Genomic DNA, 121,896 nt, shown 5'->3' with positions numbered 1-121,896 from the left:
AATGTTAATTTTGCATGCTTAAGTTCTGATTAGTAGGTGATTCTGGAACGGGTCACTACAAGTTGTCCTGAATCAACACGCTTGCAGCGAAACTGGATCGGCAATTTTCTGTAAAATGCCTCTCGTAGTCTCTGGACTATGATTTTGTGATCACATAGTGTTGTGAACACTAATCTTCTAGTCTCATTTTCTTGTGTATAGGACTTGAACATTTGTAGGAAATTATTTCCTAACAATATGTCAGCTCCTGTAACAAATAGCAATATCGATAGGTGAATCTATCCCTTCTTTGAAAGTAGCTTTTATCATAATTTGGATTGCTCCGATATGAATCCAGGACATAGTCCTTGCTACTTCTATCTTGAGTTTTTGTAATTCCTCCTTGATTTCTTCGAAAGGAATTTACTGCATCTCCATTCTATTTCCTGTAAGTTCCATCGGGATTGCCATTTCCCTTCTAGAAACTTTATAGATTAGATGATGCTTTCTGTTTCTCAGGCCAAAACTTCCTAAGAACTTTTCTACCTGTCCTGCAGAGAAACCTTGATATCTCTGTAGACTCGGATTTTCTCTCATGATTCTTTGAACCATGTTATGAGATATTGTAGTCTGACTGAAAAATCCAGATAGATCTTCGTGTGTTTCGTGTCGAAACACCTCGTCTTCAGTCAGATTCCGATTCTGTTCCATCAGATTCTTCCTGACTTAAAACTTCTTCTTCTTCATATATACTTTCATCTGAGGCGATATCCTCAAATCGGTATACTTGAATAAGATCTTGGTAATAAACTGCTTCTTCAATATCCGGGGTAGGATCAAAGCGTTTAATACCTCTTTTTTCATTTTCTGGACAGTTGGTCGAGATATGTCCTCTTGCTCCACATGTCCAGCAATTACAATCCTTGAAACTTTCATTGGCTCTAGTATGAGCTCTTCTGAAAGTTTTCTTCGTAGGTGTTCTTCCTGTGCTTCGAGATGTACTCGATGCTTGGGATGATATCCTACTTCTTGATGGTCCGCTTCTTTGTCCAGATTTATAAGATCTGGCTTTCTGTCTAGACCAAACAGTTCTTGGTTTCCAAGAACTTCTTCCACTTCGGGCATAAGGATGAGTCCTAAAACTTTTCCTCTTATGCTTTTGTGGTTTACTTCCAATAATTGTTGGAAGATCATTTTCTTTACAACACAAAGGAGTTCTTTTGTTGATACCCCTTAATCGTTTGTAATTCTTTTGTAATGCTGCCAGGTGACACCATTCTGCCAATTTTCCTTTAAGGAAAGAGGCTCTTCTTGCTAACGTATCTGGATTACCATGTACGTATTCCCTTATGAGCATTTCTCTCCAAGGGCTTGGCATTTTCGCGAAGAAAAGCTGCATAGCTATATCTTCTTCGACTCCTGAATTCCATCTATATTTGGTGAATAACATAATGTATTCATCTACCAAACATATATCATGTAATTCAAGACTATACAGAGCTTGAGTATATTTCTTCTTCTTCTCTGTATCTTGACTGTTGAAATAGTCTACCCCTATAAAATGTGCTTTAAATAGGGTAGCCATTTTTCCAGCGATCTCACTAAGAGATTCACCAGCTAGGACTGACTCCTTCATGTCTAATGAAGTCATGTCCCAAGCAATTTTCACTGATCCCATAAGACTCATTTCCAAAAGTTTAATGAATCCTTCTTTGTTGAGATCGAGTGTTCTTGCTGCAATTCTCATAGCAGATGTCCAATCATCTATGAGATCTTCCCTGTTTTTGAAGTCTAATACATCAAGGTTAAGCATAACCCCGTAAGGATGTATAGGATCCAAAACAGTTTTCCCATAGGGTGTTTGGTGCAAAGGAATTTGAGTTCTCCTTGCCCTTGTCCCTGCTGGATGTGATCCTCCACCAGTATGGAAATCAGATTGAGCTTCTTTCATGTTTACATTCTGAGATCCCACACTTTCCCTGGGTGGTTCCTGAGAAGATGACCAGGTTATAGCATGTGGTGTTTCACCTACAGCTGTGTTCATCTTTAGATCTACTACTTTGAGATTTGCGAAAGATTCCGCAAGCTCATGTAGATCCTCTAAACAAATCTTTCTAAAGTTGTCATCAGATAAATTTCTTTTCTGAGACAGACTTGATTAGATTGATCATTTTTTCTTCTTCAGTCAAAGGTTTTGACACCAGTCTGGCCTTCCCTTGTTGATATAACAAAGGTTCAGTACCAAAAGATGGTGGTAACCAACCTCCTGAAGTTCTTCTACTGGAACTTGGTTGTTGTTCCAGTTTCTGAATCTTGTTTGAATATCCTTTAAGGTTACAAGAATTTCTTCTTGTTTTTCTAGGATTTTCTCAACTCGTTGAGGTACATAATATAGCAAAGTGCCATAGCTTTGTACCGTTTTTTGGATTTCTCTAAGATCTGACGAAAGCTTAGAGGAATCGGGTGTTATCTCCAGAAATTTATTGTTCTGTATCATAACTTTACCTGAGATTTTACCTAAGGGTGCTGAAGCTTCCCTTTCTGGTTCTGATATCTAACAATAGTTAGATGTACTTGTTTATATTCCAAAATATTGGAATATTCCTTGTAAATTATTTTCCTTGAACTGAAGTTCAGATCCATAATTTTTTCGATATTCTCCTTCTCATACAATTAGTTACTAGTAATAATAAAATTTGTGTTTGAAATAAATCAACTTTAGCTCTGATACCATTTGTCGGAGCGCGAGGATCAATTAAAATTAAATAAAATACAAGGGCAATTTTGGCATTTTTAAACTTATTTTCTCTCACCAGGTATCAAATCATAAGTTCTTTTATATTGGGTACTGATACCCAATTAACCCAAGAAACATCAAGACTTCAATTCCTCGAAACCGCTGAATTTAGTACGGAGAACCACGTAGAAAGATAAAATATACAACCATTTCCCTTGTTTATGTACAAAGAAGAAGCTCAATGTCCAAAAGAATAAAAATAGTGTGGTTCACCTTTAACCAACCTGGTAATGTATTTCTTACAAGCTTAAATAGTAAGAAACTTCGCAAAAATAATTCTGACATCCGTATCTTTCAGGCACTCCACCAGAATTTGAGTTGAGCAATGCTCTTGAGATTTTAGCTCCCTGGTGTTAGCTTTCTCTCCAAATTGCAAGAGAAAAAGTAACAGTGGTTTCTTGTATGTTCACGGCATTTTTACAAGTCATTGTAGATGTATCCTATTTTGGTTTACTCAGTAAGAAAACTCGTTGCCTCTCAGAGATATGTACTTCTTGACCCATATAGCAATGTCCTCAGAGCAGGCCTGTGATTGGGGGGTTTTGAGGAGTAACTTCAAGGGTTGCAAATTCATGAATGACATCTTTGTAATCAAGAACAGGGGCATCCACGTTCACCTTTCGCAGTGCCTCTGAGTATGCAATGGCTCGATCACGCATCAAATCGTGTTCAGCAACTACTGTGAGCGTTGGGGGCATGTTCTTCAGAGGCACCCCTCCTGCAGCCACAAGAGGGTTGGCAGCCGGGTGGTCCAAATTAAATTCTTCCTCTGGCAGGAAGAGTTTCCATGCAAGAAGTGACATGGATTTGTCGTACAGATAGGAATTACTTAGTTTGATCTCGGAACGAGTCGGACTGCTTCCAATGAAGAAAGGATACATGAGGACTTGAGCTACCACTCTTACAGGATCTAAAAGCTTGCCCGCCTCGACTGAATATTGTGCAACATAATTAGCAATGTTGGCACCACAGCTGACTCCAAGAAGAACACATCTGTTTCAAGTTCACAGAAAATTACTTCACGACACCAATACTCATAACAAAAGACGAGGGTCTGAATAATAGCTAAGGATACAGTTGATAATTTAGCAATAATAAAGAACCGGTACTGCTACAGGAAACAGGTGGTGAAAAACACATACAGTGGACCTACAGAATCGAATCATATAGGTTTCAATGCAACATTTCTACAAAGGAATCAGTCAGTTTTCACTATTGCTCATCATCAGGCCGTTTCTCATGCAAATACATTTCTTTCAGAAAAGATTGGTCAGATATCAAGCAGCGGGAAAAAAGCAAGAAACACGTTAAAAAAAAAAAAAAATAACATTAAATGGTAGACAAACATGAATATCCTTGATATGAAGCCAACCCGATGAACACAAAAGGAGTGGAGAAATAAATACATGATGCTTTAGTAGTGTACTTCAACTGCTTCAATTGTTAAAAAGCTAAACTAGAATAAGCATTCAAATCAAACAACATGAACAGAAGATCACAGTTCTAACTTGTAAATAAACTTGTCAAGATCTACAACTCCATCTCCATAAAAAACAAAACAAAACAAAAAAAAACAACTTTTTACAGATTCAGCAGGCACGAATTAACTTAGTTGCTTGGTTCATAAAGACAGCTCGATTACGATAATCAAAGAACATACCTAGACAGATCACCATGAGCAGCCAGCCAGGGCTCAACCATGGATGTCCCGAAGCCGTCAACAATCTGCCTCCTTTCACCTGTGGCCCCGTAACTTAAGCCACCTCTTCCACCCCTTCCACCCACAATGGTACGATTATACTCTTCCAAATTCGCCTGCTTCCCCAACCAATTCAAGACCTTCACCCCATCCTCAAATGCAGCAGGGAACCTACTCTCTGGCGCCAACCTATAACCGACAGCCACCACCACCGCGTCACACAATTTCGCAAGTCTCCTACAAAAGACATCGTTCGCTAGAGTATCATTCCCCCCACTCACCCATCCCCCTCCATGAAACTGCAGTATAATAGGAAGTTTTCGACAGTTCTTCCCATTTTTCTCCGGAAAATACCCCCCATAAACCCCATCAACTGAAACTTTCTTTGAACCCCTGCCGGAAAAGACCTTAACTCTAATATCTGGAATTGATTTAGGTGAAACAATAGCTGAATCAGGGAGGAAAATTCTAATCGAAACGGACGTCAAGGGATCAATATGGAGATCTTTAGTGGCCACCCCTTCGGAAAAGCTGGGATTTGCGGAGGACAACTGTTTCATCTGGTCTTGAAACAACCCCATATGGTTTTGAGCTCGGAGATTCGATCAGGGTCAGTAATTTACGTTTGAGGAAGAATTTGAACACCACACTATACAATTTCACAGTTACGCTCGGCATTTTCAACCTACCCAGGCAGGAATACGCATAAGCTGTGTGAATATATGCGTAAATGCGTGGTGGACAAAGCAGATAAAGTTGAAATTCAGGGCATTGAAAAGGAGACTGGTCCCTTTCGAATGCATGAACTTCTGGAAGAGAAGAAATTTCCAGGGTTTGAAATACTTATTTTCGAATAAACGACGTCGTTACAGCGAGGCGCCAACCTGGACTTTTGGTTCCCTTCCAATCTATTCCATTCTTGTCAGGCGACGTCGGCCAATTACAAATCATCACCGTGCCTAAGGTGTGTTTGGAATGCAGCTAAAAACGAGACTGGAGAAGAGATTTAAAAACACTATAAATTTTATTTTTAGTGTTTTGACTTATGGTATTTTAAAACGAGATTGATATTAAATAAAATTTTATAGTTAATTTTTTTATATGTTATTAAAAACCTTATTTTTAAATTAAAAGTCTAATTTTCTGAATTTAGTCAAATTTTTTAAAAATTATTTAGTGATAAGATGGTTTTTCTTGTTAATTTTTGTTTTCAAAAAATTAATTTTTTGTATTAAATAATTGATCAAATCCAAATTTTAAATAATATTTTAACTTTATTGTCAAACATCGAAATGAAATCGAAGTCAAATTTCAATCTCAAAACCCTATTTTATTCAACCAAAAATAGTGTAAGTAATTAGATAAAAAAGTCTATGGATACATAATGTTGTATAGTGATTGTATATTGCATAAACATGTGTATTATATATATATATAATTTATTAAATTTTGATTTAGTTACGATATTTATAAAATTAAATATGACACAAAATTAGTAATATAATTTTTTAATAATGATGAAATATAATACTCAATCACACTTTATTGTACTAGATAAAATATAAATAAATAATAATTTAATAAATAACAAAATAACCTTATTTTAAAGAGTATAGGACCTAACATTTGTCGCTTTACCAAAAGTTATAGCAGGTGGTAATGGTGCAGCTCAAATATTTTAAACCGTACAGCAGCTCAAGCATCACGGTTCAATCCTTATATCAAACAAGGACAATCATTGCACCCAACAATCTCCCTCCCAATAATTGCACTCCTTACACTCAATGGGAATCGAACCCGTGACCTTGGCTCTGATATCAATCGTAGGATCGAGCATTTGCCGCTTTACCAAAAATTATAGTTGATGATAACGGTGCAACTCAAATCTTTTAAACCGTACGCAACTCAAGTACCACGGTTCGATCGATCTATCAAACTGAGACAATTGTTACATCCAACGAAAAGTTAAATTCAGGAGCCAAATTAGAGATATTTAAGTCAGATGTGAGTGAGGTAATTAAAAAATATATAAATAATAAAAAAATTAATTAGGTATGGGGGTCTCGATTAATAATTAATAGGGGGAGTTGGGGTTCAGTACCTATTTGACCAAAAACTTTCATTCAACTCCCTCCTATCTATTAATTACCTAAATTACCCCTCAATCCTTATATTTAAATAATTTGATTTTCTCTTTTAAATAATGGTCCATCATGCTTCCGTAAAATAAAATTAAATATTTTACCTCTTTGACCGAAGTACCACCGGGTTATATCCACCGTATTTTACAGACTGCTCTCACAGCCCAACCACGCGATCGCAACCGATGGTTACCGACGCAGATTCCTTCAGCAATACTCGGCACAACTCTAATTCGTTTCCTACCTTAGAGTGTATAATAAAATATAAAATTTTGAAAATAATACATGACAGGGGCTGAGAGCAAAGATCTCTTTTATTCAAACACAAACATTTATTTATTACATAGTAACCTCCTGTAGAGGAGGAGAAACTTGTTTAGCTACTCACAGTAGCTGAACTCCCTACACACTAATAAGAAAAATATTACAACCTTGTATGAAAGAAATGAGGAAAATGTTCGATGATCTTCACTTCCTTCTTCCGGCTTTATTTATAGGAGGCTCTTTCGGATTTGAAACTCGGATTTCAAATCTTCATTAGCCTTTACAGCTTGCTTGGGGACCATGTAGTGGTTGAAGGGTCCCTGTCTAGATTATTAATCTGGACATCAACTTCTCATCCTCCTTTATCTCTCTTAGATACCATTGACGATGAGTTTCCAGGATATCGGCAGTAATTTCATCTTTTTTATACTCTTTGAAATGATTTACTAACCATTTAAGAGCTTCTGCCTCTTTCCTCTTGTATGTTAACCTTCTTTTCAAAACTTTCAAATATACTCGATACATTTTTAAGTTTTGATTCTGGTGTGTTAACTGGTTTCCTTTCTGTCCTTATTTATAGATGACTTTTCGGGACTAGTTAATTTACTTTTATTCATTGGATTCCTTTTAGATTGGTATCCAATGCTTGCTGAGTCATCCACCATTTGTTATTGGTGGTCCATTTGTCCTTTACCACTAATTAGTGGTTGTCTTGTTTCTACCACTCACATGGTAGTGGTCCTGCTTTTTGTAATGGAGGGTCACATGTCCCTTTTAATTTTGTCGAGGAATCTTTGGTTTTTTGTATCCTCGAGGAAAATGTGTATGTGGTCCTTCCCTACTTGTGCTTGTGTCGGTAAAGTTTTTCCGATCTGATCTCGGTTTGAAACCTTTACCAAACTCCGGTTTCTTCTGGTCTTGGCATTCAAGGCAGATGTTTTCTGACCATCTTCCTATATGTGCCATGTTACAGAATTTCCGGCGAGTCTCTTTGCTTGCCGGCAGCTTGCTGTTCCACAAAAGATTTCTTTTCTTTTCAAATAGATCTTCTGCAAAACTTGTTGTTTTTCCTGTCATGGTATTTAACAGGAATGATCCGTTCACTGAATGATTGTAGAATTTGAACGGAAACTTGACTTTATCCATCTCAGTGAGACAGACCCAAATACCTCAAGCTCTTCTGGTAGAAATATCATCTTCAGTTATTGAAGACACCAGGGGAGTTTCTTCTGTCGGAGGGTCCTTGATAAATTTCTGGACATTTGAATCTGGCCTCCTTAGCTTGATGAAATGAAAGGCTTCATGTGTGCCTTTCCATGCTGGTTCTGGTGCTGCACTGAAAAAATACAATTCCAGAATATCTCCTCTGGACAAATAATCATTATTTGCCCAAGTTTCATGAACAGCTTCCTGGATCCATTTTGGTAGACATGAAATTTCCGGAAAGCTGGGTGATGTAGTATAGACTGAGGCGAGAGCCCCAAATTCATACCAAGCTTTAACCTCCTTGGGATATGAATTAGGTTTCATCCATACCCTTGGATATTTTCCTGAAACATCAACCCTGTTTGTAGCTGGGTTAATGCCTATTCTTGATTTCAACTTCTCCCAATTCTGCTGATAAACCTGAAATGGAGAGATTGTTGTTTCGTTAGTACCAACCTTAGATTTGCCTTTATCAATTCGAGGCCTAAGGTTGATCTCTCCCTCTTCAATCCCCGAGGTGAAGGGTTGACTTGAGGACTCAAGATAAGGATCAGGAGTCTCAACTTTTGTTTCAGTCGACTCATCTGGTGATGATCCCGACTTAACACTTGTGCAAGGGGTATTTGAATCCCCCGCTACAGGTATAGAGTCCTGTACTCGAAAACTCTCCATTTGAGAAACCAGTGGTCTCTCAATGCCCTGGAGGATAGGCCTTTGCGTTACAGACCATAACTGAGTATATGCCTGTAAACATCCTGTAATTCGATCAGAGACAATTCTCTTATCAGCTTGTTGTAGCCTTCCCGCAACTTCTGCGTTAACAGCTAACTTGTTGAACTCGGTTTGAAGCATTTCAAGGTGTTCCCTCAAATGCCTCTGCATCTTGATAATAGCATCAATGTCAATGCTGTCCATCTCTTGTTAAAAAATCTGCAAGAATATTTTCATGAGATTTTATTATCATAATATCAAAAATATAATTTTGACATAAAGCTTGCCATCGTAATAATCTAGCCTTCTCCGGTTTAGACTCAATTCTATTCCTCAAAAAGGCTTTAACTTGAGTGTTATCAACTTTCAAAGTGAATTTCTTTGCAAGTAAAAATAACGACCATTTTTCAAAAACCCTCTTTACTGCATAAAATTCTTTTTCATTGATGTGCCATCTTATGGCTTCTGCATCTGAGAATAACCCACTACAATATCTGCATGGTTGTTCTCCCTCTGGTGTGAGCTTTGTTAATACTGCAGCCCACCAATGATCACTGGCATCGGTATATAATACCAGATCATCCTCGTCTTGAGGAATAGCCATCTTTGGAAGATTTTTGCAAACCTTCTTTAAATGGATAAGTCCTTTTGTGTGTTCGTCTGTCCATATAAATCTAGCATCTTTTTTCAATAATGGACTGAACACCTTCCTGTGTTTTGCTAGGTTTTTAATAAACATCCCAGCAAAATTAACAACCCCTAAAAAACTTTGAAGTTGCTTTTTGTCTTTGAGATTCTCTGGAAAATTCTGCACCTTTTCTACTATAGTGTTCTTGCAGAATTATTCCTGACTCATCGATTTCAATTCCGAGGAATTCAATCTTTCTTGTAGCAATGACTGCTTTCTTTTCAGATAAAACCAGTCCTTCTTTCTTGCAAACATTAGAGAAAATTTCCAAATGTTTAACATGTTCATTCATATCTTTGGATGCTATTAAAACATCGTCGATGTAAACAAACATAAACTTGAAATAATCTTTGAAAAGATTATCCATCTTTCTTTGAAATATCTGGGGTGAGTTAGCCAATCCCATTGGTAATAATTCCCAAATATAATGTCCTTGAGGTGTGGAGAAAGCTGTGAATTTCTTGCTTTCTTCCTGCATCCGAATCTGATAGAATCCCGACTTGCAATCAAATTTAGAGAATATCTTGGCATTGCGAATGCAACTAATCAAGTGTTCTCTACTAGGTATAAAATACCCATCAAACTCCAGAATCTTATTAATTTCTTGATAATTAATAACCAATCTGGGTTTTCCTCGTTTAATCTCACCATGATTTCTTACCAGAAAACCTGGACTGCTATATGGTGACATACCTGCTTTGATTAATCCAAGGTCCAAATGTTCCTTGATTATAATCTGCATATCCCTCTGATCAATGATGTTCATTGGGATGGGTTTACAACGGACAAATTCATACTCTTTGCCTTCCTTGATCTTAAGGCAGGCCCTGAGTTGATTTCTGTCCCACCATGCCAAAGGATCTTCGTTATAATTTTCTTTGATCCTTTTCTTGACATCTTCCAGTGATACCTTAGATTCAAACTCTACTTCATTTGTATGTAGAGTTATCTTAAGGCATTCTATATCTTCTGGTTGGAGTTCCTTATCTGCTCTTAACTGGAGCATTGTTTCTCCAAACCGTCTTGAATCCTTCATTTTCGGGTTCAGAAGTTTTCCTGAATCACCACGCTTGCTGCGAAACTGGATTGGCAATTTTCTGTAAAATGCCTCCCTAAGTCTCTGGACTATGATTTTGTGAGCACATGGTGTTGTGAACACTAATCTTCTAGTCTCATTTTCTTGTGTATAGGACTTGAACATTTGTAGGAAATTATTTCCTAACAATATGTCAGCTCCTGTGTCATGAAAATAAATTGGTGGTGTCTTTACCTTGTACCAAGGTGTTTGTCCAGCACCGCCAATCATGATTTCAGTCATCTTAATCCCTTTACATAAGATTAAGATTCTTCTGGAAAAATCTCTTCCAGCAATCTTGGGTAACTCTTCTTCCAAATTATTTGGAAAAACTCCTCGTTTTGCTGTACATATTCCAGCACCTGAATCAATATATGCAGCAAAGTATTCTGCCTTATATTGTTCATACAACATTCCTACTTGAATGTATATGGAGAATGGACTTGTGGTCATTGTATTTTCCACATTTTATCTTCTGCCATAAACTCCATTCCATATTCTAGACGTTTCCAAGGTTTATGTTCCTCGAGAAACTCTAGTCCAAGAATCAGTCGATCTGATTCTTTTCCTGGAATTCCTTGAATATGAACCTCCAATTCTCCGATATTAATCAGTCCTTGGTAAGTTCCTATTATCGGTTGTTCCAAATAGTATATTGAATTACAAGGAAATTGATTCCTTTGTTTTGTAATGTCAAATATTATTTCTAACTCCTTCCACCCTTCTGGGCATCTAAGTTTTCCTATTGTAGAAAAACTTTTCAGCTCCTGTTGGGTTTCTATGACAGGCCTTTTATCCCATCTGTAACTTGTAATTCTGTCTCCTTGAAAAGATAGTCTTCTTGATTCCAATCTAAGACTTTGATTCCTCTGTAGAATCGGTTTGTCTTGGATCTGGATATCTGTTTCCTGTATTAAAGGAAACTCAACTCTTTCTGGATAAATTGCCTGAGCAACTTTTCCGAATATTTCAGGGATTTCAATAAACTCGTTTCTAATAAACAATTCAGAATGATGTGTATTAGATAGAGCATATGAAATTTGGTAGGTAATAGAATATGGCCTATTACCTTCTTTCATCAGCCTTTTTTCCTTGAAGTTCTGATGTAATGTCAAGGCTCGGCTGAAATCTCGATCTGCCAGGTTGTAGGCTATCCTTGGATAGATTACCCCTACAATTTTTCCTGCACAGAGGTTTCCTGAGATTGTTCCCAGTACTGAATCTTGTAGATTCCCCATTCTTTTATCGCAAATAGCAATATCGATAGGTGAATCTATCCCTTCTTTGAAAGTAGCCTTTATCATAATTTGGATTGCTCCGATATGAATCCAGGACATAGTCCTTGCTACTTCTATCTTGAGTTTTTGTAATTCCTCCTTAATTTCTTCGGAAGGAATTAACTGCATCTTCATTCTATTTCCTGTAAGTTCCATTGGGATTGCCATTTCCCTTCTAGAAACTTTATAGATTAGATGATGCTTTCTGTTTCTTAGGCCAAGACTTCCTAAGAACTTTTCTACCTGTCCTGCAGAGAAACCTTGGTATCTCTGTAGACTCGGATTTTCTCTCATGATTCTTTGAACCATGTTATGAGATATTGTTGTCTGGCTAAAAAACCCAGACAAATCTTCATGTGTTTCGTGTCGAAACACCTCGTCTTCAGTCAGATTTCGATTCTGTTCCATCAGATTCTTCCTGACTTAAGACTTCTTCTTCTTCATATATACTCTCATATGAGGCAATGTCCTCAAATCGGTATACTTGAATGAGATCTTGGTAATAAACTGCATCTTCTATATCCGGAGTAGAATCGAAGCGTTTAATACCTCTTTTCTCATTTTCTGGACAGTTGGTCGAGATATGATCTCTAGCTCCACATGTCCAGCAATTGCAATCTTTGAAACTTTCATTGGCTCGCGTATGAGCTCTTCTGAAAGTTTTCTTTGTAGGTGTTCTTCCTGTGCTTCGAGATGAACTCGATGCCTGGGATGATATCCTACTTCTCGATGGTCCGCTTCTTTGTCCAGATTTATAAGATCTGGCTTTCTGTTTGGACCATACGGATCTTGATTTCCAAGAACTTCTTCCACTTCGTGCATAAGGATGAGTCCTAAAACTTTTCCTTTTATGCTTCTGTGGTTTACTTCCAATAATAGTTGGAAGATCATTTTCCTTACAACACAAAGGAGTTCTTTTGTTGATACCCCTTAGGCGTTTGTAATTCTTTTGTAACGCTGCCATATGACACCATTCTGCCAATTTTCCTTTAAGGAAAGAGGCTCTTCTTGCCAATGTATCTGGATTACCAGGTACGTATTCCCTTATGAGCATTTCTCTCCAAGGACTTGGCATTTTTGCGAAGAAAAGCTGCATAGCTATATCTTCTTCGACTCCTGAATTCCATCTATATTTGGTGAATAACATAATGTATTCATCTACCAAACATATATCATGTAATTCAAGACTATACAGAGCCTGAGTATATTTTTTCTTTTTCTCTGTATCTTGACTATCGAAATAGTCTACCCCTATAAAGTGTGCTTTGAATAGGGTAGCCATCTTTCCGGCGATCTCACTAAGAGATTCCCCAACTAGGACTGACTCTTTCATTTCTGATGAAGTCATGTCCCAAGCAATTTTTACTGATCCCATAAGACTCATTTCCAAAAGTTTAATGAATCCTTCTTTGTTGAGATCAAGTGTTCCTGCTGCAATCCTCATAGCAGATGTCCAATCGTCTATGAGATCCTCTCTGTTTTTGAAGTCCAAAACATCAAGGTTAAGCATAACCCCGTAAGGATGTATAGGATCTAAAACAGTTTTCCCATAGGGTGTTTGGTGCAAAGGAATTTGAGTTCTCCTTGCCCTTGTCCCCGCTGGGTGTAATTCTCCACCAGTATGGAAATCAGTCTGGGATTCTCTCATATTTACATTATGAGATCCCCTACTTTCCCTTGGTGGTTCCTGAGAAGATGACCAGGTTATTGCAGGTGGTGTTTCACCTACTGCTGTATTCATCTTTAGATCTACTACTTTGAGATTTGCGAAAGATTCCGCAAGCTCTTGTAGATCCTCCAAACCAATCCTTTCTAAAGTTGTCATCAGATCAATTTCTTTTCTGAGACAGACTTGATTAGATTGATCATCTTTTCTTCTTCAGTTAAAGGTTTTGACACCACTCTGGCCTTCCCTTGTTGATGTAACAAAGGTTCGGTACCAAAGGATGGTGGTAACCAGCCTCCTGAAGTTCTTCTACTAGAACTTGGTTGTTGTTCTAGTTTTTGTATTGTTTGAATATCCTTTAAAATCTCAAGAATTTCTTCTTGTTTCTCTAGGACCTTTTCAATCCTTTGAGGTACATAATATAGCATATTGCCATAATTTTGTACCGTTTTCTGTATTTCTCTAAGATCCAGAGAGAGCTTAGAGGAGTCTGGTACTATCTCCAGAAATTTATTATTCTGAATCATAAATTTTTACCTGAGGGTGCTGTTGCTTCCCTTCGTAGATCTTCTGTCTATACAGATTCATTGTTCTCTGAAGAATTTCTTCTGAGTAGATTTTGAAGTATGTTTTTACGGTTCTTTAAACCTTGTAAACGCATACCTTTCGTTCTGAGTTCAGTAAAGCATGTACTTCGCTGTAATTCTTGTTTTAATTGAATTATTTCCAGGGAAATAAGTTCAATTTCGAGCTGGATGGTAGTCCCTGGCATATTTAACAGATCAGTGAAGATCTGGTTTTTTCGGCCTGTAAGAGTCTACCTTTTGTGTATGCAAGGTTTTGCAAACACTGCTGTCTTTTATCAGGAGATAAATTTCCTTTGTTCTCCTGTTTCTGATATCTAACAATAGTTAGATAAACTTGTGTATATTCCAAAATATTGGAATAGTTCTTGTAAGTTATTCTTCTCGAACTAAAGTTCGGATTCATAATTTTTTCGAAATTCTCCTTCTCATACATTTAGTTACCAGTAATAAAAATTTTCGTGTTTGAAATAAATTAACCTTGCTCTGATACCATTTTCGAAGCGCGAGGATCATTTTAAATAAAATAGGGAATAAGGGTAATATGGGTATTAGGATAAGCATTTTCTCTCTCCAGGGAGTTGAGAGTAAAATGGGTTTGATTGGGGACTGTCCTCCAATTCTCCCTAATTAATAACATGTATGTATAAATAAAATAAAATATAACAAAAGAAGTGAAAAGACATATAATAAGCCACGTGTACTGCAGAGTATCCTTGGGCCTTGGGCCAACACAACACCTATGTAATAAATATATGGCAAAAATTTGTGTGAGACATCTCACGAGTCGTATTTTTGAGACGGATCTCTTATTTGGGTCACCCATGAAAAAGTATTACTTTTTATGCTAAAATTATTACTTTTTATTGTGAATATGGGATAGGGTTGACCCGTCTCACAGATTATGATCTGTGAGACGGTCTCACATGAGACTCACTCTAAATATAAATATATATTTTATTTTAAATATGAATTTAATATATCTTATAAATATATATATTCGCGACACTGTCGATATTTACTCAGTATACTTAAGAAAAACAAACTTTGAGTTTTGACTAGCTGTCACGGGTGGTTAGATGTTGAATTCAGCTTAACCTCACACACAAGAAATTATGTGTAAGAAAGATGATTTTTTTTTTTACTTTAAAAAATTAATTAGTATATAACAGTAAGATAATTGAACTAGAGAACCCCTAGTTCAACGTCAATAATCTTACTTCCTATACAAACAAAGTATCAACACATTTAAGTTGGATACTCGAGCTCGAATTCGAAATCATTGTTTCTATAAAATCCCACACACGACGTCTCGCGATCTTAGATTTAATTGCAATATTTCGATCAAGTGTATGTTAATTTTAAATTTCATGCTTTCATATTAAAGAAGGATTTATTTATTTATTTTTCCTATATATGTATATATAAATAAATTTACCAAATAAAACTGGATTTTGACTTGGAATATATAGATGAACATTAATGGGATAATACCTATTTTCGTCCTTCTCGTTAACCGCTTTTCCCATTTCAGTCCCTTGTGATTTTTGACTGCTTAATTAATCCTTCATGTTTTCAAAATATTCCCGAATTGATCTCTACCGTTAGTCTGACGTTAGGGGTAACGTTGACTTGACATTAGCGACGGTTTTTATTAAACCGTCGCTAATTAGCGACGGATTTTCAAAATATTAGCGACGGTTTAATATTTTCATTAAAAAAAATAATTTTAATAATTTTAAAAAAAAACTTAGAATCGGACTATGCTAACAATATTAATAATCTTAACACACACTTAAAAATTTACAAAAATTTAAAGCGAAAAAGTTAACTTAAGTCGAAACTAAAATCGTGTGAGAGAAAAAAAATTTAAGTGTTGTAAAGTGGTGTGTATGAAAATGGAAAGAGAGTATATTTATAGACAGTTTGCGACGGGTTTTGGTAACACCGTCGCTAATAGTGACGGTAATATTATTAACCTTGAAGTATAGACGGTTTTGCAATCACCGTCGCTATTTTACCAAAAGCATAAAGCAAACTGTCTATAAATATACTCTCTTTCCATTTTCATACACACCACTTTACAACACTTAAAATTTTTTTCTCTCTTTCCATTAGTTTCGACTTAAGATAAACTTTTTCGCTTTAATTTTTTGTAAATTTTTAAGTGTTAGTTAAGATTATTAATATTGTTATCATAGTCCGATTCTAATTTTTTTTAAAAAAATAAAAAATAAAAAAATTAATTTTTTTATTTTATGGAAATAGTAAACCGTCGCTAATGAGTGACGAGTTAAAACATTGTCGCTAATTAGCGACGGTTGTTTGAATGCTGTCGCCAAATAGCGACGGTTTAAAAACTCTGTCGCTAATTAGCGACGGTTTCTCCAAACGCCGTCGCTAATTAGCGACGGTTTAATATTTCCATAAAATAAAAATTACTTGTAATAATTTTTTTTTAAAAAAACTTAAAATTTATTTTATGGAAATAGCAGCGACGCTAATTATCGACTGCTTTTGAAAAACCGTCGTTAATTTCTACCATTTTTCATAAGTCAACGTTAAGCTTAACGTCAGGATAACGGTATGGATCAATTCGGGAATATTTTGAAAACATAAAGGATTAATTAAGCAGTCAAAAATCATGAGGGACAGAAATGGGAAAAGCGGTTAACGAAAAGGACGAAAATGGGCATTATCCCAACATTAATCCATTCCGTAGCGAGATAGAAACAATTTCCCCTAAAGTGAAGGAATTCCTCTCCTTTTACATTTTCCTCCCCGCCACCATTTCCACCCGCAAACGCCGGGAATACATCTTCCCTCCACACACGTGTCCATTTCCTCCGCCTTCCCAAATCCCTAATCCTCTCGCTCTCTCAATTTCCTCTCCAATTTCTCTCTACTCTCCCCCTTTCCAAGTAAATTTCTTTTGTTTTTCTTCCATCCTCGTTTTTCCTTTTGCCCAAGTCGTTGTTTTTTTATTGGAGAATTTTGATTGAAGCTGGCAATTGCGAACGTAGATCAGGCGCAATCGGTGTCTCTTTCGGTCGCGTGGTAAAACAAATAAAAACAGATTAGGGTTTGGGTTTTTCCTTGAGAGATCAGGTTTCTGTTTCCCCTTTAGAAATTTTGTTTGGTTCTTTTCATTACGTTTGGGTGGGTCTGATATATTTCTGAGCCCTTTTGTTTCAGCTGTTTAGGAATTTAAGATTGTCTTTAATCCGTTGGCTGAAAAGTTTCTGTTTTATTTTTTTTCCTTATCGATTTCTTTGGGATTCGTTTATTCTTTTATTGTACATAATAGGAAGATTCCGGTTTTTTATTTTTGGGATTGATTCTATAGTTAGCTGGAGATAATATGATTTTAGGGTTCTTCACAAGAAAAACTCGGTGAAGTTTTTGATGCTTTATTTTAGTTAGTTATTGAAAATTGAGGGTTTTCTTGTTGAATCTTCTTGAAAAATACGTAACTGGGAAAATAAAAGGTTGAAAAACGCAAAAAAAAAAAAGGACAAAAAGGGTTCAGAAAAAAAGGAGAAAGAAGTTTAGGGGGACGTTCTTTTTTTGTTAGAAATAAGAATATATTACCCGTTTATCTCCTTTCTACCGGGGCTTATTAGATGAGATTGAAAAAGATTCAGAGTTAAGATTTCGTGGAGTTGTTGAAATGGCCTTGAACTATTCGCACCGCCCAGTACTCACAGCTCATGTTTCCGATGATAAGTTGGCATCACCTTTGAGGATTGTGAATGGGTATTTGGTTGAGTGTGTTCCCGAGATGAATGGGGAGGGTTATTCTGGTCTATGGCATGGGACCCTAGGAGAAATTGATGAGCGAAGTATAAACTGTGGAAGGGATGGAGTTGATCTATGTAGCTCTTCAGAGTCAACTTCCAGGGACATTGTTGATCTTTTACCCTCCGATCCATTTGGCATGGATATAAAGACCACTTTCACAGCCATCACTGGATGGCTCGAGGACTTGGAGGTTGATTACGGAGAGTATGTAAGGAGTAGCAATGTTATGATTGGCCAAGAAGAATATGGATTGTTCGCGGGATGGAATTTGATTTGGAATAATGCTTTGAAATTCCAAACGTATTCTAGCAATGTTCAGTTCAACGAGAATCCGAATTTCGGTAACTGGACCTTTCCAAGTAATTTTCAGGCCTATGAGAAACCACATCTGGGCGTCCATTCTTTTCCGAGCAACGATCGACCTAACGAGAAATTGAATGTGGTCAATGAGGTTGATCAAAATGGGGAGGAGAAAGATATTGGAGTTGCATTGGCTCCATATGACTTTGGCAATCAATCTGTTTGCAATGTGAGTGATATTGTGGGCTACGAGAACGGGAGTACTAGCTACAGTTGTGAGCCGCAATTTGATGATAAAGTTGAGGGTGCTTCCAATTTTGATGGAGTTCCCAATGAAGCTTTGGCTTTTGCTCTAAATTATCTGGGAGTGAAGGACCTTCTGTCTGTCGAAATGGTTTGTAAGTTCTTATGTTCCACAGTCCGAGGTGATCCTTTGTTGTGGATGAGCATCCACATTGATCAGCCTCTTAACGAAAGGATCACGGATGATGTTCTTCTGCACTTGACAAACATGGCTCTAGGTAAGCTGCAGTGCCTGAGTTTGGTGGAGTGCCCTAGAATCACTGATGATGGTCTGGGTCGCATACTTGAATCTAATCCAAGATTAACTAAGGTCAGTTGCTCAACTTGGTGGATTACTAGTTTATATGTTTTTCGTTTATGTTGTTTGACCTTTTCCCTGTTAATTCTTACTTGATTTGATGAGCACGTGGAGGTTTGTATTTGACAATGTCAGTTTAGGGTAATAAATTTGAGGAAGCGGATTTTAATGTTTGTTTTGCTCACATAGGATTTTACGTGTGATGTAGAGTTTTAAGTTTTGTGAATATGATAAACTTGTCGGACATTGGGCTTTAGGTGTTTGACTTCTCTGATGACACAAAAAGATTAGGTGTGTTCCCAATGATGTCTTCCATAAATTTGTACTTTCATTTAAGAAAGATGGAGAACTATTATTATTACCAGCCAGTACTTAACATGTGCTTTTTTGTGTAATAAATATATTTCATATTTGTAGATAGTGGACCAATAATCCACTTTCTGTATTTAAAAGCCTTTTAATATTTAATAAAGGATCGTTTTTATATATATATATATATATATTCATATTTGTTATTTCACTCTCCATGTGAAATTTTAGTCACGCAAGTATGAGAACTTGTGCCTTCGGAATGTTGCGATTGTGGTTGAATTAGTTCTTGTTGAGAATTATCTGATCAGCCTGTATGCTTACTATGATATTATCAAATTCTAAATCATGGAGTTATTTGCTGTGTAGTTGTCTGTTCCTGGATGCACAAGGCTCAGTATTGAAGGTATAGTGCATAACATCAAGATGTATAACTCTAACAAAGATGTTGGAAGCATAAAGCAACTGCGAATTGGGGGATTCTATGGTGTGACACATGAACATTATGAAGAGTTGAAGGTATTATTGGGTGTTGATGGTGACAAGCTTGAAAGTCCTCACAAGCCACATTTCTATCACCGAGGGAATTTCTATCTTCCACACGATGATGATCGTGCAATAGATATTGAAATGTGTCCGAAATGCGAAAAATTCAAGTTGGTTTATGATTGTCCGGCTACGGGTTGTCAAGTTAAAGATGATACTGCTCAAGTCTGCAGGGCATGTACGCTCTGTATAGCAAGGTGTGCTCAATGTGGCAGGTGTGTTAACGACACTGAATATGAGGAAACTTTCTGTTTGGAATTGGTATGTTCAGATTGTTTTAAGCAGCTGCTCCATTACCAAGATAGGCTGGATGAAAAAATTGACCCCTCCATAGATCTAGATGGACCATCTGATACTTCAGTCTTCATAGGTAGCGGGTGAATGTGGTTACTTGCTAAGATGTGCCTTGAATTCTTAAAACAAGAAATCGTTTGAGCTTCCAGCTCCTTGCCGCGGTTCACATGGACTCGTGCAGGTTTTTTGCTGCGTACAAGATTACTTTTTACGTTTATGCAGAAAGAAAGCAAAAAAGAGAAAATACAAAAAATAAAGGAAAAATATAAAAGCAGAAAAAGCCCAATAAAGTTGGAAGGAAAATGATTAGGAAGTAAGATTATTCAACATGGTGAACACGATGTTTACTGGGGTGAAATTTCTTTCTCCGGCTGATTGTGCACTGGGAGCTCTACAATCTCTCGTGGTTCCTCAGTGGCCGGAGTTGGGCTCGACTGACATCCAGTCAGCTGCTTTTGATCTACCAAGTGTAAGTTTGATTCATTGATCCTGTACAGTTTAAGATTGGAGCTGTGCTCGTGAAGTCTGATGTATGTGAGTCGTTGCTGATGTGATGGAGATTGGATCAACCTTCTGCAGGATTTGCGCTGCTTGATCTACAGCAATCTATATGGATTTTCATTGGCAGTATTTTGGTGCTTCTGTTTTGTTGTATATCTGTTTTGGATTTGAAATGGATATTGACCCATTGTTTTCGTATGTTGGCTTTCTTGATTGTTAACTTCTGTTAGGAGTCACGTGTACTCTTGCTTTCTAAGAAACATCTTTACTACTAATAAGATAATTTTAATGTCGTTTGAGTTGGTCTGGTGGTGTTCTTCTGGTTAATGTCATCACACGTTTGTAAGTGAGCATACATCACCAACGATTTCCAAGTTAAGTTTGATATCAGGCCTTGAAGTACATGATTTGTGTGTGTTTCATGACTTGATAGGTTTATTGGCTGAACTGTACACTCTCAGGTTCTATACCGGCAATTGAAATTAAGATATCTGTAGCTTGCTCGACTAATATATGATCAAACAAAGTTCAGCCGGACCCATTGAAAATTTGGTAATAGAACTAGAACTCATTCGACTAACATATTGGCTTTCTTTGAAGTAATTTAACGTGAATTTGAACCATGTAGTCCCTTTCTACTTGAAAAAGTTCATGTCACCACGCCATGCGAGGACCTCGGGAGGCATAGCACCTAGCGGCGTGTGGAAGAAATTTCAATTTTGGCAGTTTTCATCATTTTGAACATGATAATGAATTGCAATATCCTCATTACAAGGCAACCATCTTTCTATACTAGTACCCAATTGGTAGAAAAAAACCCACGAACTCGATGTGTGCAACATAAAAATTATTTTTATATATAGAAAGAAACTTAAATTGATTTAAAAGATAATAAATTATTTTAAATATTACATGGAAAAGAACCAACTGAATGACAATACCCATACTCGCACTCGAGACGGGACAAAGGAAAGACCAAAGTTTTTGACAAAAATCTGCACATCTACATCAGACCCTATTTTCCAGGAATTTTGTATGCAATTTTCGACATTTTTAATGTATATATGAATAAGTGGGCTTAATAGCTTTTGGACCCCAAACATCAAAAGTTCATGAAACCCTCTTTGAAATTTTAATAGGCTAAATAATTCCACATTAAAATATAATTCCCAGTAAATTATCATTTTTCACATTGTCGTGTCCTCTACAAATTCGGTATTGTTTCATGTTCTACTTCTCTTTCATTGTAGGACTATGGAATTACAAGATTTCGTTCATTCTTGTTGGTGTTGGTCAGAGACGGATTTATTCTAGGGCTGTACTGGGCTGTAGCCCAGCCCACTTTTTTTTTAGCGACGGTTTTTCAGAAACCGTCGCTAATATTTGCGACGGTATTAGTAAAACCGTCGCAGATGTTGGATCGGCGACGGTTTTAATTCAAACAGTCGCTATTAGCGAATGTTTTTTGGAAAACTGTTACTAATAGCGACGGTTGTGTCAAAAATCGTCGTACATCAATGTCTTAGTCCAATCAAGTCCCGTCAATTTACAAGGATGAGACCAAATTCATCTCATATCATCTGATCCGCCCCACCTCAATTCTACAAAATTTCTCTCCCAAGTCCAAAGCCCTTTAGCGACAGAATAGAATTGCGGACTCCCGAAGAAATCGAATTGCTCATCGGCAAGGCAACAATCCAGGTAAGAATCGGATATGCATTTTTTATTTTGTTTTTTATAGCTTCTCTGCGTGATTTGGGGTTTCTTGATTGTTTGTTGTTGAGTGACTATTACTTGTTTATTTGTTTAATAATTATTTTATTCTTGTTTAGGATTATAACTTGAACTATTTCAGAATCTTCGTTTTCAGAAAAAACGGTTTCAGAAATTTTATTGGTTGGAGTATTCGCCTGCAAAAAATAAGGCATATTGTTTCTATTGTTTTCTTTTCCTGAATGATGTTAATTCATCTAATATCTCGGCATTGGTCAATGAAGGATTTGACAATTGGAAAAGGGTTAACCAAGGAAAAACATGTGCTTTTCTTGCCCATATTGGTCCTGCAGCTTCTTCACCTCATACTATGTGTGAGAGAAGGGCTGAAAATTTGATGAGGCCCTCACAACATATTGATAAAGTGATGCATGCACAATCTAAAGAGGAAAAAGAGAAAAATCGTCTGCGTTTGAGCACCTCGATTTTATGTTTTAAAATCTCGTAGGGCATAACTTCATTGAACGATATAATGTAATTTTTTTTAATAATATATAACTTATCATATTGAGTTCAAGCCCCCCAACTTTTATTCATGGATCCGTCTCTGGTGTTGGTGTCTCTTCTCTTAGCCGATCTTGGAGCAGGCCGTCTGTCACGCCCCGAGCCTGGGCCCGCGTCTACGTGACTGCGCAATGGGTTCTATTGCAACTACTTCGTATTCGTCATCGTTTTACGAATATGATTAATCAAAAGATACTCTTCTAATTTGGATCCGCTCCTCATGCAACGAGGTTGCAATCCAAACTTTCAGCTACCAAGTTGTCAAGAAAACGGATGGGAATTGAACGATTTGGTCGAATTTAACATGATGGCATTTTGAGACTGGTTTGGATGTAGACAAGGACAAACGTAAAAAAATGCGCCCCTATGATTGTTATTGTGCTGCCGCTATTTAATACACCATAATGAAAATGTAATGCAAAAGATCAATGCCAAAGCATATTTAATTTGACAATGGCTTGATAATGTCGGCAATAATGGAGTGGAGCATTTAACGAGGAATGACCACGTGTTTGTTGAATTCATTCAGTGGACGAAAAGAATTTTGAAACGGAATGATGTGTTCAGACGGAACGCGTTTTATACGTATGTTTCATACCTCGAAATTTCTACTATAAATAGGTGCTTCATTCCTTCATTTCAGATTATCCCTTCTTCGAGTTTTCTCTCATCTTATAAGCATTTGAGTGCTTAGTTCTATAATATTTGTGAGGTGTTTTGTTCTCCTGTATTAAGAGAGTGTGTGATCTCTTTGGAAACACAGTGAGTGAGTTGTACACCACAAAATATTATAGTAGAAATTCTTTTCATCTTGCCCGTGGTTTTTACCCTAATAATTTTTAGGGGTTTTCCACGTAAATCTAGGTGTCCAGTTTATTCTTTAGTTTCGGGTTTTATTATCTCAAATTCCGCACGTGGTACCAACAGATAATACAGGAAAAATTACTTTGTGGGCAATAAGAAAACAGATACCATTCCCATAAAATCTAACTCTTCTCTGTGTTATTGTATTTCCTGAAGTGTTGAAAGTTTTTTTGAATCGACCACACCATGTAAATTACATTTCAAGCAGCTTCTGAGGAAAGTGTTACGACAAAATACAAAGTTGATGTTTTTAACCTCACAGACGACGAACAAGAGAATGAAAAAGAGAAAGTTGTTGTTGTGCACAAGAAGATAGAAGTTGCTGCCAACATCACTCCGAATGTTGAGCAAAAGTACAGAACACGTAAGGACGATAGTTTTGCAACATGATGGATGGGTACGTACAATAAAATTATAATGCTGCATGTGAACACCTCTAGAAAACATTGTGGAAATCATCTCGCAGCTAACCCTTCAAAGCGGCTTCTGATGAAGAAGCAAACAACTCAATATATAGTACTTGATAACTCTGACGAGACACAGACATCATGGCACTTTGCCAGTCAGAAATTTGTACGTGAACGTTTACATATGTACCGTCCAATGCATCAACACAGCCCAACACAATAAAATTTATGCATATAAAAATGATAGGTCAATGTCAGTATTACATAGCAGTATGCTTGACAGATCCTTCTTGTATAGTGACTTTTCCAAAAAGTAAATTATTCAAAAAAATGTAAATATTACCTTGAACCACTTCCATGTCTTGTCGGTGCAAGTGTAAGTGACTGTGGAAGGCTTCACAAGCAATATAGTATGTAACTTCAGGACCGAGCCTAGAAATGAACGCTGATTCTTTGACCGCTTCGTACATAATCATGATCAATAATTCGATTTTTCTTATGATGTGCTAAGATAGACAAAAATATTTCCACCTTCTCTTCAATCCTAACATATCTAAAATCTCACATCCCCTCGACATGAGTTAGCGAATAACATAAGTAGGCAAATTAATTTATATTCATCCTCAAATTCGCCATACTTTGAACATCTCATGTTTCGATAATCCTATGCAAATGATTTATTTGTGCATTTATTCTTTTATTCATGGTGTACGAAGATAATGTTCTATGTACTTGACGTCGTCTTCTTGCGAGTAATCTCACACGGTGTCGTACTAAAAAATGTACTATAAAAATGGTATGAATCATCATTAGGTGCAATAGCACAAAGAGTCTAATGTAACGACGTCTACTGTTCATTTTGCATGCTTACTTCCAAATATAACAAAATTAAGAAAGAACCTATCTATTAAGAGATTTCTTCATGAGAAGCATACAGTTTACGGCTTGGTGGAAAAATCAAATTTTCGGAAAATAAAATGAGAAGCATATAATTTACGGGATGTAAGTAAAGAGCTGATATTTTGAGTTGACAATTTGAAGTTGCTGTTATTGAGGATTATAATATGTTTTTTGAAGTGAAAAGGGAGTTACTTTACTCATATGATAGTAACGAAATCGAGATAGAAAGAAGTAAAAGTTTTTAAGGTCTTATGTGAGACTGTCTTACAGATTTATGCTCGTGAGATGAATTGACTTGGTCCATACCTCGGGGAAAAAATAATAATTTTAACATAAAAACAATATATGCTCGTGAGATGAATTGACTCGGTCCATACCTTGAGGAAAAAATAATAATTTTAACATAAAAACAATATATTTTCATGGATCAAGTCGTTTAGGAGATATGTCTCATAAAATTGATTCGTAAGACGGTCTCATTAAAATTTTTGGATTAATTTAATAAATAAATTATATGAACGAAGAAAATTATTTTTAATATATTTATGTTATTTAAGTTATGGTAGTATATCGGCATGCATTTTATTAGTCTATTCAGTAAAGCATTTATAAATTAATAATTGATAAATTAATAATATTTTTATAATACTTTTTACATGATAAATTAATCAATAATAATTTTTGAGATGATCTTTATATAAATTTATCATTTTATCAATAAAATAATTTAATAATTATCAAAACATATTAATCCATTTATACAGATTTTACTGTAATATGATGATTATATCAACGAGAGGGTACCATAATTAATAATCTTTTACAGGTACTGCCAAAATTATCTCAATCGAATTTTTTTTTTTTAATATTCGAGAGCTTTAAATTTTTCATGTGTTAAGAAAAATGTTTTTCAAATATACTTTATCGGAAGATTCTGTATTTTACTATCTTGATCTTTTATTTGTTAATATTTCAAATGACCGTTAAGATATTTATTAACCCAAGATTTTATTACCAAAAATAACTAAGAACCTATGATTTTACAAGGAAAGTCTCGTGTATTTGTTGTCTATATATACAATATCATTTTCGCAGAAAACATTCGAAAACTTGATAGTACATACAGTGCAATGGAGTATCACCATGTTTCTTCCAGATTTTCTCAGCCGGCAATGCATGTCCGAGCAGGGGCGGAGCCAGAAATATTACTCAGCCCGGGCTAGAATTTTTAACTCTATAATTTTTTAATATTTTAAATTCATCTATCCGGGCTAATATCATATTATTTCAAAATTATACAAAATTTACATATATTTTTTTAAAAAAAAATTGAGCCACCCGGGCTAAAGCCCGGGTATGTAAGTACATAGCTCCGCCCCTGTGTCCGAGTCGCCAACGGAGGGGATTATGGTTTCTTGCTTTCCATTCCCATCGCGAGCGTGGACTCTATTTGGGTTGTTCCTGTGATCATTGGCGGCCTCTTCTCTTACAGCCACACGCACGGGGGCCATGCGAACATCAGACAAACTAGTAGCGGCGCTCCCTTCCAGCCGTCGGGAAGTCTTCTAGGGGGGTTTCACGAAGACGACACATGGATTCTAAATGCGCACGATCATCATCCTCTACATTCACCTCCGGAAGCCAGTCCGCAGGCTCCGAGCACCAGCAATGGCTTGACAGATCAACACACAGTTTCCAAGTTCTTGGAGACGAGGAATTCAGAGGCAAGCGGCGGCGACGAAGAAATCTGCGTCGTTTGTCAAGATGACTTGATCAGCGGTCGGATTGCGACGCTAGATTGCAGGCATAGATATCACGTGGAGCAGGGGCGGATTTAGTGTAGGACGAACAGGGGCCACGGCCCCCCCAAAAAATTTTAAAAAATTTTTTAGTGTATATTAATTTTTTTTGAACTAAATATATAAAAAGATATATATATATATATATATATATATATATATATATATATATATATATATATATATATATATGGCCCCCCCAAAATGAATGATACGTCCATGTATCTCAGTGGTTAAAGCCAATTACAATGTTTGTTCCGCCCGATTTTGAATCCTGGTGGCTCTTTTTTTTTGGATTAGCGACGGTTGTGAAGAAAACTGTCGCAAAATCCGCGACGGTTTATTAAAACCGTCGCAAAAACCGCGACGGTTGCTTTTTGAAAAAACCGTCGCAAAATAAACTAAGTGGCCCCCCCCAGTTTCTAAATCCTAGATCCGCCCCTGACGTGGAGTGCATAAAAACATGGCTTACTCTGAAAAACTTCTGCCCCATCTGTAAAGCGGTGGCTATCAGGACCGTAGATTCTTGAAAGTATTAATGTTTGACTTTGATTGAATGGTAGTTTTCATTTGGTTTCGAAATTCACTGTTCATAATAATTACACGCCTTCGTCAGTTTCTCGCATCAATTATTGTTAAGTTCTTGTGTTTCCTCTGTAATTCACTCACTTGAACGAGATATTATCATACCGAAATACAATTTTTTGTAGTATTTTTCTTAAAATATTAGCGATAAAAAGTGAAAGGCAACAAAGTTTAAATTTCGAAGTATGTTTGTTTATCGATAAATGCAAGATTTTGTTTGATGTGAAATATAAGATAACTGATTACACAATTTTTTCAGGATTTGATTTCGTTTCATAAGATTTATATCATAATTAGAACACACCCATTTCAACTTTTGTTTTGGTGATTGATTCATTTAATTTTGAAGGAATGATTAAAGTACGAAACTCATCACAATCAATGTTTAATTGAAAATTTCTTAATTAGATTTATCCAATTAAATGAATTCGTAATTTTCCAGGTAGTTTATTTAATTATTTTTATGAATGAAGGAAATTATTTTTTATGTATTAATGTTATTTAAGTTGGTAGTATATCTTCGTGGATTTTATTAGTCTATTCAGCAAATCGTTTATAAATTAAGAATCCTTTTAAAATAAATTTTTTTAATGATAACTTAATAAATAATAATTTTCAGATGGTCTTTATATAAATTTATCATTTTATCAATAACATAAATGAATAATTATCTAATAATACAAATATGATTAGAACATATTAATCCATTTATCGAGATTTTACCATAATATAATATAATATGTATATATATATCAACGATAGATTACCATGATTTTTAAAAGAAATGGACGCAAAGGGTAATTAAGGAAGTAAAAAGTAAAACTTTCTTTCGACTTTCACAGGTACTGTTAAAATTATCTTAATCGAAAAATAATTTATTTTAATATTAGAGAGTATTTAAATTTTCATGTATTAAGAAGAGTATTTTTATTAAATATATATAATTTAAAAAATGTTTTTCAAAAATAATTTATGAGAAGATTCTTTATTTTTTTATCTCAAAGTTTTATTTGTTTTAAAAAATAACTATGACCGACATTTGCTGCCATGGATGAAATCAAGATACGCGTAATTAATATTTCATGTGATCGTTGAAGATATATATTCTTCACAGATTTTATTACCAAAATTAACTACCGACCCATGATTTTACAAGGTAAGTCGCATGAATAATTTGTCGTCTATATAAACAAATATCATCTTCGCAGACTTGATATTACGTGCAGTGCAATGGAGTATCACCATGTTTCCTCTAGATTTTCTCAGCCGCCGGCGATGCATGTCTATGGAGGGAATTATCGTTTCTGGCTTCCCATTCCCATCGCGAGCGTGGACTCTATTTGGGTTGTTCCTGTGATCATTCGCGACCCCTTCTCTTACAGCCACACGCATGGGGTTCATCCGACCATCAGACAAACTAGCCGCGGCGCTCCCTTCCAGCCGTCGGGAAGTCTTCTGCAGTGGGGGTTCACGAAGACGACACATGGATTCTAAATGTGCACGATCATCATCCTCTACTTTGGCCTCCGGAAGCCAGTCCGCAGGATTTCCAGCCGTCGGGAAGTCTTCCAGGGGGGGTTCACGAAGACGACACATGGATTCTAAATGTGCACGATCATCATCCTCTACTTTGGCCTCCGGAAGCCAGTCCGCAGGATTTCCAGCCGTCGGGAAGTCTTCCAGGGGGGGTTCACGAAGACGACACATGGATTCTAAATGTGGACGATCATCATCCTCTACTTTGGCCTCCGGAAGCCAGTCCGCAGGATTCGAGAACCAGCAATGGCTTGACAGAACACACTGTTTCAAAGTTCTTGGAGACGAGGAATTCAGAGGCGAGCGGCGGCGACGAAGAAGAAATCTGCGTCGTGTGTCAAGATGATTTGATCGGTGGTCGGATTGCGACGCTGGATTGCAGGCATAGATATCACGTGGAGTGCATAAAAACTTGGCTTACTCGGAAGAACTTCTGCCCCATCTGCAAAGCGGTGGCTGTCGGGACCGTAGATTCTTGAAAGTATTGTTTGACTTCGATTGAATTGTAGTTTTATTTGTTTTCCAAAATTCATTGTTCATAATAAGTACACGCCTTCTTCAGTTTCTTGCACCTATTATTGTCAAGTTCTTGTGTTTCCTCTGTATATCAAAGATTACTCACCCTATTTTGTTCAAAGACAATTCCATAGTTAGCTGAATTGATTACAAATTCTTGCGGTAATCTTCTTTCTCTAGAAGTTGTTTGCAGTACTTCCACAGAAGAATAGAATGAAGAACAATTATTTCCCTTCTCAAAACTAAGAAATTACCTTATACAAAGTGGTGTTTTTCTAGACCTTACACATGATATCAATGTTTGATGTTCTTTATAAAAGAAGATTAGTGCTTGGAGACAAAGCTCCATAAGCACCTAGACACCTAACTGAGGAAGACTCTAATTCTAGGATGATCTGATATTTTCACTAACAGCAGATACGCATGGTCATCCAACACCAGATCTCTGATATGCATCTTAATGGAGTTCGGCAACATGCAAAGATTGTTACAATTGATTATGTTTGGAAAAAAATTCTTGTTGTATTGTGCTGTGAAATCGATTCCCATTTGGTATTAAAAATGAGATTTTGCCAACTGAAAGCCAAGAAATTCAAAAGTTAGCTCAAGGATATGATTGTGCAAAATCATATATACAACTCTCAATAACTCGATTAAATCGACGTGGATATCCACACAAAAATTAGCTCAAAAAGTAAAATTGTTCAAATTCAGTGATTCACTTTGGACATTTAATACACAATTACGCTATGGAATAACTCCACCCCGAGAGTTATCATAAAAAGTTCACGACCCGTGGGCTTTCAACCTCACATGACATTGCTCTGTTAGACTTTCGTCCATTGCAGGAGGTTCCCTCTAAATGAAGCATGGAAGGGAGCCACTACAAAGAAGTTTTGGGAGCAAAGTTTTATTGTTGAGCGACAAATTGGAAATTTAAGAAAAGTTACAATCTCCTTCACGAAAACAAATAATAGATTTGTTTTTAATTTTTGTTGGCCGCTCCAGCAACTCTTTTATATATTCTCTTACAGTCGATTTTGGATCAATTTATTTTATCAGATTTTTAATAATGATTAATATAAAAGCCTTTTCCGAGCCATCTTTTCCCTTCTTTTGGACATTTTCTGTTTCAGACGGAATAGGCTCGGGATCCCACTGATCCGCCCATGAAAGCCCATTCGAGTTGTATATGTCCATCCCTCTCACGTCACTCTATGTTCCCTTTTGTTTATTTTTATTTTCACCTTCTTTTCTTCCTTAAACTCATTGCATTGGCCAAAGAGAATTCAAGAACGAAAAGTCACGATGAATCTGCATTGATTATCGTCTAGAGTAGCCATTTTCCAATGTGATTCAAAAGATTTAGCTCCATTGGATACCCCACAATATCAGGAAAGTGAGGCATTTGCTCTCATCCAATTGTTTTATCCGGTTATCCTTAGCTGCAAGGTCCTTGTGAGGGATAGCGCAGGGTCATCTCGTCGAAATGAGACGATACCCGTAAGACAGTTATCGAGGTTGGCAGAAATGCAAGGAGTTTCTCTACTCTATAATGATAAAGAATTAAAGATTGCATTTATCATGTAAGAATATTGAAACTACAGTACAAGATGTATCCATGGTGACCAAATACTACATCAATAGATACAAAAAGGTGTTGGTTTTCTTCTTGTCATGTAAAAGCACTTACCGACAAAATTCTACATGGCCAGCAGTCTCCCTGCAAAGCAACTTTGCTTCACTTGCCAATTTTATGCTTTTAAATATTACAAGTCCTGTTTGTTTGTGAGTTGATGAAGGCTTGAAAGATTTGGCTGCTTCTTCTTTTCCCAATAGAAGGGATTCCCTGGCTGGAACAACATTCTCCCACCAAAATTCTCGCAAAATTCCAAGTATTAACTCCCAATAATTACGGTCTCTACATACACGAAATATAGTGCTTCCATTTGGGGTCCAGCAATACAAATCTGCCCAATCTCGGTCCATTGTCTCCATTTGGCCCTGCACTTGAGGCATATAATAGAACGGCATAGTTGACCATGGCAAAGCCTGCTCCTGGCTTCCCTTTGTTGAAAGGACACTTTACTTCCAGGATTCCACCTCCTGGAAAGAATCCAAGAAGCCCATCTGGAGATGCACCGATCCAATCAAACTGTTCCTCGGAATGAACGGCAAACCCTAATGAACTCACATCACGACTTGTAATGCTTTTGTACCGTTCTATAGCAGCGGACTCGTTAAGAACTCCCCACTCCATAGCACCCTTCTTAGAAGCCTCCGTTACTAGTAAATCCGAAGAAAATACTTTCTCGTACCATAGCTCGTATCTCCGGTTACCTTTCCAGATCCCTAATGCAGTGCTGAACGTACTAGTGGTTAGTCTATCTTTACGAAGAGCAAACCATTCATCGGAGCGTTGAGGAGCATCTGATGCTGTGATGTGTGCTCTCAACAAAGAGACGACGGATAAATGAAAGGAGTCGATGCATAGATATATGGCGAAGCACAAGTTGAGAATATTCTTATAAAATCTACGGCAAACTTCCTTTTTTGAGAAAGTGGTAACGCTGCCTTATGCATACCACCGAATCTAGCTACATGGGCATTGGTCATAGCTCCACCACCCACAATCAACAACAATATATGTCTACAAAGTCACAATTAGACAACATTTATCATCATCATATAACATATTAGGGACAGCGCACAAAATGGACATGGAAGATGCATCAAACTTGAACTGCTGCGACAAAATCCAGCCAAGAGTTGGGAAAAAATAGGCTTAAGCCTACATCGAAATGCACACAACAATTACATATATTTTAACCAAACACAAAAAGAGTACGTTGTGTGACTGTAACCAGCATAGAAATTATTTTATATTGCAGGTAACAGACTTCATCCAGCAGCAACATTGGATCCAATATCTATCAAACTAGTTATCCCATTCCAGCCATATGTTGTGAACCCAGCTCAACCATACACTTTGGAAAAAGATAATTTTGCCACATTTACAACGTCAAGAACTCACACAGATTATGCCCAAAGACCAAAAATGAGAAAAAAAAATCAAGAAGCTACCAAACTAATTTCAGGAAAAAAAAAACCTTGTAATGAATGCGCATAAAAAATATCAAGGGGAAAGACTAAGTTCGTATACTGCCTCACTGATGTCAGTAATCAAAACATCAACAAAAAACAAAGACAAACAACAACATTTAAGCCACTTAATCGAACTATAAACTTCAATTACCATATGAGCAGTTCATAGGAAGAAAATTATACTTATTTTTGTTCTCAATAAATCCCCGGAAAGATACAATCTTGAAACTAGTTTTTCAAGAGCCGACATAACCACAGTATATCATTTAGCAACGAAGAACACAGCAAGAGAATTAATTCCAGTGAACATGCCAATAAAAAATAAGCGACAGAAATTGAAAGACACCACAGCTTTTTTTTTCCTTATATGAGGTGGGCTTCAAGTATTCAATGCTAAGCAGAAGAAGTTTAGTTCCCCAAAATGAGAAGCACAAGGGTTAGCTGAATTTGTACCTCAAAAGACGATTTCCGAACGAATTTTTTTTTTTTTTTGAAGCATTTCAGAACAAGATTTTGCAGAGGACAAGGGATTAAGACTTGAGAGGTGACACAGACACAGGGTGGGTAGGCTTGGGCTTGGGCTTGGGCTTGGTATCTACTTGCAAATTTCTAACTTCCATTTTCAGCATCGTTCTTATTTATTTCTTGTTTATTTTCCATTTATCAAATTTTCCTAATAAATTTGTTCGTTTATTCGCACTAAATCGAAGAGAATATGATTGGAGTTCAAATCGAGATTCATTTTTATTTGGTTCAAAAGCCAACATTTAATTGTTGTCTTTTTCATGTATTTTTTTTTAATAAAATCATAAACTTTTCAAACAATAGCATCAACCGGCGTATGAATGGTGTTATTTAAGATTGTTTGGAGAAGTTTCTAACAAGATTTTGATTGTACGATTGCTAATATTTTAAAGATAAATGCTATACTACTGGATATTAAGTTTATTTTATAATTACAAAAAATCATATTACAACATTTTGTCTCATTTAACCAAATAAAATGCTTATTAAGTTTCATCAAATCTAAGTGAAACTCACGAGAAATTCAGGGTCCGATTCCAGTAAGTGTCATTAGTCCAGACGCATGTTTCAAAATTATCCCGAGCCTGAAATCACGAATAATACCGTTAGAAGGGGGCCATGAGGGTGTCCTGGCGTAGCCCCTCGCACTCTCAAGTCAGAGACTGAGGATATAAATAGAGAGCAGCTAAAGATGCTGCTGAAAAATAATAAAGTGAATATCTGAGTTAGACAACCGAACCTGGTATTTATAGGAGAATATCTGGTCCCGTGTTGGGCCTTCCACCTTGGTTGGAGATGGGCCAGAGGTCCAAATGTGGTTTGAGCCTAATATGTCCATGGGATATCACCAATCTCCACTCCCCAGTCGAACTGAATCGTATGCTCGAAGTTCGATTAATTGCGTTGTAATCGGGTTACAACATGTGAGTTGTGCATTCTCTTCCTGCTGCTCATTAGTCCCCACAAGTTTGGAAACAAATTAAATCACCTTCTCATTTCGAAGGGTCTGATCTGTGTTTTGCTACATCCACGCTTAGCACTCTCACCTGTCCTCACTAATCACAGCGCCCACCCCGTGAACACCCTCGCCCACCAGCACTTGCCCTACACGCTCTCGCCTCAACCTATCTTCCTCGCTCATCTCCTCTCCCTCACCTGCATCTCGCCTTTCCTTGCCAGCCACCGTCGCCCACCACCTGCTCGCCCTCATCGGCCAGCACGCCTCTTGCTCGCTCAGGCACTACCACGCTCGCCCAACATGCCTCTTGCTCGCCTAGCCACCACTTGCTTTCTGAAGAGTGGTGTGCTGTCGTTGACCACCAAATTAATTCATACCCTTTTAATTCCACAGGGAACTGTAGAATTATTTTTTTTGAAAATAAAAATAAAAAGAGGGGATTTGTTTTGATAATTACTAAATAAAATAACCAAAGTTAAAATTATCAACCAAGAAAAATACTGAATCTAGAAATGAAAATTAATTGACGAGAATAAAGTGAAGAATTTATTATGAGAAAATACTAATTCAAGGGGATTCTATTATTTAATTATCTCACTGTTCATCGGTTAACAATCATTTATTCACGTTGTTCCAAGCAATTAACCTTAGAATAATAGGGATAATCGCTAAAATTCTTGTGTTTTCCTAAATTAATTGACCAAACCCAGTATCCAGTCAAGTTTTAGAAAAATTAACAATGCAATGGCAACACACAATTAAAGAAAATGGAGCATGATATCATGATTGCTCATAAGCTCACAAAAGAAAAATATATCACTTGTCCTTTCTAACTATCATCAAGAGCAACTTATTCATAATGCAAACGTGAGAATGCAAAAACATTTGCACTCAAAGAAAACATTATCATTTTTTTTTGCATCGGAGGCAATCAGGATTCAGAAGAAAGAAATAACAAATGAACTAGGTGCTTGGAACTAACAATGTCACTATTTTTTTTAAAACCTAAAATACAGATAAATTAAATCAAAATACTAAAAATCAAATAAAATAAAAAAATTCAAAAATCCCAAAGTAGAGTCAAACTTCTCACAATCAAATCAAACACCCACACCTAAACTTGACATTGTCCTCAATGACAAAAATAGATGCTCAACTAAAAAGATAAAATAGTAGGAAAAGTTAGAGAACTCCCCAGAAAAATGTTGAGCATCGTAAAGAAATCTCATCTCCTGCTGCGGTGGGGGAAACGGTGGTTCGATGATTGAATCTGCTGAGAGAAGATGAAAAAAATGTAGGTAATATTTTTTTTTATTAAAAAAAAAGATATGTTGAAAAAACCTCTACTGGGACCAATTTTTTTTTTTTTAATATCAGTAGTGGTGTTTCAACAAAGCTTGGCCACGCCTTATGCGAAAACCTCTACTGGAACAAAGTAAAAAATAACAAGAATCGCAATTTTTTTAATGTCGTTATGCTCGACCCTCAAAAGCACTCATTCAAAGAGCGGCTGACGCCCAAAGTACGTGTCATATGACACCATATATGGGTCTTGGTTCCATGTGCCCTCAAGTTTGGCCTGATGTATGCAATATAAGCTCGTCTCCTCAACAAAACTTGACTTTAAATAATAGGCATGAGATGAGAGTATCATCATTGGCTCTTGAAGAACAAAATCTGTTGAAATCGGCAATGGATAAAGACAAGTATATCCTATATGTATGTATGATAATATTATCGACGAGCTCAAATTGATAGTCTCAGGAGCTTGTTCATCTCTCAACTTCATTGGTGCCTCATCTTCGTGTGATATTTCTTCCAGAACTTCTTCAGACTGAGGTTCAACAATTTCCTCATTCTATGCCACGCGCTTGATTACCATATCATTCAATCGACTTATGATTATTTCAAGACTATATCCATCATCTTCTTGATGCTCGAAAGGTTGGTCTGTAAAATCAGATTGGCTAAAGTGTATTGGTTACTCCAACTCTGCAGCGAAGGATCCCAATACTGATGGTAGTCAAAGTCGGCCATATCATTTAGCAAATATATTACACCGTCTTCATGTCGACTATTGAGTGAACTACCAGTTGTTAGTGCTCCATTAAATACCCATCTTCGTGTAATTGCATCCAAACCTTTAAGGAAAAGTCTAAGAAGAACATAATTAGAAAGATCATGGTTTGTTGCTAAATTATTAAATCTCTCTCATGCTGCGTAGAATGGCTCTCCGTTTTGTTGGGCAAAACTTGTGAATAATCGCCGATGAAATATCTCGAAGTATTTTACAACAAAAATTTTTCAAATTATTCTTTTCTTGATGAATCACTTGTACAAGAAGAATGAGACATAAAAAAAATAATGGCAAAACTCGAAAAAAACTAACCTTGCACCCCCTGGCAACGGCGCCAAAATTTGGTGTGCTGTCGTTGACCACCAAATTAATTCCTATCTTTTTAATTAAAAACGAGTGTAATGGTGTGAGTAGGGTCGAATCCACAAGGAAAGGTAGATTTATTTCTTTTGATAATAAAAATAAAAAGGGGGGATTTGTTTTGATAATTACTAAATAAAATAACCAAAGCTAAAATTACCAACCAAGAAAAATACTGAATCTAGAAATGAAAATTAATTGACGAGAATAAAGTGAAGAATTTATTATGAGAAAATACTAATTCAAGGGGATTCTACTATTTAATTATCTCACTGTTCATCGGTTAACCTACTTTAGAATAATAGGGATTGCCACTAAAATTCTTGTGTTTTCTTAAATTAATTTACCAAACCCAGCATCCAGTCAAAACTTACCAATAATGAACTGAGCACGATAGCTTTCCATATTAATTAAAGATAGCATTTTAGTTTCGTGAAAACAGTTAATCCTAAAATCTAACAACCGAGATAGCTACAATTGATAGATCGAGTTTCATTAATTTATTTAGATTACACATGTTATGATAGTACAATACATCTAATCTATGCTACTTATCTACCAATCAATCATTCATGACAATTACGGATCACTGAATTCATAGTTAGCAGTAGAAAATTATATATCGAATTAAATTGTCAGATTAACCGAGATACAACTTTCATAGAATTAAATATAAATCAACAAATACTTGAACAAAACACGAATGTTAAATTGAAGCACAAAAAGCCTCACAATGATAAATTGAAAGAGAAAAAATATCATCTGAATCAGAAATAAAACTTAGCCTAAATGTGTGAAGAGAGTTGGAGAGAAAATCCTTGAGCCACTTTTCTTCTTGTTCTTCACGTTGAAGAGTGGTGATTCTTTTATTTTTTCTTTGATTGTTTCTTTGGCCTCCTTTTTGTGTCGCCTCCTTTATTCTTGTGTTACGTGAGATTGGGGGACAAAATAATAGGAAGTGTGTTTTATTTTAGGGTTCAAAAAAGTATAAAAGCCCACTAAAAACTTAATTAATCCTAAATCTTAAATATAAACTAATAGATAATATCTTATCTGGAGTTTCATCAATTCTTTCAAATCTTGCATAATCTTCACAAAATCAGATTTTTCCTTTTTGCAATTTTAGGCAACTGAAACATAATCACAAGACGTGGCCACGCTTTGTTCCAAGACTTCTTCTGGTTTGGCCATTTTCTTTAAAAACATAACCTTTTTTTAACTCAAATTTGTTACAAGACCGTAAAAGTTCCTCCTACAATAAAATTACTCAAAAATGTATCAATTAAACATATCGGAGGTTAGAATAATGAAAAATAACGGTTACTATCCCACCGTATAAGGGTTATAGTTCGGAAATCATTTCTCATATCCAATCGAATCCTAACAGTCTAATTTGAAAAATCTTAAAGAAAATATATCATGAACAAAGAATTATACTCGAAAAATTTTTCAAAAACAAAATAATCTATACACAATGTATTTTAAAACAAGATCACTTATAAAGAACAAGTGTGCAAATTATATAATATAGCAAAAACCCACTTACACTTGGTTCAAATGTACGATTCGAACTTAACTGATACTTGGGTAAAACTTGAGTCGAACACGAGCATAATTTTGGTAGCACCTCAGTCACGATCTGGGCAGCACTTTGACATCACTACAATGGCCGAATGTAGCCTCTTCTCTTTGTTTGAAGTGGTTGAGACTTATGAGTGATTTAGGAGGATTTTTGGTGCCATTTTACACTAAACCAAAGCTATGAGAAGAACAATCTGACCCAAAGGCGGGGATGGTGTGTCCTGCAAATCCATACGTACTCTTGAACAAGACGTTTACGAAGCCCGAGATCATATATTCCATTCATCTCGTAGGGTGGTTATCCTCATTCATTCCCCTCCTCGGTTCGACGGGCTCTTGAGGGACATGGGATCCTTCGCTCCTAGCTTTATCCTCATCCCTCTCGCCCAAACCTCTCTTTCGACATTCTCTTTCCGCTCCCTCAGCTCTACTTCCCCCAGGCCGCTGCTCCATCTTCTATATTTAAATACTTTTCCGCCCGAGCTAACAGATCATCATAGCTCGACGGAGGCTTCTTGACCAGCGATTTGAAAAACTCTCCCCCCTCAATCCTTGTGTGAAACGCTGGACAAATTCTCACAAAGTTTCAGCCTCTTGTTGTTTCATCGTGAACATGCTCAAATAGTTTTTCTGGTGCCTCTTGCTACTAGCGAATGGTGCAAGAAAGTCGTAGAAAAATCCTCAAAAGACTGTATGGAATTGGGCTGCAAGGTATTAAACCATTGTTAGGCTGCGTCGTACTCTCCCACACGGTTGTTCCTGCATCTTCTCAACATGAGATTGTTCGGGTCGCGTCCTCAGATGTGAGGACGCGACGATATTGAGTTAGCCCTTCTGCTTCCTCTCCTGCCTATCATCTCTACGTCTCAACTCAAAGCTTCCCCACAGACGACGCCATGTGATACATGTTTCAAACAAGTGTCACTTGTCCAGACACATGTTTCAAAATTATCCCGAGCCTGAGGCCAGGGGTCCCAAATGACACCTTGGTTGGAGATCATCACCTAATGTCCATGGGGTATCACTAAGGTTTTCATTGGATTTTAACAAAATCATAGGTTTTTTTTTTAATTTTCAGTTAACTGTACGAATAATTTATTATTTCTAAATTTAAGGCATTACTATTTGGTAAATCCTTAGTACGAGTAACAGCAGAACACAACAAAGCAGTACATCCAAAAGGTAACAACCTTATGAATCTGCTAGCAAAACCAACCAGAATAATGAATTCAAGGGCAGAATAATGAATTCAATAGACAGCAGAATGCAGAAAGAAAATTATACCTTGGTATCAAAAGAATGCAGTTTCACCATCTGTGGATTGGCAATCAGCTTAGGATCACTCTCAATCCAAGTAAAAGGAACTGCACAATCTTTGTCTGTGTATGCCAAAACATCAAACACACCTAAACCCGAACCCCGACCACATATAATAATAAGTACATGGTTCAACAATAAAAGATTGATGTACATCAGACTTATTGAATTTTCGGACCCATTAGTTTCTATTCTTACATGGTTCATCAAAACAAGGCAAGTAAGTGATGCTGGAAGCTATCTGCCTCATGATTGCCTGAATCTCCCTCATTATTTCTTTATCACTCTTTTCCCTTGAAACTCTGTATACCGCAAAACCAATTCAATAAAACATTCCAACACACAAAAAAATCCACAAATTTTTGAGATTTTGTCAACGGCAACGAAATTACCCCTTCTCGACAACCTCGCTGTCTGTCTCGATACTGAAGTTCCACCTCTCTAGAACTTCTCCTGTGGGTTTACTCATTATCACCAGAACAATCCTCTGCAGTTTCCCAGCCTCAAGCCACTCTTCAAGAATTTAATGAACTCATAAATTCTCACTAAAACTGTAAATCCTGTTCCGTGAAAAGATATATGTATTGAAAATTACCAGGAAGCTGAGAGGTTAAGTTTGAAATGAAGGATTTAACCCATCATCTTGACTAAGCAACATAGGAAGCCCATATTTCTTGACCTTTGTAAAACTTTCTTCTGGATAAACTCCACGATTGTACAAAATGCTAAAAACCAATTCCAAATCAAATTCCGTCTCTCACGCTACACAATCGAAAGAAAATAAGTGTTCGAGATAAAAAGGACTTTTGTAATATTTACCAATTTGCAGCATACCCTGAGAAGATTACCACAAAAAAGTATAGATTAGGCATGGTTAATTCAAGATCAGGAAAAAAAACCAGTTCAGAAAATGAACAGGCGCACACAAATTCGAAGAACGTGATAGAAGTTAAATGCAAAAGGAAAATACGAGAAAATACCAAAGAATTCACTAACAACAACGGCTGATCCTCGAAGAGTAATTATGTCTTTGGTCGCAGTTTTTGAGGCCATTACTACCGTTTTTCTCTGTAACTCTTAAATCCTACAGTTCAAACTAACAACAGACAGTTTGAATATCAATTCGAAGCAAAGCAGACAAGAAAATTGATTTTTTTTCCCCTTCTCGATTGTAGAACGAGGATTAGAAATCGATTCGTGGCTGAATATGAAGAGAGGAATTAGGGCATTTTCGTGGATTGAAAAGTCTAATTTGGGAGGCAACGGCTAGTTTCCGTCGGCTTAAGGCAACGGTCGAAATGTTTTTAAATTGGCAGTATACGCATTAGTAGCCTAGGAAAGAATTTTACGTTTTTTTAATGTAAAAATAGGTTAATAATGCAGAATATGAATTACTCGAGATTCTTTAATTGTCTTTAAATTTCAAAAATCTGATTGTTATATGTTAAGAACAATACATTCTAAAAATTACATATTAATTTTATTATCTAGGAATTACGCTTATTAGTTTTTCCTTATTTCTAATGTATCTTTTTGTTTATTCCAATACCAAAACTCATGTGAGACGGTCTCATAGCTCAATTTTGGGAGAAATATTTTTTATTTGGGTTACTCATGAAAAAATATTATTTTTTTTACTTTTTATTGTAAATATGGATCAGGTTCACCCGTCGCATGAATAAAAATTTGCGAAACCAATACACTTTGATATGAAAATTACATTTAGTATTTAATTAATATCCATTTAAATTTAAACGTTTGATATCCATGTTTTTATCAAGATTTGCTCCAGCTCCAACACTTGCAACTGATGGACTTATCTTAGGAACTAATATGCATTTTGTTAAATCGATTCTCTTGTGCATCGTATCCAAGCTGTTGTACGAGAAGACTTGCTTGCGGTAGGCATGTTTAACGAGGTGGTTCATCAGAATTAGAACGGAACCTCCTTGTTAAGTCCGGTTTGGAACCGGGTTTTGGGAACCAACAAGGGAACCGGTTCAAAACCACAAAGGATAATGGTTCGAGGTGGTTCCTACAATAGGAACTAAAACCTGTCTACACGGTTTCACGAAACAAATAGTGTTAAAAAAAGTAGGATAGAAATAGACGACAGCTGGAACAGGTCCGGAACCACTGTGTTTGACCCGGACACAGATGCGAACCTCCTACACTCTTGCCCATATTTTGTTTATATATGTGTGTGTGTGTGTGTGTTTTTTTTTTTAAAGTTTTATGGCCAATGAGAAGTATATGATCGGTCTCTATTCCATGTCCTCACCAATTGTTTACTGTGCGAACATTTGCAACCATTTTTTTGTTATTATTCTTTTATCGAAAAAATTAGGAGATATATGACAATATCTATTTAATACAAAATTTAGGTGGAATTCCCCAAAAAGGGAAGAAGAGAAAATCGGATGTGTGTTTGTTTTAAATAAATTGATTAGCTCAATTATATTTTCCTAATAAATTGGTAAAATATTAACTTTTGACACATTATTATTTCAAAATGTATTCATTTCATTATTTTTAAATTAAGTTATAAAATTAGTAATGCACTTTTTTTGGATCTGATTAGCGCATTTTAGTTTATCTGCATTGAGTTTAATTTTGAAAGAAAAAAAAATTAATGATAATATTAGATATTATAGGTTCCTGTATTTCGTCGTGACTATATATTATTTAGATATTTAGATTGAGAATAAAATTTTGCCCACTAGATAAAATTTTCCAGGCTACGCCACTACCGGACAGGACTGGGTCGGTTTCATGCATGTAAATCGGAGTCGGTGCCCGTAACCATGACCTCAAAAAAGGCAAAAATTTGTGTGAGACGATCTTACGGATCGTATTTTGTGAGTAATATCTCTTATTTGGGTCATCCATGAAAAAATATTACTTTTTATGCAAAGAGTATTACTTTTTATTGTGAATATCGGTATGATTGATTCGTCTCACAGATAAAGATTCGTGAGACTATCTCAGAAGAAACCTACTAAAAAACCTCATTAAATTTTAAAGCTAAAAAATAAGAGAAAGAATGGAAAAGTCATGTCTTGAATTTGGTACATAAACCATTACATGTTGAATGTACAAGAAGCATGCCCATTAAAGGTTTCCAATACCCAATCCACATTGTATTCTCGAACACAATTTTTTCTTGAAATAAATTGAACTTCAGATGCCACAGAAAAAGAAGAAGAAATATAATAAAATTGCATATTGTCAATAATGCACTTAATAAAAAAAAACCTTTTTTAGCTACGGTTTTCAAAACGCAGTCCCTAAATTTAGCAACGGTAATTTGAATTCCGTCGCTTATTTCGCTAAATTGAATTTTCCCACTGTTTTCGCACAACCGTGGGGAAATTACTACGGTTTTTTGGAGATATTTTAACTTAATTTTTATGTTTGATAAATCTTCAAATGTATTAATAATTTTTTAAAAAAATATGAGCATATTTATAATTGAAATTTTGAATATTTTTTTATAATTCGTTAATTATAAAATTTAAAATATCATTATTTATTAATAAAATAATTTTAAAATAAATAATTCAGTGACGGTTTTTTATTTCCATCGCTAAAATTAACGACAGTTTTTCATAAAAAAAACAGCGCAATATTTAGCGACGGTTAATTGTGAAGATTATTAATTTCATCGTTAAAATAGCGATGGTTTGTCTAACACTGTCGCTAAATTTGTGACGGTTTTTGAAAATCTGTCGTTATTGATTAACGACGATCGATATAACGACAGAATTCAAAACCGTCGACGCCGATTTTGACCCGCGGTGTAATGAGTCAGCATTAGTCGATTTACAATCAAATTACTTCAAATTCTCACAAAAGTATATTGTATTCTTAGTGTACTTTTGAAACTCAAGAATCATTTAATTTTTTTTTTCCTTCTATATTTTCCAAATATCATACGAGATTTCAAAACCTATATTTTCAAAATCCAGTTGCTAGAATCCAATCTTTTCATTACACAAACGCCGTAAGGTCCAAAATGTTTTTTAAAAACAAGATAATTTAATTATTTTAGCCCATTTCAATTTTGTATTTTTAAAAATAGTATTGTTCAGTAAATATTTTACAACATAGCCTGTCATAATTTTAAAATCCCGAAGTGCCCTTTTTTCTACCCTTCTCTCCATCTCAATTCAATTGGTAAAATTTTTAGATCTCATTCCAAAAATAGGTTTTTCCCAATTTAAATATAATTGAATTTTATGTTACAATTTAAATGGCAATGCTCAATTATCGTGTCCATTAAATTGATATTTAGTTAACCAATAAATTATTATTTAGACTATGATTAAAAGTTAGGTAATCACGGTGTGGTTTGAGCGATTTTTTCACTGAATTCAAACCGAATTTCCCTATACAGTTCAATTTTAAACATTTTGTAAGTTGCGGGTTTTTAATTAAATTTTAATGCACAGTTTTGGTCGGGTTCGGGTGGTTTTGGGAGGTTATGATTTTTTTTAATAAAAAAAAAAATAAACACGTAGAAATCAAGAACTAATAAATTCAATTTTCAAACATAAAATATTAAGCAATATGGGTGAATGGCAAAAGAGTGGGTCTCATGTGAGTCCGTGACGACTCAACCCTACCGATATTCACAATAAAAAGTAATACGCTTAGCATAAAAAGTAATATTTTTTTATGAATGATCCAAATAAGAGATCCGTCTCACAAATACGACCCGTGAGACCGTCTCACACCAGTTTTTGTCATAACAAAATGCGACACCAATTAATTTTTATGAAAAGGATAACATAAACAACTTTTTTGAGGGTCAATCAATGCCTAATATAGTAGAATACTACAATTATGAATGTTGGAAATCAAGTATTAATTATAAAATCAAACTATTTTATTTATATATATGATATTAAACTGAGAATTTGAAAATGAGAGGAGATGACGACTAATAAAAAATAAAGTGAAAAATAAGTTTTGTATAATAACTTAATTTTTTTTATTATATAAAATTAGTAAATTATATTTAGGTTAAATATCAAATTAATATATTTTATATCATTATTGATAAAAATATAAAATGATCAAATTATGTTGTGTTATAAGTCGTTTTTCTCCTAAAAATTGCTACCAAACCATCGCACACGGCAGGGTTTGATAATTTTTTTGAAACCGCGGTTTATTAGAAAAATGATATAACAATGCAGTTAGAATAGTGAAAATATAAGTAATTAAATATATAGATCGAATAGTGAAAATAAAGATTTTTATTTATTTGTTTAAAATATCGCTGAAGAAAAAATGCAAAAAGCTTATGAGTATGTCTATTGTGAGACAATCTCACAATTTTTTATCTGTGAGACGGGTCTAACCTACCGATATATTCACAATAAAAAGTAATATTTTTAGCATAAAAAATAATATTTTTTCATAGATGATCCAAATAAGATATATGTCTCACAAAATTCGAGTCGTGAGTCCGTCTCACACAAATTTTTTACAAACATTATTTTGTGACTTCTAAATTAAAGCTAATGCAATGTATTTCTGGTTATGTTTAATTTCTTGGACCTTGTTACAAGATTTGGTCATTCGGCCTACCATGAACGTTCCAGTTCCAATTCTTGCGTCTGTATTTATTTATTTTATATTTGAGATATGAAATTCTCTTATTAATATTTGATATTATTCCATTTTAATTTTGGATATTATAGATAAAAAGCAATGGTGATAAATTCAAGTTTCAATTTATATGATTGTGAAAAAATGAAAAAAAGATTCAAACTTTATATATCCATTGAAATTTTTCATAACTAAAAAGGCTAATTTGTTTTTGAGATGATGAAATAGATATGCGTTACATTAATGTTCAGGAGTTTGATTTCTTTTATCAATACTTTCTAAGATGAGCATGTCGCACAAGATTAATTTTGCCCAATACGGTTTAACTGGCTAGCGTGAATAAAAATTCACCTAATGTGCACTGAAAAATAGCGATTCTGGTTTTCATCGTTATAAAACAAAACTAATTAAATCTGACCACAAAAACTCAACAATTGGATAATTAATTCAAGGAAATCTCAGAGAAAGATTCTGAAAAGTTTAAAATGACACTCGAGGAATATGAAAGAAAAAACTGTCGACATTATATTTTACCAATTTCTTCATTTGGTACATTCAATGTTTTTTTTTTTCAAAAAAAAGAGTCATTTAGGTTATAATGGTAAGGACCATGTTGGGTCCCTTGGGAAGAGCAATAATTCATTTGCACATTAATTAATATTACAAAAATAGACATAAATATAAATTCTAACTTTATTAAATAATTTCTCATTTGTATTTATGCCTTCAACATAAAGGTGCGGGTTGGTTTAATTCGGCCACCCAAGTTGACCAATCTAAAACTATTTTTTTTATAAAAAAAATATTAATTATGGATATAGTTTATTCTAAAATATATATAATTATGTGTAAAAATTAACGATAAATTATTATAAAAATTGACATAAATAAACCTCTCTTTATCAAAGAAATTCTAATTTATGCCTTCAATATATAAGTGTGGTTGGATGGTTTATTTATTGGCAAAAACTTATGTGAGACGGTCTCACGGGTCGTATTTGTGAGACAGATCTCTTATTTGAGTCATCCATAAAAAAATATTACTTTTTATGCAAAAAATATTACTTTTTATGCAAATAATATTACTTTTTATTGTGAATATGAGTAGGGTTGACTCGTCTCACGGAACATGAGACCCACTCTTATTTATGAGTGTGTATCATGTGAGACCGTATCACGGATCTTAATATGTGAGACGTGTCAACCATACGGATATTCACAATAAAAAGTAATACTCTTAGCATAAAAAATAATATTTTCTTATGGATTACCCAAATAAGAGGTCTGTGTCATAAATATAACTCGTGAGATCGCCTCACACAAATTTTTGTCAGGACGGATAGGACGATAGATTTGAAACACATGTTTTTGAGACAGTAGTTCTAATTTAGATAAAGAAGTTGAAAAAGAGATGTGATAGTTTAATTTAGTGGAAAGACGGCCAAATTTGTTTTATTATATCAGAGAAAAATATATGTTTCGAGGAAGATAAACTTGTAATATTATGACACGCCAAATTAGTGTTTTGTGTGTCTTTACTATAGTAACATTGTATTAAATAACATATTACCCATTGTCGAAGCAATACATATATAGTAGTTCTCTTTAAACGATCTCATATATCTTTATCTGTGAGATGAGTCGACCATACTCATATTTACAATAATAAATAATATTTCTGATATAAAAAATAATATTTTTTCACGAATGTTCTAAATTGGCAATTTGCATCACAAAATTTTTTGTGTAATGTAAATTTTATATGATTTGGGACCAAATTTATGTTGAAGAGGATGTTGAGTATCGTTTGGTAGATGTTACCCATATAGGTAAAGTCATCATTCACTGACGTGTGCAAAGTAATGAATCGTGATCGCTCATCCATACATCATGATTGAATGAATGATAATAATGATTTATCAACTCAACGCAAATATTATGTGTGGAGTGGATAAAGACATTACTCATGTAAGTCGGTTATTATTTCAGGTCATATTAATCCAACTCGAAAGTTGTAGACAAAAAGGTTGGTCTACATCAAATCAGTAGAAATGCACATCAAATTTGCTACATCATTCCAATAAAGGCACTAGAACGTGGCCACCACGAAGATATATCATAACGACTTTTGAATTGTTCCACTAATTTTGGAAATTTATGATGATATTCATTGTACTATAAAATATACAAATACTATATTAAAATTTTGAAATTTTAGAAAAATACATTTATTGATAAAATTATAAAAAATTTAGCAGAAAATTATATGTGCTTCATTTCATCCATATTTTTTCTTATCATATTCTATTTTTTTTTAGAATAAAGGAGTGGAGAGATACGAACTTGAGCTCGAGTCAAACTCGAGTCGCGCCAAATTTGGCATACATGTGACACCATTGGGGCAAGTTCCTGGTCGTATCATATTCGATATCATCCATATATTTGACTACTAAATTCAATTCATCTCTCAAAGGAAAATTTAACCGGTTAATACAATTTTAATTGATTTTTAAGATTATTATTAAATTTAATTTTAAACCATATTCATCAATATATGTTGCCATTAATTGATTTTTTACGTAAAAAGTAAACTATATTATGTTTTTAGAAATTAATATATTTCTATTGTTAACCAGTCCGGATTCTTCAGAATAATTGCTGACAAGTTTAGGGAATATTCAACATAAAAATATTTCAAACAAAATAAGTCAAGAAAAATCATAATTTTGATACAATATTTTCAAAATTTTCAAAAAATTATTACCTTTTTCTCTAATGTTTTTAGATTTTTTTTTTCTCAAAATTAAAATAAAAACTTTTTTTTTAAATCTGGATATTGATATGATAAAGTACACATTTATAAATATTTTTAGACTGCACATTATGTAATTATAGGCAAAAACTTGTGTGAGACGGTCTCACGGGTCGTATTTTGTGAGACGGATCTTTATTTGGATAATCCATGGAAAAGTATTACTTTTTATGCTATGAGTATTAATTTTTATTGTGAATATGGGTAGGGTTGACCCGTCTCACAGATTGTGATCCGTGAGACGGTCTCACATGAGACCTACTCGTAATTATATACCCGAAATTGTAAGTCTTGATTAAGAAATTTTATTCATTCAGTATGAGTTTTTTTTTAATAAAATATTTTATATGAATCTCAATTATTTTATTTATATGTTTTTAATACAGCGTGTATAATTTCTAATTACTTCAATATTTAATGACAAATATTCAGTATTTCTACTAGCAAACGTTACAAATAAATGAATTTGATTTGATATTTTAGGTAACCATGGATTACTTGCAAATATTTGGTAATAAAATACAATCCGAAATGAAAAACTATTTTACTTATAGGACATTAAAGTGAAAAATTCCGAAATATTATCATGAATTGTGTAGTACCGAGTGTTTACCGCTTTACCAAAAGCTATAGCTAGTGGTAATGATGCAACTCAAATCTTTTAAATAGCACATCAGCTCAAGCAACACGGTTCGTTCGCTCTACTAAACAATGACAATTATTGCACCCAACAATCTTCCTATCAATAATTGCACTCTTTGCAATTAATGAGAATCGAACCCGTGACCTTGACTCTGATACCAATTGTATGGCCGAGCGCTTACCGCTTTACCAAAAACTATAGCTAGTGGTAATGGTGCAACTCAAATCTTTTAAACCACACATCAGCTCAAGTACCACGGTTCGATCGCTCTACCAAGTAAGGACAATTATTGCACCCAACAAATTAGTTTGATTTTGCATTGACATGAAATCTAAAATGGATTTTAGAAACACAAATATGAATTTGATTTTGATACAAATGGTCGGAGACTAGAGAATGACTTCGTAAAAGTCTGGAAATACAAAATATATGAAATGGAAGTATAGGCCTACCATTTAACAAGTGCCTAGCAAAAGAGAATTTTTTCTCGATAAAGTTGCCAAAAAGTGATTCCCAAGGATACCATAAAAAAAGCTAATCTCCATGTTAAAAAAAAACTCCAACTTTCCAATGCCAAAATGCTTTGAAATTTTTATTCACTGGTATTAATCACATGTTAATTTTATCCTCATCTTCAAAGTTCAACTCACACGGATACACATATAACAAAATAATAGTCATTAGTTCGATTGATCCTATTAATATCTTTTCAGACTAGTTTTTTAACACAAAGATTGGTCAGTGTACTTGACTAATATAGTTTGGAATCTAATACGTCGTTTCGAAGGTTTACCTAATGCGCATAGAAGGATACCACCAGCCAATTCCCACATTATCAAATGAGAAATATAATATAAATGTTGGGTTAAGAGTGTATAAGTGAGACAAATACTGAGATTAATGATCTTTTGGGAAGTTTTCGTGCGTCAAGTTGCTAACGTTGTATTTCTAAATATGATTGGCTAGGTCATGAGTCGTGAAAGAACGACGTCAGATCTTAACAGGTAATATCGTCTCTGCTAAGGACAAGACCAATAGTGGGAAAAAAGTAAGATTGATATCTAAAGAATATGGGGCATCACCCAAAAATAGACATGCACATCTCTTGACTCTTTAGCACTCAAGTAGGTGTACTCTGCGCCACCACAAGTATAAGAAAATAAAGTTTCACTTTCACTAACATCAATAGCTTTTGGTACAGTAGTAACCGCTTGATCCTAACAATAAAAATATAATAATAAATATAGATATATAAAGTAAGCACATGTTGTTTGCTACGATATAATAAAAAATTCCAAAATCGAGGATTCTATCAAAAAGAAGATAGGGTAATTTGCATTAACCATTTACATTTCATGTATTTGACACTCAGCTTATTCGACATGTTATACTTTTTACACTTGATAAGGAAAAAAATTATCAAATACATAAAATTGGGGTAGGTGAACGCAACGCAAATAAGCAAGATCAAAACTCCAACATGAGAGCCACCTCATATTTTTCGCAACAAAACCTTTTTTTAATGGAATTTGTAACAAAACATTTGATCTTAAAGTTTAAATGCAAAAACTTGTGTGAGACGGTTTCACGGGTCGTATTCGTGAGACGGATCTCTTATTTGGGCTATCCATGAAAAAATATTACTTTTAATGCTAAGAGTATTACTTTTTATTGTGAATATGGGTAGGGTTGACCCGTCTCACAGATTAAGATCCGTGAGACGGTCTCACATAAGACCCACTCAAGTTTAAAATACAAATAATATATATATATATATATATATATATATATATATATATATATATATATATATATATATATATATATATATATATATATTATAAAAAGCGTGATTCGAGTTTTTGTAGCCATGGGATGAGCTTGAATCACATGCTAGGCTTTAGCTGCGACGGACCACTTAACTTTAGCAACTTTAACATGGGGACTCGTGATTTGTGAAGGAATAACACTCACGCTTTTTATTTTAAAAATGGCAGGTTCCACCACGAGCAGGACCCAACCGTACACCGAGCTTCCATTCGGCTTCCACACTCCCGCTTTCTCTAAACACGCTTTTAGAATCTAATCCTCAATGTACAATGTCGGATTCTATAAATGAGATGTACGCAAATGTGGACAACAACAATACTCCATATGCACATATACACACACATACGCATGTTATTTATACTTAATGGTCATGTGTACGGGTTGTTTGCTTTGTTACAGTCGTTTTTTATTACATCGTTTCTTAATTATTACGAGTTGAAATAATTTTTGAGTTGGTCTCATGTAAGACCGTCTCACGGATCTTAATCTGTGAGACGAGTCAACCATACTCATATTCACAATAAAAAGTAATACTCTTAGCATAAAAAATAATACTTTTTCATGGATAACCCAAATAAGAGATCCGTCTCACAAATACGACCTGTGAGACCATCTCCTATAAGTTTTTGCCATAATTTCTATTGTCAGAGAGCGTTTGTATGTTGTAAAACCTGATATCTTGGGCATGTTTCCCTTGAGTAGTTAATCTAGGATAGAGTAAGTTTTTTCTTGAGACATAGGCAACTTAGGCCATCTTCAACACAACGCTGTTTTAGGATGGATGACCAAAATTTGCCCATGCATATATAGAACCCACTTTTTTGAAAATTGTGTGTTGTAAGATCTTACCCGTTGAAATGAAGTAAGAGTAGTGCCTATATGTTAGACGGTCACACAAATCTTTATCTGTGACAGGGGTTAACCATACCGATATTTACAATAAAAATTAATGCTCTTAGCATAAAAAATAATACTTTTTCATGGATGACCCAAATAAGATATCCGTCTCACAAAATACGATCCGTGAAATCGTTTCACATAAATTTTTGCCTTTGATTAAAGCTATAGTAAAATGTATGCTAAAAACCCGCATATAAAATACATCAATAAATAAGGAATATTTGTAGAACTTTACCTTTGGAGTAAAATTAATTTGAAGTTGGATGGATTGAACATGAAATTTTGTATTGAATGCAGAAATCGTATTAATTTGATACGAAAATATATTAAATAAGGAAAAACAATAAAACCGAGATTTTTGCAACTTCCAAATTGGATAACCACGGGAAGCGAAAATTTCTGGAAAACATAATATTTTTCAAAATTTACTTTTCCTTTCTTATTAATTTTTTTTTGTTGTTGTCGATAAAATACGGTAGGAGATTTTCTATTTACCTAAACTACCTAATTACTAATACATGTAAGATTTGAACCCAAAATCCATGGTGGTCCGGATCGTTGACTGTCCTTTTTTATCAGTTGTATTATCATGACAGTTAATAATAATAAAATAGGCAAAAACTTGTGTGAGACGATCTCACAGATATTATTTGTGAGACGGATCTCTTATTTGGGTCACGCATAAAAAAGTATCACTTTTTATGTTAAGAGTATTACTTTTTATTGTGAATATGGATAGGGTTGACCCGTCTCACAGATTATGATCCGTGAGACGGTCTCATATGAGACTCACTCAATAAAATATATCCTAATTCTTGAAGTGGAATAAATTATTCATATTGGGTTGATGGATAGAACCATGATGGTTATGTTCTTTAAAAGATTTGAGTTGTACCATTATCATGAGTTATAACTTTTAGTAAAGCGAAAAATAATCGTTTCTACACTAAAATTATTAAAATTATATTTGGAAATTGTAATCCTGAAAAATAGTATATAATGTGACTACAAAAATGCTTGTAAAATGAAGGCATTATTACTCCTCAAAAATTGACAATTTAATAATAGACAATTTAAACTATAAAAGTTCAGATACATCAAAGAATACTGTTCAGATTCTGGCCCCATTTTCTAAAACTTATCCATTGTTATTTGGCAAAAAGTTGCATGAGACGGTCTTACGAATCGTGTTTTGTGAAGCGGATCTCTTATTTGGGTCATCCATGAAAAAATATTACTTTTTAGGCTAAGAATATTACTTTTTATTGTGAATATCGGTAGGGTTAACTCATCTCACAAATAAAAATTCGTCAGACCGTCTCACAAGAGACCTACTTTTATTATTTTCCCTGGGAATTCTACATGAGTGGGAATTCTAACATAAAAAATAATACTTTTTCATGGATGACCTAAATAAAAGATCTGTCTCACAAATACGACCCGTGAGACCGTCTCACACAAGTTTTTGCCATTCTACATATATTTTTCGAGTATATAGATAAGTATATTTTATGAAAGATCACTAATTTTTTTAATTTTAAAGAGAACTTGGTTATTTTAGTAAATTATTTTTCATTATCAATTAATGTGGAGAAAAGGGTAAAATGATAAATTAAAGAATTATTTAGAATCTCGAAGGAATCTTGATTGGACTATTCTCACTTTTATTCTATCTACGCGTCTATAAATATAACATAAACACACATAAAAATTATAAACCTAAGCAAGAAAACTCGAGTCACAGGACAATAGTACACGATGACGAATGCCCAGATTCCTTCATAATCATTCCACCAACGTTAAAAAGTCCCACGTGTTCTCTTGCATTTGATCCAATAGTGGATATATATATTTACACACAGAGATATAATGTGTATGAATCACCATGCTCAGGCGTTGTGATATATCTTATTTATCATCTATCTCCTCGCATGATTGAATTTTCATGTTATGGTTTTTTTTTTCTGTTTCTGAATCTGTGCTGGGTTTTTTTGGGTTTTAGAGTTCCACTGTTTCTTGTGCAAGAACATAAAAGAATGATTTTTAAATTTTAGATTTTGTGTGTGTGGAAAAATGGTGTCTTTCTGGAGTTTTGTTGAGTCGGGGGTTGCAATGGATTTTATTGTTCTTGCATTTTGTCTAGTGTTTCTGGTATGGTTTTTGATGGAAATCTTGAAGAAGAGAAGGGAAAATTGCGACGCCGAGGCGTCATTTCGGATAGAAAAACAAACCCTCTTTGTCAAAATTACTGCGTTATCGAATCTTGTAATTGCCATGTCTTATATTGGATTCTGCGTTCATGAAGTTTGGATTTTCGGAGCCTCCTCGATTGAGGTTTTGCTGTCATCCATCGCTTGGAGTTTAGCTAGCGTTGCTGCAGTTTATTCCGTAAATAGAACTCGAAGAATAGGCAAAAGGTGGCCATTAGTTCTTGTTTGTTGGTGGTGTTTTTCCAGCATTCGTGATTTGCTTATAGTGATTTTTAGTCTCCTCGATCATTTCAAATCTATTCAAGTTCCAGAATTTCTGCCAAAATCCAACATAATAGATTTTGCAACTCTTCCACTTTCTGTACTTTTCTTTAAAGCTTTACTAAACAACACTTCTGCCAAGAATTTCAACGACTCTACACAGCCATTACTCGATGAGGAGTTAGAGAAATCTGAAACATTTCGTGATTCTGATGCATTTTCTTGTGCCGGAATATGGAGCCATTTGACATTTAGATGGCTTAATCCTTTGTTTAAGAAGGGTCATTTTGAAAAGCTGGAAATGGAAGACATACCAGAGATTCCTCGACCAGATACTGCAGATGAAGCTTCTTCATCGCTCGAAGAGTCTCTGCGAAAGCGAAAAACTCAGAGCACGTCTCTGCCTAGTGCCATACTTCACGCCATTTGGTGGCCGCTTATCATCAATGGAGTTTTTGCAGGTACCTTAAATGTCTTTATATGAAACTTTTTGGCAGTTATAAGCACAGATATTTTCTAAGCTTATTATGTGCTGTTTCTAGGAGTGAACACAACTGCCTCTTACATCGGTCCACTGTTAATCCCAAGCTTTGTTAACTTCTTATCAACTAAGGATGGCAGCCTAAGCTGGCAACGTGGTATGATTCTTGCATCGATCTTTTTCATTGCGAAGACACTGGAGTCACTATCTCAGAGGCAGTGGTATTTTGGTGCTCATAGAATTGGCGTAAGGGTCAGGGCGGCTTTAATGGTACTGATATACAAAAAATCTCTTTCGATAAAGTATGGTGGTACGAGCAACGGTAAAATTATCAACTTTATCAATGTAGACGTCGAAAGAATCGGGGATTTTTTCTGGTATCTTCATGGGATTTGGTTGCTTCCTGTCCAGGTTATGTTTGCCTTAGTTATCTTGTACAGGAATTTAGGCGCTCTACCATCTGTTGCTGCTCTTCTGACCACCATTTTTGTAATGGTGAGCAACACTCCACTTGCAAATATGCAAGAAAATCTACACACAAAGATAATGGAGGCTAAAGATTCGCGTTTAAAAGCTACTTCCGAGATGTTGAAGAGTATGCGTGTTTTGAAGCTACAATCATGGGAACCAACTTTTTTGAAAAAGCTGCTCCAGTTGAGAGAAACTGAGAGAAGTTGGCTTAAAAGATACCTCTACACGAGCTCAGCTGTGGCTTTTCTTTTTTGGGCTTCTCCGACATTAGTTTCAGTTGTTACTTTCGGAGTCTGCATCATTTTAGGTACACCCTTGGCCTCAGGCACAGTTCTCTCAGCATTAGCCACTTTCCGAATACTTCAAGAACCAATATACAATTTACCAGAGCTTATATCTATGATTGCTCAGACTAAAGTATCAATAGATCGAGTTCAAAATTTTATAAGAGAAGAAGATCAGAAGAGGCTGATACATTATCATGCATCTGGTGCCCCTGGAGTGGCCATTGAGATTGAAGCCGGAGAATATGCTTGGGAGATCAGAGATGCGAAGCGAGCAACAATTAAGATAACTGAGAAGATAAGAATAACAAAAGGTTGCAAGGTAGCTATATGTGGCTCAGTTGGTTCTGGCAAAACTAGTCTTCTCTGTAGTATACTTGGAGAAATACCAAGAATTTCAGGGACGAGAATTAAAACTTACGGCTCAAAAGCTTTTGTGCCGCAAAGTGCTTGGATTCAAACAGGCACTATTAGAGACAATGTACTATTTGGCAAGGAGATGGATAGGAATTTATATGAAAATGTGGTGGAAGCGTGTGCATTGAATCATGATATCAAGATGTGGGCTGGTGGAGATTTGAGCGTACTAGGGGAAAGAGGGACGACTTTGAGCGGTGGACAGAAACAAAGGATACAAATGGCAAGGGCACTTTACAGCAACTCAGATACATATTTGCTGGATGATCCTTTCAGCGCGGTTGATGCACATACGGGGGCTCATATGTTCAAGGCAAGAAAGATTTTCTATTCTATTTATTCAATTGCAAATATGGGATTGATGATCACTTCTATTTACTTTCCTTTTTACATATATAATGCAGAAATGTCTGATGCAACTCTTGCGTAACAAGACTGTAGTGTATGTTACTCATCAGTTAGAATTCTTGGACGCTGCTGATCTTGTCGTGGTAAGTTGTAAAGATTTAATACAACTTCCTGCTAAAAGACAGATTTTTTGCGGTGCTTTTCACTGTCGATGAATGTTTTATTTGCAGGTTATGAAAGATGGCAGAATAGCAGAGTGGGGAAAATATCAAGATTTGATTTTGAACCATGATGGGGAACTCATAAGACAAATGGCTGCTCACAGCCATTCTTTGAATCAAGTGAGCCCTCCCAAGTGTATTGGCTCTGGTAAAAGCTACTGTCACAATAAGCAAATGGAGTTAACCGAAGAAAAATTTGTTGACACTAGCAGAAGTAGCCAAGTTTCTGATAGAAATCTGCACGAGGAAACTGAAACCGGCAGAGTAAAATGGCATGTGTATTCTACTTTTGTCACCTCTGCATATAGAGGAGCTCTTGTTCCAATAATACTCTTGTGTCAAGTTCTGTTCCAAGGTTTGCAAATGGCCAGCAATTACTGGATCGCCTGGGGATCAGAAGAAGAAGGTAGAGTTACAAAGGAGCGTTTGATTTGGATATTTGCGTTGCTTTCTGGTGGAAGCTCGTTCTTTATTTTGGGAAGAGCTATTCTGCTATCAACTATTGCTATCGAAACAGCACAACGCCTATTTCTTGGAATGATTGGATCAATTCTCCGGGCGCCGCTATCTTTCTTTGATTCCACACCATCGAGCAGAATTCTTAAAAGGGTTGGTGGAATTTTAGTCGAATTCACTTCTCATGTTACCAGTGTTGCATATTTAACTAAAACAATTTTTTAAATCACAGTCATCTACAGATCAAAGCATAGTGGATACAGATATACCATACAGGTTAGCCGGACTAGCATTCGCTCTTATTCAGCTGTTGAGCATCGTTATCCTCATGTCCCATGTAGCCTGGCAGGTCTTCTTCCTGTTCGTCATTGTCTTTTCCATTTCCGTATGGTATCAGGCAAGAAAAAATTTCATGTCCTTGTAAATCATAAGAAAATTTCTCCCTTGAACTCAATTCCTGACAAAAGCTTCCATTCAGGTATATTACATTAAAACAGCAAGGGAATTGGCGCGTATGGTTCCAATCCAACAAGCCCCGATTCTCCAACACTTCTCAGAATCAATATCTGGTGCAACAGTAATAAGGAGCTTCAACCAGGAATCTCGTTTTATTAACAAGAACTTGGAGCTCATCGATGATTATTCTCGTGTCGCATTTCATAATGCTGGCACGATGGAATGGCTTTGTGTTAGAATAAATTTTCTCTTCAACTTTGTTTTCTTCCTCCTCCTTGTTATCTTAGTGAACCTTCCACGATCAGCAATTGATCCCAGTAAGTACTTTATCTCCATTTTCCTTCTACAAGCTCCAAAAACCGAACATTACTCAAACAAAGGCTTTAAAAATAAAAACATCACATGTTCTTGGTTTCAGGCCTGGCAGGACTAGCAGCAACTTACGGTTTAAACTTAAGTGTGCTCCAAGCATGGGTAATATGGAACCTTTGCAATGTAGAAAACAAGATGATCTCTGTGGAGAGGATTCTTAGGTTCACCTCCATACCTAGTGAAGCTCCACTTATTAATGAAAATTTCAGGCCGGAAACAGAATGGCCGCTCAGCGGGAAAATAGAGATTGAAAATCTCCATGTACAGTACAGTCCTGTTCTTCCTAAAGTTCTTAGAGGAATCACTTGCACCTTTCCCGCGGAAAAGAAAATCGGTATCGTTGGAAGAACTGGAAGTGGAAAGTCTACATTGATCCAAGCCCTTTTTAGAGTGGTGGAACACACAGAAGGGCGTATTTTGATCGACAATGTAGACATCTCAAAGATCGGTCTACAAGATTTAAGGTCTCGATTAAGTATAATCCCTCAAGATCCAGTTTTGTTTCAAGGAACCGTGAGGATCAATCTTGATCCTTTACAAGAACATGAAGATCAAGAGATATGGGAGGTAAGGATCCACAATCAATAACAACTTTTTTGTACCCAAAGAGCATGTGATTTACCAATCTCACTATAAATGGTGCAACGTGACAGGTTTTACATAAATGTCATATCGCCGAAAATGTGAAGCAAGATCAAAGACTTCTTGATGCACCAGGTCTTGAAAACTATTCAAATATTTGTGTTGAAACTTAATTTGATTTGGGTTATAAACTTTTTGAAAAAATGTTGTAGTTGCTGAAGATGGAGAGAACTGGAGCGTGGGACAAAGACAACTCGTTTGTTTAGCTAGAGTTTTATTACAAAGAAGAAGGATACTGGTACTAGATGAGGCTACTGCCTCAGTCGATACTGCAACGGATAACGTAATTCAAAAGACGATAAGAGGAGAAACAAACGGATCCACGGTCATCACAGTGGCTCATAGAATACCTACAGTTATTGACAATGATCTAGTCTTGGTTCTCGGTGAAGGTAAGAATTGAGAGTCTATTTACTTAAATGTTTGTCTTCCCTTAAAGTTAAAATCCTGGTTTTGTTCGAGGTTACTTACTAGACAACATTTGGGTCGATTTCAGGGAAGGTAATAGAGTATGATTCGCCGGCTAAGTTGCTCGAGGATAGATCTTCTGCGTTTTCGAGTTTGGTGATGGATTTCTTGAGAAGATCATCATCAACTGTGATTAATTGAGATATGTTCAAGTTTGTGCTGATTTTAACTGATATAAATTAGGTAGGACTTTGTGACACGAATAGATTTTTACAAATCCTCCTCCTTGTAGAAGGTGGTGTTCATTGGATGAAAGATATCAGAATTCTACGCTTTCCAGATCATGTATGTTAGAAGAACAATCAGATCTATGCTGCTGGAAAATTATTTATGTCGTTGCTTGCTAGTTTAGGTTCTTCTAAACATTTTTTTCCTCTCAAAGTCGATGTTGTGCATACCAATTCAAATTAATATGAAGAAGAGTTCTATATTTATCGCAAAATTGTGTTATTTTGAAGTCGAGTTGCATTAAAATAGTGAAATTCTCCGTCGATGATGTTATTTGTCAATCAGGATGTATGAACCATGATTCATGGAAGTCTTCTTGTGTTCAATGCTGGAATCTACGCTGATAACGAATATATGATTTTATTTGATAATCACATGCGATGTTTATGTTTATTTTAAGTTATTTTCGAAACTTGAGAACCCTGTATTGTTTTGCAATATTTGTGTTATGTTGTGGGACCGATCGTTTATTGTTTTATCAACAATTGTTCATGTTAGGTAATGAAAGATTATTGAGGTGCAATAATTTGTTCATATTAAAAGAGTAATCGAAACTTGATATTTGAGTTGTTGCGTGTTTTGAAATATTTAAGTTACTATGTTACAACCAGATATAACTTTTAGTAAAATAACAAGTGTTCGATCTTACAATTTCGTTTCATATTTAATTAATCATATATTATAAAAATATTATAATAACATAACATTATATTTTTATGTATACAACTATTATAATACGACCAGTACTAAATATTTATTTATTTAGGGTATCTTCTCTCCCATGCAACTTACTTTGCAGCCGTGACATTATTGTTTTAAACTAATTATACCCATTGTTATATATCAAATTTATTTTTTCAAAACATCATAGATTTTTATTCAAAAAATCTCATTTCCTAAAATTTATATACGCAAAAGAATATAAGCCAAAATTAAAGAATTTTGCATTCCTAAATTCAAGATATTTACAAATCTTGTTCATGTATAATTCAGGTTAAGATTTGCATATTATTCAATATATATCCATTTTATTATTATTATTATTGTTGTTGTTGTTTCTTCAAATGGAGTGTCCATTGATGAGATTGAAGCCGGAGATTACGATTGGGAGAATAGACTGAGAACATAAATAAGCATACCAAAAGTTGCAAGATAGCTGTTTGTGACTCAGTTGCTCTGGCAAAACTAGTTTCTTCTGTGGTCTACTTGGAGAAGTGAAGTTCCACTTCTGAATGAAAATTTCAGGCTGGAAACGAATGGCCACTTAGTGGGAAAATAGATCGAGTTTGAAATTCTCCATGTACAGTACAGCCCGATCCCTCATAAAGTTCTTAGAGGAATCACCTGTTGGATCAATTTTATTTTTATGGGCTTATATGTGAATAATTATGTGTGTGGGTTGTCTGTTAAGTTAAGCCCAAAATAAAGTGATCAAATAAAGTTTCGGGTTATTGGGCTTTAATGTATCTAATGGGCTGTGGGCCTTTAATGTGTAGAGACATAAGTGTAATTTCTGTTTTTATGATGAGCTAAAACGGAAATATCAGAAGATATTATCTATAAATAAGGGTCATGGTCCCCAGATCTCGCGTTCTCACTTTCACTATTCTCTCCCCCATTAAGAAAATAGTTCTGAAGAGAAACTAAAGGATTCTCTCAAGGAAAGAGCGCGTAGATCTGGAAGATCAAGACACGTTCTAAACAATTCAGGATTATGGCTTCAGGTACGCTTCCGCTTAAGTTTTCAGTCAAATTCTTAATGATTTAACGTGATGGATTCTGCGGTTTATGGGTTTTACCCAACAAGTGGTATCAGAGCCATTCATGTTTGAATCATTGTGATTTGTTTAAAGTTTTTGGATACTATTTGGATCCAGATCTGAAAAATAAAATTTTGTTTAAAATTTTTTTTTTGATATGGCTTTAGATCTGGAAAAATATATTGATATGTTTTCAGATCTGAAAATATTTTGATATGGTTTCAGATCTGAAAATTTTTTGGTTTAGATCTGAAAATTTTTTTGATAAGGTTTCAGATCTGGAAAATATTTTGGTTGAAAACCAAATCTTTTAAAATTTCAGTTTTTGGTAAAAAAGATTTGGTTGTAAATTTTAAAGATTTGGTATAAGATTTCGATTTGCCTTCCAGTTTTTTGTTCAACAAAATATTTTAGAGGAAAATCGAAAATTCGGATGTTTTTTTTTTAAAAAAAAGTGTACGGATTCGGGCCGACCCGTATGGTTTGGGGTCGGGCCGTACGGACCCGGTTCGGCCCGACATGTACGGAATCGGGTCGGGTCAACCTGACCCCGTACGGGTCCGGGTCGGGTTGACCTTTCGAAAAAATATATTTAAACTTTTTTTTCCCGGTTCTGGTTTATTCGGTTAAGGTTAAATTTTCATTAATTCAAATAATGATAAGGTTATATGTATTTTTAAAATTGATTAATTGAAATAAAATGTCGCCAAAGTGACCTCTTTTATGGAAATTAATTTTATTTTAAAATATAAAAGGATTTTGGGTATATGTGATTTATATGAATATTGATCGGCCCAAAAGAAGGTTAATATTTAATATAATTACACATGCACTTGTGGTGGTAAATATGTGATAGTTATTCGGTTTTTCATGTGAATAATAAATCGGCCCAAAGGAAGGTTGTTATTTGACATGATAGTTACTATCAGTGTTTGACTGCTGCGCCAGGATATCACTTACAAGTTAATCTTTTATCCAAAGATGAAACATTAATGGAGTGCTCGATATTCTGTTCATGGGGATTTACATTATTTGAATTTATTAATTATTTTATTTGGATATTTGGTTGAGCATGTATATTTGGTTTTTGTTCTCTGTTCATATTTGACTCCTGCAAATATTCATTCCAACATCAATTCTATTCCTATGTTAAATGGCTCTAATTTTAAATCATGGCAAGAGAATTTGTTGATAGTTCTCGGAGTCATGGATTTGGACCTTGCGATAAGGGTTGATTCTCCTCCCGCCATTACGGATAAGAGTACCTCTGATGAAAAGAGGGAGTTTGAAAGGTGGGAGAGATCGAATCGCATGTGTATGATGATCATGAAAAAGGCCATTCCAGAAACATTCAGGGGCACAGTGTCTAGCGACATTGCTACGGCTAAGGCTTTCCTTCAAGACCTCGAAAAGAGGTTTGCTAAAAGTGAAAAGTCTGAAATTGGTACACTTTTGGCAAGCCTCATTTCAATGAGGTACAAAGGTAAGGGCAACATTAGGGAGTACATTATGGAAATGTCTCATCTTGCTTCAAGGTTAAAAGCACTGAAGCTTGACCTCTCCGAGGACTTGCTGGTGCATCTGGTTTTGATATCTCTTCCTACTCAGTTTAACCAGTTCAAGGTGAGCTATAACTGTCAGAAAAAGACTTGGTCTCTGAATGAGCTCATCTCGCACTGTGTCCAGGAAGAGGAAAGGTTGAAGCAAGACAAGACAGAAAGTGCTCATTATGCCTCTACCTCGAAGGTTAAAGGAAAGAAAAGGAAGGATAAAGAAGCTGCGGATACACAGCCTCCGAAGAAACAACAGAAGAATCCTAGTGATTCTCAAAGTTCTGGTTGTTTTTTCTGTGGCAGTGATGGGCATATGAAGAAGCAGTGCAGTAATTATCACGCTTGGCGTGCTAAGAAAGGTATGCTTCTGAATATGGTTTGTTCTGAGGTTAATTTAACTTCAGTGCCTAGACACACGTGGTAGATAGATTCTGGTGCAACAACTCACATCAGTGTGTCTATGCAGGGTTTCCTGGATTGCCGAAAACCAAGTGATGCTGAAAGATCCATCTACGTTGGTGACGGCAACAAAGTTGAAGTTGAGTCAATAGGAAAATTTAGATTATTGTTAAAGACTGGAATATATTTGGATCTTTATGAAACTTTTGTTGTACCTTCTTTTAGACGGAATTTGATTTCCATTTCTGCATTGGACAAATTTGGTTATTCTTGTTCTTTTGGAAATGGGATATTCAGTTTGTTTCTCGATTCAAAATTGGTTGGTTCTGGTTCTTTATCAGGATACGATAATCTTTATTCTTTGGATGTTATTGCTTCATTTAATGAATCCCTGCAAACAAGTAGAGGCACTAAAAGAAAATTAATCAGTGATAATTCAGCTGCGTTATGGCACAAAAGATTGGGTCATATCTCTGAAAAGAGAATAAAGAGACTTGTGTCAGACGAAATTCTCGAACCTTTAGATTACACAGATTTTAATAATTGTGTTAATTTTATAAAGGGAAAACAAACCAACAAAAGGAGATATGAAGCCAACAGGTGTTCAGGCGTCCTAGAACTTATACATACTGATATTTGTGGACCATTCCCTTCGGCTTCTTGGAATGGTCAACAGTATTTTATAACGTTCACAGACGATTTTTCAAGATATGGCTTCATTTATCTCATTCATGAAAAGGCACAGTCATTGGATGTGTTCAAAAGCTATAAAGCTGAAGTTGAAAATCAACTTGGCTTAAAGATTAAAAGCGTTAGATCTGACCGTGGTGGTGAATACTATGGTAGATATAACGGTTCAGGTGAACAACGTCCAGGACCTTTTGCTAGATTCCTAGAGGAATGCGGTATCGTCCCACAGTACACTATGCCGGGTTCGCCCACTATGAATGGTGTTGCTGAAAGACGAAACAGAACGCTTAAGGACATGGTGAGGAGTATGATCAGTCATTCTACCTTACCAGAATCACTCTGGGGAGAAGCACTAAAGACCGCAGCATATATCCTTAACAGGGTTCCAACTAAGGCAGCGACCAAAACCCCTTATGAACTTTGGACGGGTAAAAAGCCCAGTCTTAAGCACCTGCACGTTTGGGGATGTCCAGCTGAGGCAAGGCCTTACAAGCCTAATGAAAAGAAACTGGACTCAAGGACGGTTAGTTGTTATTTTATTGGATACTCTGAAAGATCCAGGGGGTACAAGTTTTATGATCCCACAAGTAAGTCGATTTTTGAGTCAGGAAATGCCCGGTTCTTTGAGGATGCTGAGTTTACGGGGGGAGAGAAAGTAAGAGATATTGTCTTTGAAGAGGAATATGTAAATATTCCCACAGGTGTCTTGGATATTGATCAGGATCATATTCCTCACTTTGACCAAGACACAATACAGGAAAACAATATTAGAGATCCTCCCATTCCAGATGAACAAACTCAAGCACCTCCAGAACCTATGTCATTAAGGAGATCCACTAGAGAGCGGAGAAATGCAGTGCCAGATGATTACATTGTATTTCTTCAAGAACATGAGGCAGACATTGGATTGAAGGAGGATGATCCTATTAACTTCCGTCAAGCCATGGAAAGTTCTAATTCTCAAAAGTGGAATGATGCCATGAATGAAGAGATAAAGTCCATGAAGGATAATGACGTATGGGATCTTGTCCCATTGCCTAAAGGTACGAAGCCCATTGGTTGCAAATGGATATTTAAAACCAAGAGGGATTCGAAAGGCAATGTGGAAAGATATAAGGCTCGTCTTGTCGCTAAAGGCTTTACACAGAAAGAAGGCATTGATTATAAAGAGACTTTCTCTCCGGTTTCTTCGAAAGACTCTTTAAGGATTATAATGGCTTTGGTGGCGCATTTCGATCTTGAGCTTCATCAGATGGATGTAAAGACTGCGTTTCTAAATGGTGACATTGATGAGACGATTTATATGGTGCAGCCAGAAAATTTTGTGTCCAAAGACACAAATAATATGGTTTGCAAATTAAAGAAATCCATCTATGGGCTCAAGCAAGCATCTCGACAATGGTATTTCAAATTTCATCAAGTGATCATCTCGTTTGGTTTTGAGATGAATTTGGTCGATGATTGTGTGTATCATAAGTTCAGTGGGAGTAAACATATTTTTCTGGTTTTATATGTTGATGACATTCTGCTCGCTAGCAACGATATAGAGTTGTTGCATGAAACCAAGAGATTTCTAGCTAAGAATTTTGAGATGAAAGATCTTGGTGATGCATCTTTTGTACTGGGTATTCAGATACATCGGGATCGTTCTCGAGGTATTCTTGGATTATCTCAGAAAGGCTATATCGAGAAAGTTCTCAAGCGATATGGGATGCAAGATTGTAAACCAACGGATACCCCTGTAGCTAAGGGAGACAAATTCAGTCTCAAACAATGCCCAAAGAATGATTTTGAGGAAAAGGAAATGCAGAATATTCCCTATGCATCTGCAGTGGGGAGTCTGATGTATGCTCAGGTTTGTACACGTCTAGATATTGCGTACGTGACAGGAATGTTGGGACGTTATTTAAGTAATCCAGGAGTGGAACATTGGAAAGCAGTCAAAAGGGTCTTACGATACCTACAGAGAACAAAAGATTACATGCTCATATATCGGAGGTTGGATCAGCTTGAGATCATTGGGTATACTGACTCCGACTTTGCTGGATGCCAAGATAGTATGAAATATACGTCGAGCTACATCTATCTCCTTGCTGGAGGTGCCATTTCCTGGAAGAGTGCTAAACAGTCACTTATAGCCTCTTCCACCATGGCAGCTGAGTTTGTAGCGTGTTATGAGGCATCCAATCATGGAATATGGCTGCAAAATTTTGTCACGGGACTGCGCATTGTTGATGGCATTGAAAAGCCACTAAGATTACATTGTGACAATAAATCAGCAGTTATGTATTCCAATAACAACAGAAGCTCGACAAAGTCTAAACACATTGACATCAAGTTTCTGGTTGTTAAAGAAAGAATTCAGAGTGGAAAATTGTCTATTGAGCATATCGGTACAAACTCCATGGTTGCGGATCTGCTTACTAAAGGACTACCACCCAAACAGTTTCATGAGCACATTGCTCGTATAGGTGTTATGTCAATTGAAAAAATTCAGTTTTAGTGGGAGTTTGTTATTTTAAATGCTTTCCAGTTGTAGACATTTTCAGTTACAGTTATGTAAATTTATTTTCTGCAGAAATAAATTTCAAGTGAAGTCACACTCTGATTATGGTTTAAAGTTTGATCTCAATAAGGTTAAGGGAGGATCAGTTGGAAATAGGCATGTTACGGTCACATTGCATGAAATTTCCATGCTACACATCCACTTCATGATCCATGTCATTCAGTTGTGTTGGCATATGTGACCATTGATGGGTCTAGTTACCTTGAGTGTAGCGAAGACTGCTTTGATCCTATGTTGATGTGATTGATGGACCGGATTGGTTATAGATACATTTCGGAATGACAACAATTTTTGAGCTCATAAGGTTATTTTCACAAACATAATTATAAAGTTGCACATATAGCCCAAGTGGGAGATTGTTGGATCAATTTTATTTTTATGGGCTTATATGTGAATAATTATGTGTGTGGGTTGTCTGTTAAGTTAAGCCCAAAATAAAGTGATCAAATAAAGTTTCGGGTTATTGGGCTTTAATGTATCTAATGGGCTGTGGGCCTTTAATGTGTAGAGACATAAGTGTAATTTTTGTTTTTATGATGGGCTAAAACGGAAATATCAGAAGATATTATCTATAAATAAGGGTCATGGTCCCCAGATCTCGCGTTGTCACTTTCACTATTCTCTCCCCCATTAAGAAAATAGTTCTGAAGAGAAACTAAAGGATTCTCTCAAGGAAAGAGCGCGTAGATCTGGAAGATCAAGACACGTTCTAAACAATTCAGGATTATGGCTTCAGGTACGCTTCCGCTTAAGTTTTCAGTCAAATTCTTAATGATTTAACGTGATGGATTCTGCGGTTTATGGGTTTTACCCAACATCACCTATATATTTGTACGAGATATGAAACTTTGTATTGTTGAGTTTGATTTTGATGATAAAAAAATTATTAGTTTTTTTCTAACATATTTATTCAATTGTGAAGTTTTTAACTCAAGATAGAAGCTGAAACTCGAATTTAGCCAAACCTAAAATCTGGCGATCGAGCTGCAGTATTTCGATGATATCTCACAACTCAATAATGCAAATGACCAGCCGCTAAAACTACTGAACAAAAAACTCAATTTAGAACAACTCATATTTTTCACGTCGGTTGAGCTTATTCGAATGTTATCTAGGAAATTTGATGGTTGCAAGACCAAATCGATTACAACAAAAACAACAATCAGTTGAGTATAAGCAATTATGACATTTTGATCATTCGGATAGGCTCAGTTATTTAAATGGAAAAATTCAGATTCAATGATATACAAATCATATTCCCAAGTCAAATTCTGAATCAGAGTTTGAGATTTTGATAAATGATGATGAAGCTTCTAATTATGCACAAGCTGAAATCAACAAGGTTGATTTCAGTAGACATCACCAGTTTGGTTCAGTCTAATTGACGAGCCCAACCGAATGATCAGTATAGCTAACGAGCCCAACTGACAGCGAGCCTCAAAACCAGTCAAGCTCGGGAAAAGCGTCCATCAAGACAGAAATGACCGTTTTAATTCAAAAACTGTCCAAAATCTTCATAAACAGTGATATTCTCGTGTCTAACATACATATCATTCTTGGAGCCTATAAATATAATAGTTTGAAAATCAAATACAAACTTTGGAAAGAGATTCAAAATATAAGCAGACTAAATGAAGAAATTTGCTAGAGTTAGAGCATACCCAAGTACAATGATTACAATTGTCATTTGGTGGGGTGCCCCGCCGCCTCTCCATATCGGCGGGATGGAAATCCCCAACCCAAAGTGGGACGGATTAGGTGGGCCGACCTACAAAAAAATAAAAATAAATAAATAAAATTCATTGATTACATAAATAAATATTTATAAAAAATATGAATAAAATATCTAATTATTAATATTACACGTTTATATTTTATACAAAGTAATTAATACAAAAAATTCATAACTTTCATTAAAAAATACATATATTACCATAAATCCATAATATAAATTTTTTTTCTTTCCGAGCCTGCGGGCCAACCCCAGCTCGTCTCGGGCTGGCCCATGACCCGCACGGATGCCCTATCTAGACCCCCCTTTAAATGGGTTGAAAAATTTCAACCCAACCCTCATAAATTGTGTGGTGGGGCAGACCGACCCAACGAGCTCAACATAAATTGACGGCTTTAGCGATGATACATTTTATATATACATATACTGTAAAAATCCTCACACACAATCACTCACACTACACATACACATGAGAGTTGGAATTTAAATTTTAGATGAGTGAGTCTTCACACAAAAACATTAAAATTGTGCTTGTAGTCTCGACATAAGAGACATTAAATATTATGCAAATTGTGATGCTGAGATTTACGATCGAGAGTGTGCTAAGAGTTTATATCAGGCAATGGATGAGTCTAAGTCGAAATGAGTTTGTACAAGGAGTACTATAAATCAAAGTATTTTAGTGGATTCTTTTTTAAGGGGAAGAAAAGGTGACATATGAATTAGTAATCTCTGAACATGCATAACAAATTCGTGTATATTTATTTATCGTATTTACTTATTATTGATATTTTTTTCCATATGCATTGTTGATGCATTTTATTTATATTTCAAATAACAAAATATTGCATTCCAAGTGTTTGATAAAACACTATAACAATTTTTTTTACCCATTTCAACTTACATATCTTTTAAATGTTTTACCAAAGTGTTTAATCGGTTTCTACGAAAGATTATTTTGAGTGCCTTCTGCTTGTTATCCTTCGAAGAACTGAGTGAGAAGGCATTTTTTGATCCATAGCATAGACATTTCAAAGATCGGTCTGAGAAATTTAAGGACTCGATTGAGTATAATACTTCAAGATCCAGTTTTGTTTCAGAAACCGTGAGAATTAATCTTGATCCTATACAAGAACATGAAGATCAAGAGATATGGGATGCAAGGGGTTTTAACCATAAACATTTAAAATAACAACTTTCAGGTGCAAAGTGACCGATTTTACACAAATGTCATCTTGCTGAAAATGTGAAGGAAGATCAAATGCTTCTGACGAACTTTGCTAAAGATGGAGAGAATTGGAATTTGGAGTGTGAGACAAATGGAAGGTTATCAAGTATGATTCGCAGGCTAAGTTGCTTGAGGATAGCTCGTCTGCATTTTCGATTTTGGTGATGTAATTCTTGAGAAGATCATCAACTGTGAATAATGGAGATATTTTCAAGTTTATCATGTGATTCTATACTATACAAATTAGGTACAACTTTGTGATCTTGTTAGCGATGCACGAATAAAGTTTTACAAATTATCCTACTTGTATAAGTAATTGTTCATTGGACGAAAAATATAAGAATTCTACTATTTCAATATCATTTTTGCAACAAATTTTAAATCTCTCTAACCTTGTCCACATATATTTAGAGTCGTCAAAATAGACAGGGTCTGTCAAGCCGACACATCTTACTATGAAAAATAGGTTGGTTAGTTTACGATTTTAGTGGCATGTTTGGAGGTAGGTTAAAATATGTCAACCCGTTTGGGTTGCTGGTTGAGACGAGACGGAGGGCCGACAGACAGTTTTTTAGAAAAATTAAATAAATCTTCATCAATTTTTTTGTGAATTGTTGCATCAAGATACTTACTTTTAGAGTATATATTTTGATAATTTGAAACTAATATTTGATGTGTTTTTAATATTTTTATAATTAAGTTTTTATTTATGTTATTCATATTATTTGGGTGTATAATTTTTTTATATAAAATGTAATTTGTATCAATGAAATCTCATATGCCTTTTTTGATTGTGATATTGATTACGTTTTATTTTATAACGTATTAATATTTTTGTTTGAAATCTCAAATATTGAAATTTTTTCATATTTTTTTTTCGATACTTGTGATACCTTTGTCCCACATCTGAAAAATTAAAGATTTAAAATGAGTTTATAAAGTGCTACAATGGACTTCTATAGCAACTTGGGTTAATCATTTTCGTAAAGCGAGGACGAATACGAAGTAGTTGCTATAGGGGTCCATTGTGCAGTCACGCAGCCGCGGGCCCGGGCCGGGCTCGGGGCGTGACAGAATGGTATCAGAGCCGGTCACCGGCATGGAACACCGAGAAATAAGTGCTATGCGGGGCAAAGTGCTACGTGCATGGGAGCCACCTCTTGAACCTGCGGGACAAAGTGCTACATGACGGGAGCCACCTCTAGATTCTCGGTGCTGGTGGATCGAGAGGTCAGGCCGTGACGAGGACGTCGCGTTCTGAAGGAGGGGTGATTGTGATACCTTTGTCCCACATCTGAAAAATTAAATATTTAAAATGACTTTATAAAGTGCTACAATGGATTCTATAGCAACTTGGGTTAATCATTTTCGTAAAGCGAGGACGAATACGAAGTAGTTGCTATAGGGGCCCATTGTGCACTCACGCAGCCGCGGGCCCGGGCCCGGGCTCGGCGCGTGACAATACTTGTTTGTTTTTTTTTCTCTTTTAGATTGACGGCATATCTTGCCCCATTTTCGCGGTTGGGTGGGGTAATCTGACCCATTGGCAGCTCTATATATTAAAGTTGGCAAAAACTTGTGTGAGACGGTCTCACGGGTCATATTTTGTGAGACAGATCTTTATTTGGATAATCCATGAAAATATATTACTTTTTATACTAAGGCTATGTTTGGTGTGTAGGATAGGATAATTAATTGGATTGATGTCAAAACTCAATGTAAGGATATACAATTGGATTGTCAATCCCTCCAAAACAATGTGATATCTTTTTAAGCAAGTATGTTTTTTTTATCATGAACTTCTTGATTAATTGGACCCATAAAAAATGAGACAAACATGAGTTTAATAATCTATCATTTACTTATCACACACACCAAACATACACTAAGAGTATTACTATTTGAGTAGGTCTCATGTGAGACCGTTTCACGGATCCAAAATATGACCCGTGAGACCGTCTCACACAAGTTTTTGTCTTACTATTTATTGTGAATATGGGCAGGGTTGACCCATATCACAGATTGAGATCCGTGAGACGGTCTCACATGAGACATACTCATTAAAGTTTGAATCAAATCGTACTTCCCACTATTGTATTTTTTGTTATGATGTCGGAAAATTTTGATTTCGTTTTTCTCAACATTTTATTTATCAAAATTAGAAAATTAGTTTGAGGATCTCAATCGATGTGTACAATGGAAGTCACTGATATGTAAGTTCCCAAGTATGGGTCGAATGGATGTTTGTTTCAAATTAATACCAAGATGCAGAGAAGTTGGCCAAAATTTCAATTGATGGAGTTTCATTAACGATTAATTCATATTTAGTCACAATATTTATGAATTTAAGGGTGTAGACTCGCATCGGATATTGTCATTTGTTAGGTTCGGGTTTTTTGGATTAGATACCCGAACTTTTCTTGGTTTTTTTTTTTTTTTGACATTCTTCGCTAAAAATCGAAAAATCTTTAATAAAAATATTCATATCCATCTTCAAATACAGAAATGTTCAGGTAATATTTTTCGATTTTTCATTTGTTTCCTTTTTAGAAACATTTATTTAATAATTAATTATACATAAAAATTTTGAAACCTAAAAAAAAATTGTTCAATATATGTCGTGTATCCTCAATCCGACCGGTTACTAAAATTAGTACCCTACACCAACCCGAAAAAAACCCGAACACGATCCTTACATTTTGAGACAAAAACTCTTTTCAATCGCTTGAAATTTGATTCCAATAATTTCTGAACGATCTAGAACATTTTATGCTGATAATTCAAATTAATAGAACAGATTGAGTAACCCGAACAGGAACGTAGAAGATAAAAATTAAAAAAAATATTTTATAGGAAAAATTATATGAAACTGAGAATCTTGGCATCCGAGGTGTCGTGGTGTAGTTGGTTATCACGTCAGTCTAACACACTGAAGGTCTCCGGTTCGAGTCCGGGCGACGCCATTTTGGATATTTTCTCCTTTTTCCTCCGGTACAACTCTGACCCATATCCTAAAATGGGTCGGGTCAACAGCCATTTCACACTTCTCGTTTTCACCCGGGACGTGTCATTTCTTTTTGGTGGGTTTTTCCACCCGACCAGACAGTGAATCAAAATGTCAGCGTTTGGCCTTTTAGTTTCCTTTGCTTGCCAAATGCGGTGTCGTATGAATCATGATTCATGTAAGTCTCCCTGTATTCAATGCTGGAAACTACACTTATAACGAATAAATGCACAATCTTTACAGTCTCCCAATCCCGCGGAGTTTTTTTTAAGGAAAAGGTGAAATCTTTTTCCTCTATTGCAGTTTCCCCTTTCTGTTTCGTTCTTATGTATTTTCTTATACGCATGCCGCATGCGTATTGAAAAGGTACATGATTTTCAAGAATGGATGTTCATGAGTTCTGGCGCGTATAGATTGATCTTTTTGTGTTTTGTTAGATCTGGGTAGGTATAAGAACGGTGAAACAGGCGAATTGGTTCATGGGATTTTTATCGCTATGTTATGATTGATGGAAATGTCTGATAATCATTTTAGAGAAGGCTCTTTAGCTGGGGAAGATGGAGACTATTCCCCTGTGGAACCTGCAGTTGCTGCAGCAGCTGAGAATGTAGGTGATTCTGCTGATCAGGTGCCCATTTTCTTGAAAATTGGTTAAATAAACAATATTTCCATTTGGTTACTTGAATGTTGGTCTCTGCCGTTCCTCGTGTAGGTAAATTCATGGAAATATATGTGATTCCTTCTCAAAACATATATATGTATATGTATGTGTTAAGTGTCTCACATTGATTAAGTCAGTTGTATATATAGACTTAGACAATCTTTGTGCTAGTTTTTGAGTTGTGTTAGGTTCAAATCTCAGTCTTTAACATGAAATCAGATCCACCACAGTTATAGGTTGGATTGTCTTATAGCCATCCGATAATGTCTTGTAAATTTCACGTTTCAATTATTCATTCCTAGACATGATGATGTGTGTTAAATGTATCGGCTGTATTAAATATTTGGGAGTTGTATATATGGACTTGGACAATCCTCCCTCTTGAGCTAGCTTTTGCCGTTGAGTTAGGTTCAAGTCTTAATCTTAACAACATATGTTAGTATGTCCTATATATCTAACTACACACTCTATGTTAGCCCGTAGGTACTGAAATTCTAGAATAAATGCTTGTGATAAGATGTTTTGTATCTCTTAGAAAATGCATGATTTGGTTTTTTTTATCAAGAAGAGTATAACTCTTAAAACGGTAATGCAGAATATGGGTGTTTGGGACTATCATCGTGTTTCAGCATTTCTTGGTGATTCTTGATGAAAACATGGCCAGGTTGGTACCTTAATGAGCGAATTCAGATTTAGCAATAGAGTTGTCGTGGTTGTTCGCAATCCTTCAAATAATAGCTGAGAATTATCTTCAGCGTGAACTTTTGCTTTTTATCGGAGGTAATATTGGTTTCTTGTTTTATCTTTCAGTTTTTAGGACTCTCGAAAATGGAAGGTTTATATATGCTAACAATAACGTTACAATTCAGTGCCTAAAGTTAGGAATCTTTCTATGCAGGTGAGTTATGGGACGAATGAGACAAGGGAAGCAGATGATGGGGGAAGGGAGGATGCATTTGTTGATTGCCAAGATGAGATTGAAAATTCTCAGGAAAAGGAATTATTCTCAGCAAAAGATGAGATAGAAAATTCCAATCCCAACAGAATTCTCAGGAAAAGAAATAAGTGCAGGATAACCAGTTTCACGAATCAGATAGTGTGAATAAAGTTAAAGAATTCATGAATGAGATGGATATGAATCGTGATATGCAAGAAAAGAATGTTGCTGAGAAGGATAAATTTGCACAAGAATACGAGGTTCATTCTTGTTTGATCTGTCCTGTTTTAACCTATGTGATTGTGTATATAGACCTGAATAAAACCTTTATTCTATGCAGGAAGAAATGGTGGCGTTTAGGAGAGGACTTACTCGCCTTTGTTATCAACTGAAGGTTTTGAGTGAGCAACATTCTTCACCTATTGAATGAAAATGAGGATCGATTAGTGAATCATTTTCAAAATGAAAGCAACGGTTGGGACGAGAAGACCTTGGGATTTGGTGCCTCCTTAAATGAGATGATTAGTGAGTGCTCCATGCTTATTAACACTGCTTTGAGCAAGCCTTTGCACAGTGAGGGAAAAGTTGAAGAACTACATGCTGTACTAAGTAGAAAAGATCGGGAAATTGATTTTCTAAATACAACGTAGCTGAATTATCCGAGTCAATGCATGAAAATTCGTTTCAGTTAAATGAATCTGGTAGTGCAAATGATCAACACATTGGGGAAATTGTGAACAGGATATTGTCTTCTGTTTTACTGACCCTCCATCAAGATGAGCTATTGGAAGGAGCACTAGAAGAAAAAATATCTAATGTTGAGAAGTCAGTTTTGTTTTTAGTCAAAATGTATAATTTTTTCCTTTCCGAAACAGACCAGTTCAGGGCATGTTTAACTGCGGTTGGATCAGATATCAACACAACGGATGAAGTAGAAACTTTTGTGATCACACATGACAAAATTCTTGAACTTAGAAGTTAGGAAGATAATTTGATCCAAAATCTAAGCTATTTAGATGATGAAAATAAGGAAATTGCTGGAACAACTAGAGAAACAACAATCAGTTGTTGAAAATGTGAATGCAGAAATGGAGAATCTAAGTGCTGCGTTGGAACAGGAGAAGAAAAAGTATGCTAACACCAAAGAGAAGATTAGCATGGCTGTGACGAAAGGAAACGCATTGGTGCAGCAGAGAGACTCGCTGAAGCTATCATTGGCTGAGAAAACCAGCGAGTTGAAAAAATGTTTCACTGAACCGCAAGAAAAGTCAGATGCTCTAGAGGCTGCAGCTTTACTGCAGGAATCCCTTGCAGAAAAGGATACCATAATTAAAAAACGTGCAGAAGTATTATCAGAGGTGGTGGCAATGGGTAAACAGCAGCCTTTAGATTTTACTGATAAACTAAGATGGCTTGCAGATGAGAACAAATCATTGAAGGGTTTATATCTACAATACCATAAAATGAATTATGCATCATCTTTTTTAACTTTTCCAGAAACAATTGAATCTAATGCGTTTAATTCCCGTGTCTGTTGGCTTGCGGAGTCATTTTATGTGTCCAAACAAGAAGCTATGAAGTTACAAAATGAGATGGATCAAACAAAAGAAGCTGCGAGTGGGGATATTGATCGCTTCTCGACTTTAATATTGGCATAAACACTAAAAAATAGCTATCTTCTAGCTAAATTGCAGGATTTGAAAAACAGTTACGAAGTTCAGGAAAATTTGCAGCGTGAGCTAACTAAAGCTAGGGAAGCTGCAGAAAATGCGATCGATCAACTGAATACACCACTGTTAGCCAAATCTGGGGAAAAGAAATACCTTAAAATGGAGTTGGATAACTTGAGAAAATTTTATGAAGCCTTTGTGAGAAAGGAGTATCAACTTTCATTGGAAAAGGATCAAATAGTAAGTACGTTACGCGAGGCATCTGGACTTGCAAATGATGAACAAGAGGATCACTCGGATCAATTTGAGGTGATGACCATAATTGATTGTTGTCTCGCAAATATTCAGGAAAAAATATGTCATGTCAAATCAGATCTAGATGAAGCAGAAATCTTTGAAGGATTCCAGAGTCTTCTATATATCAGAGATATCAAAGTGAGTCTAAGTGAGCTAATTTTAGAGGAACATATGTTTTACAGAATGGAGGTGAATCAGATGTCAAACGAATTGCAAATGACAACTCGAGAATTTGATATGCTTGAGGACGAAAAAGCTCTCATGCAGAAAATCTTGAGCAGCTGGAGAAGAACTGCGCTTTGCTCAGGGAGAAGTTATCAATGGCTGTTAAAAAAGGCAAGGGGCTTTTCCAAGAACGGGAAAATCTGAAAGGATCTCTGAGCAAAAAGAATGTTGAAATTGATCGGTTGAAATCTGAACTCCAGGTGAACATATCTGCCTATAATGATTGCCATGATCAAATCAAAAGATTGTCGCTTGATGTGGATCACATTTCTCAATCGGAGACTGATCTTGCTGCTACACAGGAACACGCTGATCAACTCAAGCAGTTCTTAGCAGAGAGCAACCTTAGACACCAAAGAGTTGTGGAGTCTATTCAAGGCATCGCTGCTCCAACCGATTTGGTTTTTGAAGAGCCTATAGAAAAGGTGAAATGGCTTGTTGGATATCTCAGTGACCTTGTTCTTGCAAATACGGAAGTGGCACAAGAATTGAGGAAGGTCAAGGATGAAGCAAGTTCGTTGGCCGACAAGTTGTCTGAAGTGCAGACTGTAACAAAGTCCCTTGAAGACGCCTTATCAATGGCGGAAAATAATATATCTCTGCTCTTGGATGAGAAGAGAGAACTTGCAGTTTCTAAGGCACTTCTGGAAGAGAGATTAGATAGGGAAAAAGAAGAAGCTTCTTCTCATACAAGCAAGTTTGAGGAGATGTTTGCAAGTAAAAGAACTTTTGAAGATGCTTTGTCCCTGGCAGAGAACAATATTTCCCATTTCATGAATGATAGGGACATAGCTATAGAGAGTAGAACTCTTGCAGAAGAGCAGATACAGATATTAAGGGAAGAAACTGCTGTTCATATAAGAAAACTTGCTGATACTGATAAAACTATACGGTCCCTTGAAGTTGCATTGTCTCAGGCACACGAGAATGTTTCCCAGCTCTCTGAAGGAAACAGTAAGGTACGAATTGGTAGGGAGGGTCTGGATAATGAGATAAAGAAACTCAGAGAAGAAGCTGATTCTCAGTCTACCAAGCTTGCCGATGCCTTTGCTACAATCAAATGGCTTTAGGATTCATCATTACTGGCAGATCTTGTTCTGGAAAAGAACAATGCTGAGAAAGAGATAGCAGCACTTAATTCTAAGTTGAAATCTTGCATGGAAGAGTTAGCTGGAATTCGTTGAAGCAAAGTAAGTTTCTTGTTGGAGCTATCTGGTTAGCTAAACCGGCTTTACTTGCTTCTTGAAGATGAGACAGCGACAACATTGTTAGAACTATGATAATTGAGGAACTGAAAAACATGGATTTCCAACTCAAAGAAATGGATGACATTTTTCTTGAAATGAGATTGAATGTGATAAAAAAATTGAATGATTATTAGAATAATTGAGTTGGAATGTAAAATAATAATAATAATATAGTATTCAATTTGATCGATTAAATTTGTGATAAAAAAGTATAGTTTCATAGTTAATGAATGTAAATAAAAATTAATATTAAATGTAATACTGTAATTATTTATGTAAAAATTTAATTAATCAATGTACAAACTAAACATTTGACTAAATGTGATAAAAATTGGATTATTAATGAAATCAAGCAAATTAAATGAGTTTTAAAAACTAAATTATATATTTGAGATAATTGAAAAAAAAAATCAATATATTTGTGACGGAGGTAACATGCGCTAGGTAGCGTGACATTTGAAGGTTGAACAGATAAAACAAGTCCAGACCAGCGTTTTACGAGGAAGCAAAGCTGTGTACTTTATGGTCTTGCACCTGAGAAAGATCGTTTCTTGCATTTGGAGATTAATTGATGGATTTAATTTGCACGAACTGCTGGCCCAGGGCGAAATCATGCACTCTGCATCTTCATACAGCCTTCCGATTCTCGGGTAATCATGGCGCTGAATTTCTGGGCCCAAGCAAATTAGCTGTATTGTTGAAATTGAATACAGAAAATGCTGAAAAGATTGCTTTTTTTAATTACCCATTTCTTGAATCAGTTTTAGATAGAGGGCTTAGCTGCAGCAAAGGCACTTCTCTGAGAATCTCCACCAGGATATGCTGTGTGAGTTTTCTCTTCTCCCTCACCCTTGTTTTTCTTTCATTTGTGGTTTTCCAGAAAATGTTAGTTTATCTTCTCAAAGTATAGTTAGTCTTCCAGCAGACAATTCTCGAGTGCACCTCTAAATTTACTCATATGAATATTTGGTACCAGTAGAGGTGGAAGTAACACAAGTGCTTTGGCTACCAGAATAAGGCCAAGAAGTATTCAAGAAAAGGAAAAACTCAAGAAAAGGATGAGAATTTGTTTCCGGTTGGGGAAATACCAAACCAAGATGTTGGCCCAGACAGTCCTTCCTCAGGGACTGCTTATATTCAACATGAGAATAAGATATTCTCCTCAAATACAATGGAGATTGAGACTAAATTCATCATCCCATCGAGAAATGATGTGCTTCGAGCATGCACAGTCACTTGCGGTTTAATAGGTGCTCTAGGTGTTTTAATTCGACAGGTACGTTTCCTACACTAAATCTGCAGTAATTTCTTGTTGGCTGTTAGCTGTTTGCTTTCTTTCTTTACTGTTGTATGGAAATCTGTGATTAAATGCAATTCTTTGAGCAAATGATTTAGTTTCATTGTTTGATTTGACAAACATTAGGCATGGCTTGATAATGATACTTGTATGATATGAAAACTGTGCCAAAAAACTCAAGTTTTATGTGGTGGACTGTGGTCTTGTAGATTTCTCACGTTGCATCAGCAGAAGGATGGCCTCTCAATGACTGTTCGGCGAATATAACATGTAGGATTTTCAAGTTTTTACCTATTGACTCGTAGGATTAGTTTAAATGGGTGAGATATAAACAGTATGTTGTGAATTTTTTGCATCGCCGATCACACATGAATAATACTTTTTCCCCCTTGAGCTATTATCTTGAAGTTTTATGCTCTGGACAGTTGGTTTTGAATTATGGCATCTTGAGTTGGTCGTGGGATCGGTTCTACTTGTGTCATCATCTCGGTTCCTGCTGTTGAAGATATGGCCAGATTTTGCAAAGTCTAGTGAAACAGCTAATCAGCAGGTATATCCATTCATCTTTAATTCTTCATGCTCTTGGATGTGTGATGAACTTTTATATATTGTCTTTAATACTGATTTAATCTTAGGTTCTCACATCCTTGGAACCTCTGGATTACTTAGCTGTGGCATTTCTCCCAGGAATAAGCGAGGTAAATCTTTGTTTCCCATATCATAATCAGCAGTTTTCGACATCATTTAGCATAGAAACCCAGTTAAAAGTAGGCGTTTTCATTATGTGGATTAAGCAGGAACTTCTTTTCCGTGGTGCGCTATTGCCACTTTTCGGAACAAACTGGACGAGTATACTTGCAGTTGCTACCTTATTCGGCATATTACACTTGGGAGGTGGTCGGAATTACTCCTTTGCAGTATGGTATATCTCATCATAGTTATATATCTCTCTATCCCGTATCTATATGCAGTATTCCCATGTTTAATATTGCAAGCTTTCTCAGGGCAACATTTGTTGGGCTTGTGTACGGTTATGCTACAATTTTAACCTCGAGTGCCGTGGTGCCAATGGCTTCTCATTCTCTCAACAATTTAATCGGAGGTATCATCTGGCGATATCAGAAAAGATTGGAGGAATCTAGTTAATTCCTTCTCTTAAACATGCTCTGTGAGTAAACTATATAAACCTTGTTGTATATGTGTCTCCCATACAAATTGTATTTTGTTATTGGAAATTCTAGCAATCTTTATGGAAATAATATTTTGTGGGAAAGACAAATTATATTTTATATTGTAAATTTTAGCAATCTTCACTGGAATAATCTCTCTTGGGAAAGTTTATATATGGCATAATTGTTTGAGGTTATGAGCTGGCAAATTGATTCTTCCAATATTTGAAATTTTGAATGGCAACAAAAATCAATCTTGAAAGATTTACTAGATCAGTATCGAGCCAGATCATAATATGTGTATATAAACTTTGAGTAAGTCTGTTGTGAGACGATCTCACGAATCTTTATCTGTGAGCCGGTGTCTCACGAATCGGGTCAACCTACCGATGTTCACAATAAAAAATAATATTCTTAGCATAAAAAATAATATTTTTTTATAGATGACCCAAATAAGAGATCTGTTTTACAAAATACGATCTGTGAGACCGTCTCAAACAAATTTTTACCATAAATTTTTGGATAAAACATTTGATAATTATCAGTATCATTTTCTTCAATCCCCCTAGTTGTTGAGGTTTGGAGCAATGAATTCTTCCTCCGCAGTAGTCTCAATTCTGGTCTTTTTTGCCTTCATGGCTGAGATCAAGGTTAATGCTGGTCTAAATGGACGCCTACCTCGTATCGTCGACCCTAAGACCCTTGTATCCTCAAATGCAATAATTCCTGTTTATCGTAAATTCTAGACACCTTTTATGCTTTTGAGTTAATACCGACCCTGTGATACCCGTCGAAGAATGAACAAGATTCTAAGACTGTGCAAGTATTACACACTCTGTGATACCCGTCGAAGAATGAACAAGATTCTAAGACTGTGCAAATATTACACAGTACGATTGAGAAATACTTAAAAGATTTTATGTGATATATGGCTCTCAGATAAGTTGATCAGGGTGACCTCTCCCGATTTGAAAGGAGTTTTATCTGAATGAAACATGGGTTTTTCATTTTTATTTATCTGATTAAAAAATAATAATTTTTTTGACTTTGTTTGTAAATAATATTTAATATGCATAATATGAGAATGAATAACTTAAAAACTTAATATTTATTATTTATTATCTACCACTTTAAACTCATCTTATTATAATTTGTCAAACTTTCAAGTACCAAACAATATTTAATATAAATATTCTGAGAATGAATACTTTATCATTAATTGTTTTAAATAAATTAATCATTAATTTTGGTATATTAATATGTTGAGTGAGACCGTCTCACGGATCATAATCTGTGAGACGGGTCAACTCTACCCATATTCACGATAAAAAGTAATACTCTTAGCATAAAAAGTAATACTTTTTCATGGGTGACCCAAATAAGAGATCTGTCTCATAACTACGACCCGTGAGACCGTCTCACACAAGTTTTTGCCTGATATATTTGACCAGCCTTTATGATTACAATCAAATGTCCCACTAACGGCGTGACTTTAAATAAACTGCCAAAATTTTATCATAACACAACTTGAAGGCAAAATGGCAAATTCACAATGGAAAAAACTTTGCTTTATTAGATCTTTTTTACAGATATTATAGAATAGATTTTAAAAATAAAATTGAGAAAATTCGATTATTTTTATTATAAATTAAATTCTCTAATCTACTTATTATAAATAAATAAATGTCTGTCAATATACAGACAAATATCAAAACATTAATAATAGTATTACAATTTAAAATAAAATATAATTTTTTTAAATAAAGTTACTTTATCTAAAAAAACCACTATTTACACATATATCATCATCAAACATGTGAGAATATCATTTAAATATATTTTTAGATATTACTTTTTATAATCAATCGAACAAACTCCTTACTATAAACATCTGTAATAAAAAAAAATGTGACAAAATTTGTCTGAGAACATTTTAATTCGAATCTATATCCTTATAAATATATGAGTTTTAATTGTGTTTTTACCTCATTGTCCTTCTACTCTCTCAACTTAATTGTCTACTCTCCCAACTCTTTAAGCATTATTAATTATTAGTTTAATTGTGTTTTTACTTCATCACCCTTCTTTGTTCCCAACACTTTAAATATTATTAATTATTAATTATTTATCCGGCTTGTTGCACTTTGAATATTATTATTTGTAAATATTTATAAATATATGAGTTTTCCGGCTTGTTGCACTTTGAATATTATTATTTGTAAATATTTATAAATATATGAGTTTTAATGTGTTTTTACCTCATTGTCCTTCTACTCTCTCAACTTAATTGTCTACTCTCCCAACTCTTTAAGCATTATTAATTATTAGTTTAATTGTGTTTTTACTTCATCACCCTTCTTTGTTCCCAACACTTTAAATATTATTAATTATTAATTATTTATCCGGCTTGTTGCACTTTGAATATTATTATTTGTAAATATTTATAAATATATGAGTTTTCCGGCTTGTTGCACTTTGAATATTATTATTTGTAAATATTTATAAATATATGAGTTTTAATGTGTTTTTACCTCATTGTCCTTCTACTCTCTCAACTTAATTGTCTACTCTCCCAACTCTTTAAGCATTATTAATTATTAGTTTAATTGTGTTTTTACTTCATCACCCTTCTTTGTTCCCAACACTTTAAATATTATTAATTATTAATTATTTATCCGGCTTGTTGCACTTTGAATATTATTATTTGTAAATCTATATCTATATCCTTATAAATATATGAGTTTTAATTGTGTTTTTACCTCATTGTCCTTCTACTCTCTCAACTTAATTGTCTACTCTCCCAACTCTTTAAGCATTATTAATTATTAGTTTAATTGTGTTTTTACTTCATCACCCTTCTTTGTTCCCAACACTTTAAATATTATTAATTATTAATTATTTATCCGGCTTGTTGCACTTTGAATATTATTATTTGTAAATATTTATAAATATATGAGTTTTCTGGCTTGTTGCACTTTGAATATTATTATTTGTAAATATTTATAAATATATGAGTTTTAATGTGTTTTTACCTCATTGTCCTTCTACTCTCTCAACTTAATTGTCTACTCTCCCAACTCTTTAAGCATTATTAATTATTAGTTTAATTGTGTTTTTACTTCATCACCCTTCTTTGTTCCCAACACTTTAAATATTATTAATTATTAATTATTTATCCGGCTTGTTGCACTTTGAATATTATTATTTGTAAATATTTATAAATATATGAGTTTTCCGGCTTGTTGCACTTTGAATATTATTATTTGTAAATATTTATAAATATATGAGTTTTAATGTGTTTTTACCTCATTGTCCTTCTACTCTCTCAACTTAATTGTCTACTCTCCCAACTCTTTAAGCATTATTAATTATTAGTTTAATTGTGTTTTTACTTCATCACCCTTCTTTGTTCCCAACACTTTAAATATTATTAATTATTAATTATTTATCCGGCTTGTTGCACTTTGAATATTATTATTTGTAAATATTTATAAATATATGAGTTTTAATTGTGTTTTTACCTCATTGTCCTTCTACTCTCTCAACTTAATTGTCTACTCTCCCAACTCTTTAAGCATTATTAATTATTAGTTTAATTGTGTTTTTACTTCATCACCCTTCTTTGTTCCCAACACTTTAAATATTATTAATTATTAATTATTTATCCGGCTTGTTGCACTTTGAATATTATTATTATTATTTGTAAATATATGAGTTTTAATTGTGTTTTTACCTCATTGTCCTTCTACTCTCTCAACTTAATTGTCTACTCTCCCAACTCTTTAAGCATTATTAATTATTAGTTTAATTTTGTTTTTACTTCATCACCCTTCTTTGTTCCCAACACTTTAAATATTATTAATTATTAATTATTTATCCGGCTTGTTGCACTTTGAATTTTATTATTTGAGTATTAATATTTATTAATATTAAGTATTATAATTATAATCCGACTTGCTAATACTTATTCATATTCCAACCCTTTACGTATTATTAATTTTTAAGTATTATTAATTATCTATATAAGTATTATTTATAGTATTATTTATTTATTACTATTAATACTTATTAATATTCCAACCCTTTACGTATTATTAATTATTAAGTATTATTAATTATCTATATAAGTATTATTATAATTATAATTTATTAATTAATCTATGTATTATTATTTATTACTATTAATTATTCATTATTATTTTATTATCCGACTTGATAATACTTATTAATATTCCAACCCTTTACGTATTATTAATTTTTAAGTATTATTAATTATCTATATAAGTATTATTATCTATTCATATTATTTATTAATTATTATTTAATTATGTGCCTTGTTGGCTGCCCTTGAGAGTCTTCTTTTCTTCTACGGTTTCAGTATTATTAATTAATATTAATACTCATATTAATTATTATTTATTCATTTTCATTAATTAATTATTAATATTTATGTTTAAGTGTTGACTCCCTTATTCTGATTTGCCTACCGTTTTTTCCTTGCACCTCATGCACAAATGTATTTTGTTCCTTAGCTCACGCTTCACGCTTCCCTTTTGTTTCCAGTCATGGCTCGTGGTCGAAAGCCTAGGGCGACTTCTGCTTTCGTTTCTAGGTGTTGTTCTCGTGTACTTTGTTTCATTCATTTTTATGGCTTCTGTTATTCGGTTTTGATTTTTAAAGCCAACGGTTGGTGTGTTGCTTGCTCCCATTTTCTTGCTCGCATCTTCCTTTGTGTTGTACTGGTTTTTCTTCTTTAGTTCCTATTTACTCATTCCCTTGTGTTTTGGCAGCGAAATGTTGGACAGTTCATCAAGTTGCGATAACACTCTCTCTACTCCAACTGGTTAGCTGCTGTAATTTTATTTTTTAAAATTCGAAATGGATTCATGGGTTTTACAAATACTTTCATCTTTTTTATCTGCAAATCACAGGTTGTGCAATTGGTGGTTCGTCTGTTGGTCGGGGATGCTTAAGCCATTGTAGGTTTTGTTTTCGTATTTTGGTATTGGTTGATTTCCTTATTTTTTCACATCAAGGTTTGTTCGGAAATCCCTCCTTGTAAATCTTATCACTCTTTTGTTTTCCTACAGTCGTCGAACAGGACATCGATCACTTGCATAATTTTCCGGTGGTTCCAAAATGTCGCTATTGTGGAGCATGGAGGTTTCCACACGAATCACCTACATTTTGTTGTGGTTATGGCAAGATTCAGCTCACCTATCCTGTTATCCCGCCGCGTCTTCGTGATTTATTTACTGATGTATCGTGTCCTTCAGCTATTTCGTTTCGTCGAAAATTCGGTTGTATAATAGTTTGTTTTCATTCACATCATTCGTAGTTCGCCTTGATAAAGATCTTGCGTCTCTTAATCGTGGGGTATATACATTTCGTGTATCGGGACAAGTGTTTCATTCTTTGCCACCTCTTGTACCCAACGATGATGGTCCTAAATATTTCCAACTTTATTTTTGGGACAGTGACAATGAGCTTCGTAATAGAATATCTGTTGTTGGTGAGGAAGCCGTCGATGAATCTACCATGGCTTTGTTGATGGATATATTAAAAGTGAATCCATATGCTCAACTCCTTAAGAGGATTAAGCAATACCCTTCTGTGAAGAATCTGAGGTATCATATTTGCAAAAATGTATCTGTCGATCATAGGCGTTATAATAGCCCATCTGCTGATCAAGTTGCTGCTATATGGGTGGAGGGTAATGACAATGATAATATTCCTTATGATCGAGATATTGTTGTTCACGCATATGATGGACATATGCATATACTAAAACATTACTTTGGTTGCTATGATCCACTACAATATCCGTTGTTTTTCCCCTATGGTGATGTTGGTTGGCAACAACACATTCAGAAATCTGGAATTGATCATAGTCATGCTTCTGTTGGCAATAACTTGGCATCTACTTCTGCATTTCCTTCTTTTCTTCAGGATGTTGGCGGTGAAAGCCGAGGTGAGTTTTATGGGAAATTTAACATAATGTAGAAAATATTTAAAATTACGGCATTATATGGTGTAGTTGATAATCAGTGTAAATCAGATAAAACAAGTAGAAAATTGGATCGAATATCTCAGAAATATGGAAGCTTCATCTATTCGTGATCATGGTGCACTAATTTTTTTGACATGGCGTCGCACTAGTTAGCAATTCATAATGTCATGTTAGCATCTCCCAGAGTTAAATCAATATTTTCCGATGTTATATTAGCATGAATAGGAGTTAAAAAAAAAATCAAGTTACTTCATCTAAATCGAAGTTTGAATATTTAGTAGATTACTAAAACTCAAAATGAGACAATTTGGTGGATCAAAAATAATAATTTCTCCCTACATTTTTAATGAATTTTAGATTAATGAATTATGAATTTGATTTCCTCATATCTTGAGACTACTCCATTCCTTTTTTCTAAAAAAAATATATCACTTGTTTTTCAAACAAATATTAATAAACAGGTTGGACGCAGAAGAGAGGCGCGAAAAACTAATTACTATTTGGATGAAGAAAATGTTTGTTGACTCTGAGTGTGTAACAATTGACGAAGTGATTAAAAAGCCGACATCTTTAACGGAGGTTTGAGTATTTATTTCTACACATGTCTTGAATTTAGTCTACTTATTCCAGTTGTAGAGAACTCGTATTTATTAATCGGTGTTAATGATCATCGTTGAATAAAACAAAAAAACATATCAAATTCAAATTATCATTAATGATCAAAACTTTTTTTTCGATATAGAATGAATATTACTATTTGAAAGGAAATATCAAGGAGATTGAGAATGGTTCTTTACCATACTACGAAGCTTGTGATCATTGTCTCAAAGCGAGTACAAAAATGTCAAATGGCCTTGCTTGTTTAAATTGCTTAAAATTACAAGTCCAGATAGTTCCCAGGTAATACTATGCATTCAAATTTTTACATCTACCATATATTTATACATCTAACATTGATATTCAACACTACAAATTAAATCTTGCAGGTATAGATTATTATTTTTGTTGGATGATGGTACAAATATCGCTAAGATTACAATCTTCGAAGAAGTTGTCGAGGCATTAATTGGATATCCTATTGAAGACTACATGAAGATTCATAATCAAGTAAAAACTAAATATTACAATATATTTCATATAGGTAATAATTCTTATCATCACAATAAATTTAGACATTTTTGTTTCTTATTGCCTCCAGCTTGCCCCTGCTACCACAATTGCAAATCCCGTTGGCACATTGCTGAACGAAAACTCCAAAGTCTTGTTTAAATTAAATCACTTCATAGACAAACATGGCCTCATATGTTCCATAGAAGCTGAAGGTGTTGACAAAATCGATGACAATTTGAACAGAGAAAGGAAGATCGGAAAATGGAAATTGACGAAGAAAAGTAAGGCGGAATCTCAATCTATCATCATAGAAGAAAAGAAGGGTACAACTGCATCATCAAGAAAACTCGCCAAAACACCAAAGGAAATAAGAAGCAAATAGAGATTGACGACGATGAAACATTGGGAGATTATACAAAAAGGATAAGATCGCTAGCTATGTCAAAATCAAAGAATTTGCTAGGAAAATTTCAAATCAAACAAGAAAAATAGGGATAATAACTTTTGGTGCATTAAATATGTATATGTGCAAATTATATCGAGGATACCCATCAACCCATTTGTAAGAACCTCTTTCGCCTTTTGTTGCTTTAAAAGAACATATTTGCTTATAATCCAACGTTCCTAATATATTAGGTGAAATTTCATTTTCATTTGAGAAAAAAACTATTATTAAACAAACTCAGAAAAAATACAAATTTATGTATACTCCTTTCAAACAATCACCGACAATTACATATCACGTGCAACGCACGTGCTCCATACTAGTAATTTAAATATGGGAGCTTCTCAAAAAGTTATTCTTCTATTTTCAATTCCTTTTCTTTTTATTTCCTTTAATTTTATTTTTCCTTTTTTTTTTATTTTTCAATTTAACCCTTCGATTTTAGCTGTTTAATGAATTGCTTCAACTGTTAATTCTTTATTTTGCTCTTTTAAGTACGCTCGTAATGAACAAATATAGTTTCTTGCATTCATAGATTAATTGAAATGCAAAAGGATAGCTTCAACATTCAAGCAATCTTTAAGGAAATAATATTTTTTTGTGAGAGATACAGATTTTATTTATTATTATAAATTCTAGCAATCTTTGACGAAATAATATTGCTTGGGAAAGTTTATGTAATCTGGCATAATTGAATTGTAATTACAAAGAAAATAATCTTGAAAGATTCAATAAAATCAGGAGTAAATTCAATTTCTAGAATTGGTTGAGTCAAGTCGAGTCAAATTTTGTCTATATAGGTTAATCCAGGAGAAACCTTTGGGACAAACATATGAAAAAAATTAGTTCATTTTCTTGAATCCTTCAAGTTGTTGATCGAGGTTTAAAGCAATGAAGTCTTCTTCAGCATTAGTCTCAAGTCTGGTATTTCTTGCAATATTCATGGCTGAGATCAAGGTCGACGCCGGTCTAAATGGACGTCTACCTCTCATCGTCGATCCTAAGACCCTTGGATCCTCGAAAGAGATAATCCCTGTTTACCGTAAACTCTCAACACCTTTTATATATATATATAAATAAATATTTGCTTATTTCATTTCCCAATATATCAAAATTGGATTCTAACAAGATTGCAATTTGCTGGTTTAACTTGGCAGCATGCACAAATCATTGCTTTTATTCATGCTGTTACTGCAACATACAGAAAATGCCTCCAGTTTGCGAGCTATGCTGCGCACCTCCGCGCGACTAATCTGTATCTGTTGATGGTTTAGCATGGATCCCGGCAGCAGCCGATCAATCCAAACAAGTACTGTATTTTGAATAAAACATTATGTATTTTAGCTACATCCATTTTCTAGGGGGAAAAATGGTGATAGTGTTGATATTATTTGTCAGAAATATTTGGTTATCCTTAGCATTTTCAAAGAAATTCATTCGTATGGGCGGTTGATCTTGGTGCAGACACAAAAAGATTTCGGTATTAAATTCGACCTTTCTAAGATTTCGGTATTTGGTTATCCTTAGCATTTTATATATTAAGGTACTGTTTGGTGAACCAAACAGTACCTAATATATAAAATTTATTCGCAAAGTGAAGTGTATATCTTTAACAAAACATTATTATTTTTTATATGGTAATCAAACATGTAAACATTATTGTTTAAACAAATTTCTAATAACATTTGTAATAAAAAAAATTTCTCATTGTTGGAAAATGTTGCAAGTGTGTGTCAAAATTTGGGAAATTGGACTTTTTTTTTTTGAAAGTAAATATTCATAACATCAAATCGGTAGATCCTGAGTTACAATACTACAAAGCCAAGATGGAATATTTTCATCTTGCCAAAGTAAATTAGACTGAGCTATTGAATGCTTTATGAGCAAGAGAGTGTGCCACGGAATTGGCAGAACGATGCATATGCTTGATCGATACAAAATGATTCTCTAGAAATTGGACTTATTCTTAGTTTCTGGCCAAGACTTGAATAAGGCCAATAAAGAATAATCCCATTAACTTGATTAGATGTTGGAGTTTATAACAGATTGATAAAGCTTCAGTTGGACGTTGGGTGATTCAAATTTTTTATCTCTCAATCTTGGAAAGATTCTCAGAAGAACAAATCGACGCAGCTGATTCAAGGAAAGAAAAAAACAGAAAGTATAGGTGAAACTTTGAGAATAGATTAGAGGAACATATAAGATCTAATTGTAAATTCTTCTGTATTAAATAATGTTGGAAATGGCTTCTAATCGGTGGTTGATTCTTGGTTTAACAAAGATTGGTTCCTCACGTGGATGTAGGCTGTTGAAAGCCGAACAACGTAAATCCCATCTCCATTTATTTTCAGCTTTGATTCTTGTTATTGATTTGGTAATTGTGTTTACTCGATCAGAAGACATAGACATTGCATGTTCTGTGTTTGAACTTGATTATGGGCACTAGTGATATTTGAGTTGTTCTTGATCATTGTGAATCTGAGTAAATCTTAGTTGATCCCCACAACAAATGGCGTCGTCCATGGGAAAGAAAAACACGATAGGGTCTATGAAGTTTGATATAGAAAATTCCACCGGGAAGAATGATTTTGCCTATGGAAAATCAAGATGAGAGCAATGCTGATAAAAAAAAGGACTGACATAAGCTTTGAATATGAAGGAGGGGTTGTCAAGTTCACTGAATGAAAAAGAGAGGGAAGAAATGTTAGAGAATGCCCAGTGTGCGATTATACTTCTGCACATGAAGCCATGTTTACACTCATTCAGGATTCAAAATGGTAAAGGCATTAAAGATATAAAATCGATGAATTTATCAAGTTATTGGATGATCTTGAATTTATAGAGGTGAAACTCGAGGATACTACTCAATGCTTTAACAAAGTCATGATTTGTAATCTTGCTTAATTCAATGTCAACAGAAATCAATCTTGAGAGATTCACTAAATCAGTGCTATAAAAACAGTTTCTGCAATTGGTTGAGTTGAGTCATAATTTGTATATATGTTAGTTCAGTAGAAACTTTTGGCCCAAACATATTATAAAAGTGTCACTTTCTTGATTTCTTCCGGTTGTTGAGTTTTAAAACCAATTCAGAAAAAGCTATATATGAATGAAATATGAGTTTAAGCTGAGCTTTATATGATAAGATGTTCTACCGGTGTAGCGCAACGTACAGAAAATTCCACCAGTTTGCGAGCAATGTTGCCCACCTCCACGCGACAACTCTGTTGCGGGCGGCAGCATCCGGAGTACGTATACGTCGTTGTTTGAACAATATATAGATAAACTATACAATGCATTGGTTATCATTAGAGTTTACAAGAATTCGCAGATTATGAGGTAACAAATTTGAACATTTTTTAAAAATTAAAATATCACATTATTCGTCATTTTCTTTGTTTTGATGTTGGTCACCAATGTGGTTTGCCTAAAACGATTCATTCTCCCCCAATTTTTAGGTTATTAAAAACTTTTGTAAGTATGGGTATCTTGAGTTGGAACTACATTGTTAGTTCAGAGGTTTATCCAATATGCACCGAAGAATAGTGGTTGTGTATTTCATTTGTTGGAAAAATTTATATAACCATAAAATACATCATACTAAAACATTGCGTTTTAAAAACGAGTTTTGATCATACGCTTTAATAACGAGTCTTGATCTTCTATATCTACGAGCAATCTTCAGAACTATTTTTTATAATAGAGATAGAGGATAGAAAACGTGATCTCTACACATTAAATGTTACAACCTATTAGATATATTAAACTCCATAATCAAAACTTTAACTGATCATTTTAATATTATGTTTAACTTAATAGACAATACGCAACATATAATTATTCACATATAAATAAAATTGATCCAACAAATAGTCATACAAAAACATTAATATTATTATTATTATTATTATTATATGAGGCCAAATAGAAAAAAGAACAAACTAATCTTGCAATTAGCTAGAGTCCATCTGGTCAAAGAAGGATCACGTGGAGTTTGACTTGTTTGCTTCATTTTTTTTTTTCTTATGACTTGTTTTCTGTGTGTTAGTTTGCCACATTTCTTGTCGAGGTAGTGAAGCGGATCAGGCCAACCCACTGAAAACGGGGGAAGATGGCGAGCTGTGCTGCAAAAGGCGGCTGCCCCAGTGATTATGTGGCCATCGCCATCTCCTTTATCTCTATCCTCGTGTAGTTTTTCTATCTTTCAGAAAAAAATTGCACTTTTTGGCTCGCATTTTTTAATGAACACTGTGTTGGTTTTATATTACCTCTTGGTGTGTGGAAGTTCTTTTATTTAGTTGATTTGAATGATTGTTGCCGGGCTTCATATCTGTGATGCCATAGTTTAGCGTTCTTGCGTTGGAAATGGTAATTGTGTTTCGTTTATGCTCTTTGCGTACTTCTGAGGATTTGCTGCTGAATTCATGGATGTGAAATGATCTTTATGTGCCAAAGACTCTTTTTTCCTTACCATATTCATTCTGAAGGATCTTGAAATACGTTCTCGTTTCTTTTTGCGTATAATCTTTAATTTAGCTAAGATATAGCTTTGGCAATTAGATTAGGATTTGGGCCAACTCCAATAAATATGGAGCCAAAAATTGAGGAATGAAAGTAATTATGTCGAGATTCTTACTTCATTGTACGGTGTGGAACTCATTTTGAGCTAGTTGTTCAGGGACAGTGGTTTAACTTGGGACTCGATATAAGTTTTCATATTTTTACTTGTTCGTCTAGGGTATTACGTATTTTAACAAGATTTTAGCTAACTGAGGCCTTCATCAGTGGATGGAAAAAATATATATATGATGTTCCAAAGCCTATTTTTGAATTTGTTGTTTGAACATGGTTCTGTAAACCACCAAATTCCTTTCATCCTAGCATTTTGCTGTAGGCTGGTTTTTCATACATCATCCTGTTTTTATGAAACATATAGACCTTACATTTATGATGTATCACTGCGTATAACCATTGGCAGTGCAAGGTATACAATGTTATTGTGTATGAAAATGTTGTTTCTCTTGTATAGGCTTCTTGTGAAAGCTGCTGCTCCCTATCTAATTCACAAGATTCCACGACCCAAAGGCAGTGGCTTTTGGCTCGTAGTAATTCAAGTCTTTGCCAGCTTCAATCTTTTATTGTCACTTGTGGTAAAAGATAGTGCTTTTGATTTTGTATACAACTTCAGTTGTTATCTTTGTTAAATTTTTTTTTGTTTCATATTTAAATGTCCAGTTCAATTCATTTTTCCTGGCTTTATTCATATTGAATGTGGCCTCCACAGATGGGCCTCGGTTTCTTGAGATTTAGAAGGAGGCATTGGTGGATATCTTGCTATGTATGGGCAGGTAAATTTCACATAAAATTGTGATTACATTAGCATATTCTGCTTCAATCCAATATTTATATTCCACATTCGTATTTGCATTGTTTGATAAAAAAAACACATGTTAATTTTTCTCGCAGTTTGGGCTGAAGGTCCTCTAGGATTTGGCTTGCTGATGAGCTGTCGAATTGTACAGGCTTTTCAACTATATAACATATTTGTTAGGTACATGAATATCCTTCTGAAAAGTAAGAAATTGATAAATGCTCTTTTATCTCCAAAGACTTTGGCAGACTCTTTCAACATATATGAATTTATTAATGCTATCTTATAAGAATTAGTATCCCAACATTAACTATGCTTAATGTAATTCTCTCAATTGACCCAACATTATTTTGTGTACTGATCTGATTCCTCTTGAGACTTGTGATTTTCCAGGAGACGTTTGCCACCTATTCGATCATATATATTTCTTCCACTGCTTCTCTTGCCCTGGACTGTGGCTGCAGCATGTAAAGATCACTTCAGAAGAGTGTTTCTCTAGTTCCATTTTGTGTGTGGATAGCCACTAAACTTTTATTTATAGAAATTTAAGATATTATTTATCTTAGATTTTTATGGTCAATTTTTGAATAGCTTTTGATTGGTATACATGTCCAGAAATAAATTTCTTTGGCAATTTTACATTATTGTCAATTGGCTTAATCTGTTATTCTTCACTTATATCTCTAGTTATTCTTTTGATCATGCTTACATCTACTATTTTAACATTGATGCTTTGCTTCATTAATATTGACATAATCTTACATTTTTTGAGATGCAGTTATTCAAATAAAAAAGCCTCTAAATAACCATTGCCACATGGGGACTCGGTGGATCATCCCAATCCTTAGCCTGCATGCAATTTATGTTGCAGTTTTGGTTGGTTTTACAGCAGCAGTTCGACATATAGAGTTTAGATTCCATGAACTCAAGGACCTCTGGCGAGGAATCTTAGTCTCCGCTTGTTCCATCGGTACATCAAAGTCTACCTTAATTCTATCTTGTTTAAACATTCTCGTACTTGAAAGAATCAACCACTCTGTATATATCTATATCTGTAGACATGTTAGAACACTTTAAGAAAACCAATATATTGTTGCCGTTTAAATTAAAACCATAGCGAAGCCAGTTTCGCTTATGTTTTTTGTTCTTTCTTTAAAGGGATATGGACTGGTTCTTATGTTCTGACTGAGGTCCATGAAGATGTTCCATGGCTTCAAATTTTCTCGAGATTTTTATTACTTTTTATGGTATGCTTAACCTGACTTATTATGGCATTTTTTTCTATATATTTCTGTCTTGGGCTCGTTTTGCGCATGATTTTATCCATTGAAAGCTCATTTCTTATGATGGTTTTTTGAACAAAATTTTCCTCAGACCAGTGTTCTCGTGGTGGTGTTTTTCACCGTGTCAATGTCGCAACCTCTTGTCTCGATTATGAGCTTGAGGAGAAAAGAACACCAGGAATGCAAGACAATGGGTGATGCCCTCGGTATCATACCTGAATCTGATGTTCTATTTCAGAGGGAAACGAGTCCATTGGCAGATCCAAGCGAACCTTTGGATAAGCTTCTTCTGAACAGAAGATTTCGCCAGTCTTTCATGGAATTCGCCGATAGGTGCTAAGAACCCGTCTGTTAAAGTACATATTGTTTCTTCTATTGACATACGGCTGAGTTACGTTCTATCAATGTAGCTGTTTGGCTGGGGAAAGTGTCCATTTCTATGAAGAGGTGCAGCAGCTCGACAAAATCCCACATAACGATCATGTGAGAAGAATCTACATGGCAAGGCATATCATTGACGAATATATATCCCCGGGTATCATATTTTCCATTCTTCCTCGTTACCGCGTTGCTTATCTGGGTCGCATTTTCATAAATTTCTCTATGCAGGTTCACCAATGGAGGTTAACATTTCTCACCGCTCTCGCCAAGGAATTCTCAATACTCCTGACTTAGCCAACCCGAACCTTTTTGACAGTGCACTAAATGAGTTGATGCACCTAATGCAGATGGTCAGTTCTTGCATAATTTTTTTTCGATCTTATTGTATTTTCAAGCGGGTTATTTTCTTACCCTTTCGCCTTCATTTATATGCAATTTTTTATGTATACCAAGAATTTGGCGAATGATTACTGGTCATCAACATTCTTCCTGAAACTGAAAGAAGAGGACAGTATGAGAACCATAGGCCATGATCTAGAACCGATATCCGGCTGGAATTTCTCGCACAGATTGAGTTCAATTCATTGTGATGACGACCCTTTTCAACAAGCTCACAGCCCAAAAAAATCAGGATCCAGTCATGAATCAGGGAAATAAAAACTGTCACCAACTGTTGCTCCTTTCTGTCAAGAACAATTTCTTGATCGATCTTCGATCAGATTGAACAGATTCCAAGACTGCCAAATGTATACATTGTGTTCTAACGGATCGATTATTAACGAAGGAAAGCTCGTCGAGGCTATGTGAAATATATATGATTAATATACAGACAGGTACGTACCAAGAACTGATTGGAGTATCTCAAAATAGGTAATCATACAAATGTGTTCAAATAGAGTTTTGGAGCTTTAATTTTTTGTTTTTATAGGACACAATGACGTTGTAACGGTTTGAAGCTCATTTTCTTACAAAAGCAAATCTTGTGTTCACAGTTACAATACCATTGCAATCAATAGCGGAGTCAGGTTTTTAAATCATGGTTGAACTAATATTGACAAATGAAGCCCAAACTATTGGAAAATAAGATAAAATTTTATATAAAAAAATATCAGAAAAAAACAAGTCACTCGGGCGTAGCAACAAATGGCTACACCCGTGATTGCAACATTGCCCATCAAATTTACGCTGTGTGTCTACCTGGAAATATTAGATCAAGTGCTGATTAAATAATAGTTGATATGTGATATATGCTTCTTGCGTCTCAAATATAAAGGTTGCATTTTTTTCATCCATCTTAATTATATAGTTCAAATTTTCAAAATTAATATTATTTTTCTATTTTTTTTAATAATCTTACCCTAAATACATTAATTATTTACAACAATTTTTTATTATATATGAAAAACTACTAAATAATGATAAAATATAAATTTTTTCCATAAAATTTATTTTTCTAATAATTTTCGTAGTTTGTGAAAATATACATAAGACTATATGGGACGAATGTGGTATTTGCAGTTACAATGACTTCTTGTTTGTGTATTCATTGATATTGATATGAGATCTTATCATAATATGATAGATTTATTGTGTAACTCTACGTGTTAGTTATTTGTAATGCCCGAGATTTTATGTCGTGTTAAATAACGATCATAGATTGTTAACCGAGACACGAAATGAGATCACGTGTGAAAATTGATGTGCGAGAACAGAATGATTGGCGCACATGCGCGGGGGTTCCAGTAGGGTTGACGCACATGCGCGACTTAAACTCGCGCACATGCGCGAGACAACCCGAGAGGGGGGTATTTTGAGCAGAAGCCTCGCGCATATGCGCCGAATAGGGTGCGCATATGCGCGAGTCGCGCATATGCGCGGAAAGTGGTCGCGCATATGCGCGAGACGTGTGCTACAAAGATTAAGCCACTCGTCCTTTGCAGGTACGTTGGTATATATATATATATATATATATATATATATATATATACACACACACACATGCAACTTTCTTCAGAAAGGAAAAGAAATCGAAGCTCCGAGGAAGTTTGGCTTTAAAATTCTAGAATTCGATTTTACGATCAATCCGTCCGTTAGATTTTAAATCCGACTTCGGTACTGTGTTCTTATAAACACAGGCTTCACCTGGACGTAAGTTTTACTACGTTTTGACATGTTTAGAAATTATGATGTTGTTAGAATTGAATACACGTCATATATGTTGTTCTTGACATGTTAGACAGCGTAGAATCGAAGTCAGATTAAGAAACGGACTGAATATGGAATTGTTATGAATTTCAGAATGAAATTGATTAGAATTGATATCAGATTTGTACGGTGGTTGATTGTAAATTGTTGGAATTAGTAGATACTGGTTTGGTATCTCATATATCGCGAGATTGTATTGTTGTACCGTCAGAATTTGATAAAACAGAGATGTGGTGATTTGATTAGAATATTGATACAGAATATTGATATTGTCATTGCCAGATTGAACAGTGACAGACTTTGAATCAAGACTTCGACAGAGTCAAAGTGACAGCAAGAAAGGTATAAATAAATGTTGATTCAGGATTGCACAACTCGAGTTAGGTTTGACTTGAGTTTCCCAAAATCACATACTTTATTTTATTGCATTGATATTTGCAGATTATCAGATTGATATGTTTAGTCTATTGAAATATAGCAGAGCCAGAGTTTGAGTCTAGGGCAGATCAGCCTAGCTAGGGCAGAACTGCCGAGTCTTTGTCAGAACCGCGAAGACTCTAGACTTACGGTGTATCGATGAGCTTAGATGTAGATCGACGTCTATTGTAGACATTCGATACAGCATACCAAAGTCTAAATTAGATTGAGATCCCTAAGTTAGAGATAAGATAAGAAGTCATTGATTTAAATACAGATTTGTATTTGTTCATGTAGTCAGATTGAATACATGTTTTAATGATTGTTTATGCTTTTATATATGTTTTATATGATTGCATTGATACATTGTTTATACTGGGATATTTATATCTCACCGGAGTTATCCGGCTGTTGTCTTGTCTGTATGTGTGCATGGCAACAGGTGGGACAGGTTCAGGGTCACAGAGGTGAAGAAAGATCGAGTTAGAGTGGAGACTACGGACTTGGACTAGAGTTAGGGTTTAAACACTTGATAGTTAGTTGTTGAACCTGAGAGGTGTATGATTGTATATTTTATCAGATTTATAATTTTATACTGATATGTATAGGATTTTAATTCCATTACCTTCCGCATTTAAAAAAAAAATTTAGACCATGTTTATTATAATTGATTAATTAGTCCCAATGATGATTAAGAACATGATTAGCGTCCGGGTCCCCACATTATTGGTGATTTTTTTCATATAAAAATCTTTTATTGTATTTAATTTAGCAGGTTAAAACTTAAAAAACAAAAATTTATGTGAAACGGTCTCACGGATCGTATTTTGTGAGACGGATCTCTTATTTGGGTAATCAATGAAATTTTTTTACTTTTTATGCTAAGAGTGTTATTTTTTATTGTGAATATCGGTAGGGTTGACCCGTCTCATAGATAAAGATTCGTGAGATCGTCTCCAAATTTAAATATAAAATCTTCACTTCTCCCTTGAATCAGTTATTTAAACTGCGTACCAAATTTGATCTTCTCAAGCCAACTTTTTAAGTCTTCGAGGACATTAAAATTTTCAAATGTGAAGTTAAAAGGGTTTTACTTGCATCAACTTTAGTCTAACAGACATTTAAATTTTTTAAAAATATTATTTTTTTCCTCCCAATTATATATACTTGTTTTTCATATAAACTAAGAAATTTATTGAAAATATCAATTATACAAAAAAAAAAAAAAAAAAAAACTTTTCAATTTTCCTCTTCTTTAATGAGTTCTCATATATACGGTTTGTTAGTTAATTACATTATCTCAAACTAAAAAATGGAGGAAAGTGGAACCAATATTTTGGCCACAAGAGTTAACCAAAAGTTCAGTTTTCATATTCAAGAAAACCCATGAATGAAAATTTTATCTAAAGTTTTGTTTGGATTGATGGATTTATTAGGATGGCGAAGATTAACCTCGAGAAAAAAATTGAGATTGGGTGTATTTGAAATCTACTACAAGTCTACAATTACAACTGAAATTATATAATTTGATATGGTTTTGTCAATCCAAACAAAACAAGTAATAAAAATCAATGAATTTGAATTTTATAATATCAAAATGCATCAATCCAAATACAATAAAAAATAATATCCATACCATAAAATCATTTGGTCAAATTTAATATTTCCTTCTTAATGATCGTTGGATTGTCTGCAAATTTTTTTGAGAGTGTTAAAGTGGAGTTAATCAAAGTATCCCTTGCAGAATAAAATAGCAAATTCTTTTATTTTTTTTTTAAAAAATAGTTCATTGAATTTTAAATATTGTTTGGACTGTACTACAATTATCGAGCAGAGATAATATATTCACGGAGTTGAACAAAAATGGTGATAATCACTTAGAAACTAATATTAAGGAGAAAGAGATAACATATATATATATATATATAAGATAACATATATATATATATATATATATATATATATATATATATATATATATATATATATATATATATATATATATATATATATATGAGTTGATACTTCGGGTGGTGCTTAGAGAAGTATAATTGGATTCTATTTTAGTCATAATATTTATTATTGTTTTTAAATCTGCATAATATATAAAATATACACTGCTATATATCACATATTATTTTAGCATTAGCTGTACCATTATAAAAAAAAAAAAAATTAACAAAAATTAAAGATTCTTATTCTAATCAAAATAAATATATATCTAAGCGTATTTTTTTCTTTCAAATTAGGGTACATGATTTACGGATCTCGAACTTTTTTTTTAATTATTATTTGAAGAAACTTAAATACAGTTGTATGACTGCACAAGCATTTATTCTTGACCTCATTTCATTTTCTCAAAATATTTCAAGGTCGCAGTTATTAGGCTCGGGCAACTGTTTATAGGGGTGAGCAAAATATCGGTCAAACCGAGAAAACCGAAAAAATTTAGAAATTCGGTTCGGTTTATGTAAAGTCAGTTATGCATTCGCAAGCACCCTAAACTACTGCCCACCAGAAGAAACGGAGTTGCTGACACTCTTGAGTGACCAAACCACACAACTACCTCGGATCATTGTTTAGAGGAACGCCATGATAAGACAACTCTTTCAATTCAATTGTCATGTTTTTAAAAAAAAAATATCTATACTTTACTGTGTGAATAACAAGAACTAAAAAAATAAAATTTGTCCCTATCTAATATCTATATCTATCTATATATATATATAGAGAGAGAGATATATATATATCTCGAAATATACATATATTTTGACTTCAATGAATTTGAAATGATGCAGACCGAACGATGTACTTTACTGTGCGAATAACAAGAACTAAATTTAATGTTTGCAAAACAAATGTCGAGGTAGTTGTCCGTAATGAATTATACTGCAGACCAGTTGACCCATTTTTTTTTGCCCTTTAAAATTTTAGAAAAAAAGGAAAATAACTTTATTTTTTCACCATGTTTGCTATTTTGGTTCATAAAGTTTTTAAATTTTGATTTGATATATAAACTTTGTTTTTTTTGGGATTTTAGCCTTATGTGACATCGAAAATTAAATTATTATCTAGTTTGATGTCACGTTATCGATTGAATCAAAATAATCAAAATTAAAAATTAGTATACCAAAATCAAAATTCGAAAAGTAAGCCGATATAAATCAAATTTGATAACTTATGTTTGAATTAAGAACTTTAGAGATATAATACTTACTTGTTTATTATTTATAATAATATATTTAAAATTACTTGATTTGGATCATTTTATGAATTTATAATTATAATATTGTTGCTTAATTTGCAGCTTTGGCCTATTAATAATTTATTAATTAGCATATATAGCTATCGATCACCTACCTAATCGAGGCCTGAACAAAAATGGTTCCAATTCCATACTGCATCGATCACCTAAAAACGCAGCCCGCCTGGATCATCTTCCTCTCGTCTCTAGCTGTCTTCTCCATCTTCAAGAAGTTCATGCTGGTCCTCCAATGGGTTTTCAGAACCTTTATCAGACCAGAGAAAGACCTAAAAATTACGGCTCCTGGGCACTGGTCACCGGCTCCACCGATGGAATCGGCCTGGCCTTTGCTTTCAAACTCGCAGAGAAGGGTCTCAACTTGGTACTCGTCAGCAGGGATCCCAACAGGTTGAAACAAATTTCCGGCGAAATCCAGGAGAAATACCCCGAGATTGAGGTCAAGGTTCTTGAGATCGAATTCTCTTCAGATTTAGCTGTTTCCAGGGTTAATGGAGCGTTGAAGGAGATGATCCAGGGCTTGGATATCGGGGTCTTGATCAACAATGTGGGGATTACGTATCCAGGAGCGATGTATTTTCACGAAGTGGGTGAGAATATTTGGATGAATTTGGTTAAGGTTAATGTTTTAGGTACGACCCATGTTACGAAAGCTGTGATACGAGGAATGATCCGCCGGGGGAGAGGCGCCATTGTTAACATTGGTTCAGGTGCTGCCATTGTTGTACCTTCGCATCCTCTTTATGCAATCTATGCTGCCTCAAAAGCGTAAGATCTCCATTACCCATCGCCCATATTTACATGCATCTTCTGCTGAGGTTTCTCAAGTTACTTCGTGTTTTCTCCTTGTGACTTAGGAACCCGTTTGCACTCTCTTTCGGTTACTGCTATTCGGATAGAAATATAACAATGTGTAAATCACGTTGAATAAGTATATATGTAACAAGTTCGTCCGAAAAAGTTTTGATAAAAAAAATCAAACTGTTGACCACTAATTAAATGTTCAGCTATTACATCAACTCGGACGCTTTGACATAGTTTCTTCGTGTTTTTTTTTTTTGTTAATAATAACAATGGCCAAACAAAATAACCATTTTTGTTCAGGCCTCGATTAGGGTGTGTTTGGTTGAGTGGATTAAATAAGGATAGATTAATAGTCCAATATTTATCGTTAAAATTTTAAGTTGTTTTAATAATCATTTTGACCCGGTTTAAGATCTAATTTTATGGATAACTATTTGATTAATAAAATTGGATCTTAAACCGGGTCAAAATGATTATTAAAACATCTTAAAATTTTAACGATATATATTGGACTATTAATCTATCCTTATTTAATCCCATCAACCAAACACACCCCTAATGTATAAATTTAGTAAACCTCATTAAATATGAAATTCTGTTAGGTGAAAAACATTTTATGCATGCAGTCCAGTCCTGGCTCCATCTGTATTACAATCACGAAAAAGTTAGTTTGCCTTCAATACTTTTAAAATGAATAGATCTCATCAGACGACGGTCTCACATATTTTTTTTTTTTTTAGAAAGATCAACTATACTCATATATATAATAAAAATAATATTTTTTAATGGATGATCCAAATAAAATATTTCTTTCATAAAATTGATTTATAAGATCGTCTCATATTAGTTTTGTGTTTATACATCTAACTGTTATATAACATATGATATGAGCATTGGTAATATACATTTGTCCCTTTCCATGGAATGCTTATAAAATTTTAAAATTATTAAAATTTGATAATTTTGTTATTTTCAATCTAATTATTTTTGTCTGTATTTAATTCAAAAGATTTTTGATAAATCAATAAGCTTTGTTAGTTATATATAGATAAGTTAAAAATTTACTAAAATATTTTTTTATAGTAAAAAATTTGTGTGAGACGGTCTCACGGGTCATATTTGTGAGACGGATCTCTTATTTGGGTCATCCATGAAAAAATATTATTTTTTATGAGAAGAGTATTACTTTTTATTGTGAATACGAGTAAGGTTGGAATGTTGGATGATCCGTCTCACAGATTAAGATATGTGAGACGATCTCACAAGAGACCCACTCAGACGGTCTCACATGAGACCCACTCATTTTTATAATATCGTTTATGAATTAAATTACGTAGTTTTGAACTGGCATGCAGGTACGTAGATCAGTTGTCCAGAAGCTTATACATGGAATACAAGCACCGTGGAATCGACGTTCAGTGCCAGGTATAATTAACTCATAACTACTGTACGAGTAAAATATTCTAATATTTTTTAATTCAAGAATTTAAAAATAATTTTTCTTCCTCTACCCAAAACTTCAAATAATTTTCTGGACAGATTGTGCTAAAAAATTACAAGATAAAATATAAAAATATTTATGTTCTTCTTCGGCATAATTTCATGCACAGATGTATCAAAACTCATACCTGGCTGTTTAGATTATTGAATTTTCACATTCTGGTTTCAGTGTATTCAATGTAACACAACGGATTGCGAATAGCTTGTAGCTTATTTGACGGCAAAATTTCAAATTTGAGACGAGTTCTCGCGTTCAGATACGCGCGATTGTAAATGAATGACACATTTGATCTTAAATATTAAACAGGTACCTTTATATGTCTCAACCAAAATGGCAGCAAGTGTTGCATTTGTGGAGAAACCATCGGTATTTATACCAACTGCACAACATTATGTGGAAGCAGCAATTAGGTGGATAGGGCACGAATCGAGATGCACCCCTTATTGGGCGCATTCCATCCAGTGGTTCTTCGCCTCCATCTTGCCTGATTTCCTTCTCGACACTTGGCGTCTTTCGATTGGAAGACGACGGCTTTTGTAGTTAATATAATTTGATTAATTTGTCTCAGTCCTTATTTTATTGTTTACAAAAGGTTTCATCGCTTTAATTTCAATACGATATACTCATAGTTTTTATTGTTTATTATTCGAAAATCTTATGATTCTTAAATTTTTGTTTTTAATGTAATTTCTACATTTTTTTAAAAAAAATTAATACTAAAATATTTTAATGTGTATGCACGGGTTACATGCCAAATTATGCTAATATATTATCAAGAATCAACCATTTAGAGAACTGATTTTGGTTCTTTCAAGAAAATGGAAAAAATTACTTTGATTTAATAAAAATCGTCATCAAACATATTTTAGTAAATTAATTAATAATATTCTAACTATCGTATCTCGTATTCTCACTTTTTTCAAATATTAACTATCTTTATCTCTAGCTATAAATCTACAAAATACAAGATTTGAAGGATGGAAAAAAAAATGAGTATAACTTAGCACATACTTAAGGGATGATAATTAGAGTTTTCATGGTCATCAATTTTTAATCATATTTGACGGGGCAAGCAACCGTTTATAAGGTTTAAGAAATTATCAATCCAACCCGTTTATTAGACGGGGCGGGCCAACTCGACAATCTGGTCCATTTTGACAATTTACTACATGCAAGGCAAGCCCATATTCTATATCGGCTCATACATAATCAATATTTCTATTCATGCCATCACCATTACTAGGAGTCTGGTTTCCATTCAAGAAATCTGTTTCTTTTGATTTCAAAGCCCTTTGAACATGACTTGAAGATAATGTAAGGGATTCCGGAAGACATTTAATTCCTCTCGACGCCTTAGCCTACTTTTCTTGCAGCAGAATTGTGTACATTCTCCTTCTCTAGATCCAAAGTCACACGTGCCATTGAATCTCTCAACTTCAATCTTCTTGGCCATGTTTCTTGATCCAATTTCAACATGTCTGTACCAATTTTAGAAACTTGACCTCCTTTGATCGATTGGTAGCTAGATCATACAAGATAACTCAATGCACCAAGGAATCAAGAAATTTTTAGTCACTCATACAAAGCGGAAGAATAAAAAATAAACAAGTGCTAACGATAATACACAATTTACGTGTTTCGAACGTAAATGGTCGGGAAGAAATATCAATATCACTTTATTGAATCGATTTCTTGTACAATACAATCGCACTCTCAATCTCTCTTCTATCGTGGTATTTCTTTCGAACATTTATTTTATTTAATAAAAATATTTAAATAACAATAATTTTATTTATTAAAATTAATAAAATTATTATATTAAAAAGTAAGATTATTTTTAAAAAATAGAATAATAGTGATTTAAATATTGTAAAACATATTTAATTAATATTTAAAAAATTTAAGATGATTGAGTGGAGAGTGAGACCCATAAATAATGAGTTTTAATATTAAAAAAAATGTGAGTGAAAGAAATATGTTGTTATAATAAGTATGTGACAGTGGATCCTACTATTTTTGATGAGTTGGTGGGTGTTACAACTAGGGGTGGGCAATTGGATCGGGTTTTTCGGGTTTCACCCTACCCGAACCGATCGGGTGCAAATTTTCAGGTAAAATCGGATAACTAGTCGGGTTTGGGTACTACTCAAAACCGACTATATTTTAATAGGATCGGGTTCGGATATAGAGGAAACCCTCGGTTACCCGATCAGGTACCTGATTGTTTTTTAAAAATAAAAAATATATATATGAGCTTATAATAACCCATCATTGCGGATGCTCTAAGGGCACCCACATTGGTGCATTAATGGGTGTTATTAACGCCCATTAATGTTCATGCACCAATGTGGGTGCATGAATTATTAATCTTGGCTGACATGACAGCCAAGAAATTCACGAGAATGAACGGCATTATTTCGCAATTTGCGACGGTTTTTGAAAAACCGTCCCAACTTCAAAAGCGTTGCTACTTTCGAACTTTTTTTAAAAAAAGTCGCTACTTGCGACGGTTTTTAAAAAACCGTCGCAAATAGCGACCTGTTTTGAAAAACCATCGCTAACATAATTCACCAACGGCTTTTTTGAAAATTAAATACTACATATCATATTTAACAAATCATAACGGCTAGTTTGTATGTAATATTATAAAATACAAACTATAACGGCTAGTTAAATAAAATAATAACAAAAAAGCACTATAAATACAAATCAATTTCTACAAATTTATTCATTCAACCAACATATTTCTACTCATCAACCACACTCAATATATATTCTCTACCATTCTTATACTTCTATTTGCAGGTTCAATGTTTATTTCTTTAATCCTTATTTGTATACAATGTCTCATTCTTCGAGTAGCTCCAGCTCCAGCTCTAGCCCAACAAGCGAAGACGAAGTACAAGTTGAAGTTAATGACGAAATTTATGATCCGGGAGAAGAAATGATGTTATGCATGCTTGAACTAAGCAGAAAAATACATGAATCTTCTGAAAGTAGTAACGAGATTCGACGAAGAAGAAGGTTCATCCAAAGAAATCGTGAAGCCGGTCACTTGCGGCTCGTCAATAATTATTTTTTCGCCAGCCCAGTGTATCAAGATCATATATTTCGAAGAAGATTTCGTATGCAAAGAGAGTTATTCCTTCACATTGTGAATGCACTTGAGGCCAATTCAATGTATTTTCAACTGAGGAACGGTGCTGCTAGAAGGAAAGGATTGTCACCACTACAAAAATGCACATCTGCTATACGGCAATTGGCTTATGGAGTCCCTGCCGACCATCTTGATGAGTACCTACGTATGGGGGAATCAACTGCCATCAAGTGTCTTTTCAAATTCTGCCAAAATGTGGTTGAAATATTTGGTGATCGATACCTGAGAAGGCCGAATGCTGATGATATTCAACGTCTTCTTCAAATGCACGAAGAGAAACACAAATTCCCTGGTATGTTGGGTAGCCTTGATTGTATGCACTGACAGTGGAAAAATTGTCCAGTTGCTTGGAAAGGGCAGTTTACCAGAGGCCATGGGTCGCCGACAATCGTACTTGAAGCAGCCGCATCTCAAGATCTGTGGATATGGCACGCATTCTTCGGGGTCGCGAGTTCACGTAATGATATTAACGTGTTGTACGAATCTCCCATATTCAACAATATCTTGCAAGGAAATGCCCCGGAGATCAATTTCACAGTTAATGGTACTCATTATACGAAGGGTTACTATCTAACGAATGGAATATATCCGGAATGGGCTACTTTCGTTCAGGCTTTTCCTTGTCCGGAGGATCCTTAAAGGAGATTGTTTAAGGAAAGACAAGAGTCTGCAAGAAAAGATGTTGAACGGGCATTTGGAGTGCTCCAATCTAGATGGGCGATTGTTAGAGGTCCAGCTCGTTATTGGTACAAAAAAAAATTAAAATATATTATGTTAACATGCATTATTTTGCACAACATGATTGTTGAGGATGAGGGGTGTAACGTGACAAATTGGTCTAACGATGAAGGTGACGAACCCGCACAACCTGTCCAAGGCTCAAACCGAGGATTTCATGATTATCTCCGTAGAAATTCCGAAGTACGTGACTCTCAAGTACATCACCAACTTCGTGCCGACTTAGTTGAGCATATTTGGACAGAGTACAACAACAATTAGTGAAGTCAGTTTATTACAAATTTCAAAATGTTTGATTTAAACAGTTGTTTTTCTATTTTCTAAATAATATTTTAAATAAAAGAGTCCAACTTTTTTTCATTTTTAATAATATTTTAATGAATATTGGAATTAAGTTATTTTTAAAATAATTATACTATTTATTTTTAGTAATATTTGTTGTAAAATTTTAAAAATATTAGAAAGATATTGAAATAATTAAAAATAAAAAAAATGAGTAAGTGGACAGTGGGACCCATAGATAATGAAAGTTGATATTAAATGAATGTGGGTGTGTGTTAATAATGGGAAAATGTTAATGTAATGAATATGTGGCTCGTGGACCCCATAATTTTTGATGAGATGGAGAGTTATTAACATGGATTAATTCGAATGGATGCGGATGCCCTAAGAGATAAAGACCATAATGAGATTAAAATGGATACTTCCTGAGCCGTATAGAACATGAATTAGCATTATGTCATTACTACAAGTGATCCCAGTTTTTTGGGTACATCTCCCTACCTCACTCTTATTGATAATAAATAATTACAATTGTCCAAAATTTTGTGTAAAGTGGTGACCTATGGTCAAACATTTAAATAATATAAGGCAAAAACTTGTGTGAGACGGTCTCACGGGTCATATTTTGTGAGACGGATCTTTATTTGGATCATCCATGAAAAAGTATTACTTTTTATGCTAAGAGTATTACTTTTTATTGTGAATATGGGTAGGGTTGACCCGTCTCACAGATTGTGATTCGTGAGACGGTCTCACATGAGACCTACTCATAATATAATATCTAGTGGAACATTTTTTTTAGTACTCTTATACTTGCTATGTATAAAATCTGTATCTACACTAGTTTTAATATCGAGAGACTTAAATAACTAATTTTAGTATTATAATATTGTTTCAATAAAAAAAAATATTTTCATTTAACAAAAAATATCATAAAACATATTTCGGTAAATTTGTATGTAATATATAACTAATATGTCATAATAAAATATTTTTCTATTTTTATCTATATTTTTAAATTTAACTAGATCACCATAAAAATAAAAATTATTAAAAACAAACCATTTAAAACTTTTTAATGTTATTATAATCCGTAGATTTTTAATATAAATTATTTAGTATAATTCTTTTAAATATGTATGCATAGATCGACATGTGAGACACTAGTTTGTATTTGAGATTTAATAATTATGAAGCCAAATTCAAAAAAGTTGTCTGTGAAAATTATGAAGATACAGCTGACCAATGAAATCTATTGAGTGTCAAATTCTTACACTCAACTAGGGTGTGCATTCGGTCGGTTCGGTTACCGACCGAACTGAATTGTCAATAACCGAACCGAACCGAATTTTATTTTAATAACCGAAATGACCGAATTAGTTTTAATAACCGATCATAAATTAACCGAATTAAAATCGGTTAATTCGGTCGGTGACCGAATTAACCGATTTTTTTTAAAAATAAAATTAAACATAAAAACATTTCGGTTAACTGATTTTTTTTTTACGAAAACCGAAACCAAACCGAATTAACCGATTTTTTAAAACTTTCAAAACCGAATATCCAAAATAACCGAATCAAATTTCCGAATTGACTCGATTCAATCGATTATTTCGATTTTACCGAGATTTTGCTCAACCCTACCCTCGACAGTTGAAAGGGTTCTGTAATATTCCATTTAAAGTTCCTTCGAGAGACTCCACGTTTATTTGTGGGTTCAATATATAAACATAATAGGCGTTTATTGTGTTGTGTTCTGGGCAAACGGATTTTTTGAAGGCAAACCCTTCTTCCCACGTGTTCCAAAATCCCAACTTTCTCCAAGATTATCGAAGTGCTTTATAGGGCTTCAAGAGTTCAGATTCGTATACCCGACGAAGAAATAAGGGAAGAAGATGTCGTTTTTCTTGTATTCAATCGGCCCAAATTTGGTTGCATCTCCATTTCCAGGCAGAACAAGAACTCCGAGCCCGGTTCTACCCGGAACCCGGTTCAGTGATTTCAATATTCAGAGACCCTTTTTGAGGGGAAATCTTGGGGTGACACGTTTTGGATTGGGTCAGGTTCCATTTCCTGACCCGGACAATACTGAGCTGGTGATTAAGGACTTGTTTGGGAGAGTTGAAGGGCTTCTTTATACTATTGCTGATTCTGCAGTTAATAATTCTTTAGATACAGTTGATGGAGCTGCTACCACAAAGCAGAGTAGTGACTGGCTTTCTGGGATTACTAATGCCATGGAGGCTGTGTTGAAGGTAAAGTTCTGATTTTTGTTTGCTTTTCCATCTTCTTTTTTGTATGTGGCATGTGAACGTGATTGTTTGGACGTGAGTTATATAGAAGTGAGTTGAAACATGAAGTTGTGAATTTGTACAAATAAAAGTTTTTTTGGGTTATTGGAGAGGAAGTTGGGGTTTTTAACAAGGTATATGGAAGGATTTGAGGTTTTCTTTTTGGGTTAATGAACTCTTGATTTGATGGTACTGTTGGAATTTTTAAGCTTTATGTGAATTTGTACAGATAAAAGTTTTTTTGGGTTATTGGAGAGAAATGCATCACTTCTAACCATTGGCTTATTGAGTATTAAAACAAAATTATTTCATGATGACTGTTTATATGTGTTGTTGGTTGCTTTATTGACTAGAAAAAGATTATTTAAAAAAAATATTAACTTAGGTTTTGTTGTATCACAGGTTCTGAAAGATGGGCTTTCTACTCTACACGTTCCCTATGCATATGGTTTTGCAATCATCTTACTGACTATACTTGTTAAAGCTGCCACTTTTCCTTTGACAAAGAAACAGGTTACTTCAATCTGCTATGGGCTAATGGTTTGAAACATATTGTGTGTGTGGATTCACTTTGTTTGCTGATGATTAGTCTCTCTGAGTGAAATGTTTTCTCACTTTGTCTGTGTGACTTACTAGCTTTAAGCAATCTCCACTAAGTGCTTTCAGAATCTGTGATGTTCAGGTGGAATCAACGATGGCAATGCAGTCTTTGGGACCTCAAATTAAAGCTATTCAGGAACGATATGCAGGGGATCAGGTCACTGTTTATCCTTCTGAGTATCATTACTTTGTGATCTAAATAGTGAGCTTGTTAGTTTTCCTTTAATAGTAAAAAATCTGGATGGCAAGATCCTTAGACTTGTTAAAACTTAGTCGATGAAGGTTGATTGGCCTAATATCAGTATTTTGGCTACCAGTAAATTCTTCCTTAGATACCTATAGTCATTTTCTTTTCTGTTGCTTTCTTTGCAGGAGAGGATTCAACTTGAAACGGCTCGATTATATAAATTAGCTGGTGTAAATCCACTCGCAGGTACTAAACCGAATGCCAGAACTCTCTTTTTTTATGGTACATTAGGAATATAGTAAATTTTTATAATCTATGTTTAGCATACTCAATTCTGCTGTAATTGTACTTGTATATGAACATTGAGTTGTTTGCTATGTTTACCATTACATACATACTTTGCGGTTCTAAATTTCTTTCCCTTCTTCTTTTTGTTTGCACCAGGATGTCTTCCTACACTTGCCACCATCCCAATATGGATTGGGCTTTATAGAGCGCTTTCAAATGTGGCAGATGAGGTAAATTTTACTACCAACTAATCCAACCCTCCTTTCTTTTTCCAATTTTTTTCTAGTTTTATCTACTCACTCTACCCTACAATGTTAATGTCTTTACGGGAATGTTGATGTAACATGTAGGGACTTTTAACGGAAGGCTTCTTTTGGATACCCTCTCTGTCTGGCCCAACGACCATTGCTGCTAGACAAACTGGTGGGGGCACCACTTGGCTTTTCCCATTCATCGTGAGACAATCTATCATCCTTCCCATTTTACATTGGTGGTTTAGTTACTTCAAAAACAGTTGGTCAGAATATTTACTTTAAGAAGTGTATTAGGTGAATGTTGACAATAATCAACCTTATTTTACAAATGAGTCAAGTTCGCAGGTTGTATCTTACTTGCTGGAATCGTACTACACAACTTCTTTATTGAATAGAATTACAAGTATTAGATGATTTACTTTAAACCGTGTTCTTTGTGATTCTGTTACACCTTTCTTATAAAATCCTATGCTAACATGCGCTGTACTCTTTTCATACTTTAAGTGGTGTCCGTTCAGGCCTTGGTATGTTAGATTGGAAATGTCATCATCTAATGAGACATCTTTGTTGTCCATTTTTCATCGTAGGATGGTCATCCTCCACTTGGATGGTCAGATACATTGTCATATCTCGTTTTACCTGTGCTCCTGATTGCCACTCAATATATCTCTATACAGATTATGCAACCTCAACAGGTTTGTCTGACTGGCAATATATATTTATTTAGTTATTTTTCAAATAGAATTAATAAGCTGTTCTGGCTTTTGTGTTTACATACTTCGGTGTTTGGTGGAAATTTAGATCACAACGCACTGTCTGATCTGATGGTTTGCTTCTTTTTTTCAATTTTCTTGTGTTGCAGCTTCGATTTCTTACTACATGACCTGCTAAAATTACTTAGGAGTCTGAAATTGAAATCCTGTAAGGTTGTAATTACAAATTTAGATTTGACGGGGATTTTTCTTTAACCACTTTCAGAGCAACGATCCAAACCTAAAGAATTCCCAAGCCATAACCAAATTGCTACCCTTGATGATAGGCTATTTCTCTTTATCAGTTCCCTCTGGCTTAAGTCTCTACTGGTAAGTGCCCAATTACTTCTCGGGGTGACTGATTTTGTGTGAAAGTTTCCCCTTTTTTATTCTTTGATCATTTTTAGGCCATTACCATATTGTTTTCATTTTTACGATGTAAATAATAATTTGGCATGCGTAATTTTAGGCTAACAAACAACATACTAAGTACCGCTCAACAAGTTTGGCTACGGAAATTTGGTGGTGCGAAAAATACTGTCAAGCAAATTAGTGATGACATGGTAAAGAAAGAAAAATCCCAATCCTTTAAGTCAATGTCTGAAGCATCTCCCACAGCCTCTAAGGTAGTTGAGAAAGAAGAGAAGCTTGTGCCAGAAGGGCTTCGTCCTGGTGAAAGGTTTAAAATTTGTAGTTTACTTGATAATCAATATTTTGTTTATGGTCAAATTATGTTATTTTTGTCTTCCTTGTACTACATTGTCCAGGTTTAAACGATTAAAAGAGGAAGAAGACCAGAGAAGACGACAAAGAGAGGAAGAGAAAAGAAAAAGCGAGGAAACAGTAGCTAAAGAAATTCAAGCAACAAACGGGAAAGCAATTAAAGAAGCCAGTCCAGTTAACGACTTTATTGTGAATGGTGATGGGGCTGATTCAGAGGATGACAAGAAGGAAAATGACGATCAGCATCTCTGCGAAAATGTTGAAAAGGTACTGTTGTTTCATTCTTACCTTCTTGGATTACATGGGTTACAAAAATAAATTTCTGTAAGGTTCCATTTGGATTGAGGGATTTCAAATCCATAATAACAAATCAATTGGGTGGTTTGGTAAAATTCACTTGACAATGGATTCAACTCCCAACTAGTGATTTTTTGTTTTATTGGAGTAGATATCAAATTCATCCCAATAAAGAGTAATTTAAATTTCATCGTTCAAATATCCCTCAAATCCAAATCTTTCGCTCTAAAAGCGACCTGAAGTTTTGTATGATAGAGCATATACCTTTATACCAAAAATTTTAGCATGTAACTGGTAATGATATAATTCAACTATTTTAAATTGTAGAATGCCCTTATACGCTTGTTAATCATTGTACTACATAGACGAACCACATGAGACTGGGAGGAAATTACCGGGTTCCATATTCCCATTTCCTAATAATTGCTATATTTCCACCTCATCAGACAATCCCATTTCCTGATAATTACTATAATTTCAACTTATGGGACGCGAATGCCTGTTCTAGGATTTTATATCAGTTTAGGATTGAACATGCGTTATTGTACTGAAAGCTTCAGATCATGTCAATTGGTGTAATTCAAATTATATAACTTCATAATTCGATCTTTGTGCCACATTTCAGCTCATAATCTCTTTTAAGAACTTGTGTTTTGTTTTCTGTTTTTGATTCAACTCTCCAGGAATAAGTTCTTTGCTGATGTCATTAGAATATTGGAAGGTGCCTATAACTCAAAAGGAATGACACATAAGAAGACTTGAATATGTGTTTCTGTGGAAAAGATTGCAGCCATTCAGCCAATAGAGTCTCAGAGCATCCATTTCAAAAGCTTACGGATTTCCTCTCGAGCCATTTCAATAGCACTGCTTGAAATCCTACCATTTGTTGTCAAAAGATTATTAAAAGTTGGCGAAGGAGTGATGATTTTCTAGCCTTGCTATGTTTTCAGAGAGGCTGGACGTAGATGATCGTAGTGAGGCACGAATACGAGGATCAACAAAGTCTGTAGCATCTATAGCAACTGTAAGTTTTGAGAAACAATAGCATTCCAATTTTTATTCTGTTGAAAGCATAGAGTGTAATCCGTGGTAAAGTATGAAAAATTTCTTACAAGCATTTGATGGTGGTGGTGTCGATTCAAATAAAATATGATTGCCATTGCTTGCCGATTATGAAACCACAACCAGGATACTTTTGACTTTAGAGAACTTAAGAAAGAAACAAGCTTCGGCATCCGAACATGCTAATTAACGATTTTAATTCTCTTACACCGAAGATTTGGATTTCAAGTTATGCCTGCCGTGAATTGCAAGATTCTTTAAGGCATGTTTCGGAAATCCGAAAAATTAGGATCGAATCACATAATCATTTTTTCATGATATATGTTGTTTTTTTATTGTTGATGCGTTCTGGATATACGCAAAAGACCAACACAATAGTCTGCAAATCACGTTGATCAGCTCAATATGGCAGACTCAAATTGAGAAGGTAGAGGTAAAAAAAGAATTGAACATATGACTTTTTGGTTCGTGTTCGTCCTATCATAGCATCTCAACTATCCTTGGAGTTACATATTTTGCTATTCTTGATTTTAGTTTTATTACAACAGGTTGAATAAAAACAAAAATTGTGGTATTCTCTATTGTGTGAGAAAATCAACTATTATGATTTGTAAATGTTGACCGTGCAAGATAGCGTGTGTGGAGTCATGGGGACAACCTCAAGGCATTGATTATTACAAGCAACTGTGCATTTGAGCACATAGCCAAGTAATCTTCACCTTTGATACACTCGCAATGAATACATGGATGTAGTTGTTGGTCTCACGTGCTGCAAGTTGAGATGATACTATGAAAATAAAGAATAAAATTAGACATCGAGATTTACATAGAAAATTCTTAAAATTATTAGGGTAAAAATCACAGACAAAATAAAAAAAAAATCATTATAATATTTTATGGTGTACAACCACTCATGTGTTTCTAAAGTGAACAAACACTCTCTTAATTCAGGAGAACAAACACTTTTCAAATACTATAGAACTAAACACTCAAATACAATATGATGAGAGAAAGAACACGATGAATTAATTAATGATATTTAAATGAGGAGAAAGAACTCTATTTATAAATATCATCGTCCTGTGAAACCGCGTATCGACAGTTTCCTTCCATCTGGAATTTTCAACAAAACCTGCCTCAACCACCACCATAAATCATTGTCTTCTACCAATCAATAAAGTTGCCGGCTGTAATTACCATCTATACGTTCTTTGATATCGTTCTCGATTTAGTATTGTCTCAAAGATGAACTCCATAGTCAAAATGGTTAATATAATCACATATTATTTTATATAATTACTTGATTTGATGAAATATGCACGCAACTAATAGTTGGATGTATATTTGATTATATATATATATGTGTGTGTGTGTGTGTAGGTTGACATATTATATAATTGTGGTAGGGAGAGAATGTAAGTATAGTCACAGTTTAGAGGATGGAAAAGCTTATCCATTTTGTATCAAAACATAATATATTTTAAAGTTTTATTAATTTAATAATATAAGGGGTAGCACCAATAATGAAGGATGAAATTGACCAACCCTCCTTTGCCCGTAAATATTGCAGAATCACTTTGCCTCTACGAAGATAAAATATTAACAAGAGTAGGCAGGTTTTGGCACAATGGAGAGGCAACGTCAAATATTATTACTTGGTTTTTATTTTACCTATCTAATTAAATCACCATAATGAATTATTCATATGTTACCAAAAGACGTTTTTCTATTAACAAAAACTTGTGTGAGATGGTCTCACGGATCGTATTTTGTAATACGGATCTCTTATTTGGGCCATCCATGAAAAAATATTATAAAGATTCTTGAGACCGACTCACAGATAAAGATTCGTGATACCGTCTCACAATGATACCTTCTCTTTTCTATTTACCTAAATAACTACAACTATACATATGATACTCAGGCCTATTGAGATCCCTCGATTTATTGGTATGGACTTCAAAATCTAAATGATCTTGGATCAGGGTATCTCGAGGAGGATTTATGATTTCGGATACAGACAAAAGATTAAAAGAAAAAAAAAGACAAAATATTAAAAGAAAATATTTCAGTAAATAAATAATTTAGATATTTGAGACTTTGCAGTTTAATTTTTTTTAAAAAAAACGAATAAGGTTCATGACTCAAATTTAGATCTAAAATCGAAGAAATCTAGAACAAAATCATATTGTTGTAAGTGATAATAAATCTTTTGAAATTAGGGAAAAATAACATTTATTTTTCTGAAATATAATAATGTAAATGATATATAGTTTTTCACCAACTTTGTTACTTTATTGGAGACACATTCTTTCTTGATTATACAAAAAAATCTTATCCCATCTGCTGCCTAGTTGTTGTCTCACCCAAAGTCCTTATTGCATAAATCTTTAATTAATTAAGTAATGCTTGCTTAGGAGATCAATGGTTGCGACTTTATATTAAACAAAATAATTAAATAAAATGATTCTTTAGTATTTTCAAGAATAATTTAATGTACATATATAAATTACATTTTTCACATACCTATCGACATATGCTATCCCACTATCACCTTTTGTTATAAAACACAAAAAAATTTGTGAGACGGGTTAGACGAATCTCTTATTTGGGTCATCTATGAAAAATATTATTTTTTATGCTAAAAGTATTATTTTTTACTCGTTTTACGGATAAAATACGAAAAAATAACACATATAGATTTAAAATTTAAAATTGTATATTTTACAATAAATAATACATTTAAAAATAATAATAAATAAATAAATAAATAGTTAAGACATCATGTGAAGATGCTAGCTAACAAAAAAGTAAACTATTGAAATGCAGTAAAATGACTATTTCACCCTAGGACTAAGGGAACTTGACCAACTTTTACCCCAGGGCTACACATGTCACTAAAAACTAGCTATTTAATGGGTTCTTTGAATTTGGTTGCTATAATAATTCCAACTTGGCCTAATATCCGGTTAACTAAAAAATACATGCCCTAGAAATAAAAATTTTGTATCTTAAACATGATTCAATTATAAAAATCTATCGATTTAATATTTCATATACAAATAGTTCAATTTCTATATGTCATTGGCTAATTGGAATATTTTTTTATGGTATAATAAGAAATATTATCTTTAGGAATAACTAATGATGTCACACATCGGGTTCATGCCCGTACAAATGTAACAGCTAGCATAATGGGCTCCTACAACGAATATTTAATATTGATCATTGTTTTACGAAAATGATTAACTCAAGATGTTATACGAGTCCATTGTAAGTCATTATATATATTTTTTAAAATTTCCAATTTCAGTCAATACAAGACAAAGACATTACAATCATCTCTCCTTCCAAATGCCCGTTAGTATTTTGTCCTCCAGATCAGAGAAATGACTATCATACACATAGCTCTTTTCCCTATGTAGAGATTCTCTATCGGTGCAAACATGTTGGTGACCGACCTCCATAGGGATTACCTAACATTGTAGCATGCTGATGACCGGTTCTTATACCATTTTGTCCCACCTCAAGCCCAGGTCCACTCAAACGAGACAACACAATGGGTTCATATAATAAATATATCGTATTTATTTTCATTTTATGAATATGATTAACTCAAATTGTTACAGGAGTTCGTTTAAATCATTATGTATCATTTTAAGTTTTCATTTTCAACCGATAAAAGAATCACAAATGACCATAAAGATATTTTGAGAGTGAGGTGTAAAAAAAGACATTTAAATGTAAAAAATTTAATTGACTTAAGTGGTTTATATCATTGTCTTTTGAGCATTGAAAGTTATTTATAAGATATTTCAATTATCAGTTTTTTTTTTCGATACGCGCATGATCGTGTATATAAATTTTTATAATATAAAATTTTAAATGTAATAAAATTTTACATATGTATAAAAAAAAATAACTAATTTTTTAGAATCAAATATTATATTTGAATTTCTAATTTATAATATTTTAAATCCTTTGATATATTTTATAGCTCAAAATTAACCACCTTAATATTTTCACTATTAAAAATATAACATCTATATTATACTATAATTATCGTAAATGAGGGGTTAGAGTAATTATTTTTGAGGTCATTGTGTAATTTTTTTTATAAACAGAAAAATGCACTCACACAATTAAAAGAATACAACAATTTCATTTAATCTGTAGTTTATCTATAATAATTATATGTCAATAAAAAATATATTGTATCTTTATCGATATTTTTTATTTTGAAAGGATCATAGTATTTATAACATAAAAATTTAAGATAAAATAAATATGTTTATGTACATTTATATTAAAAAAATTGGTGTTGCATTTGTTAAATTTTTAAAAATATATTTATAATATAAAAAAATAAGCTGCTAAAATCTTACAGAGTGCATTCGTTAATGAGATTTACTGACTTTTTTAAATAAAAGATTTTTATGAAGTTGATTAAAATTTCTAGTGACTTTTGTAGAATCTTACATATTTCTAAAAAATTCACTATTTTGCATGACTTTTATTGACACATGTAAATTTTTTCATAGAACAATATGGATTTTGTAATTTATGATTGTGATATTTTAAATTTTTTTAAATAGCAGTTGAACGTGAATACTTTTATCTCAAAAACTCTTATAAAACGATCTCACGGGTCAATTTTTGAGACGGATATTCTACTTGGGTCACCCATGAAAAAGTATTATTTTTTAGGTCAGTCAAAGTATTGTCTTTTATTGTAAATATGGGCACAATCAATTTGTCTCACGAATAAAGATCTGTGAGACCTTCTCATAAGAAACCTACTCAACTTTTATTTCTTTAAAATATTTTTATCTATCAATATAAATATTTTTTACTTATTAATATAATTTACGATATATAATAAATAAGTCTGTACTACATTTATTGTAATTAAACTTCAATTCAATTCATTATGTTTATTTAATTAATTAATATTTTTTAAAAATACATAACAATAATTTTCAATATTAATAAATAATCAAACTTAAAATAATTTCATTCATTTTAAATAAATTTTTAAATAAAAACATATCAATTTTATTTTTAACAATATGTCCAACAAAAGAATGAATAAGATAATTATTTTTAGTGAAAATAAATAATAAGTATTGTTGGACCGAACGCTTGCCACTTTATCAAAAGATATAGTTAGTGGTAATGGTGCAACTCAAATCTTTTAAACCGCACAGCAGCTCAAGTACTACGGTTCGATTGTTCTACCAAGCAAGAACAATTATTGCACCCAACAATCTCCCTCTCAATAATTGCACTCCTTGCAATCAATGGGAATCGAACTCGTGACCTTGGCTCTGATACCAATTGTAGGACCGAGTGCTTGCCGTTTTACCAAAGTGGTAATGGTGCAACTCAAATCTTTTAAACCGCACAACAGTTCAAGCACCACGGTTCGATCGTTCTACCAAACAAGGACAATTATTGCACCCAACAAGTATGTTAAAATATTTGCAATTATTATAACTTTAAAAAAATATTAATATATTTAATTTATTATAGTTATTCTCATAATATATGTGTCGATAAACTTTTAAAATGTATCATCACACACATATATATAATATAACGTAGATTAAATAAAATTATAGAAAATAATTAAACATCAAATGATATATAATAATTAATAAAAAATAAATTTACTTACTAAAAATAATTATTATTCTCAATTTATGGGTCAATAAAATATTATAGTTTTTTATTGTAATGTAATAAATTTTATTACAATTTTTAATAAATATAATTTTAAGTTTTATGAGGTTTTGTTATTGCAACTCAAAAAATAATATGAACGAGGTTAATAATTTATATTTTAAATTATTTTTTAGTAATAAAAAATATGTTTTTAAAAAGTTCAAATAAAAGAAAAAAAAACTTTCGGAGGAGAAAAGAATGAAAATTTAGTATTTTTATTGATATTATTTTTAATAGGGATAAAAGCAGGTGTAGGATCGAGCGTTTGTCGTTTACCAAAAGTTATAGCTAGTGGTAATTATATAACTCGAATATTTTAAATCGTAAAATAGCTCAAGAATCATGTTTCAATTGTTATATCCATCAAAGACAATTTTTGCACCAAAAATCTCTCTCTATAATTGTTACACTCATTGCAAACAATGAGAATTGAACTCGTGACCTTGGCTCTGATAACAATTCTAGGACCGAGCGCTTGTCGTTTTATCAAATAGTATAGATAAATGTAAATATGCAACTCAAGTCTTTTAAATCGTACAGCAACTCAAGTACCATGTTTCAATTGTTATATCCAACATGAACAATTATTGCACTCAACAATGAGTATGTTAGTTTAAGATATTTCTCGATTAAATGTCAATCAAAATATTTAAATTGAATCAAATACATTTTTGACATTTTATAGTTGTACTTTAGACTTTAATTTTTGTATTTAATATAATTACATTGAGTCGTTAATTATCCATTGATATTTTGAATACCAATAGATTTTTGTAGAGTTTTTAAAAATCAAGTATGAATATCACATACTGTTAAAACTCTACAAAATGTTTATATTAACTACCACTAAATTTTTATATGATATATAAAAGTAAATTGTATACTTCTAGACTTTTAAACTCCGTAAAAGTCGTTAAAAGTCTAAACCCAACACACCTCCAATAAAGCCCTAAAGTTAATTATCTGATAATTTCGTATAATTAGAAATAATTATTGAGTTGATTAATTAAAAAAAAAATTATACCAAATGAATTCTGGAAGTGTGTTAAAATATGTAGTTTAAAATATTTGAGATATAAACGATATAAAATATATATAGAGTTTAAATAATACACAAGTACTAATTAAATGCAAAATTGGGATAAATGAGAATGAGATACTATCGTATTAATTGTGCGATTATATTTTTCAATTATGATTATTTAGTTGATTTTCGGAATTTTTGGAAATGATTTGAACAATAATTATTTAATAAAACCGCATTGGTTGAAAGTTATAAATTTAAACGAGTTGTTAGATATAATATGTAACTTGGTCAAAGATTTAGAATATTATGACAGAGTTTTGGTAATTAAATCGATAATTTAGATTTTTAGTAAAGAAATTCAAAATTAGTAATTTTTGAGAAATAAATTTATTATTTTAGTTTTGTTGACGAATTATGAAATAATTTCATTCATTTTAAATAAATTTTTATATAAAAAACACATCAATTTTGTTTTTAACAATATTTCTAACAAAAGAATGAACAAGATAATTATTTTTACATTAAAATAAATAATAAGTAGTTTCAAATATTTGCAATTAGTGTAGCTTTAAAAAAATATTAATATATTTAATTTATTATAGTTATAAACTTTTAATGTGAAGACCCGAAATCTTGCAACGAGAAAATCTATATAAGTCATAGGAAATTTCAACTCATTTTTGGCACGACATTTTTAGTTCCATACAATCATAATCATGAAAATTTGAATAATCACTGTCTCTTCATTATTGACCATTTATCACCATATGGAAGTGCACCAATCTTGGAAGAGATTCATGCTGCGGAAATCACTCTCCATTTGCATTTAAGGAAAACCAAAATCACTCATGAATCTCGAGTGTGTATCTTGAATCAAGAAGAGGCCACGTTCATTCGGGAGAGAAAAGTGCAATCATCGCGTTGATTAAGCAATCAGCGATATTCTTGGAGTGATACGGGCTTACCTTTATAGTTGATTATTCAAGCCTATATAAGAAGCAAACTCCCTCCCCATAACTACAAGAATTCGAAATTTAGCATTTGAAGCAGCCTAGTTGTAATGCCCAGAACACCGAGTGATCATTCTGAATTGAGAGATATGTTATGAACAATGTGTATAGAGATAAGAAATAAGAGATGAAGAAGTTTGGCGTAAAATGTAGAATTATGCCATTGTAATTCGAAGTTACAGCGCACCCGCAGTGCTTGTAAGCACCGCACCCGCGGTGCAATGGGCAGAAAATGAGTGAATTCCCGTAGCCACACCGCACCCGCGGTAGTTACATGACCGCACCCGCGGTCATCACTTGTGGAAAATAAAAAGTGCTGCCGAGAGCATGGCGCACCCGCGCTCCTAAGATCACCGCACCCGCGGTCATGCGTGGCTTTTGAAGAATAAGCCATGTGTTTGTTTCATGCAAGATATATATAGTGTTGTCTTCATTTCCTTCCTTGGAACAGCAGATGACCGAGAGCAACTAAGAGAATTCAGCAAGTTCTTCCAAGTTTCATTTGCTAGTTTTACAAGATTCGATTACCCGAATTTAGTTCCGAGTTCGGATTTGAGTTCCTGGCATCAAGAACTTCAAAAGGGTATAATTTTTATGTCTTTTCAGCCTGTTTTGAAGTTGATATGTTGGGGATATTTTGATATGATTGTGAATATATGTTATTTAGATCATAGATGTTATAGAATCGAAAACGTATCGAAGAAATGTCATCATATGCAATTTATATGAATTTCCAGCATATATGTTGAGCTTATGCAAAATTTCCGAGTTTTAAGTGAATAGGATTGGATTATGAGTTGAGAATGTTATAGTGTTGATATCTGGTGAGATTTGGATTGACCGGTGTTAAGAATATACGTCGTTATGCCGTCAAATTGTATCGAGATCACGTAGTAACTTGGATATGTGTTGATTAGATAAGAGATTGATAGATTTTGTATCAACATTTCCATTTCAGATTCGTAGTGTCAACCGTGACAGCAACTGTGCGACGAAAGGTATAGTACATGTTTTGTTTGGGGACTTGCGACTCAAATGAGATCACATTTGAGTTTCCCAACCAAAATCACATACTTGTTTTATTGATTATATCTTGATATGATTATGATTGTTTATAGATTTGTTTATAGAACTTGTATACAAATCTTGCTATGCTTCGTTTACAGATCATGTGGCATTGCATTAGAATGATTATGCTTGTTTACAGATTGTGTATTCATGCATTAAAATAGGACAGTCTGGAGATCAGGCAGACTACTAGACGTTCGGCGATATCACAGCTTAGGGGAAGATCACCGCCCCTATTGTAGACGCGGATACAGATCAGGCCGAAGTCTAGGAATAAGACGGACAGCACCTCGATTGGGAGGGTAGGTGACAGACAGCGCCGTCTTATTCACAACGGGATCCCTAGAGTTCTAGTCGAGTCGCATCTAGACATGATTAGACTCGCATTGCATGATTATATATGCATGTCATTCATATTAGCATGTTGCATGTTTTAGATTGTTTTACTGCATGTATACATGTTTATACTGGGATTTGTTCTCACCGGTTTTCCGGCTGTTGTTATGTCTGTATGTGTGCATAACAACAGGTGGGGCAGGATCTGGGTCGAGACAGAGATGATCGTGTTAGCGTGGAGATCACGGGCATAGCAGATGGACCAGTAGTTGTCTTTTATTATGTACTGTCTTTTATTACTGGTTAGTTGAGAACATACAGAATAAGACATGTATTGTATGTTGTATGTTGTAAATTAAATAAAGAATGTATGCTTGTTTGGTTACAGGTGTTTTTATGTAAAAAGCGAAAATTTGACCCATGTTTTATAATAACGATCCATTTAATCCCAAGAAAAAGAATTAGAGCCCGGGTCCCCACAACAGGTGGTATCAGAGCAATAGTTCCTTTAGAC

The 121,896-nt window shown here is 34.3% G+C and overlaps 8 protein-coding genes, 1 non-coding gene and 4 pseudogenes across 21 annotated transcripts; 10 read left to right on the top strand and 3 right to left on the bottom strand.

Annotated features, from left to right (window-relative positions):
- Nucleotides 1-2,865: 2,865 nt before the first annotated feature.
- LOC140807625 (probable carboxylesterase 11) lies at nt 2,866-5,326 on the bottom strand (annotated as a pseudogene).
- Nucleotides 5,327-16,797: 11,471 nt separating this feature from the next.
- Nucleotides 16,798-20,735, top strand: LOC140806937 (F-box protein SKIP14-like). The gene is made up of 2 exons (XM_073163503.1): nt 16,798-18,801; nt 19,468-20,735. The coding sequence occupies exons 1-2, from the start codon at nt 17,758-17,760 to the stop codon at nt 20,023-20,025; spliced, it is 1,602 nt and encodes a 533-aa protein (XP_073019604.1). The 5' UTR covers nt 16,798-17,757; the 3' UTR covers nt 20,026-20,735.
- A 10,144-nt stretch (nt 20,736-30,879) lies between these two features.
- On the bottom strand, nt 30,880-31,898 carry LOC140807872 (uncharacterized; annotated as a pseudogene).
- A 7,167-nt stretch (nt 31,899-39,065) lies between these two features.
- LOC140806835 (mitotic spindle checkpoint protein MAD2-like) lies at nt 39,066-40,498 on the bottom strand (annotated as a pseudogene).
- A 12,258-nt stretch (nt 40,499-52,756) lies between these two features.
- LOC140807209 (putative ABC transporter C family member 15) lies at nt 52,757-58,469 on the top strand. Its single transcript, XM_073163955.1, has 10 exons — nt 52,757-53,979; nt 54,061-55,484; nt 55,576-55,662; nt 55,750-56,349; nt 56,429-56,593; nt 56,675-56,969; nt 57,071-57,591; nt 57,678-57,741; nt 57,819-58,058; nt 58,163-58,469. The coding sequence occupies exons 1-10, from the start codon at nt 53,121-53,123 to the stop codon at nt 58,273-58,275; spliced, it is 4,368 nt and encodes a 1,455-aa protein (XP_073020056.1). The 5' UTR covers nt 52,757-53,120; the 3' UTR covers nt 58,276-58,469.
- A 12,710-nt stretch (nt 58,470-71,179) lies between these two features.
- TRNAV-AAC (transfer RNA valine (anticodon AAC)) lies at nt 71,180-71,253 on the top strand. Its single transcript has one exon. It is a non-coding gene; the product is annotated as a tRNA-Val (tRNA).
- Nucleotides 71,254-71,257: 4 nt separating this feature from the next.
- Nucleotides 71,258-76,463, top strand: LOC140808297 (uncharacterized). Of its 8 annotated transcripts, none has more exons than XM_073165388.1 (4): nt 71,258-71,572; nt 71,829-71,901; nt 72,854-73,152; nt 73,233-76,463. In XM_073165388.1, exon 4 carries the CDS (start codon nt 75,180-75,182, stop codon nt 76,152-76,154), a length of 975 nt encoding a protein of 324 aa, XP_073021489.1. In that variant the 5' UTR covers nt 71,258-71,572; nt 71,829-71,901; nt 72,854-73,152; nt 73,233-75,179; the 3' UTR covers nt 76,155-76,463. The 8 variants fall into 8 exon arrangements, with proteins under 8 accessions (XP_073021489.1, XP_073021488.1, XP_073021485.1 ...); XM_073165387.1 differs by having other exon boundaries at nt 71,829-71,922; XM_073165384.1 differs by having other exon boundaries at nt 71,732-71,922.
- A 299-nt stretch (nt 76,464-76,762) lies between these two features.
- On the top strand, nt 76,763-79,597 carry LOC140808196 (uncharacterized). 4 transcript variants are annotated; one of them, XM_073165255.1, is made up of 9 exons: nt 76,763-76,981; nt 77,093-77,157; nt 77,344-77,607; nt 77,838-77,898; nt 78,054-78,178; nt 78,264-78,326; nt 78,423-78,550; nt 78,633-78,796; nt 79,367-79,597. In XM_073165255.1, exons 1-8 carry the CDS (start codon nt 76,903-76,905, stop codon nt 78,772-78,774), a joined length of 927 nt encoding a protein of 308 aa, XP_073021356.1. In that variant the 5' UTR covers nt 76,763-76,902; the 3' UTR covers nt 78,775-78,796; nt 79,367-79,597. The 4 variants fall into 4 exon arrangements, with proteins under 4 accessions (XP_073021356.1, XP_073021358.1, XP_073021357.1 ...); XM_073165257.1 differs by lacking the exon at nt 79,367-79,597 and having other exon boundaries at nt 77,099-77,157; nt 78,633-78,917; XM_073165256.1 differs by lacking the exon at nt 79,367-79,597 and having other exon boundaries at nt 78,426-78,550; nt 78,633-78,917.
- A 3,890-nt stretch (nt 79,598-83,487) lies between these two features.
- On the top strand, nt 83,488-84,851 carry LOC140807978 (uncharacterized). The gene is made up of 3 exons (XM_073164956.1): nt 83,488-83,640; nt 83,729-83,776; nt 83,888-84,851. Exons 1-3 carry the CDS (start codon nt 83,592-83,594, stop codon nt 84,133-84,135), a joined length of 345 nt encoding a protein of 114 aa, XP_073021057.1. The 5' UTR covers nt 83,488-83,591; the 3' UTR covers nt 84,136-84,851.
- A 5,539-nt stretch (nt 84,852-90,390) lies between these two features.
- LOC140807448 (regulator of G-protein signaling 1-like) lies at nt 90,391-94,384 on the top strand. Of its 3 annotated transcripts, none has more exons than XM_073164293.1 (11): nt 90,391-90,550; nt 91,392-91,512; nt 91,647-91,710; nt 91,829-91,913; nt 92,127-92,200; nt 92,512-92,703; nt 92,892-92,980; nt 93,108-93,349; nt 93,427-93,551; nt 93,626-93,747; nt 93,851-94,384. In XM_073164293.1, the coding sequence occupies exons 1-11, from the start codon at nt 90,474-90,476 to the stop codon at nt 94,052-94,054; spliced, it is 1,395 nt and encodes a 464-aa protein (XP_073020394.1). In that variant the 5' UTR covers nt 90,391-90,473; the 3' UTR covers nt 94,055-94,384. The 3 variants fall into 3 exon arrangements, with proteins under 3 accessions (XP_073020394.1, XP_073020392.1, XP_073020395.1); XM_073164294.1 differs by having other exon boundaries at nt 90,408-90,730; XM_073164291.1 differs by having other exon boundaries at nt 90,407-91,512.
- A 4,913-nt stretch (nt 94,385-99,297) lies between these two features.
- On the top strand, nt 99,298-102,209 carry LOC140807985 (very-long-chain 3-oxoacyl-CoA reductase-like protein At1g24470). The gene is given in 4 exon segments (XM_073164972.1): nt 99,298-99,554; nt 99,557-100,049; nt 101,441-101,510; nt 101,893-102,209. Coding segments are annotated over 4 exon segments (951 nt in total). The 5' UTR covers nt 99,298-99,400; the 3' UTR covers nt 102,127-102,209.
- A 2,219-nt stretch (nt 102,210-104,428) lies between these two features.
- LOC140806834 (protein ANTAGONIST OF LIKE HETEROCHROMATIN PROTEIN 1-like) lies at nt 104,429-105,745 on the top strand (annotated as a pseudogene).
- Nucleotides 105,746-107,452: 1,707 nt separating this feature from the next.
- Nucleotides 107,453-112,272, top strand: LOC140807221 (ALBINO3-like protein 1, chloroplastic). The gene is made up of 11 exons (XM_073163975.1): nt 107,453-108,018; nt 108,457-108,567; nt 108,737-108,811; nt 109,027-109,087; nt 109,286-109,359; nt 109,480-109,584; nt 109,971-110,078; nt 110,362-110,465; nt 110,605-110,814; nt 110,903-111,125; nt 111,839-112,272. Exons 1-11 carry the CDS (start codon nt 107,659-107,661, stop codon nt 111,842-111,844), a joined length of 1,437 nt encoding a protein of 478 aa, XP_073020076.1. The 5' UTR covers nt 107,453-107,658; the 3' UTR covers nt 111,845-112,272.
- The last annotated feature ends 9,624 nt before the right edge of the window (nt 112,273-121,896 follow it).

Source organism: Primulina eburnea, chromosome 12, assembly GCF_022965805.1.
Source record: "Primulina eburnea isolate SZY01 chromosome 12, ASM2296580v1, whole genome shotgun sequence".
Taxonomy (NCBI): Eukaryota; Viridiplantae; Streptophyta; class Magnoliopsida; order Lamiales; family Gesneriaceae; genus Primulina; species Primulina eburnea.
This window is presented reverse-complemented; position numbering and strand designations above follow the sequence as displayed.

What these genes read in the sequence shown, in the direction of transcription:
- LOC140807221 (XM_073163975.1), top strand. Translation starts at nt 107,659, where the DNA reads ATGTCGTTTTTCTTGTATTCAATCGGCCCAAATTTGGTTGCATCTCCA. An exon ending in TCTGGCTTAAGTCTCTACTG is followed by an intron (nt 110,466 to 110,604) that starts GTAAGTGCCCAA and finishes GCGTAATTTTAG; the next exon opens with GCTAACAAACAACATACTAA. An exon ending in GGGCTTCGTCCTGGTGAAAG is followed by an intron (nt 110,815 to 110,902) that starts GTTTAAAATTTG and finishes TACATTGTCCAG; the next exon opens with GTTTAAACGATTAAAAGAGG.
- LOC140808196 (XM_073165255.1), top strand. Translation starts at nt 76,903, where the DNA reads ATGGATTTAATTTGCACGAACTGCTGGCCCAGGGCGAAATCATGCACT. An exon ending in TACAGCCTTCCGATTCTCGG is followed by an intron (nt 76,982 to 77,092) that starts GTAATCATGGCG and finishes TTCTTGAATCAG; the next exon opens with TTTTAGATAGAGGGCTTAGC. An exon ending in AATTACTCCTTTGCAGTATG is followed by an intron (nt 78,551 to 78,632) that starts GTATATCTCATC and finishes AAGCTTTCTCAG; the next exon opens with GGCAACATTTGTTGGGCTTG.
- LOC140807448 (XM_073164291.1), top strand. Translation starts at nt 91,168, where the DNA reads ATGATGTTCCAAAGCCTATTTTTGAATTTGTTGTTTGAACATGGTTCT. An exon ending in ATCTTTTATTGTCACTTGTG is followed by an intron (nt 91,513 to 91,646) that starts GTAAAAGATAGT and finishes TGGCCTCCACAG; the next exon opens with ATGGGCCTCGGTTTCTTGAG. An exon ending in CTATATAACATATTTGTTAG is followed by an intron (nt 91,914 to 92,126) that starts GTACATGAATAT and finishes GTGATTTTCCAG; the next exon opens with GAGACGTTTGCCACCTATTC.
- LOC140807209 (XM_073163955.1), top strand. Translation starts at nt 53,121, where the DNA reads ATGGTGTCTTTCTGGAGTTTTGTTGAGTCGGGGGTTGCAATGGATTTT. An exon ending in CGAGCAGAATTCTTAAAAGG is followed by an intron (nt 56,350 to 56,428) that starts GTTGGTGGAATT and finishes TTTAAATCACAG; the next exon opens with TCATCTACAGATCAAAGCAT. An exon ending in AAGATCAAGAGATATGGGAG is followed by an intron (nt 57,592 to 57,677) that starts GTAAGGATCCAC and finishes GCAACGTGACAG; the next exon opens with GTTTTACATAAATGTCATAT.
- LOC140807978 (XM_073164956.1), top strand. Translation starts at nt 83,592, where the DNA reads ATGTTGGACAGTTCATCAAGTTGCGATAACACTCTCTCTACTCCAACT. An exon ending in CACTCTCTCTACTCCAACTG is followed by an intron (nt 83,641 to 83,728) that starts GTTAGCTGCTGT and finishes TGCAAATCACAG; the next exon opens with GTTGTGCAATTGGTGGTTCG. An exon ending in TCGGGGATGCTTAAGCCATT is followed by an intron (nt 83,777 to 83,887) that starts GTAGGTTTTGTT and finishes GTTTTCCTACAG; the next exon opens with TCGTCGAACAGGACATCGAT.
- LOC140806937 (XM_073163503.1), top strand. Translation starts at nt 17,758, where the DNA reads ATGGCCTTGAACTATTCGCACCGCCCAGTACTCACAGCTCATGTTTCC. An exon ending in CTAATCCAAGATTAACTAAG is followed by an intron (nt 18,802 to 19,467) that starts GTCAGTTGCTCA and finishes TTTGCTGTGTAG; the next exon opens with TTGTCTGTTCCTGGATGCAC.
- LOC140808297 (XM_073165388.1), top strand. Translation starts at nt 75,180, where the DNA reads ATGGCTGTTAAAAAAGGCAAGGGGCTTTTCCAAGAACGGGAAAATCTG.